Source organism: Euprymna scolopes, chromosome 32 (genome assembly GCF_053919585.1).
Source record: "Euprymna scolopes isolate OS-2025 chromosome 32, ASM5391958v1, whole genome shotgun sequence".
In the NCBI taxonomy this organism is placed as follows: Eukaryota; Metazoa; Mollusca; class Cephalopoda; order Sepiida; family Sepiolidae; genus Euprymna; species Euprymna scolopes.
Genome location: NC_136513.1, coordinates 447272 through 591450, shown reverse-complemented (window position 1 = coordinate 591450; position 144179 = coordinate 447272).

Genomic DNA, 144179 nt, shown 5'->3' with positions numbered 1-144179 from the left:
ACAATGCTGGCAAAGCTGAGGGAAATGTATGGGACTGTTAGCGGACCAAAACCAGAATGCACGAATGTGACATCAACAATAAGTCTGGACCACGGGCACGCAGCGCCAACGCCTCAGAGTTTCGTTGTTCGACGCACTGCGGTCAAAGCGATTTTTACAATTGCGTGTAAAATTGGAAGGAGCACGAGGGAAGGAAATGAATTGGGAGAGCTGAGTTGAAATGATGCCAAATTAGTAGAGCAACAATTTTAATGGCTGCATTTACGCATTTCACCAACGACAATTTCACTTATGCTGTCGATCAATATGCTTATATATTGTATATATTTATTTATATATATATATATATATATATATGCTTATATTATATATATGTGCTTATATATTATATATATGCTTATATATTATATATATATGATTATATATTATATATATGCTTATATATTAAATATATATGCTTATATATTATATATATGTTTATATATGATATCTATGTTTATGTATTATCTATCTATATATATGCTTATATATTGTATATATATGCTTATATATTATATATATGCTTATATATTATATATATTATTATATATTGTATATATATGCTTATATATTATATATATGCTTATATATTATATATCTATATATGCTTATATATTATATATATGTGCATATTAGATTGAATATATTTATATATTTGTATATATTATATACATCATATATTATCCAATACCTAGTAAAATCAAAGGCATAATATGTTTAAGGAGTCAACAAATATGTTCTAATATGTTTTAACGTGTAACAAAGTAGAAAATAAATTCGTATGCTTTTTTTAATCGGTACTTTTCAAAGATAAAATATTCTCACAAGAAGGTGAAGCTAGCTTTAATATTAGTCATTGTTGTTGTGAACATAGTTTAAATTCCCCTATAGTGATAAGATTACTGAGAGTCTGCTGGAAACGAAAACGTTATATTTTTCAATGCAAAGTCAATACTGAAATGTAATTTTAAAGCAAAAAAATGCTATACTTCTGTAAAACATGCACTAGTCAGCAGATACGTTGCGAACAACTGGGCAATATTTCATTATATATATATATATATATATATATATATATATATATATATATATATATATATATATATATATATATATTTAATTTTCTCATATTATATTTTATAGATATTATCTAAATACGAGTAAAACCCGTTTGTCGGCGTTGCCCGAGATGGTATAAAATGATTATAATTAAAGAACATAATATTTTTTTTATTTGAGTCGTTAAATGTTTTGTTCTTTCACTACTTTATGAAAATATGTACTTTGGATTTATACGTACAAATTTACACTAAAAATACTAAATATTATATTTATTTGTTTTATGCGAACTGGAAACATTAATGTATTTTGGAGGCTATGTCAGTGCAATGGCAACAAATATAATTTCTTTTTCTGTATCTTAAGTGATGGAAACAATTAACTTGACCCTCCTCTTAATAAAAAACGTTAATAACAAGCAATATGTAATATTCCTCTTTACCCTAATGTACCTAAAAATCGAAATTGGCTGATGAACCATGGAAGTGTTCACATCCGAGATTTTGTTTAGTGAAATGAGAATTCAGAGCCGAAAAAAGAACGAAGGAAAACAGTTACAGATGCATTCGCCTGCTACAAAAATATGTCAGCACCAAAATATTCGCTATTAAAAATGGAAAATCGCTCCAGCTCACTATTACAATCTAAAAAAGCTAAAATGTTTAAGTATAAATATTGGAAAATACTGAAATTATCAGGTCTAAAATCTTTCCGTGATGTCCTTTAAGACTGTGTTCATCTATTTTGTATTTATAAAGTCGTCAATAAGTTTAAGATTGGCACAATCTTAAACTTATCCTACCAATAAAATAAGTGTTAAAAAGTGAATCATATTAAGTATTAATATTGATATATTTATGTAGAAAAAACAATCACTTATAAATACTATGAAGGTAATTGGGTTGAAAATTCTCTCTTGTTTATGTGATTGTATGATTTAGATGGAAAAACAATTGTATTTCTTTTTAATAAAATGGTCCTCTATGTTAATTTAATAAATATAAAAATGTTAGGTTATGTATTGTCCGTAATCATACGCAGTGTATATGATTTAGATCACCAAATAAATGTGCACATATTCATAACGTCCCTCACCCTAAAAATACGAAAAGCAATGAAATTATTTCTGTAGATTTTTTTGGAATCTATGCCCATACCACCAGCTTGGTAGAAAAATAAGAAAAACAAATGGATAATGGAAGACAAAATGGAAATGTTTGTTGACGCTATCGTGAATTCCTCCTCTCTTATGTTATTCAAACGCATGAAAATAGAGATCAATTCCAAAAACGTAAACGTTTTTATTGAATGAAAGTCTTTTTTCGAAGTTCAATTGGACTATTATCTACTAAGTATATAGAAATTCATGTAAGTTTTGTTAATACTGTTTTTCGTATACATATAATTATAAGTAATGGCCTTTAAAGAATATTATGTGGGCGAGCTGATTTTCTTTTTGCGCATGGATGAATTCTAGATTAGAATCCCTCTCAATATACTCCTGTATAAAAATAATAAGGAACTTCCAAGAATCGGAACAGAATTGACATAAGATATAAGAATTGAAATAAAATTGGCGTAATTTGTGTGACTAAATCAAGTTTTATATTAATAATTAATAGATATATGTGTATATACAATCATAAATAAATAATGCCTGCCACACAGTTGGGTCATAAGGGAGAAAATGGTTGCCCCACTTTGATAGACTGTGGCTTGCATCGTGCAGAGGGTGACTGACCCCTCATCAGGATCGTGACGGTGGCTAACAAGAACACACCCAAATGTACATACACACACATACATGCACACACACACACACACACACATATATATATATATATATATATATATATATATATATATATATATATATATATATATACATGGATGTAGATGTATTCAGAGTAACATTCTGAAGCGCAATGTAAACAGCGGGAGATCTGACTACTTCATACTTCTTTTACACCTGCAGATCTTTTTCCTTTTTATTGTCATTGTTACGTTAGTTTTGCGAGTGCGATTACTTATATTTTAAGTTAGTATTCATATAGAAATGTTGCAGACATACAAATTGTTTTTATTACCAGGGCACTACTTAGAAATTACTAGCAGGACCCGTTAACAAGGGTTGCCCGGTGGAAGCATGCCTTCCTCACAAAAAAATAAAGTACGGCTGTCGCTGTTGTAGCCCAACTCCCACTCTCCTCACGTGAGAACGGCTTTCGAAATGGACACGCCACCCTTCCTATGTTAAGAACGGCTTTCGTAATAGACGCCTAATTTTGTGAGTGAGGTTGCGGTTGTCAAAAAATTCCTGGAAATGAAACCTTGATAATCGCTGTCAGGATTCATACACGTCAATACACTTAACTAACAAAAAGATTTAGTGGTAGCAGTGTCAGTCGGCCCGTGCATACTAACCTGGGGGCCAGTGATTAAAAGTGCACAATACAGGGCATTATATCTCGGAAACTATTTGTATCCGATAAATAAAAAATAAGATTTTCTTAATCAGCATAGTGGGAAACTCCATTTTAAGGAAAAGTGTGTAGTTGGAGCTGAGATAAAAATTTATATTTAAAAAAGAACAATTGGTGTAAATGCAAACATATAACAAATGCGTCTTCTCTTATCAATAAGTTATTAACCTACATGCATAAAATATTGGTTTCAGGGTGTTTTATTTTTTGCTGCGAGTTAGGGAATAACTGCGCAAAGAGGGCTTTATATGACGTAAATTACTTTTAAGTTTGTAGGTGTCGCACTGTTTGGTGTTATAAAAAGAAGTAAAAATAGTTTAATGTGTAATGAAGCATAGAAAACATCGCCCCTCGAAACGCGTAAAAGGTATACACAGAAAGAAGTATTCGCATTTCTAGAATAAGTATATAGGGTGACGGATATGGTATATTTTAGTGGGGAGGAATGTGTAGAACTCTTATGTGTTATAAAGAAAAAACTATAAACATTTTAAAATGTAACGGCCTGTTAAAAGCACAATAGATGAAAAGATCATCGCTCGGAAAGCATCAAAGGTAAATACACAAAGAAGGAACTCAATATTGAGATGGTATTATTTATTAATTTATTTATTGCAGGCTCATCTTTTTCACAAAGTAAGGATTAGTGTTAGTAGAATAAGCAGGTATATAGCCTACCTGCAGAAAATATTGGGTTCTGGGTACGGTAATTTTGTTTCTTTTGGGGAGATGTAGAACTGTTTAATGTTATAAAAATCTAAAGATATTTAAAAATGAAAATGGAACGGCTCCGTAATAAAGCAGAGTAGATAGAAAAAATCGCCACTCGGAAAGCGTAAATAATAAACATGCTTAGGCGTAAATGTAATGTGTTTTGTTTTCAGGGTAATTTGGGGGGTAAGTTGTTTCAAATAGTTAAAGAGTACATATGTAAGTGTTAGCGCATCGATGCTCAAATTTCTGATAGTGCGAATTTTATATGGTCGTATTTGGATTAATCTTTTTTTGAAACCGTTCCGTTGTGTTGAGAGTGCTGCCATATTTGTAAATGTCGACCGTGTTCGTTTATTTAGTAAGATTGTAATCTGGAATAATCGTTTTGTCAGGTGTCAGCCACTAGGAAATGAGGGAATTTCAGAAGAAAGAAATTATTATTTTTTAAATGGTAATTGAAAGTTAATGTGCTTAATGAGTTTTTTTTATCCAATTACGAAGGATGCAAGCTTAGTATAGTGTTAATGGGTGTACTGCTTTCCAATGATGATTGGGTGCGGGAGGACATAAGAATTAGAGGGAAAAAAGAACTACTTCTTCTAAAGATATTAACGATCGTGGTGATGTTTCTCCTAGGATGTAACGTAGTATTTTATTATAACGAATAAATGTGTCTAAAACCGCATTCGAAGGTTACAGAAGATAGAGGATAATAGTTTATACATAATAAATTGTATAGGCATCTGCTGCTGAAAACCTACGCTATTTTGGTTTAGAGGAGAATTTCTACAATCATTTTTTCATATAGTATATATATATATATATATATATATATATACTAGCATTTTAGCCGGACGTTACCCGGGTGTTTGGATGTGTATGTTGAACAAAATAACGCGGTGATTTTTTTTAACTTTGACCCTATTATAACCCCTTAATATTTATTGTTTTGGGCTCAAATCAAGTTATTAAGTTAGATCCATGTCCAAAGAACCTATATCTAAAATTTTAAGTGTTTAAGCCCAAAATTTTGGATGGAGTTTGGTAGAGTTCTCAAAGGTCAAATCGTTGAACTTTGACCCCTTAACAACCAAACTTTTGGCCGAACCCCGATCACATCGATTTTTCCAAATCTCAGTACTCTGTATATCAAATTTCGAGTCTGTAGACTGAGAATTGACAGAGTTATTGTGAAGGAAAATATGCACAGACACACACACAGACACACACATAGACACACACACAGACACATTCACTTTTATAGATATATAAATAGATAGATAGATAGATAGATAGAGGTAACAAAAACATCTACGTATACATAAATATATATGGAAACAATTGTGTGTTTACTGTAAACTTTTTACGCAAATATTATGCAAGTATAAATTATGTAGAATATCTGCATGAATATAATTACATATAATAGTAAACTAAAGATGATCATCCCATAAGAAAACCGAAAAAACTAATAGGGAACTAATTAAAATGAATGTTTAAAAGAATATGCAAATTAGCTATATCTTTTACTAGTGAATGCAATTCCACAACCCATATATAAGAAAATTGTATTTTGTTTTTAAATAAATAGAAAAGAGTGTTTTAATATGAATATCAATACACACAAAAGAAAAATGAATTCATAGAAGTATATATATATATATATATATATATATATATATATATATATATATATATATATATATATATATATATACTAGACTACAGGTGAACCCTTGGGTTAGTATGTTTTATAAGCTATGGAATTAATGTATGAGCGTGACACTTGTGACGTAAAAAAAAATTTTTGTGACATAACAAAAACATTTCTATGAAAGTATAATATAATGAAAAAAGAATATAGATTGATTTCTATGAGTCATTTTGTTTATAATTGTTTATTTAAAAAAAACTTACAGCCATTGAATTATAAGTGGTTTGCAATACTTATAGGTAAATGTGCACTGAACAGATATAATTATACTTAAAGTTAAATTTTAATTTTGATATATCTTTTTTAAATGACATTGTTAGTTGAAAGTACAGAATAGTTCAAAACACTTTCCCCATGTTAAGAATGTTTTTTTAAATAGAAAATGAATACAAAATGTAACTTTTTTCATTTATTTTAAACAAACATTCATGACCCATTCGGACAAATATTTAATTTATATGTTAATAATAAGGTCAATAAAACTAATTAAGACAATGAGGAAATAAACGATGTAAAAGAAATACAGAAAGTATTAACACTTGTTTATTTGGATAATTTAAACGCAAAAAACAATTGGAACGCTGAAAACGTACACAGTAAAACAATACGCTTTATTGTCGCGTTGATTATTTATTTGTAACGCAATTTAAAACAAATATTTTCGGGGTTATTTATTTCTGTTGGTAGTGTAGAAAAAATGTATGAATGTTTTTAAGAAAGGTGTATGGTGAATAATTTTTTTATAAAAAAGGAAGGTGGTGAGTAAATCGCAGTTGTAAAATGCTCTTATGATTGTCAACGGACTAAAGTAGATTTATTTGTAAGAAAATTGCGTTAAAATAACTTAAATGTAATTCGTAAATGAACGATGTAAAACAAGCAGAAAGTATTAACAATTGTTAATTTGGATCATTTAAACGCGAAAAAAATTGGAACGCTGAAAACTTACATAATAAAACATTACGTTTTATTGTCGAGTTGATTATTTTGTGTAACGCAAATTAAAAAAAAAGTTTTTAAAAATCGGATTAAAGTTGATTTATTTGTAAGAAAATTGTGACTGTAATACAGAATAGTTGCAAAACATCCCCACCCTTTCCATGTTAAATAATAATTTCTAAATAATAACGTTAATATTTCAGTGCACATGTAAAATTCTGAAAAAGGTACCGATTTGTGTTTATTTGTTTACGCTGTTATGGGTTAAAGTTTATGCACGCATGTGCAACCGGGAGTCGTAAACCTGATATAGGGTGAGAACATCCGTTATAAGGTCATTTGAGTTTATAATTATATATATATATATATATATATATATATATATATATATATATATATATATATATATAATGAAATAATTATATAATATATACAAATATTATATTATTATCTAATATATCTAAAAATTACGTTATTATATATTTTGTATAATTGATTAACCACTTATCTAAGCCTGGAGTGACTCGATAAGATAATGATAAGATTTAATGAGTGTACAGTATATATAAATATAGGAAAAATATATCGTAATAGTGGAAATTTGGTAAATTACTTAAGAGATGCTTCATCAAAAATTTGTTCAGATTGAACTCGAAGACGACCATAGTTTAGTCAGTTGGAACGTAAGCAAACGGAACAGAGTTCCAGAGGCGTGCAGTTCTAATAAAGAATCTTTGTTCATGGAATCTACGTTTAGGCTTAGACACAAATAGAGTTAAGGAAATTATTCATAGCGGTTTCAGTTAGACGAGTGTTTTTTTGTAGAAAATCAGGCCGGGAGGAAACGTAGATTGGAAATCAGATGGGCACTTGCCATGGAGATATGTTTTACGCAGACAAAGGCTCGCAATGTCTCTTCAGTTGGAAAGAGATTGCAGGAGAGAGAAAAGGGCATCCCACATTAGTCTACGAAATCTATTTTGAGCTCTATCAAAGCAGGATAAGTTGCTTTTAGCAACTCCTTCCCAGATGTGGCAACAGTACTCCAGTATGAGACGTATTTATACAGGTAGAGACTGGCCAATATGCATAATTATGTATAATACACTGCTGATCAAAAATTTAAGACCACTTAAAAATCTATCCTTTAAAAAACTTTTTAAGGATAGATTTTAAACTCTTGCGAATTAAGGTTACCAATATTACAATCTAAAAGATTATCGAAAAAAAGCTACATTCCAAATATTTATTTTTTAAATTTGCATTTTTATTAAATTCGGCTTTTTGCACATGATCAAAATTATAAGAGCAGAGACAAAAATTCTACTGAATTTTACAAAAAGTGTATCAAAAGTCTATGTAAACATTCAACAATCAAACTTAATGAGTTCTATCTCCACTGCTTTTGATGACTTTAAAAATTCTTTGGGGCAAGAAATAAGGGTTTATATTAAGCTGCGGGGAATCCTGCTCCAATTTCTGAAAATGGCTTCACGAAGTTCATTTTTTGTTGCATATTGTTTGCCATTTCGATAAATCTCTCTTGTCATCCATTTCCAAACATTTTCAATTGGGTTCAAGTCCGGTGAGCATGCAGGGTGTCCCAAGAGATGGACTCCATTTTCTTGTAGAAAACTCAAGGTCCATCTTGCAGTATGGATTGCAGCATTATCCTGTTGGAATAACCATTCATCCACACACAAACGATGGCCCTCCGTTATCAAAGATGCTTTTTGTAGCATGCTAACATAATCAGCTGCTATCTGACGACCCTGCTCCACCTGGAGCTCCATCGTCCCTCTGAAAAGGCACCCCATACCATTACGGACCCTCTACAACTATGACGCGTGGAAAAAAATTTCAAGGGGCATGTTTTTATCATGCCAATATCGCTGGAAGCCATCGGGACCGTCTAAATTGAATGTTTTCTCATCAGAAAACAGCACTTTCTTCCACTTCTCAACTTCCCACGTTTGGTATTCACGACCAAATCTTACGCGGTCCATTTTGTGCCGTAGAAGCAATCGAGGAATTTGTTTACGCTTTTTATTTATCATGCCTTTTTGCTGTAAGTGTCGTCTGATGGTTATTGGACTCCAATCAGCATCTGTAACCGCCTTAATTTGACAAGAAGAAAGTCCTCTGTCGTTCATAACAACCCGACTAATTCTCTTACTTAATTGAATAGAATTTTTTTTTGGGGGGAGGCTTCCACACGATTTTGCTTTTCCATAATTCTCAGTGTTCTTTAGAAAGTCGCAAATAACAGTTTTACTGCGATTTACTTTTGCTGTTGTCGCTTGCTTATGGAATCTTAGAATTCGAGAGCGCTCAACTTCGATTAGTTTTCTTGCTTTAGACATGGTAACACCTTTACACAGTGATTGCTAATCTCTAACTGAACTAAAAAAATATTAGAATTACCATAAATCTTACAGTTTACACCATTGGTCTTATAATTTTGATCATGTGTAAAAAGCCTAATATATTAAAAATGCAAATTTTTAAATAAAATTTTGGAATGTACCTTTTTGTTTCCATACCCTTTTAGATTGTAGTATTACTACTCTTAAGTCGGAAGAATTTAAAATCTTTCCTTAAAAATGGTTTCTTTTTAAACATTTTTAAGTGGTCTTAAAGTTGTGATCAGCAGTGTATATATAAACATAAATATACTTAATTACACGCTTATAAGGAATAAATAAATTAAGATACAAAGAAAAAAACGAGCGCAATGTAGTGACGTGGACTATTGGTGTCTGCCGTTATAATTTATTTCACGTATAGATCATTCAAGTTTTTTTCTATGCCAATTAAATATGAATATTATAAATAGAACAGTAGAAAAAACTATCCCCCTGGTCAGGATAGCAACAGTTTTTTTTTAATATTTTCCCTCGTAGCATGGTGTTACTAAGAAAATAAACCAAGCCAGAAGATCGCGGTTAAAAATTAAACAAACATATATTTATTTATAAATCAAACCTTTCCACGCGAATCTCCTGAACATTTAAAACGGCACTGTTGAGGAAGACCGAACTGCTTATAATCTTCTTAGGGATGGTATACTCCGAGGGAAAAAATAGGAAAAAAATAAATGCTTTTTATCCAGACAAGGACGCTATGACGTCGAAAAGTTTGATTTATAAACAAACAAACGTTTTTTTTTTATATTAAGTAACTGAATTGCGTCGAATTGGCTTTCTTAAACTTTTATTTTCAAATGAAATGCAAACAACGCTTTTATCATTGATAAAAATCTTTATACACACACACACACACACACACACACACACACACATATATATATATATATATATATATATATATATATATATATATATATATATATATATATAAGCAGGGGCCACCCGGCGTTGATCGATCGAAAAAAATTCGACTGCAAGGAGGGAGGGCGGTCGTAAAATATTGACATTTTAATTTATTAAAAAGAATTGTGACCTGGGTGCCATCAGCCAGAATGAAAACTAAAAGTAAATATTGAAAGAAATGGAGATAGACAGCAAACAAACAGCCGTAAAATAATAAATAGAAGGAATGGGGGGGGTAAGTGCACTTTAAGTTGAAAATCAAATGATACGGTTAAAAAAAAAGAAAATGCTGCACCACGGTGTGAAACGGATGAAAACGTGGGAAGTTTTTAAAAAGTTTAAATAGTTAAAAATAAACGTTTTTATGCTTATATTACTCGTATTAAGATAGGATACAAAAACTTACTTATTGTGTTATTTAAGAAATGATGTGTACCGATAAAGACTGCAAGCGAGCACCGGACTATGATGGCACTGATGTTATGAAGCTGTCAACTTAGTTTGTTAAAGTAAACCAACGAAACGACTTCGCGCATGCGCGGTTTGCAAACAGCGTCGAAAGCAAGCTATGTACCTGACACTCTGTTATAACAAAATGACATTTCTACATGAAATAATTTACCTTTTTTTTCAATTTTCGATATTGTGTCCCAGAGATCGTTTTTACTAACGATAGTGGATGCATGCCAAAAGTCTTCACCATTATTGACAAATTTTTCGTCCGGTGTCTAACAGCAACATTCAGTTCAATTAGTCCCACGCAAAAAGAGAGAGTGAAAGTGACGGAGACAGGTAACAAAAAACTTGCTGACTGTCTCTAGCTAAACCCATACAGAGTGCTTCCGACTCGATGATAGCCGTTCAATAACAAATCAATGAGAGATTGTATTGTTCGTGGCTTACAGTAGTGACAAGGAATACCTTTTGAGATATGGAACTGCTTTCCCCGAACTGAGAAAGGGTCGAAAAAAAAGCCGCAAAATGTCTTGCTCATTTTACATTCCTGGCATATCGCATCTGTCTTTTCAATGTATAGCAGTCAAAAGAAGAAGAATTTGATCGTAAATACTGGAGCACGGAATATTCGCACTCTTCAGGATAAGTGCGGCACCTGCGTTTATCTTCCTCTTAAAAAGCACAACATACCAATTGCTCTTTTGAATAAAACTTGACTTGTGATTTTTACCCAGTTGGAGGAAGTGTAAGGGTATATACTTCATTTTTATTTAGACAAAAGGTATGTAATAAGATCTTAAGTCGTGTGTTTCCTTTGCTATTAAATCAGTTATTAAAAAAAACATTTGTCATCACTACAGAAAGGCCTCTCAGACCGTATCATGACATTGAGACTAGGAACCTGGAACGGAATATATGCTGAACTAGTTAGCTGTTATGCTCCAACAATTACTACTTCTTCACAAGAAAAAAATGATTTTTATTATTTTCTCAGTTATGTAATTACTAAGGTCAAGAAAAAGGCAATCTAATGTGACTTATATGCACGAGTTAAAGTGATTAAAAAATACTACACACCTGTTTTGTACAGCTTGTAGAGTCCAGCGTAGAGCCAAATATTTAGTAGACTCATTCAGATTTTAGTTGGAGGTTGGAGCAAAAACTATTGGATTTGGACTTGGACGTTGGAATCACAAGTGTTTGACAATAGTGTGTCGAATTTGCAACAGCTGAATTAAACCACAAGCTATTTCGGCGAACATCGGCGAACGAGTGAAGTTAAGCAGTTACAGCCTAAGTCTGTTTAACGGATAAGGTGATGTAATTGCATGAGTTAATAAACTTCAGCTCTTTGCAAAGCTGCAAAATATTGATGAATTAGTAACATTGTTTCCTTTGTATCTGGAGGGAAATGCATTTGCTAAGAGTGGGAGGGAACAGCCAGACAAATGATGAAAGCATTGGGAAAATATCAAACACTAGCTTTTGGGGGGATGCTTTTCAGGTTTATAATAGGAAATGTGTCAGACAAGTAGTTTGCCAGTCGAAAAAATGATAAAGGACCCATATAGTTAACTTTATTCAAACGCCTCGAAAGCGGACCTACATCGCTGACAAACCAGCAAACCTGTCATCTAATTTAGGAAGGGAGTGGGGATTATCAAAAAAGGAGAAAATAAAAAGGTTCCAAATGACGTCATTCATACTCTGGCTAATTTTTTTTAAAAAGGAAAAAATACCTAAATCTAACCTACTCTATCTAGCTTAGCTGGTTCGATGGTTGTACTATGTTTGGTCTGACTAACCAAAATATGAACCTAAGTTATGCTCAAGTACGTCTCAAGATCATCACCATAAACTCGACACAAGCACATAAATTTTCCCCGCCTTTTGTTGAAATCTGCCGGAGAGAGTTTCACCTTCTCTAGTTTAATACACATCTTAACGCCTCTCAATCATATTATCTTTAACAGATTCCTATAACCTTACATAGCACCCTACGGAACAACACCCAGGTGTCAGAGAGGTTTTCTGTCAGTTGTAAGAGGACCGCCGACAGCTGCAATAAATGGAGTACTCGCTTCGGGGAAACTTGTGTCCCCCCCACCTTCGGTGAGTGCACACTTTTAAAAGCCCGAAACGCTTTCTTTCCAGAATTCACCGTTTCCCTCACATGGTATATACATTCGGTCTAGGTAAGTTATGCGAAGCGTATGCGCCCATATATAAATGCTTGGCATGCCCAGACTGTCTTCGGGAGATGCAGGTAACATATCTCTTTACTGACCATAGCCTTCTTTCCACACTACAAGAAATTGAAAAAAAAACACTCACTAGTTGTGGTAGTGTGGTTTCCCGGAGAAAGTACTGAGAGAAGATGGAGGATACGAGGATAAATGTGCGAATTGCTTGACCTTTTAAAGTAAGATTTCTCAGGGATCACAAACGTGTAGTGGTCTGAACCACTTTCAAAACTTCCGATCAATTCTTCTTAAACTGAAGGTCGGGACGAAACAAGATGCCGAGTATTTTTCAAGGCTCATCTCTTTAATCAAATCGCACCTGAATGGCGTATCCCCTCAAAGCACCAATGCCTAAGACCACGAACTTATCGCAGATGATTTTGGTCCCTGTTACTTATTCATTCCGTCCTCTTTCCAGGTCGAAAACTTTAGTCTCAGCACTGCTCATTATAAGTCACGTCATCGGCATAGCAAAGTACTTACTCGTGATGAAAGCGCCTGGCAGACTAATACCATTAAGAACAGGATACACCTTCCGTATGCAAAGAAAATACTCCTATGTACACACATAAAGAATTTTTCAGAAACTACAACCCTGGCGAATTGATCTGGATTAAGTAATATGCCTTGACCTCACACCGTTTACCTTACTCAGTGAACCGAGTTTTACATAACGGCGAATCCAGAAGCGAACCTGAGGATTAAATCCAGCGGAGTAAAAACAGCCTCTATGTGACGATGATTGACTTTATTGAACGCTGTGAACTGATTTAAATTGACCAGCGCAGCTTCAGTGTATCTACGTGCAAGTTATCCTGAATCGTTCGGTCTTTAAATGCACAAGTCTGCTGAGGACATATAATGGGATTTAAGACAAGTTGCAAACAATTTGCTAAGATCTTGGCCGAAATCTTTAACTCTGTTTTTAACATCTTTAAGCACCGAAAATTTCCTATACCATCTTCTCCATTTCTATCTTTGCGTAGCAATTTAATGATGTTTTCTGATAAGACGGCTTGCACCCGTACCTAAATGAAGAGTTTAATATTAAGGCAAGTAAGGGAATAAAAACGGCTACAGACTCAAATATATTATTCGTAAGGCAGACCATAGAGACAGGAAGTTATGTCTAGTCCGCCAGGTTTTCTGGCCTCCATGACTTATTCTTCCTTTATAGCACCCTCACACTTTGCCGCTTCTGTCGCCATGAAAGGAGAGAGGTCGGCTAAATAGGCGCCGAACTGTGCTATTGTCAGTTCAGGCTCCCTAATAAAGAGATCTTTAAAATGAGATCGAAAAGCCTCCAAAATCCCGTCGTTTGTGGTCATGGTCAATGTGACACTGGCGATGTGTCGATCGGTAGACCGACAACGCTCCTCCACGCGCAATGAAGTGGTCCTGGTTTTTGCGTTGTCTTTAATCTTACCCTAACTAAAATTCCCTGGTACCCCTTGTTTATCCAAAAAGTCTATTTCTGCCTTAATTATAGTAAAACTTCTGCTATCCCCCTTCTCTGGCTTCCGATTTAATCTAGTCTCTAGTGTCGCTTTCGCTGTGTTAGAGCTAAGATTGAGCCGGCGATTATAATCGGCAACAAAGGACCTAATTACTTTTTTCAAATTACCTCACCACTTATTTCCAAGTATGGCTCCCGTCACTTCCCGTTGTACGGTAAGCAAAAGCTGACCAAGTTGAACAAAGACCTGTTGAACTTCCAGTGTCTACCCATCTTAGGTTTTGCGTTATTTAATTTCGACCGAACCTTGACGAGCCCATGGTCCGAATAAACTATATTATGAAAACTTGAAAAATCTAAAAAAAAATACTTAAGAATCGATTGATATAACTGGAAAGTTGCATCGAATCGGAGCTGCAGCTACTTGTCCATACTATATCCCCACGTTTTTTATTCCAGAACTTCTCGATAAAATCCCGAAATGATTAAACATCCCGATTTTCATTAGTTTACCTTGAAACGTTCCCCCCGCGATCTAAACCGGGATCCAGGACCGCGTTGCAATCTATCGCTTAAATTAACCACCGGAATTTATTTATGAAACGCCCGATCCGCAGAAAAAAGCGGTATCTCACTATGGCTATTGAGCCCATAAACCCCGATAAGTTGAAATACCAGATCTTTTTCGGTAGTATCTAAAATTCACAGCTTTCCATCAGGATCTACTAACACTACTAATACTTGGTCAAATGATACATAGAAAGTTCACTAAACAAGGCAGGAGGCTTCCCCTGAATAGATATGAAAATGTGCTGATTAGAGCTAAAAGTCTCTCTACAGCACATCATGATAATCCGATAGAATGAAGTGAATCTTCTCTAGACAACCAATATCCGCCTCGAAACGTTTAGGAGAGGCAGCCCTTAACCCTCGGACACTCAGGCTTGCTAACCTGTATGGTATTGTAATAACTTAGAGTTGGGTATCCGGAATGAACATGTCGAGTCAGAATTTCAATGGCACGTCTCATGGAATACTTAGCCATGACAGTGTTTATAAGGCCGTCCTGGGACACACCACCGACATCCGAAGTGAAAGTTTGTTTTCCAGCCTTATATAGTGATAGGTGAATACGAACAGGGGCCTTCTGAAAACGAAATTTAGTTATACACGTAAATTGGGATTTTTAGTGATAAACATGGGAGAGGGGAGTGGCAAACGTTAGATTTGTTTCTTCAAGCATTCTCAATATTTTCTTGGCTTCATCACGAGTTCTTATCTTGGTTAGTATCAATGTAGCACCCGGGATCTTCATTGGTTTTTCGATACATACCCCATTTATAATGGTATAATCCAGGGGTTTGCGTGGGTTGCTTAATTTCTGTCTTTTTATTCTTGCAATTGTGTTCGTTCTGATGCGGCAAAGATCATTCCGGTGCAAATGGATGTGGAGGTATACTTGTATGTGATATTGGCTTATGGGAGGGTGAGGGGTGGATGTTCAATTTAGTTGTAAATGGGGAATACAGGGAGTTTCCTTATGTATTTAATGTAGAAATGGTGATGAAAGTTGGGTCTTTGCTGGTCTTATTGGGAGGAGTTCTTTGGAGTCTGAAGGGAAGAGGCAAGAAGTTTTGGAGAAGTTAAGTTTCGATCTTTTGTGTGTAAGACTGAGAGAGATTAGCTTGAAGTCCTGTTTTTTATGGGCAAGTAAAGAGAGGGATTCATGATCTTTGGTAATCATTTTGTTGTGCTAATGGGCCCGATGATTATTTGAGGGACTAATTGGACCTGGGCTTGGTGTTGAGTAAGTAGCAGCTTTTTAGCTCAAGAAATGTTTTGCCCCGGGGCCGTTTTTTTTTTACATTTTTCTCTTCTTTTTGTTTTTCTATGCTTAGTCTCCTGGTTTTCTTTTTCCCAGTGATTAGTACGCACTCATTTTCTCTATGTGAGTTAGTTGTTGCGCTAAGGTTACGTGAGTACTAAGGTGGGGGATTTTGTCGATGTTGTTCTTTTGGTGGGGTGGTCTCTGGTCAAGATTGTGTTCTTGTGGGTGCCCCGACCTTAGTGCCCAGATGAACCCCCACGTTATTTTAAGGGTTCACCGATGTACTTGCTATTCTGTTGATTTTTAGAGGGCATGTGTTGGTTAAGTGTCCCATTTGTCCACAGATTAAACACGAAGGCCTCCTGCCTGCGAATATTACCAGTATCTTGTCTACCCCTATTTCTAGGAAATAGGGGATTTCATTAAAGGCTTGGCGGTTTGAAATAATTTCGAATTACCATGCTGACAAATGTTCGTAGCAGGTGGTCATAATGATGTATCCGTATTTCATTAGGAAATGCTGCGATGTGTTTACCCTTTACATGAAAGACGGAGACGGAGGTCCTCCGTCACTCAAGTACTCCATACGCAAGATGTGTTTCATGTGCCTTATTACTTTCTGCAATCAATGAAGTCCTCGGGTGATGGGGTAGTCCTTTACACTTTACATTTCTTAACAGCCTCATACCAGTTGTCTCCATGAGTTTAAGTACCAACTCGCTTGTCGAATTTATATTTTTTTTATCTATAATGAAAACTTATGTCGTTCGTTTTAAATTAGTTCCAGTTTTGGTTAAGCCAGTTGACAGCCTTTTTCCGTGACTAAACATTCGCAATTTATTGCTTTTTCCAGGAATTATTGTACGTCTATAAGAATTTTAGTTTTTTTCCGGTTAGGTGAAGGTATAGACGTCTCCCGCGCCCTGTGGTCATTTCTAGCTCCTGGTGGCTCAACGCGGCCATGGCCAGAATCTGGAAGTTTCAGTTCGAAATAAAAATTATCAAATATAAAAAACAAAAAAAGCAACGTGTAAAAATATCCGGTGTCGTAAAAAGTAACAAACATAAATAACGATAAAAAAGATAACAACAATAAGAATAATTAAAGAACCGTAGCAAATATATCCAATAGTGAACACGTCAACAAAAATATACGTTAATATTTATTTATAAATATTTACAAAACAAAAATGTAAAATGAGGCACACGGTCAAAAATGGGTGAAGGAGAATAAACATGACATAGCTTAACTTTAGTCAACTTAACAAGCGATTCACCAAAATACCACAATCGCTCTATGAATCAGCTACTTAAAAAAACGAAAAGACAATAGTGGGGAAGTTGGGAAGTAAAAAAATTTATATACAGCAAAACGAGTGAACAATGTATACAATGTAATGTAAAGAAAGTGTTAGTTAAAGAAAATGTGGCATATAAATAGTTCGTCAGTCAAAACTGATGCAGGTCTCCAAAAATCAACTTTATTCGAACGCCTCGACAAACGAGCAAATCTGTCACTTAATTCGAGAAAAGAATGGAGATTATCGAAAAGAAATCCAGGGGAAAATAATAAAGGCGCCATATGACGTCACTCATACTGTAGCTAAGTAAAAAAAAAAGTAAACTTAAAATAACCTACTCTAGCCTAACTGGTTCGATGGCTTGACTATGTAGGGTCCGGCTAATGAAAATTCTGAAGTTATGTCCAAGTACCTCTCAAGATCAGCAATATTGATTCGACACGAGAGCAAAACTTTTACCCATCATTTGTTGAAATCTGCCGAAGGGAGTTTCACCTTTTCCAGCCTATACGCATTTTCAAGCTGTATTTGAAAATAAGAATACTCTGGGGAGCAGTGAAGGTCTCATCTCCGTAAACTTCTTTCAGCAGCTTTAACCAATTCACGTTTTTAATAATTTCTAGCATGCAGAGAAAAACAGTTATCCTTTTTTCATAGTCGGTGCTTAATTGCAGCATGTCAAAACCAACTTCAAAACAAAGAACTGTCCGTTCCACATGCAAACCGTAAAGCCTTTATGTAACTCACACAACGGACATATAATAGCGCAATGAAATAAAGCGTGGTCGACATTTTCCACCCAGTCTCTGGATCTCGCACAATTTGGCCTGAACACCATGTTCCCTGTGAAGAGTTTTTGACAACCCAGAGAGCATTTCTCATCATCAGGAAAATGACCGATAATATTGATCGATACCGTTCCTCCCAGGCCATCAAGGCAATACTGAGCGCCGATCCGCATTCGTAAAACCCAGTTTCTCAAACTTATTATATTGAACAGATTCACTCACTATAACGCTATATAGCGCCCTACGGGACAAGACTCTGGTGTCAGATACTTTCTTTCACTCGCTTCAGGGCAACCTGTGTATTTTCCCCTCCGGCGAGTGCACACTTTTTCAAAATCGAAACGGCTTGCTTAGCGTATTCTTTCCAAGATTCATCGTTTCCCTTACATGGTGTACACATTCGCGCTAGGTAAATTATGCGAAGTATATGCGTCCATATATAAATGCATAGCATGTCCACACTGCTTTCTGACGAATCCAGGTAACAGATTAACTTACTGACCATGGTTTTCTTTCCACACCACAAGAAACTGAAAAAAAGCACTATCTAGTAGTTTGGTTTCTGGAAGTGGAATTACTTATAGACGGTAGATGATACAAGGATAAATGTGCGAATTACAGATCTCCACTCGACTCTTTAAAGTTAGATTTCTCAGGGACCACAAACGTGTTGTGGCCTGAACAACTTTCAATATTCTGACCAATTTATTTTTCACCTGAAGGTGGGGACCAAACAGACACCAGGTTTCTTTCAAGGCCAATTCGTCCAGTCATATGACTCCTGATGTAAGAGGATCACCTCAAAGCACCAAAACGCAAACCAAGGGACTTATCACAGGTGATTTGAGCTCCTGGTAACTGTTCCTGCCGTCTTATTTCCATGTCGAGTACTTACTCGTCGTGCAATCATCTGGCAGAGTAATATAGCGAAAAAGCGGATTATTTCTAAGCCTGCAAAGAAAATCCTCTAATGAAAGCACATAATGCATCGGTGAGAGCAGATAATCCTGATGAATTTATCTGGAAAAATTTGCTTAGTTCTCACACTATTTATCTCACCCAGTGTACCGGTTTTTTTAATATAGGAGGCGAAACTGAGGCCCAACTCCAGCCGATAAAGAACAACCTCTACGTAACGATGATCGATTCTATTGAATGCCGTGGACTGATCTAAATTGACTAGCGCGGCTTCGGTGTCGACTTTTTCTATGATATAGCGTATATTCGTGCAAGTTATCCTCAACAAATCTGTTTGGGACTTATAAAGCGATGCGAAACAAGTTGCAAAGGGTTTGCTAAGATCTTGGGAAAATGTTGGCGAAAATTACCAATACTAACCCCTTGATTTTTATCTTTGCGTATTAATTTAATAATCCCTGCTAGTAAAATACTAAGAAATGCCCTCGTTTCTAACCCATGAGTTAAATATTACAGCCAGCAAGGGTCTAAAATTTAGCGACAAACTCAAATATAATTCGTAATTGAGAGTATTCAGGACTGGTTTCATTCTTTACATAGCTTTCGCATCAGGCATCGAATTGAGTCATTTTCATTTGCGGTCTCGATATGTCCGTCCAGCAATGTGACACCGGCGATAGCTCGATTGTTAGACCATCGACTCTCTTCTGCACGCCATATTTGTTGCCTCGTTTGGTACTCTATTCCATCTTTGTTTTCTTCTATGAATCAACAATAGTCAGCGTTTTCTGCTTTGAATTTCTCTCTAACATAAATTTCCAAAAACATTTCCAAATGCACGTTGCAACGTACAGAATGTTGCAATATAATATCTGTGTTTTACTATTGAATATTAGCAAATTATCAAGATACGGTTATGATTTATTATTAGTTATTCATTTTTTATGATTCTGACAAGATGGAGACATCATGTGTTGCATAAACAGCAACAAAATCTATCGTTATGATATGGGGAGAAAACACCTTAGAGTAAAATCACGTCCAAACCTAAAAGACAATCCTCCTGCTTACAGAGAGAAGGTCTCCTTAACCGAAATTAATGAAATAATGAGTGAGCGTGACTCGGGATAGAAAATGAGTCACTGCTGAAATCCATCGCACATCGCGAATTTTTAAGCAAATGGTCAGTTTTAGCGGAACCATACGTATTGCTCAAAATGCCCGTTGATTGGTAGATTCCATTCCAGATTTTACTGGGTACATGTTGTTGGACGCAACCATCTAACCTGAAGGTTGTTCTGCCCACGTAGGCACTGCAACTACATTTAAATTGATAAATAGCATCGTTCATATGATATTTATTTTGTATATATCAAACGTGTGATACCTACCTCGTTGCTTGTTACTGATATTCCATTTTTCACATAGTTGAGCATATATTAGCTGCAAGAGAATTTATTCCAGTTTTATTCTCATGGGGTGTCCTGCCCTTTTGGGATTTTTTTCTGTGTTGGAAGCTGTTGTAGATCTAATGCGTCATTACCAAGTATTCGGTTGTAAGGGTCAATGGTAAATGGTAAAATCCTCAAAAAAGAAAGAGATTTTCCCCTACATTCAATGTTGTAGGCACTTCCACATTTGAATACGATCGATCCATTTATTTTATAAGCTGCTTTTCAGTCTAAAAAATAGGTTGATTTTTATCGCATGCGGAACAAGAATTTCAATTCCCCTCAGCCAAATCTGGCAAATAAACAAGTTTATAACGTAGCACTTCCTCTGAACTGGCTTGGAGCTACTTGCCCTTTGCCTGCTTAAGAAGGAGCAAGTGCTGCAGTGAAATCGACCAAGGCATCTGGCATTTGATATGGCTGCAGTTATCCACCGCCAGTTTCTAATAGCGCCTTTTGTGCATTTATTGATTTATTTATATGTTCTTTAGCTGCGTCTTCGCATCAAAATTCAAAGCTTTGTTGGCCAGTCAATCTGTCACGGTCGGAACAAGATGTTCAATGCAAACTGGGCAAATTTGTCATAAAATCCGAACATTTCTACAAAAAGCTTTATCTCTCCGATTAAATATTTGTTCTGTAAATTTATCACGCTTATATTTAAAAAAAAGTATTTTATGTCTTGTTTGTTTCAAGTTACATTAACAGTGGTAAGCACGCAGATTGAATTGATGTGGATGAATGTTAAGGGTGGCAATTATTGTCTTTCTAGTGATAAATACATGCCATATTACTTCTTATATAATCTGGTTAGAATAGTAGAGACTGGTAGGGGATCAGAAAGACACCCCATAAATACACACGTTAACTGTAATTAAATATTACTAAAATAAAGAAATAAATCTATGGCAAATTTCATTTTTTTTCCACATTGTTTCTCAGTTTTAAAGCATTCAATCCGATATTTTCAACTCCTGCTAATAAAATAGACAAGAAGCCAGACCGACTCTGGAAGAACAATCTGGGTCTATTAAAATATTAAACATAAATTCCTATCATTTTATCTTACGTAAATGATTGTTTTTTTTCTTTGTGGATCTTCATTACTAAAGATAATTTATGACCCACTGAAACATGATTAGCAAAGATAGATAGAGAGATAAAGGGTGTCAGTGTGTGTGTGTGTCTTTCTGTGTGTGTGTGTGTCTGTCTGTCTGTGTGTGTGTCTGTGTGTGGGTGCGTTGAAAGAGAGAGTAAGAGAGATATAGCGAGAAAGTCAGACAGAAAGCGAGAGCGCTAAAGAACGAAAGCGAGGGATAAAAAAAATGTTATGTATGCTTCATTAGAATTTAATTAAAAAACAGAAAGAAATAAAGATTGTTTTGATCTGTTCGCTTTCTCTTCTACCGGAAGCAGTCAACTTGTCTGTTAACAGATATCGATTGCAAATACTGATTCGCTTTCTAATTTATGATGCCGTGCAATTATATGCATTAATAATGAAGCGTTCGCAGTTAAGCTGGACACCGAAGAAAATGTTGTTCTCACAATACTTCGATACGATGTCCCAATCATAGAATGGCATTACAATCAAATGTTTGCTTGTATTTTTCATGACTGATCTACAGTTTTTTGTCAAATATTTGCTTACACATAAATTCATCTCAATACGAACGCACACAATCTTATATATTTATTTACTTCTCTCTATGAGTGTAAAAAGCATGTGTGATGTATTATAGAACTACAAAATGAGAAATATATTGAATCAAAAAATATATTTTCAGCACGTGGTAATTTTTTTTCTGAATTGTGCAAAAAATTAGATTGGGGGACAGAAAAGTGATAACACCCAGCAAATATAAGTTCATTCACATTTCTATGAAAATAGTGTTCATTGTATTTTAAATAATAAACTGATCCAAATAAGAAAAATTAAAGTATTAACATATACCCAGAAATAAATATTGTACTACATAGTTCAATACAAATAATAAAATCACATAGGAAGAAACATTCTTTAATTTGCCCCCTTAGTTCAGCCATTCTTGGCAGACAATGTTTTTTTCTCTCCTGATTCTTTCGAATGTTCGTTTTAGCGTAATTCCTCGCTAATTCCTTTCTTCGGTCAATAACCGCTGCTCATCGAAATTACGGCGAGTTCTTTTATGACACCATTACAACATTGATTATTTTTGGTTAACAAGAAATTTCTTACGGAATTATAAATTTTGATTTCAAATAACGTATTTTAAATAAGTTTTCTTTATAATACCTATATTTATTTATCACTTTAAATAGCGTTTTTCGCTTAATCTAATCGTTTAAATTTCTATTGTTTTGATACAACTGTGTTTTATTTTCAGAACGTTGAATTCAAGATAGAAAAATGGCCAATTCGCACAATTTCCTTATTTTAATTCAAGCTAGTCTGAAAAGCTACCAGACCAGCTCGCGATATCAATGAAGCGTTTGTCCCATGAACCACAACTGAACGCACAGCACAATGACTGTTTAAGAAACTTCGTGGCAGCGACGAGAGTCTTGAATATGATAGGCGTAGAGGTCGGACATAGGATGTTTACAACGATCCATTAAGAGCCTTAGTCAAAGCAAATCCACACACGACTGTTCAAGAAATTACTTTTTTATTAGACGCAACGTATGCAACGATTTTCAATCACTTGAGTGAGATTGAAAAGACAAAAATACTTGATAAATGGATGCCTCACGAATTGCACGGCGACCAAAAGAAAGGCCGTTATGAAGTTCCATCTTCCTTTCTTTTACACAACAAGAACGACCCGTTTCTCGATCGGGCTTTGATATAAAATGAAAAGTGGTTTCCTTTTTTTTTGTTTTTACGACAACCAGCGACGCTCAGCTTAGTGGTAAGACGCCGACGGAACTCCACGACACGACAAGTCCGAGTTGCAGCAAAAAAAGATCATGCTAATTTTGGTATTCAAATTCAGGAAATAATCGCTTACTTCCTCGCGGGATTTGAAGATGACAAAAGTGTCATCCACATACCTCCAATAACGGAAAGGTCTACAGACCCAAGTGAAGAGTAATGACTCCTGAAAGCCTAGGAAAACATTGGCTAAGATAGGACCCAAGTAAGCGATTTTTTCCTGAATTTGAATAGTCTCCATTCTGCACTCAAAGTCACTATAGAGGAAGGACAAAATGATTCTTTACCCTTTTTGGACGTCCTTGTAGAAAGGACAGAGAATCGGTTTAGTACAACTATATACAGGAAACCGACATTTACAGTCCTGTATATAACTTGGGATTCTTTTGTCCCTACCAGGAGAAAAATCGGTTTGATCAAGACTCTGGTCCACCGTGCCCTCATGATTTGCTCAACTAGCAAACTTGATAATGAATTGAAGAAGATAGCTGATATTCTTGCGAAAGATGGTTTCCCTGAGGGTGTAGTCTCTAAGCATGTTCGCCAAGCTCTTGCTAAATTTAATACTAACCCGTCTTTTGGTCCGGCTAAGTGTTCAGTTTATCTGAAACTCCCTTATATTGATTCTATCAGAAAAGGGTTTGTCGATAAACTTACCTCGGTTATATCTCAATGTATCTATGCGGTGCTGCCTCGTGTGGGGTTCGACACTAAAACAGATTTCCCAGCTTTTAAGAAAGATACACTTCCCACACTACAAAAAAGTTTAGTTGTATATCAATTTAAATGTCAGTGTGATGCTGTCTATGTGAGTCGTACGTTTCAACGGTTGAGAGTCAGATTGGCACAGTATGTCCCTGCATATTTTCAAAAGTCCAGAGAGTTTAGAATAAACACATTGTTGAACACATCCGGGCGTTCACAGAACACTTCCGACCATTTACGGAGCACATCCGGGCGCTCACCTATTCATGAGTCATCAATTGGTGCGCACTTGTATGGCAATAAAACATGTGGTGAAGCGTATTCGGATGGCTGTTTTCGCATTGTACAACAGGCCCGTTCCAAACAACATTTCAATATTTTTAGAAGCTGTAACTGTACTAATGCCCAAACCATCGCTCTGTAGGCAAAATGAGGTAGAACTGCTTTAAAGCTTCACTGCTCACTCATTTCTCGACCAAATTTCAAACAATTATTACAGTTTGTAGATCATGTTTTCAGCTATATTGTGAAAAAAATTAATTTTCTTCAGTAAAACCAAACTTATGATTACTTTACTAGTGTTTAAAATCGTGTAAAAACGTAAGGAGGCGAGCAACGTTTTCTTTTTTTACTGGTTTCCATAGCAACCACGTCGCTTCAGCGACTAGTCTTGCTAGTAATCCACTGCTGTCGCGAAAGGAGAGGGAACAAATAAAACAGAGAAACTGAAAGAATGAAAGGGAGATAATTGGGGGATTTTATTGAAGCGGAGGAGTTCCGTACATTGTTATTACATATGGGTATGTTATGCTTATGGGGCAAAAATATGAAATTAAACTGAAATGAAACAAAGAACAAGTGAATTTATTTGAAGCCTGGAAAAATCATGGATTACAATAGAAACACGCGAGCATGAAAAGTAATATGGTTAAGGTTTAAACATGAAAAAGTAAAGAACTAGTTGTTTAAACTGGAAGGGAAAAGGACAAGATATTCTAATAAAAAATATAATTTCACCATTATAAAAAATATTGCAGCATTAAGTTTTTTTTTTTAATTCAGTTTAACATTATATAATCAATCCGTAATGCTGCAATATTTTAATGTATAAATTTATTATATTTTTACTAGAATATCTTGTCCTTTTCTTTCCCAGTTTTAACAACTAGTTATTTACTTTTCCATGTTTAAGCATAACCATAATAGTTTTCATGCTCGCAATTTTCTATTGCATCGATTACGAGTTTTTTAAGCATCGATTACGAGTTTTTTTATGTATACTGTTGTGCTTAACGTATGATTGAAATATTTTTAAGTTTAATGTATCATTCTAGAAGCGTGCATGCGTATAAATATCTCTATTTTTCTGTGTATGTCTTATTGCGTATAAGTATATTTCAAATTCACATAGCTTAATTGTATTCACCTATACTCATATAATTTTTTGTGCCTCGATACTGATATTTAAAAAAAATGTTTTTTTTTCTATTCATTAAAAAAAACAAAGTACAACTTTCTTATATACGGGCTGTGGAATTCCATTCACTAGCAAAAGATCTAGTTAGTTTGCATATTCTTTTAAACATTCATTTTAATTGATTCCCTATTTGTTTTTTTCGGTTTTCTTCCGTGATGATCATCTTTAGTATAGTATTATGAGTAATTATATTCATACAGATAGTCTACATGATTTATACTTATGTAATATTTGCGTATAAAAGTTATAGTAAAGCCAAAACTCTTTCCATGTATATTTTTGTATACGTATATGTATATTTTTTTAAAATTTTGCCTACCAAACTTCTCCTAGAGTTTTTTAGTCTACAGACATAAAATATCATACATAAGGTATCGCGAAACAAATATTTGGGTTTTGGTTCGGGGAAATTGGTACAAACGTGTGAAAATTAAACAAAATGAAATTTTCCAGGTGAAGGGCGAACGACGGCATTTCGAATGTGCATGCATAACGTAGTAACTATTGGTTACTGTATTAATTTTTAGCCTTGGAGCAAAAATGTCTTCGTAGCTCAATTACTATCGGCCGACGAAAAAAAATTAATCGTAAGCCAAACGTTTTGGTTTCGATTCTCTGTGGTGGCGTACGAGTCTTAGTTTTACTTTTTGAATCATTACTATATATTAGTTTCAATTTAATATAATGATAAATATGGAATCTGCATTAAACAAAATATCATATTTATGCATCTTTTACGACCGGGCAATGGCGGGCGCCGTGCTAGTAAAATTATAAAAAAGCATCCGTATTGAATCAAACCACGGTACTTCCTTTTCGTTAAAAAACAAAAAGAAAACCAATTCAAATTACAATACTAATTACTAAAATGCTTTCCAGTTAATTTTGAATCACAATATTAAAAACAACTATATGAAATATGTTCAACAATATCTTGCTAATCCTGCTCGTAATCTTGTTAATTACAATCGCACTTTTCTAATGGTTGTCGTGAACATTTCCCTTTTTAATTATAGCCTATTTTTTTATCATTAAAAATGTGATTGTCTGTTTAGAAAATACGGTTATCAGTAACAATTATGATGTAGTTTCGATAAAAATTCAAACTTTACTCATTTTAAAAATGAATATCCCCGCCGGTTTTATGGCGTCAATATGGGTATGGCTCGTAAAGACTGATGCATAGGCGACAACCTCTTATGGGACTACTCAACAGAGTTCAAATTTAATTGAAAATACATAAGTCATTATGCAAACAAGTGAGATTGTATTTAATCTAGTCAAGTTTTACTTTATCGAAATGGGGAGGTGGATGGATTTTGCAGGAGTTCTGGTTAACAGAAACAGTGCTTAATCCACATAGAGTATGACAGAAACCTTCACTTCTCTACCTCCACGAATATCGCTGGAGTTAGGTCCTTGTTTGGACTCGTGGGCCAGATGCATACATTTTCACAAGAAAAAGTTATGACTCGCTCCAAGAAATATTCAGGACAAATAACAGAAAGTACAATTTGGATGAAACACTTGAGCACTTTATACAATAATCAAAGAGAATAATAGTGAAGGGGATTGAAAAATTTATACAAGCATTCAAAATGAATAGAGTGACAGGACTGGCGACAGATTACAGCTAAACAGGAATACCATTTCAGCAACTCTGCAGATTGCGCATGAGCTGTGGGAATTTATCACTGGAATCTCATTCAGGGTTAACCCCGTTTTACAAATGACTTAGAATCGTGATATGCACCAGTGTAAGGAGGGCCTTTAACCGTGGTCATCGGGCTGGAATTATGTCAGATGTTAATATTCAGATGACCGGATTTGCTGGTAACAGTGGATCACCTGCCACTAATACCAAACATTTCATATCTGGCCCTGGATAATATTAAAACCCCACCAGTTAATTCTAAAAGAAATTACACTGATGTACGGATCCAAGATAAAACATCCAACCGGAAAAATCAATTTAGACGGTAACTGTGACTTCTTATACCAAGCAGGTACCCCACTAACCAACATGATATTGTCGTCAAAATTTCTTTATATCAATGTACAAAAATGATCCTAAATTGAAACGCTTGTGGTCACGGAACCACAGATAAAAAATGCAGAACCTTAAGAGATCTAATTCAAAATGGCTTCTCCTTGTCATGTGCAACGCCCTCCTACTCGTAGCTTTGGGCCTATGTGTGAAGAATTATATTGCCTTGAAGGGGTTATTATCAAAGGCAACAGAATTATGATACCTCGGAAATTTCGTGTGGAAGGAATTTGAATGCCTTCATTCTGCATATCAAAGTGCAAATAGTATTCTGCCGAATGCAAGACAACTATTGTTTTGGCCGTCTTTGGATGCTAACGTCAAACAAAGCAGATCGTAATGTCGCACTTGCAACACTATTACGTGTTTTAACCCCAAGAGACCTGTATGTCCTCAGTAAACCTGTAATTTCCATTCCCAAAAAACAGTGGTTGACTATGTCATAATACAGAGTAATAACTTTAGTGTGTATGCTGATCGATATACTGAATGGGTGGAAATGAAGCTAATGATATCGTGGAGGGGAAAGCCTTATGCAACACCTTGAGAACTTGGTATTTACCTGAAGAAGTCTCTTAAGACGGAAGACCACCGTTTGAGTCCCAGGAATACGAATTCTTTTTGCGGAACTGAGATATACGGAAACGTGCCTCATCAACGTATTACGCTTAAAACAACGGTCGCGCAGATTTAGCCGTGCACACTATGAATATTAGCCGATAACATGAATAGCTATGAAAACTTGTGTCAGATTTGGGCTGCTCGGACATTAATAACCCTTCGCAATACCCCCCGTTCAAGAGCTTGATATATCCTCGTTCGTAATGCAATATTGTCGAGTCATTAAAACTAAGTCCTATGGAATAACTAACCAAAATAAAAAATGAAAAGAAATAGACGAACTAAAAAAGTTGGCAATGATCAAGAAGCACATGCGAAAAAAATAGTCCTACAATCAACATTGTCGTCCACTTTGGGAACTTCGGGTTAGAAACTTTGGCAGATCCATAACAAGGATCGAAACCACACGGGTCAAAGAACAAAAAATGGGAAGGATCGGGAAACATATGAGAATCGGCATTAGCAATAACGATTAGATGAGAGCAATCGAATAATAATGTACAACCGTCGATTTCTCAGTAAAATATACCAAGTTGTGGCTGACCCACATTATGCAATACACGGAATACAAATCTGTCCAAAAACATTAAGTTCTCACAGGAACAACTCCCTGAGGAACAATGGAGATCGAATTTCACATCAATTGCGTATCGTCCAGCGAGCATGTTGAAGAAGAAATAGTAAGTGGTGGTAGCACAGGAAGGTATACACACCCAATCAGTCTCCCACCGTAAAGACATTTATTTCGCAACACCAAGAAAATAATCGCTTCAAATGCTTGGAAAGACACACGGGTTTTCTGCTGCACGCAAATATGACGATGACAATTCATCCCGTTATCACAAGGAAGAGAAGAATATAGAGGACAATTCGTCAACTTGAGAGTTATCTCCTCTAATACAGGAAATAACTAAGAAGTGATCTCCTTTTATTGTTATCTTTATATATATATATATATATATATGTGTGTGTGTGTGTGTGTGTTTTATGTAGCCGTGTTAGTGTATAAAATTATTGTCAGTGTATATAAACAGCCTCTACATAATAGATTGTTGTGATACATATATAGTGTGCCGTTTAGTTGTTAAAATATTCTTCTATTATCGTTTGTATGTGTGTAAGTGTTTCACACATAATAAAACAGTTTTAACCATTCAGTCTATGTAGTGCACAGACAGCATACCTCTCTGTTGTGTCTTCGTCTCTTTTCATTATTCAAGTGCATTTACCCCCGAAGGAATGCAAACAACAATAGGTTATATACTTGATATAAGCTCTATCCTTGACATCTCCTCTTCGGACCTGTAAGACTCTTACGGTTCAGACTTTACTTCTACAAATAAAGTTAATATTGCGCATTTTGAAAACTTTGAATGCATTAAATCTCTCATAGAAACCAATAATTTTTCGAGCTGATTAACCACGTAAAGTATAATCCTAACAATCGCATGACGTGTTTGTCATTTAATCAAACCCAGAAAAATATTATTGTTGTTGTTATTGTTCCTAAATAAACTCTATCCACTTTTTTGTTCGCGATATGGATTTTAAATTAAAGGTAATTCTACCTCGATGCAATTTATAAGCCGATTATTTTGGCCATCGTCCATGGAATGGATTGCCTTTACATGTGTCAAGGTGGACAGGCCATCTCCAGATGACTGACTAGTCACCATTGAAAAGCTGCGCAAATGGAATCGAACTGGCGTTCGTCCAGAAATGAAGGGATTTTCAGCCAATGGCGATAAATGATTGCAAACACTTGCCAACCATACGATAATAACGCGGGAATATAAAATGTCAGCCACGACTATTGCAAAAAGACAATCACCGCCATTACCAATAGCCGGGAAACTTTAAGGATTTCTGTTTTTTTGTTTTTTATTCCTACCGGTCCAACATAGTATCATTTATAACTCATAACCTATATTCATAGTTCTCCATTCTAGTATAAGGCCATTTATTATAAAAAATACTATGATTTTATTCGTAAATCTCTCTCCACACACACACACACACACACATAGATGTTATTTGTTTTTTTGTTTTTGCGATACACACACACATATAGAGAGAGAGAAAGAGAGAGAGAGAGAGAGAGAGATGTGTTCTTTTTTTTGTTTGTGCGATACGTTTTGAATGCATTTAATTATTTACGAAAGTGCATTTTTAGCTAAATGCGAGTTGGGAATAATTTCCCCTTTAACCCCATACGGTGAGCGCCATATATATTGTTTTTAATATATAATTATCGACGGACACGTGTTTTGTGGTCTACAACTATCAGAGTGGCTGAATCTAGCGAGATTCGAAATCAGGACCCCATGAGAAAAATCCTAAGATAGGAAAAATTTTGCGTATTTTTCGTTGCCAAAAACAGTCTTTTAACTGTTGTTTTAATTGATATAATTTAAAGCAAAACCTTCCATTCTGGTAGTAATGGTCAAATATTAAATATTTATTAATTTCAAACGACTAGTTTAATTAAATAGATCATTCTTATGAGTATATTCTCACGTTGGAGAAAATATCTGCACATTTAACGTGTGTTTATACATCAATAGGTAATGAATTACAGCTCTATTTAGAGATGCATAAAGAATCGATATCGAAATCGGTAATTGCCACAGATTAAGTAATTTAGTACGGAATCTGAAATTGTATCGGAATCAGGGTAAATATGAGAATTGTTTCATCACTAATATACACTTGTGCCCGATATTATTCATACCCCTCGGATCTTTGAGATTTCTATAAGAATATTGCTCAAACCAGAAGGTAGACAATCTTAAAGGGATTTCAAACAATAAATCAAGCATAAGCATTTAATTTAAACTCAACAAATAAATAAATTATGCAAGTTTGAAACATTATACAAAGAAAAACAATAATGGCACTAGTTCAAAATTATTCATACCTCTCTTACTAATAGTCAATAGCATGCCCTTTATTCTTAATAATTGCCTGTAGCCGTTTTGGATATTTATCAACAAGGTTTTTACAAGCATCAACACTGATTTCTGACCATTCTTCAATGCAGTAGTACTCCAAATCCCTCAAATTTCGAGGTTTCCGCTTTTTAATCTCAGTTTTCAATATGTGCCAGAGGTTTTCGATAGGGGTCAGGTCGGGACTCTGGCTAGGCCATTCCAAAACATTAATTTGATTATCCTCAAACCATTTCTTGACTATTTTGGCAGTATGTTTTGGATCATAATCCTGTTGAAGGACCCAGTTTGGTCCTAAATGGAGCTTCGCCGCATCCTGTCTAATGTTTTTCTGGAGTATCTCCAAATATTGCTCCTTCTACATGGTTCCATCTATCTTGATCAAACTACCTGGACCACTAGCCGAAAAGGAGCCCCAAAACATTAGGCTACCACCACCATGTTTCACCGTGGGTATGGTGTTCTTTGGGTTGTAAGCTTCTCCTTTCTTCCTCCAAACGTAAGAAGCATCCATATGGCCAAACAATTCAATTTTTGTTTCGTCAGTCCACAAAATACTTGAGAAAACGGACTCTGGAGAATTCACATGGGCCCTAGCAAACTTTAGACGTTCTGCAAGGTGTTTTCCGGTGTGCAGTGGAGTCCTTCGTGGTCTTCTTCCTTTCAGACCATTTTCATGCAGAGTCCTTTGCAATGTTTGGCTTGATATTTTTATGCCAGAAGACTCCAGATTTTCTTAAATGTCCTTAGTAGTGGTGTTTGGATTTGCATTAACACTTCTTACAATGTTCCTGGTGGCTCTAGCAGACAGTTTCCTTTTCCTTCCTCTACAAATCAAGTTGTTTGTTGTGTGGTGGCTCTGGAATTTTTTGATGATGCTCTGTACTGTTGCTGTAGGGACCTCAAATTTCTTGGAAATTGACTTGTAACCTAAACCATCCTTATGTAAATTCACAATTTTAGTCCTAAGATCATTACTAAGCTCTTTTTTCTTCCCAATTCTAATAATTTTTATTCTTTTATTGGTTTTCAGTTGATATCATTTTAATTTCTGAAAAATGCAAAAAACGAAATGAAATTAATCAAAGGTTGTATAAAAGCATTCAAAATAAGAATCAAACAAGAAACAGTCAGAAACTCGATTAATACTGAAAAAATAAGGGGGTATGATTATTTTTGAACATTGCAGATTTTATAAATAGCTGTATATTTCTTTTATTACAAGTATCCCGAGATTCTAAAATGACGAAAATGATCAGAAGAGGTTTATTAAGAATATGTATCAATATGGACGTAAACAATAAATTCTTACAAAGTTACACCTAATAAACTCAATTTTCAAGAGGGGGTATGAATAATATCGGGCACAAGTGTATATATATATATATATATATATATATATATAGAGAGAGAGAGAGAGAGAGAGAGACAGACAGACAGACTGACAGAGAGAAAGAAAGAGGGAAAGACAGAGAGACAGATAGATAGATAGAGAGATAGATAGATAGATAGATAGATAGATAGATAGATAGATAGATAGATGTTATTTATTTGTTTTTGTTTGTGCGAATGAATTCAATTATTTATACGAAAGTGCATTTTTGCCTAAATGCGAGTTGGGAATAATTTCCCTTTTTTTCACCAGTTTGATACCCGCACATGAAAAGCTGCATATGTATTGTTTTTTAAACTATAGTAATATTTTAAAAACAATATATATGCCGCTCCCCATGTGAGTCTACCTAATTGGTAAAAGGGACAATTATTCCCAACTCGCGTTTAGGTAAAAATGCACTTTCTATTTTTTACACAGGAATCACCACTTAGAAAGAGGTTAAAGGTTAATGGGTATATATTAGTCAATGTGATTATAGCGTAGTAAACATAAGTATTGGAAATTTTGTAAATTGGATTACTTAGGGGGACGGTTCATCAAGAACTTGTTTATGTTGGACTTGAAGACAATAAGATTGTAGTCGGCTGGAAAGCGGCAATCAGAAGAGAGTTCCACAGGCTTGCAGTTCTAAGAAAGAAGCTTTGTTCAGATGTGGCAACAGTACTCCATCATTGGCCGTACCTGGTTTTTATATAGGTAGAGAATAGCATCAGGAGTGAGATATCTACTGGAGCGGTAAAAGGATCCTACCACTTTTCCAGCGACCTTGGCAATCGATTTGATGTATGTTCCATTTCAGATCGGAAGTAAAGGTCAAGCCCAGAAGCTTGTAAAGCATGAAGCTCTTCCCAAGACGAGAGCCATTCATTTCAATTAATGCCAGATGGTCATAGGAGCGTTGATGATGTAAAGATAGGAGCTTGATTTTAGATGCCTTAAAAGTGACCAGTTACCTCTTTATCTATTCTACCACGTGCCCAAGATCAGAGGAGAGAGAATCAGAGAGAACTTTGTCGGTTTTGGTCTTTGGTGTGCTTCTGTAGATGGTAGTGTCGTCAGCATAAATAATGACGAATGATGTAAGGATGTGATTTGGAAGATAATTAATGTAGATAAGGAAGGGAATTGAGCCCAGGATAGACCCATGAGGGCCTCCAGCATTAATACTGTAAGCTTCTTATTTCTGCCTATCGACCACTTCTCTTATGGACTTATCAGAGAGAAATGACTTAATAATTGAAAAGGTATTTCCAGCTATGCCAAAGCTGGGGATCCTGTGAAATAGACCTTTATGCCATACCTTATCAAAGGCCTTTGATATGTCTTGAGCAATTGCTCTAGAGAGGAAGCCTCAGTTGAGAGATTCGCTAATCCTATGAGATGTAACTGTAAGCACGTGTACTGTATATATAGCAGAACGGAAACCATATTGCATGTCACTAAGAAGGTTATTTTTGATGAGATGGTTGACTATTTCTCTATTTAACACAAATTCCAGCAACTTACTTATGACGCACAGGAGACTTATTGGCCTGTACTGAGACGGAGATGAACGTGCACCTGAATTCGTAACTACTGGGCATACTAATGAGATTTTCCATGGTGTTGGGAAGCATTTCTCTTTAAGACAACGCTTAAATAACTTTGTAAGTATGGGCGGCTTGTTCTAGTTTAAGCCTTTTGGGCATTATAATTGGCATTCCGTCAGGGCCAGTTGCTTTACTGGAATCAAGGTTTTTGAGTAGCTTGGCTACATCACGAACATATATTTGGATGTCGCATGGCGTATTTTCAGATACACGAGGAAATACTAGGGGTTCGCGCTCTTTGTCGTAAAGAATTGGCTGCAAAATTTTTGGCAATTTACGTTTAGGCACAGATAAAGAGTGTGGGAAATTATTGATTGTGATTTTGGATAGAGGAGTGTTTTTTATGAAAGTTTGGCGAGTGCGGGCCATAGAGTGAAGCTCAGCTGACAACTTCCATGAAAGTAACGATACAGCATAGACAGGCTCGCAACGTCTCTTCTGTGCGAAAGAGGTTGCAGGGAGGAGAAAAGGGCACCGGGCACCAAGCTACGAATTCTATTTTGAGCTCTGTCAAGGCAGAATAATCTGCTTCTCGCAGCTCCTGTCCAGATGTGGCAACAGTACTCCATCCTTGGCCGTACCTGGCTTTTGTATAGGTAGAGAATGTCATCAGGAGTGAGATACCCACTGGAGCGATAGAAGGATCCTACCATTTTTCCAACGAGCTTTGCAATGGAGTTGATATACGTGTTCATTTCAGGTCAGAAGTAAAGGTCAAGCCCAGAAGCTTATCAAAACAAGGGGCCCTTCCCAAGACGAGAGCCATTCATTTCAATTGATTGGAATCAGAGCGTAGATGATGTAAAGCTTGGTGTTAGATGCCTTAAAAGTAACCAGCTACCTCTTTATCCATTGTATCACATACTTAACATCAGAGGAGAGAGAATCATACTAGTATTGAACCATAATATTTAAATAAAAACATGTCCGGGTAACGTCGAACATATTTAACTACATATTAAACTTTTGTTTTGGTTTTTAGCGCTCGATTTAAATTAACTACAAATTCTGATACGAAAGCTACCACACTTAATCATTCCAATATTAGCTACTATTATTTTCTCTACCGCTCTCCCTCGACTCAGGACTGCTCCATAATAAAAAAGTATCTGACAGCATAGACACGGCGCTGTCCCTCGACACTAGCGCACAAATACATGTATTTGGTGATTTAATGTCCACCACAAAAACTGGCTTGGATTCTCTACTCACACAGATGCAGCGGGCAGCACAACCCATAGCTTCGCTATATCTCACTCCCTATCACAAATTGTTACGTTTCCCACCCGTTTCCCTGACCAGGAAGAACAACACGCATCACTTCTAGATCTGTTTTTGACCACAGTTCCCGATGACTGCATAACGAAGGCCCACAGCCCACTTGGAAACGCTGATCATGCAGTGATAATGGTTGAAATCGCCCTAAACTCTAGACCCAAAACTGAAGAGCCAGTGCTAAAAACAACGAGATATTATAATAAGGCTGACTGGGAAGCCATCAGGGAACTAATTAGAGATGCTCCATGGAAAAATATTTTCTCTCTCCCTGCTGAACAATCTGCTAACGAGACCACTGACTGGTTCGAAACTGCAATCGAAGCGCATGTTCCCATGCGGAAATTTTATAGTAAGCCCCACTCTCCCCAATGGTTTACGTCGACTTGTGCCACTGCCATTGCTCAAAAGCCGCATGCATACCGTAGGTTTAACCGACATCAGTCCAGTTTAAACAGACTGAAGTATATAGAAGCTAGAAATAACGTTAAGAAAGAAATAGCGACAGCTAAGAGAGAATTTACGGAAACCACTAAAAAGCGCATCGAAGCACAAGACTAGGAACTCGAGACTTCTGGAAAATCTACAACAGTGTAGTAAATAATGGGTAATCAACAATTCCCCCCACTAACCAACAATCACGAGGTTGTCTCCTAAGCAACTGACAAGGCTAACATGCTTGCCAGTCGGTTTGCCTCAAACTCCACACTGGACCCTTCCAACCACCCCCTACCTGACTTTCCTATGCGGACAGACGCCACACTAGACGATCTGAAAACCACCCCTGCTCAGGTGCATGCTATCATAAAAAACCTTGACACCTCAAAAGCATGTGGACCCGATCTTATCCCAGCTGTGCTATTAAATAAGTGCTCAGCCGAAGTAGCTCCAGTTCTCTCCAAACTCTACAACAAATGCCTTAATGAAGCTTGCTTTCCGGGCTGTTGGAAAACTGCTTCTGTTGTACCAGTATTCAAGAATTCTGGCGAAAGGACAGACCCATCAAATTATCGCCCCATTAGCCTCCTCCCACTTTTTGCCAAAATATTTGAGACCATAATTAACCATGCTCTAGTCCATCATCTTACAGACGCTAAACTACTGACTGACAAACAATATGGATTTAGACAAGCCCGTTCCACAGCAGACATCCTAACTGTGATCTCTCAACGTATATACCATTCACTGGACAAAGCGGGGGAGTGCAGAGCGGTAGCTCTAGATATATCTAAGGCTTTTGACAGGGTATGGCATGAGGGTCTCCTCAGTAAAATCAGATCATACGGTATCACTGGTAGAATACTTAACATAATTAGATCCTTCTTAGATAAGAGAAAAATCCAGGTTGTCCTCGACGGTCGTACATCTAAACAATATGATATAAATGCGGGGGTGCCCCAGGGTTCTATCCTTGGACCTCTATTGTTCCTGATATTCATAAATGACCTCCCCGACAACATTGCCTCTGAGATGGGTATATATGCTGATGACACTACACTCTATGGCAGGCACGACAGGAAGACGAATGAACACATTTCTAAAGAAATGGCAGAAACACTAGAGGAAGACCTCCAATCTGTAGTGGAATGGGGACAAAAGTGGTTGGTCGCGTTCAATGCTGCCAAGACTAAACTAGTTTCATTCAATAATTACAAGAAACCCTCTCTACCACCCATAGCAATGGCCAACGACTCTTTATCTGAGAGTCCATCTTTCAAACTCCTTGGCCTAACGTTCACAGGAAACATGAGTTGAAACAATTACATTGAAGGCATTGCCAGGGCCGCTGCAAGAAAGGTGGGCTCTCTCTACCGTGCTAGAAAACTACTAACACCCGAAAGTATCCTGTACCTCTATAAGGCCACCATTCGCCCATGTATGGAGTATTGCTGCCACATCTGGGCTGGTGCACCTGCTGCTAGTCTCTCGCTCCTTGACAAGGTTCAAAAGAGAGTCGCAAACCTGATAGGCCCTGAACTGGCATCTAAGCTTCAGCCTCTGTCCCATCGACGAAATGTTGCATCCCTCTGCCTTTTCTACAAGTATTTTAGTGGTGGATGCTCTGACGAACTGTAATCACTTGTGCCCCCACGACGTGAGCACCCTCGACAAACCCGACAGGCTGCTAAATCCCACCCCCACACTGTAGAGATCCCTAGATGTAAAAGACCTTTTTACTCCAATAGTTTCTTCCCCAGAACCGCTAGACTCTGGAATTCCATTCCAGGTCCCGGCTTCCCCAACAGTACTGACGTGCAGAAGTTCAAGTGTAACGTGAACCGACAACTTGCTGCCCAGATCCCTACATAGTACCCCAGTAGTTGTTGCCCCTGACAGTAGCCCCCTACACCAAAGTGGCAATTTGCCTTGTTTGGGGTGAAAATGTAATTAAAAAAAATAGCAGGGATAGCATAGTCCTGAAATAGAAGAATCAGATTCCGCGAACATGAAGTGATATTTAGAGGTGATAATTGATCAACAATTGTTCAAACATTAATGTTTATGAATTGTTCTTTAATAAATATATTTCGATATATATATATTCTGTCACAAAAATGTCATTCCTTGTGAAAACCAAGTATTTTGCCCATTTGTTTCACTTTTCATATATTAAGCATCGCTTTAAAATATCGAAGTTATTCATAGCCTAATTTTTGCATCAATCCAGAAAACAACCTTTCATATTCCCGACATAATATATTCCATTATTTCATTTTGGCTGTTGAACAGTTTGCTTACTTGACATCGTTCACCAATATAGTAGCTGTTAGACATGTGATATGGTTACAACAAATTTTGTGGCTGTTAATTTCCAACTCGGCTCATACATATTTGCGAATTGCAATTACGCTTATATCATTTTACACTAAACCTTTAGATGCAATGCAAACAATTCTTCAATAATTTTTGTAACTAATGGTTCATTAGTATAGTATAAAGTCTTTCATGAAATTATTTTACTTACAAAGTTATAAAAGCAGCAGAGATAGACATCTTCCAAAACAACGCCTCGTCTTTTAGGTTGATCATAACTCTAACCTTAACCGAAATGCTCTCATACGGGAACGAGCATCGACTAGAAAAAAAATATATATTTCGGAGATAATCTATTATATATAAAACTCAAATCGTCTTTCTTAGGCGTTGAAACCATCCATGTGGTCTATAGCTTCCGGTTTGAAAAATTCTGCGCATGCGTAAATGAATAAATATAAAGCCATGGTACCTATTTTATCGACAATTTTGTTGTTTTAATTAAAATAATTTAACTGATAAATTCTATTTATCACTGTTAATGTAACCAAACGCAATAACGGTTACTTTTTTACGTGTTTACTTTAGATTTATCAGTTAAATGATTTTAATTTCTTCGTTTTTTTCTTAATCAACCAGTTATCTATGACATGTCACTATTATGGCCTTTGGTAACATTTACATATTGTAGAATTTGTTTTTCTGTTGCATTTATAAAATGTAAGATGTTATTATGCGTTGATAGTTAAATAATTTCTTTTTACTAACACGGTTTTAACGACTAGGAAAACTTTCTGAGTACTATATATATATATATATATATATATATATATATATATATATATATATATATATATACGAGTAATTTTAACATATTTGAGCTGTTCATTACAGCATATATAAAAGACTTAAAATTAGTTTGAATCGTAAACATATTTGTTTTTGTTTGCAAACGATTTCAACTTACAATGACAAATACAAATAAAATTTGTAAAATGCCGATGTAAAAAAATCAAAAGATATTTACAGTTTCATTTTTCTTTGCAAATTTAAATGCGACAAAATTGTCGATAAAATAGTTATCATGGCTTTATATTTATTCATTTACCCATGAGCAGAATTTTTCAAACCGGAAGCTATAGACCACTGTGACCTGTAGGGTCAGTATATATTATAGCTCGTTATAGAATAGTGAGTATATAAATTATTCCAAAAATAAAAAGTTTAAATCGCAAAAAAAAAAAACTAAAGTAAACACGTAAAAAAGTTGTTTATGTTTTGCGATTTAAACTATTTTTAAGTCTTTCTTATTGTTAGATTAAGTAATTGGCAGTTTAATGATGTTAAAATTACTTGCAGATGTTTATTAATAGTTTGAACTTTATCCAAGTAATAGACGTTTTAGTTTGTTAAAAACGGGCAAAACTTTTAGCGGTCTACTTATGATAAGTGATTTATGCCATACTGGCTTTCATTAAGAGTCGCACGTTTTTATTTACAAAGCAATTCAGCGGAAGTTACGTCAGACAAAGTTTAACGTGCTGACGACTAACACCGTATATAATGTAGCTTGGTTTTAAAGCAAATATAAAAATAGAAGTTTTGGTAAATTTTTACTTGGTTTTCACCTTAACATTTTCCTTTAAAATAACGACTTTTAAAAGTTTTCGGGAAGGCGCATTTAAAATTTTCGCAAATAAGTATTTTCCCGGATATTAAACAATGCAATTCCGTCTGTTAAAAGTGATGGCCATTGTTGCACGCGCAAGCGCGCATATTTTTGGAATAATTTATATACTCACTATTTTATAACGAGCTATAATATATACTGACCCTACAGGTCACAGGTAGTCTAGTATTTAATATTAACTATAATTTGACTTTTATCTGTTCCATTATGTACGCGTGCATGGGTACGATTACCATCTTTATTTGTTGCCACACTCACTTAACTATAAAACTAAAAATAATTCGAAATATTTTTAATCTTTATTGATTAATGAATAGGGTAAAATAGTTTTATTAAGACAATATGAAGGACTAGTAATTTGTAAAGTACGACATGACCTTCGGTTTGACAGCTTAATTGATTGTTTTTTTTAATTTTAATCATAAACGGTCACAAAGTAATTTATATTTGAACTACAAATGCAGCCGGATTGTTTAGGAAAAATAATTATTAAATTGACTTTCTTCCGTAATTAAATTAGTTTAAATCGGATTTTATTATGATTTAATATTTAGTTTTCATTAAATAACTAGTTTATGGTTAAGTGGTATAAAATTCTTCAAATGTCATTTATAGAGTAAACTTTACTTTGCTTATCGAAGATATTTGGGGACAGATAACAGGTTGTGTTCTGTGCTTAAAATCTTGTGTGTAGATCTAAAAAGCTTTCTATATTACTCTTTTCTATATTATTCTTTTCTATATTATTCTTTTCTATATTACTCTTCTGAACGTTGCACTATTCTCTAGTTGGATAGCTGGGATGGAAGAGTTGCCGCAGCACTGGAGACATCAAGAGAAGCTTTAGATGGGAATAGGGTCTACAGAACGATTTATTGATTTCCCGCATCCTAGAGATTCTAAACCGTTATATTTTGGCATACAAAATCATAGCTGGGAAGGAATTTGCATGCTACAAAATTAAGCAAGGTTTCCGTTAATAAGTCAGCTGTATTAAGCTGTATTTTAGGTGTTTCAACATATTTTAATGAGATGTGTTTATGGATTGATCAGTCTAGTCTATTGGTTGGTCTGTGATATTTTCATATGAAATCGAAGAGTCATCGTTAAGCATCGCAAATGCAATGCTAACATCTTTTTATATACATCAAATAACACCCATAAGATCATCATCATTTAAGTTTGAAACTGTATTTTCGCCAGTCTCTCATAATTACGCTTGAAATAGCATGCGTTTTCGTTTCTAACACATAAGTGTGGAATAGACGCACAATATACAACTGGTAAGAATCGGTTTTGTGTTGAAATTTAAAAAAAAGCGTATTTTTATTGAATTTATATTTTCACCAAACATAGGAAACTTCTACCAAGACGTAAATAGCTACCATGAATGAAGTGCAACATTTATAGAGGTAATATTTTTATGAAGTTGCGCAGCGTGATACATGTTTACGTTTCATTTAAATTTCGCCATATTGGTTCAGTCTTAGAGGAAAAATGAAAATATAATGGTAAACCGTTTGAAAATTAAAGGAGGAAGTCTTCAAGCATCTGGAGATTGTTTCACTGTAGTCTTGTGATCTTAACTTTTTGTTGAGGAATAACAAGTCAGCAATTCATCAGAACACATCCTGTTGAAGTAATTACTGATTTCACAAATACAATCAGTCTTGCAAATGTTTATTAATGGATGTCTAAATAAAAGGTTTAATTGTTCTGCTTACGGCGTGTCAAGACTTTACGTTTTAATACGTCATCTATCTATTATATATATATAAGTGAACATGTCTCTCTGTGTGTCTGTGTACATTTTTCTACGCAATAACTCTGTCAATTTTTAATCTACAGACTCGAAATTTGATATACAGGTTACTGAGATTTGGGAAAATCTTTGTCATCAGTTTTCGGCCAGAAATTTGGCTTTTAAGGGATAAAAATTTAACGATTTGACCTTTGAGAACTCTACCAAATTCCTCATACAAATTTGGGTCTACACACTTATCATTTTATATATAGGTTCCTAGGACATGGATCTAACTTAATAACTTAATTTGAGCTCAAAACAATAAATGTTCAGGGGTCATAATAGGGGTAAAATATATTTTTAAAAATGTTACCTCTGCGGTCTCTACCAAATTACTCAGACAATTTATGGTCTAAACATTTGAAATTTTACATAAAGGTTAATAAGAGATTAGGCAAGCTTTTTAATCGGTTGGGATCGAAAATATTTAGTTACCAATATATAAATGTATGTATGTATGTCTGTTTGCATGTCTGCCTAAAACTTTCGACAAAGGCAACGGATTTTTACAAGAGCAGTATCGTTTTGAATTCGACCTTTCAGACGACAAATATTGAGAAATTGGCTAAAACATTAATACCTTCACCTTCAACTGGGCACTTTTCTACAGGGGGTCGCTTTTTTCGCCGATATTTTTTAAACCCATCCTCTCTTTTCGATTGTCTTTATTAAAACGTACGTCACTTCCAATTTGGCGGTGGTCGTAACAGTAAATACGTCAGGTTCCCCCCCGTTCTTTTCCTCCTTTGCGGTACGGGTTCGAGCCTGCCTTTCTACTACAATTTGGTTGTGTGCTCAACACACACATCCAAACACCCGGGCAACGCCGGGCTGAAATGCTAGTAGTTATATATTTTCTAAATTGTCTATCATTAGTAAATTGCATTTAACCCACAGAACACGTCGCACGTATTACCACTTCCTTAAAACTAGATCTAGGAGAATTGACAAATGAACATGTTCATAAAATCAGCATGTGAACTAGGTGCTCTATATCATACTGTGGACACTAGGAGTAATGGGATGTTTTCAAAATAGAGTACGTCGTCTAAACTATGCAAAGCAATTGAGAAGGATGACGGTCAATATTGTATGGAGAGAAAGAATAGATGCGAACAACTTCCAGAAGGATGCCCGAACCAGTTTAATGCTGGATCAGGGATCTATTTTATTTAATCAATATATGCGACCCAGGCATGCACTAACACTCTGGATAAGAGAAAACCTATAGATAATAGCAACCAAGAGGCGACTGCACACACACCAAAAGCTTCAAAATATAGATCTCACTATTTTCAGGTTATATGTAGAATAAAATGTAGTATATAGCAGAAAAAACCTGTTCATTTATCAAATAATACTCAATATTTGGGGGGAGGGGTCGACTTGTTTGGTCAACGTTGCATATGATTTTTAAGTTATTATTTTATTGCTTCGTTTGATACTGGTTTTAATCGAGTGTTAGGTGATACTAATGGTGTTTCACGCACTACACCCGGTTAGTGCGCCGTTGGTTCCGTTGTTGAATTTGTGCATCGAGGTCAGTGGATGGGAAGAGGTTGTTGTTGCTGCTGCTACGACGTCAGATGCAGTAACGCTACGCTATCCGAAATCATCAGCTTGCATGGGTGTCTGATCTAAGTAAGTAGATCGCCAGACAAGTGCGCGCATTCGTTATTTGCAGCCTGTACAACAAATATCGATTCATCGTCTGTCGTCAGACATTAGAAGATTCACCGACAGAATTCCAGCCGCGAAATCAGAACAGATCGGAAGAGTAACGATACGCCGATTCTTTTAATTAGATAAAAGCACGAATGGATAGATGCGTCCATTCGGTCTCAACATGAAAATAATATTTAAAACTTAAGCCTGACATCAAACCAAACACAGTATTTTGTCTATCACAATCAACTTTGAGTAAATTCTCTTTAAAAACTACAGTATAACGAACAAATAAAAGTACATCTTAATTGTGAATAAGACGGACACACAATTTTGAAAAAATAATGTAGAACCTAAAGAAAAAATATACTTGTGGGTACCAAACAAAGATTCTATTTAAAACCCAAGCTTAATAGATGAACGAAAAGAAAATTATGAATTGACTTTGACAGACGAATGTAAATAATATTATAATCTGAAGTAAGACTAATATCATTTTTTTTACATTTGAGTGTGACAGAAAAACGTATAATTTACATACCAATGGCAAATGCGTTCAGTTTAAAATATACTTTTTATAATTTTCTCACGCTTTACTCACTAGTCTGTGACGTTTCGATTCTTAATAGAACTTTCATTGTTTTCTCATGCTTCAGTTGTAGTTAACATTAGTAAACACCGGTTTCCTCTTTATCCAGCATTTTCTCGCATAATTTAAGTTTTATATAGCATTTACTATTGTTTATCATCTTCCAGTTTTGAATAACATTTTCTTCCGGGAGTAGTCAGTCAATTATTAATAGGACCTTTATGTCTGTCAACATTTACTTTTAAACAGTGCTTCCCTTTTTCAGTTATCATTTAAATTTAAATAGAATTTTCTTTCTGTCTGCAATCTTTCAATATTAAATCTTATTTCTTCTCTTTGTAATCGTTTAGTTTAAAACAGCAGTTTCCTTCCCTGTGAAATCTTTCAAATTTAAATAGAATTTTCTTTCCATCTGTAATCATTCAGTTTTCAAGATTTTTTTTATTTCTTTTGGTGATGCTTAATTTTTTCCTTTGTGTCTGCAACCATTCAATCAATTTAAAATAGCATTTTCGTTTTATGTTATCTTTCAGCTTTAAATAGTACCTTCTTTTTGTCTGTAATCATCTACTTTTAAATAACATTTTTTTTTGTTTGCAATCCTTCAGTATTTAACAGAATCGTTTCTTCTGTCGTAATTACCTAGTTTCAGGTAGGATTTTTTGTATGTAACACTTTAGTTTAAAATTGTATTTTGAATACTCTCTGTCGCCTTCAAGTTTTTAATAGTACTTTCTGTCTATCCGTAACCTTTCGATTTAAAATAATATTTTTCTGTTAGTTTATTTTAAATTGTATTTTTCTGCTTGTAATCCTTCAGTTTTAAATAGCATTTTTTCCGCTTGCAAAGATTCAGTTTTGTATAGCATTTGCTTCCCTCACTCATAATTTAGTTTTAAATAATAATTCAGTTTTAGGTTAGTAATTCTTAAGTATTAATGGCTTTTTATTTTATTTGTCACGCTTCAAGTGTAAAGAGCCTTTTGTATTCATTCCGTAATCTGTCGATTTAAATAATATTTTCGCTGTGTCGGTCATCCTTCACTTTTAAATCGAAGTGTTTTCTGTCTTTAGATCTTCCGGTTTAAATTGCTTTTTTTCAGTCTGTAACTTTAAATAGCCTTTGCTTTTTGTCTGTCATTTTTTAGTTTTAAATAGAATGTTTCTATCTGTAACACTAAAGCATTTCCTTTCTTTTTGTAATTATTTAAGTTTTTTTTTTTTACACAGTGATCACCACTTATCAAGGCCCGGAAGCCACTCAGGGATAAGGGTTATTGCAAGTGCATTACGTTAGTGTGGAGATTTGATGAAGTGTTTAATTAAGGGAGCTGTTCATTAGGAATTTGTTAACATTGGACTTGAAGACATCCAAGTTGTAGTCCGGAGGGAAGCAGGCAGACAGAACAGAGTTCCACAGGCGTGCAGTTCTAAGAAAGAAGCTTTGTTCATGGAATCCGCGTTTTGATTTAGGCACAGATATAGAGTGGGGGAAAATTTTCACAGTGGATTCAGCTAGACGGGTGTTTTTCGTGAAAGATTGGCGAGGGGGGACCAGAGATTCGAGTTCAGACGAGCACCTGCCATGGAAATAACGATAAAACAAGGAAAGGCTCGCAACATCTCTTCTGTGGGAGAGAGGTTGCAGGGTAGAGAAAAGGGTATCCCCCACTAAGCCACGAAGTCTATTTTGTACTCTGTCAATGCAGGATAGGCTGTTTTTAGCAGCTCCTGCCCAGATATGGCAACAGTATTCCATCCTTGGACGTACTTGGCTTTTATATAGATAGAGAATTGCATCAGTAGTGAGAGTAGTGAGTTTGAATAACATTTTCTTTTATGTCTGTCGTTCTTCAATTTTAAATAGCATTTTCTTTCTGTCTGTAACTTTTTCAGTTTTAAATATCATTTTTTTCTGTCTCGCATCCTACATTTTTAAATAGCATTTTCCTTCTCTGTATCATTCTTCAGTTTTAAATAGCATTTTGTATATTTTTTCTGCCTATTATTACTTCGTTTTAAATAGCATTTGCTTTCTGTCCGTAATTCTTCAGTTTTAAATAGCATTTCTTTTTGTCTGTAATTATTCAGTTTTAAATAGCAATGATTTTCTATTTGTAATTCTTCAGTTTTTCATAGTATTCCCTTTCTGTCTGTAGTTCTTGAGTTGTAAATAGCATTTCCGTTTTGTCTTTAATTCTTCGGTGTTAAAAAGCATTTTATTTCTGTCTGTCATCGTTCAGTTAAAAAAAAAATAATTTTTCTGTGTTTTCTTTCTTTTTTAAATAGCGTTTTCTGTCCCTCTGTAATTACTCAGTTTAAAAAGCTTGTTTTCTGTCATCCTACAGATTTAAACTGCATTCCCTTTCTGTCTGTCGTCTTCCTAACTGAAATAGATTTTCCTTCGTTTTGGTAACCATTCAGCTTGAAATGGGATTTTTGTCTCTGTCATCTTTGAGTTTTAAATAGCATTTTTCTGTCTGTCTTCTATCTACGTTAATAGCATTTCCTTTTTATTTATTCTTCCTCAGTTTTAAGTAGCGTTTTTTCTTTGTTATCCTACAGTTTAAAGCATTCACTTTCTCTCTATAATTTCCCAGTTTTAAATTGCTTTCTCTGCTGTCTGTAAGATTTTACGTTTAAATAGCAGTTTCGTTTTCCTGACATCTTTTTAATAGCATTTTCCTCTGTCTATAATCCTTCAGTTTTAAATAGCATTTTCTTTCTGTCTGTAAAATTTTAAGTTTTAAATAGTATTGTTAGTCTCTCTGTAAGTTTTCAGCTTTAAATAGCATTTTCTTTTAGTCTACTTTAGTATACTTCAAATAAATAAATAATATTTTCTATCTGCGTCTAATCTTTAAGATTTAAATAGACTTTAAATTTCTCTATGTATATCTCCAGATTCAAATGGCCTGTTTTTTTGTCTGTAATCCTTCAGTTTAAAATAGCATTTACCTTTCTGCTTGTAAGTGTTTAGATTTACGTAGCATTTTCTTTTTGTGTGTAATTTTTCAGATATCAATAGAATTTGCTTTCTGACTATCATACCTCACTTTTAAAAAGCTATTTCTTTTCTTATTCAGATTTAAATTGAATTTCTATTTCTGTCTGTAATTCCCCAGTTTTAAATAGCATTTTATTCCTGTCCATAATACTTTAGTTCATAATTGCTTTTTTGTCCGTAATTCTTTAGTATTAATAGCATTTTCTTTCCGTTTGTAATTCATCGGTTTTAAATATCATTTTTTCTATAATTATCTGTAATTATTCAGTTTTTAATATTCAGTTATTCTTCAGTTTTAAATAGTATTTTGTCACCTTCATATTTTAATAGCTGTGCTATTTCTTTCTGTAATCATTCGGTTGTAAATAGCATTTTCCTTTCTGTTTGCAATTTTTTAGTTTTAAATAGCATTACTTTTGTTCTGTCATCTTTTATTTTTGAATAGCATCTTCTCTCCGTTTGTCATCCTTAAGTTTTAAATAGTATTTTCTTTGTGTCTGGTATCCTTCAGTTTGAAATAGTATTTTTTCTGTCTGCAATCGTTCAGTTTTAATTAGCATTTCCTTTCTGCCTGTCTTAAATATAATTTTCTTTCTCTCTGTCATACTTCACTTTTAAGTAACATTTTTTGTCTGTGATCCATCAGTTTTACATAGCATTCCCTTACTTTCTGTAATTATTAAGTTTTAAATAGTATTTCCTTTCTGTCTGTAATCCTTAAGTTTTAAATAGCATTGTCTTTCCTGTTAGTAATTCTCCAGTTTTAAACGGCATTTCCTTTCTGTCTGTCATCTTTCAGTTTTAAATAGCATTTTCTCTCTTTCTGTAATTATATAGGTTTAAACAGCATTTCCATTCTGCCTGTTTCCATTCATTTTTAAATATCTGTAATTCTACAGTTTTCAATAGCATTTTCTTTCTGGCTGTAATTAATCTGTTTTAAATAGCATTACCTTTTCATCTTTTTCTCTTTCAGTTTTGTATCGCAGTTTATTTTTTGTTAGTAATCATTTAATTGTAAAAATCATTTTCTTTTCTAGGTCAACATGCTATAAAATGTTAATTTTGTCTGTAAATATTCAATTTTAAATAGCATTTCTTTCTTACTTTACTCGTTCAGTTTTGAATAGTATTCTCTTCTGAGTGGAATTTTTTTCTGTTTGAAACACTATTGTATTCTTATATTCATATGCATAGCTTTACCGGATTCTTTAACTTATTGTCTTTTATCTTCATCAAATATTTTTGGAAGCAATACATCAGATCAATCGCAGTATCTACTTATTGTAAAATCTGTTCTCTCTATCGCTTTAAACCGTTTTCTCATACGTGTATCCATTGTATATATTACTAGAAATCTATCAGTCAACGCATGGAGTACTGTTGTCATATTTAGGCTGATGTATCTCTGTTTTATTGGTGGGTTCTTGATAAAGTGAGGAAACATGTATATAATTTGATTGGTCGTACCGTTGCTTATACTCTTAAACTTTTTTCTTCAGGAACGTGATTTTACTAATCTCGCTGGATTTTCAAATAATATTTTGATACGATTCTTCATATTGTTTGGTCTATTCCTGACTTTGTTCCAGCTTGTCTGACTCGTTCGTTTGATATTCTTCCATAAGTTCACTGTTTTGATGCACAATTTTAATATAGCTTCAAATTCTAATAGATTCTTTCGAGTAAGTGCAATATATATATATATATATATATATATATATATATATATATATATATATATATATGCATAGAAAGATTGGTGTTTACAACTGTATTTTTGAATTACTTAGAAGTCAAATTATAAAAGAGGGCACTTTTCTAATAATAAATAAGAAATAAAATAATGCTTAAACTATAGAAATTCTAATTGGTTCAGATCCTACACATTTTCGGGTAAATCTGTATTTACATAGACTAGTAATTATATATATATATATATATATATATATATATATATATATATATTCTAGGCGCCGTATGTGCTTTCCGTTTATCTCGGCATTGTTTTCAGTCGTCCTGACCCTTCACTTGCTACTGGTATTCAACAATGTCGACTCGGGAGAGGTGTGGTTTGAGATTGCGCACCTCTTTCCACAAAGGTTTCACGCAAAGGCACCCTTACAGTGGGTATCCATAGTCTGTCAGGACTGAAGGAAGCCTTTATATATATATATATATAATTTATAAATAATGATATATCTAGAACATGTAATTACCATTGTTACCGGAAATTTATCGACGACCTTATATGTATAAATGATAACAGTGAATTTGAATAAATAAACATTTGATATATCCTACGAATTAAATTTTGAACACACAGAAACAGTAGTTACAATTCTGGCTTTTTCTATAACAAGTGAACATTTTCACTTGTTATAGAAACTATTTATTTTAAAAATTTCATAGGCTCAGCTCGAACTAAAATTTCAAATTTCGCCTTTCAAATTTTATCTTTATAAAAATTAAATACTTGAAAATTAACAATGGCGGATGACACAGGTAAGGTGGGCATTTGTGACAACATAGATTGTTTAGTGTAATTAATCTGGAGCACGAAAACACCAGATCTAATATCTTTTTTTTATTCTTTTGTTTAAGAGAGATGTGGTTTGAACTACACTGCTATATACTGTTTTGTTTTTAATCCTCGAATCAGTGTTTCATGGTAAAAAAAACTGCTGACATCAATTGTGAATTCGTGGAAGCAAATAAATTCAGCCACTGCAGGAAATAAATTGACTTATCGGCAAAATAATTTCCATCGAAAAATAATTATATATCTATATCTATAAAGTGCAATTGTCTGTGTGTGTCTATGTGTGTAAATTTCCCTACTAAATTACTCTGTCATTTTTCAGTCTACAGACTCGAGATTTTACCTAAGGGGAATTGAGATTTGGGAAATTTTTTAATCGGTTTTCGGCCAGAAATTTGGCTGTCAAATTGTTCAAAGTACAGTGATCTGGCCTTTGAAAACTCTACAAAACTTCCGTAATTTTGGGTCTAAAAATTTGAAATTTTAGATATTGGTTACTTGGAGATGGATCAAACTTTTAGTTCGAGTTGAGCCTAAAACAGTGAATATTAAGGGGTCAAAATTGGTGTCAAAGTTTAAAATGAATTGACCTCTGCGGCATCTACCAAATTACTAAGCAAATATTTGGTCTAACATTTGAAACTTTACATAAAGTGTATTCAGACATAACGCAAGCTTTTAAATCGATGTTTGGCTGAAAATTTGGCTGGCAAAAGTTCCAAACATTTGACTTTTGCGGTCTCGCGCAAACTATTCAGTCAATTTTGGGTCTAAGAATTTGACATTTTACATAAAGAGTATCCAGACGTGCATCAAGTTTTTACATCAGTTTTGGGGCTAAAATTTGGCTGCCAATAAGTCAAAGTTGAAAGAGTTTACATTTGCAGACTCTACCAAATTTCTCTGCCAATCTTGTATCTAGATACTTGAACTTTAGATATAAGTCACCTAGACATGAGTCAAACTTTATAATATATATATATATATATATATATATATATATATATGCACATGCAGTTACGATTAGTACGTAGGCTCCGAGTAACGCCTGGCTAAAAAGCTAGTATATATATATATATATATATATATATATATATATATATATATATATATATTTTATAAAGCTCCCCTCTTCGGTAGAGCACTCTCGTAAATTATCTTACTCGCTACTTAATTTAGCTGAAATAATGCGAAGCTCGCAATTTGTTTACAAACAAAACGTTTGAGCCCTCTACGAGTAGCGGACGGATGTTTATTTAAATACGCATTCGGACAGTTTAATTTCGGCCACCGATTCCGTAGTCAGGGGGTAGGACTGCCGACTGTCATCACGACGGTTCTAGGTTCGATCCTCGGCTTGGGAGAGGTGTTAGTCTAGCGGCACTGATGAGTTGTGAAACAACGAAACAGGTCTGTATGTCGATGACTAAAATATATTATATATATATATATATATATATATATATATAGTTTTAATGGCTAAGTAAATTTCCAAGAATATCTGTATATATATATATATATATATATATATATATATATATATATATCATACTCTAGTCAGGAGGGACTCACTACAGTGCACGATACACATTGTTGTCTAAATCGCTCTGTGAAAACCTACAATTGATGTTATAGTTTTTATATAATGGCCTGAATTAAAGCTTACAATGCGGAAGTCAGGTAGTATAATTCAATTGCTCAATTAACAGAAACATTTATTTCTAGAACGCCCTTGTATTATCAAAGAACATACTGTCGATTTTATAAGATGCAGCTTCATATTTATGCGATGAAAAAACGCACCTGTGATGTAAAGCTGTAGAAAAGCGTTAACTTTGGTTAAAATCTAAGTGTTCTTTTTAATCGGATGTATTCGATACTCGATTTTCAATACTGAAGGTGCATTCCAGTGCAAAACCTTTCTAAGAATACTTCGATACACATGAAGTACATTTATGTGAAATTTCAAAAAAACCAGCCCAGCCGTTTCGGAGTCCATAGAGAACGAACTCTCACACACGTACACATAAAGTCTCTTTCGTATACTATAGATATGGTATAGTGAGTAGATACATGCATATATTTTTACGCTAAAGCGAGAATTAGTTGAACACTCATAAAATCCATACTGAAATTGTCAACATAGATTTATGGCCCAACTGAAACGTGCTAAGCAATAGTCTGTCAAGACAGACGATACTAAGATATTATGAGACGTCAAACCGGAACGATAATCTCGATTTAATAAAAGCTTTGTTCAAAATACCGTACAGATTCTAAAATTTGGCAAAACGCACTTGAAATCCAGAGATTACATAAGCTAAAGCGGTGTGCGAATAAAATGTTGAATGGGCACCATAGTCTGAATAATCCAAATTATGCAAGTTCTCAATTCTAATCCCAAGAGTAATTAATTTAATTAAAACACTCATATGTTAATTTTATGAAAAAGACAAAAACTATCTCATTATAGCTAGAGAGCAAATACGTAAACGGTTTTTTCCTTTTTATATTTTTTCATAAATGGTGAAAACTTATCAAAGCCTAGAGGTCACTCAAGGATATGGGTTACGTATTAGGTAAGTGGTGAGACAATATCAGTCACTGTAGAAACTTTGGTAGAGTAAGATTATTTAAATGGGCAAATCGATGGGAATTTATTCACATTAGACTTGAAAACGACCATGTCATGGTCAGCCGAGAAGCATCTAAAAAGATTTCACTTCACAGACAGACAGCTCAAAGAAAGAATCCCTGCTCATGGAATTTTCGTTTAGTTTTATGTACAACTAGAGCGTGAGGAAAGTCTTTGGCTGTTGTTTCAGCAAGATGAGTTTTTGTTGTGAATGTTTTCCGAGGAGGAATCATAGATTAGAATTTAGTCGAACAACTACCATAAAAATGTCGACAGGCCAGGGACAGACACGCAACGTCTCTTATGTGAAAAAGAGGAAGCGAAAAGGCCATAGCAACTAAATTTTGAAGACAGTTCTCTCAAAGCAAGAAGAGTGCTTTTGAGAGCTTCATCTCGGGTGTCACAACAATACTCCATCTTTAGCTGCATTTGACTATTTTACAGGTAGAGGATTGCGTCGGGAGTGGGATAATTCCTACAGCGGTTGAACGACCCTACCATCTTTGCAGTGATTTTGCCAAAGGATCTAATGTAGGTCTTTTATTTCCGGTCAAGAAGTTTGTCCAAACTGGATTCTCAATTGAGGCGAAGACTATTTATTTCAACAGGAACAAAGAAGGCATCAGAGCGTTGGTGGTGAGAAAACAGATTTAATAAAGGTCACAAGCTATATTTACTCCAGTGTATTACACACTCAAGGTCGGCGGAGAGAGGATCTGCAGGATCTTGATATTTATCAGTCTTTGAAGTGTTGCCATAGTTGGTATCATCGTTTGCATAGATGTCAAGGAAAGAACTAAGAATGCGAGTTAGCAGTTTATTTATTATGATCCGGAAGAAGGTTGAGCCCAGGATTGATGCCTGAGGTACGCCAGCATTAATATAGTAGGCTGCGGATTTCTGAGCATCAACGATAATTTCGTGACGGATATTGTCTCACTACTTACCTAGAGAAAGGATTTGTTGACTGATAGGGCATTTCCAGCTATTTAATATGAAACCTTATGAAGCAGGCTTTTGTGCCAGACTCTATTAAATCTCTTAGAAATTAAACTTTTTCTTAGATTCAATACTCTTATGTTATATTACCACCAACACATGTGAAGTTGACATTTCGGAACGGGAACCATATTGCACGTCGTTGAATTTGCGGTAGCTGACTATTTATCACGAACTCTAGACATTTACTTATGATGCACAGGAGGCTGGCCAATAAATACTGAGATGCAGGACCGACTTTTCTTGTTTTTAGATACTTCTGTATTGTACGCAACCAATGTGATATTAGAAAACATTATTTTCCCGTCTATTTTCCTTAAAACAATGATAGATATTCGAATTTTGCTAAAACATAGATAAGTAATAAGTAATATTGATGTTCACGAGTGGTTGATGCCGCTCTTTTTATCTTTCACCATGCGTAATAAAGTGTAATAGCTGTAAGTGTTTTCATGTTTGAATGTGTAAAATCACATGTTTACATTATAAAACATGCGATTCCATTTTTGATATGTCGTGTATAACGCTAAGTAAGCGTTCAACAATCAAACTGTTCTAGTGGGTGTCAGTTTATAAATATGAGCTATGTGCTCATATGAAAAGTATACTTAATTTGCATATCACTACATATATATATACCGTAGGTGCTTTATGCCGCGTGTACATCTTGTACTTCTTCTTGTGTCCGCTTGAACATCTTCCTTTTCCTCTCTCCTTTCCCTTGGAGATCTGGATTTATCACGTCTTTCCCTACAATCGAACAGTTCTTCCTGCATGCTCTGGCCTTCCTCTTCTGCCTTGTCCCATTCTATTTCTTCTCCTTCTAACTCATCTATCTCTACTTCTTCCTCCGCAGTCTCATTCTGCATGAACTCTTCAATAGTGACATTTCCTCATTCGATTGGTTTCCTGGGATCTTATTTGTTCAGCATGAACTAGAACACTATTCCCATTTTTATTTAACATCGCAGTATTATGTCCTTTCTGTATAATTAATTCTCCTGTCTCGGTTTCTGTATTCCTATTTCTTTTGTACCACATCTTTCGATTTGTGGCATATGACATTGTTAAATATGATCTTAGTTGTCTGCCCTTTAAAACATATGAAGTTTTTAGGCCTGCCTGCATGCGGAATTATTCTATAACTAAGTAATAGTCTTGATAGGAAAGCACCAATTTTCTCTTTCTGTTGCAAGTATGCTTTACCGTCTAGACCATACTTTCCGCTATCCCATTACATTGAGGGTGGTAGGTGGGGTTTTTGTGCGTTCTGCATCCTATTTTTCTTAGCTATTCATGCAAATCAGCATCCGCAAATTATGGTGCGTAATCAGTCACCAATGTTCTCTGTATCCCGTTTCTCGAAAACATTACTCTTAGTATTTGTTTTACAGTAGTACATTTTATCAGTTACTCTCACCATTTTAGGCCAACCTTAATATGCGTCTACTAATATTAATAATATTCCTATCCCATAGATATAGGCATGATTCGTGTGTACTCTGTTCCATGGTTGTGCTTCTCGGGGCTTTTGCTTAAAATTCCTGAGTTCTGTGTATTTTTCCCATCTTTTTACGTAGTCTTTTACGTCTGTTCAGTACCCCGGCCACCTTGCTCCCAATTGTATGTCATCATGTACACTTTTTATAACCTGGCTCTTCTGTGTTTCCGGGGAAGCTACCAAGTCTCTATTACATATTACCCCGTTCTCTATAGTCAGTTTATTATCAGTTTATTATCTACAGATATTACATCGGTTAATACAAGGTGCATAAATGTGTCTTCAAATTCCTCGTCGTTTTTGTCCTTATACTCTTTATGAAACCTCAATCTAGATAAGGCAACAACGTGCGGTATCGTATACCCTTTAACATATTCAATGTTAAAGTCGAACGCCCAACATTGTCTTTCGGTAGTTTTTTTTTCTTGGGTTGAAAATAAATTCCAGTGGCCTGTGATCACTTTTCAACAAGGATTTTTTTCCTATCAAGACTGTCTTGCTCTATCCGTTGTCCACACTTCTTTAAATTTTTTATCTATGCGTATTTGGTGGTATATCTTCGAAAATACTTACATTCCGGCAAGTTTATGTAGAGCTACTTTCACATTCGGAATAGGGCCCAAGTCGGCGCAAACTTTATGGTTCACCACTATTTTATAATTTCCACAAATTCTAAAGTCACCGTACTTTTTATAATACCACAATGGTTGGTGCCCATTTATTTCCTCCTGAAGGGGCAGGTTCTCTATTGTCTTTCGCAACTTAGCTATGCACTGGTATTTTCTCGCTTTATAGTAGGGGAGAACATTTTATTTTAATTTCAGGCTAGCTTCATAATTTTTTATTTTCCTGATTTTTCCATTTCTATCTCATTGGTCAAGTTAGTTTAATTTATTTTTATAAGTCATTCCTCAATAGTCCATACGTTTTTCGGCAATTTGGAACTAAAATGGGTACTACTTCATATGTTTTCTTTAGTTCTATTGAACCTTCACAGTAACCCATAATTGCTATAACTGGCGTAATTGTACGTTGCTTTTTTTTTAAACGGTTTTCCGATTTTTCCACAGGTTTTTGTGCGTTATAGTCACTCCACTGCCACTGTCTATTTGCATTTCAATAACACAATCGTTGATTTTCATTTTTATTTTTGTATCTATTTTTAGATCCAGTATTTTGTATATTATCCTTATTTACATTAAAATGCTGTCTATTTTCATCCTCTATTCTTTCCACATTTTACATACTTCTTTGAAGTGATTCTTTTTAAAACCATTTGAATGTTTTTTCCAAACGTTAGTCATTTTTCTTTTTTCATTTCATGGATTTTTCCACACTATGTAAAAAAACTTTTCGTTTTTACCGTTTATGTTACAGTCATTATTTCTTCGTATTTTTTACCGTTTATGTTTCAGTCATTATGTCTTCGTATTTTCGTTGTAGGTATGTATTAATTCCTGCTGTTAAATTCTAGACACATATTCAAGGGCATGTTTTTACGTTGTAACTGCTCCATTAGCTTATGTGCCGAATCATGCATACCTTCAATTAATCTTAGTTGGGTTTAACTATTCTTCTGTTGTCTGTTCTTATGTTCCTAGTTTTTCGAATTCACAGTATTTACTTGAACTTCTTAACAATTGTAAATATTTTACTATCAGTTCATTCACTTCCTGCTTCATTGCCATAAACTTGATCCTTTCTGCAATCACCAGTCTTTCCCTTGACAACCTGTCTTATTTCTTCGACAGTCATTTCTTCTAATTCTCGAGGGTAAACCATTGACGCAACCTTCATAATTGCTCCATAGCCAGCATTAGACATGAACAAGTCGGTGATTTCATTTTCCCCTCCTCTGTTTTTGTTGTCTTTCAACTTTTTGCATCTCGCATAAGCAACGAAGTAACAAATCCGTATTCTGGGTCTTTAAGGACTAAAGAGTATCCTATCGGCGACGCCATTGCTATGTTGTGTGTAACGCTAAGTAAGCGTTCAACAACCAAACTGTTCTATTTGGTATCAGTTTATAAATATGTGCTATTTGCTCATATGCAAATTATACTTAATTTGCATATCACCACAATTGTATTGACAAATAAGCAAAAAGTATTAACTATCTTTTTTAGTTAAATTTATTTTAATAATGTCGCTATACTTACTGAGAATGACCACCGTTAATTTCCGTCAAAATGACATATCTTTATGATGCAAAGGAAAACCAACCAATTGGAAATCTATAGAAAATGGCGTTTAGTTTAATTCACTCAAATGTATTAGAATACCAAATTATTCTGACACGATTTTCTGATAATAATCTGATCAAATAGTTTCTATTTTGTTACCTTCCTAAGATCAAATTCAGATCTTAGCTGGAGTGGATTTTTAATATGGAAAAATCCAGCTATCTAAAAAGGAGCACTTTATATTGGGATATAAATTATAATTATTTCAGTCAAGAAGGATTTTTTTATTAGAACAGATACTATTTTTGCTTCTAGCCAAAAGGAATTTTTCAAAGTATGGTTTCAAACAATTTACGAAATATGTCAACAATAACTGTATACAGAAATTTTAATTACCTTCTCAAGAAAAGTCTGGGTGTTAACAGTGTTTCTCTTAAGACAAACTGGATTCAGACGTGCCAGACCTACATTTTATGTCAGCGTCGTAAACTGCTTAACCATTTTCACTTTAAGATTATAAGTATAGTAGACTACCCGTGACCCGTTGGGTCAGTATGTTATATTAAGTATGTAGTTCATGTATGAGCGTGGCACTTGTGACGTAAAGAAAATATTTTTTTTTTACATAACAGAAACATTTCTATGAAAGTATATTAAAATGAAAAATCACGGACGGATCACTCAAACACGAACAAAAATCCTCTCTATTCGTGTAAAGTTACCTATTTTTCTGAATAATCGCTTAAAAATCGAAAATTAAACATGATTTACCTACGAATCGAACACCGACGAAAGTCATTTAACAGTATAAACGCACATGAACCTACCGATGAAAAATATAAGAATGAAAAACCCATATTGGAATCCTTTAACCAAGTTATAGCTACTTAAAATCTAAAAAGAAATAATTAATAAACCTGAAGCAAAAAATAAAACCTTAATAAATAAAATAAAATAAAACTAATATTGAAACAGATTAGTAAATGTGTCACAAATTTACCGTTCTCACACAACTATTTTGTATCTATAAATGTAAACAATAAATACAACAAGAAGGAAGGTAAAGGGACGAATAGAGCATAGTAGTAGTAGTCTTGGCTTTACTACAATTGTTCTTATGTTTGTCAACGGGTTCCAGTTGTTTAGTTGTAAGACAATAGCGACAGTAATAAAGAATAGTTGCAACACACCCCCACTCTTCCCATGTTAAATAATAATGTCGAAATAATAACGTTAATATTTCATACACATTGAGCATTAAAATGTTGTTCTGTGCCTAATTTGGATGATACGTTGAAAAATTATTACAAAGATTCTCTGTAACAATGGCTATTCTTTAGACATTGTCGAATCCACGATAAAAATATTTTTTATAATTTGTATAAAGTCACAGAATCTACAGTAGCACATGTTCGATATACCTCCACCTACACACCTCACGCAAAATTTTCATTGTCAAACTCGTTGAATAATACATATGGCTTGACCATATGTTAACATCTGATAAATTGTCATGTTTGTGTTTCAGGTTTAATGTTGACTTGTTATCCATTCTCAGTAAGTCACACTTATCACACTTACTATTTCATCTGAAAATACTATAAACCATATATATCAAGTTTTTAGACCTCTTCGCAAACAAAAAGAAATCGTTTTAGGACTTAGTGTTGTTTCTATTTATTTTTCCCTACTTTTTCTTTCGCTTTCTTGTGACCTCCGCTATATTTCCATTTCATATAATTTTTATCGTAAGTATTCTTAGATTTAATTCCGTTGCACAAGGAATGAAACGGATCGGGTGTTTTATTTTTTACTTTCTATCTTTATTCTGATAAAAAAATTGGGTTTTATTTAATTATTATGAATATATATATATATATATATATATATATATATATATATAAACACAAAATCATATATGTTCGCTAGTGTGTTTGTGAGCATATAAATAGGAGTGATGATGTTGGTGTGGTGCTTATTTAGTATTGATATACAGGCTTTTTCACATCTGCTTAATATTATGTAATCCACATCTGAACTAATCCACATCTTGATAAATCCAAGAGTAAAAAAAATTGTTTACTACTATAAAAACAGAACCTATCTTAAATAAATATGTGAAGGTTCTTTTTCCCTTCCCGTCTCTGATGTCCGGGAGTTACAGGTTTCAAAATTTGGGCTTTGCTATACAATGTGCGGTTTTAAAATGAGCAGTAACTGCTTAAAATATCGTATTTTAATAATGTAGTTTGTGTCCCTCGAAAAAAAAAAGAAATTATTGTAGTGTATGTTCTCCCATGCATAGATTCATAGTTTTATATAAACGTGGAGAAATATTGTTTGTTATCATCATATAATCCTTTAAGTTTTCCTTTCTCTTTTCAGTGTGGATAGTGTCATACTATTTTGTTGCTATAGGACTGTACTCCCAGATATTACATATCTCTATTTTGTTAATAATTTTAACGCCTCATCGGAGAAATAACTTCTATATGGTGATTATTCCAAAAATACCAAATACTTTTGAAAATTGAAAAGGTGTAACGATAATTCAAACTATAAATCGATAATAATTCGTGTTGGCTTTACTCTTATCAGAGTTATTGACTTGGCAAATACAAGACTTGGAACTGCGTTCCATATTTCGTTTGGCGGGAAGGCATCACGTTAATATGATCGATTTTCGCCAAAGATACTCAGACACGAACGTGGAATTAGCACTCGAATAGCAAGATAGATGTTTAGTCCAGACAGGTTTAAACGTAATTTTATTTATTTATTTATACGTATGTAGTGTGCATTGTATCATTTGTAATTATTCTTATACTCCAACTAAGTAAACAAAAACATAAAAGATAATATTCAATCTAGATTATTTAGATGAATTTTCTAACGGATTTTTGAAGCACTAAATTTGTATTTCTATCATATACTGAATACTGAGTCCAACTCTCTTCCTAATCTACATCAATGATCTTCCAAATCACATCCTAAGATCATTCGTAGATATTTATGCTGGCGACATTACTATCTATTTCAAGACTTCAAATGCCTTAAAAGACCAAGTTTACTCTAATTCACTCTCCTCTGATATTGGTCAGGTAGTGCCATGGGGAAGTGGTTGATGTTAATTATAATGCAGCTAACACCAAACTTCTATCTTTCTATAATCAACGTTCTGACCGCCATCTGGCATCAATAGAAGTAAATGGATCTCATCTTTGAGAGGCTTCATATTTTGATAAGCTTCTGCGGCTGACGTTTAGTCCTAATATGAAATGAAACACGTATATCAAATACGTTTCCAAGATCGCTGGAAACATGATGGAATCATTCTACTGCTCCAGTAGGTATCTCACTATCGATGCACTTCTCAACCTTTATAAACACCAAGTATGCCCTAGATTATTGTTGTCACATTTGGGCAAGAACTGAAACACATCTAAGCAAGAGCTAGAAAGACCTTATTCTGCATTGACAGAATTTAAAAGAGACGTTGTAGCCTAGTAGGGGATGCCCTGTTCTCTTTACTGCAATATCTTTATCGTAAAAGAGACGTTGCGAGCCTGTCTTGACATTGTCGTTATTTTCATAACAAGTGCTCATCTAAGCTCCAATCCATGGCCCCTTGCTAAACTTTTACGAAAAACTTTTTCGTTTTGCTGAAACCACTATAAATAATTTTCCCCACTCTTTATCGGTGCCTAAACCTAAACCGATATTCCATGAACAAAACTTGGAGCTGCACGCCTATAGAAACTCTGTTCCGTTTTCCTGCTTTCCAGTAGACTACAATATGGCCGTCTTCAAGCCAAACATAAACAAGGTGTTGATGATAATGAGTCATCACCTTAAGTAATCGAATTAATCAATTTCCCAATACCAATGATTACTACGATATTGTCCCATCCACTACTGCACACTCATTAAGCGTTATTCTCGAGTGGCCTCTGAACCTTGATGTTCTGTTCTCTTCACTGTAACATCTTTTCCGCAAGAAGAGGCGCTGTGAGATTGTCTCCATTCTGTCCTTATTTTCGTAGCAAGTCACTCAATTTAAAGGTTTTCTTAATACAAGATTTGCTCAGAAACAAAGAAATTGCCATTAGCATATCAAAAGCCTTTGATAGGGTATTGCACGATTATTTTGTGGATTAGACCTTATAGCTGGAAATGTCTTTTCAATTATTAAATCATGTTTCTCTGATAGATTCATAAGAGTAGTGGTTGATGAGCAGATATCAGAAGCTCATAGTATTAATGCTGGAGTCCCTCGGGGGCCATCCTGAGCCAAACTCTCTTCCTGATCTACATCAATGATCTCCCAAATCACATTCTAAATCATTTGTAGACATTTATGCTGACGGCATTTAATGCAACACATCAAAGGTAGTAAATGATAAAGTTCTTTTTGATTCTCTCTTCTCTAATGTTGATTAGGTGGGGTAATGGGGAAAGAGGTGGTTGGTTAATTTTAATGCATCTAAGACCAAACTTCTATTATTCCATCATCAACGGTTCCATGTTTTGAAAAACTTCTAGCTCTGACCTTCATTGCTGAACTTAGATGGAACACGCACATCAAAATCCGTTGCCACGGCTGCTGGAAAAAAGATGGGAGTGTTCTACCGCTCCAGTAGATGTCTCAATGCTGCTGCAATTCTCTACATGTATGATCCAAGTAAGCCCAAGGATCGAGTACTGTTGCCATATCTGTGTATAAACTGCTAGAAGCAGCTTACCTTGCCTTGATAGAGTTCAAAATAGACTTCGTAGTCTAGTGGGTGGTATCTTTTTCTTTTCTCTGTAACCTTTTTTCCACAGAGGAGACGTTGCGAGCTTGTCTCTGTTTTATCGTTATTTTCATGGCAAGTGCTCGTCTGAAATCCAGCCTATGCTTCCCCCTGTCTTGACTTTTACGAAAAATACTCGTCTATCTGAAACCGCTATCAATAATTCCCGCAAACATTTTATCTGTACCTACCCCTAGCCGTAGACTTCATTAACAAAGCTTCTTTCTTAAAACTGCGCGCCTGTGGAAGTTTGTTATGTTTTCCTGCTTTCCAACTGACTACAATATGGATGTCTTCAAGTTCAACGTGAACAAATTCTTGATGAGCCATCCCCTTAAGTAATTCAGTTTACCAAATTTCCACTACTAATGATGACTACAGCATGTTCCTCTTGACCACTGTACTCATTAGCCCTTATCCTCGAGTCGCCTCCGGGCATTGATAAGCGGTGATTCTTTTTTAAAAATATGCAACGTCTAATAGTGTTTATAAATCGGAAGAAAGGGTGAAAAATAGTTCCGATAACCATTGAAGATCATGTTGCGTTATCGTAACTGCCGTTTACCAAAAATTGCAACGACTATTAGTTTTCTCTGAGATTTGGATAGCTATAAGCTTTTCGGTATTCTCTCAGCTATTTCATAGGTCTGATCAATATTCTCCAACCTCGGTTTATCCATACTTCTTGATGTTCATGTCTATCTTGTGTGGTATCACCCAAGTCCAATCCCAACACATTGCTAGTATGTTTGTTTATTTATTAGTGGTAGGAGGGCATTATTATTATTAGTATCGTATGTGCCGTGTATAATCCATATTGCACACGGTTGGTGTACCCATGTATTTTTCTGGATAAAATATTAATTATGAAAACCTTAGATTATTTAAGATACTTTTCTAAAACAAAAGAAATATCCAGTTCAAAAATATCCTAAGAAATATCCAATGCAAATTCAAAAGATTGAAGACTAAAGTAATAAAATATATTAATTTAAGTTTGTCTCCAAATGTTTGAACATCTTCTTGGAGAGGTAAGGGTCTTAAAGTGTCATTCATATATGATAACTACATTGTTGCCTTTAGTGATGGGAATCATAATATTTCCTCGAATTATTTCATATATACATATGTACTAGGGAGAATTGTGATCTGATTGTCTCACCAGGTAGATGATCAAGCATTGGGTCATATGAACTCTAATGGTCCATCGCTACAGTTTATGATGGCAAAAGAACATAAGTAAAAATTATCATTTCTAGATGTGCTGCCAACTCGTATTAGTCAGAAGTTTATGTCATCCGAATATCGAAAGCCAACTTTCACTTCACACTTCCTCGATCGATATAATGTAAAGAAAGTCATCGTTCGTTGTATACAACACTGAACAAAAGCAATATGTAGTAACAGCAATGCATATCAGGAAGAGATTAACAGTTTAAGCGAACACCTCCATCGAAACGGTGATCTAGAGAGCATGACATCAGCTCCAAGATATTTGGATCAAGCTCCAAATATACAACTGGAAAAATTACCACACTCTGCATACCATATATGAAAGGCCCGTCTGAAAGAATTTATAGAATATGTAATTATTATTATATTAGACCAGCATTCGAGAGTGACTCGACTCTCCAGAAATTTCTTGTGCAAATTTTCTGATGGAAAAAGTCATGACTAAGAACTGTGTGTATTAGATTTAATGTAAATATGAAACACTATACAAAAGTGAGATGATGTACACAAAAAGTAAAGTTAAAAACACAGCGAAAAGCAATAATACATGGAGATATTAAAAGGACAATATGACTGACAACATTCTGAAGGAGAAAAAAAGAAAACCATCTGCCTTTATAGGCAAAGAAGCATAGTGGAAAGTAAGACGATCCAAAGAGAGCAGCACATATGCCGGGTGACGATCAACAATTAAACGGACTTACAAGGTGGAACGGTTAATTTGTCGTTCTAAAGAAAACAAAACTACGGCTTTATTAAAAAAAAAAAACTTTTAATGAAAAAATCAATTCAGGTAATTTGATTATGTAGTACAGCTGACATCTATTCAATGTAGCAACCTTCAGCCTCAATCACTGCCTAGATACAGGTCCGGAACTGACAGCATGCCTTTTCAACAAGTGCCGGTTAGAGCTCGGCGAATACTCGGCGAATGCCGTCAATAAAGTTGGCTTTGTGGGAGGTAATGTAGGTAATGTTTTCGACATATGACCAAAAGAAGTGGTTTACCTAATTCAAGTTGGTGGTGGAGGAGAGGCCAGTAAGAGAAGTACGCAATGTTGTAGCACTCGTTCTAAAGCCTAGCCTAGGTCTCTTTGAACTCGTGGACCGACCCTGAGCTATGCTGCCACATCCAGGGCATGCATGCAGCCACTTGACTGCATCAGGGGATCACCATACTCTTCAGCACATACAGGTGTACTTTGGTGTCGAGTTTCAAGCAGACTTCGAAGATGTGAGGTGGCATGATGTGGCCCTCACTTGAAATCACACCAAAGACCATTAATATGCCGTCAAGAATTAAACAGTCTGGATTTGTACTTTGGGGGTGCTGGCAATTGTCCTGTTGTCATAACTTGAATCGGAAGACAGCATGAGTTGTACAGCAGCACATCTTCGATCTCGCTCGTTGAACATTGCGTTACTTTCAGACATGATAGAAGGCCCTATAGCTGTTTGAGTTTGTACGAAACCGATAAACTAGTAGATGGTCTGCAATAAAAAAGAAATTGGTTTTCAAAAAAAAAAAAATGAAATCAAGTCAGTCTTTCTTTGGAAACAATTTATTGTTCCATCCTGTACTATGGAATTTCATATCATATGGGAGCTATTAATTATAAATAATAGTTTATGTATATATATATATATATATATATATATATATATATATATATATATATATATATATATATATATATATATATATATTAGTTAGTAATTGTATATATATGCACAGAGAGAGAGAGAAAGAGAGAGATCTAGTAATAAATTATTTAGTAATTAAATATACGTAAATATATATCTAGTAATAAAGTAGTTAGTAATTATATACATATATATATATATTTGTAGTCATCGACATACAGTCCTGTTTCGTTGTATCACAACTCATCAGTGCCGCTAGACTAGCATATCTTCCAAGCCAAGGATTAAAACTAGAACCGTCGTGTTGACAGTTGACAGTTCTCCCACTCGACCACAGAAGCGACGCCCGCATATAACTCATCGGAATGTCTATTTAAATCGACATCCGCTACCACTTTTACAGTGCTCAAACCGCCTGTTTGTAAACAAACAAACAAAGAGCTTCGCATTTTTATCCAATTAAGTAGCGGGTGAGATTATTTACGACAGTGATCTACCCAAAGCAGGTTGCTTAAAATATATTTGTAGTCATCGACATACAGTCTTGTTTCGTTGTATCACAACCCATCAGTGCCGCTACACTAGCATCTCTCCCAAGCCAAGGATTGAAACTAGAACCGTCGTGTTGACAGTTGACAGTTCTCCCACTCGACCACAGAAGCGGCGCCCGTAAATAACTCGTTGGAATGTCTATTTAAATAGACATCCGCTACCACTTTTACAGTGCTCAAACCGCCTGTTTCTAAACAAACAAACAACGAGCTTCGCATTTTTCAGCCAATTAAGTAGCGGGTGGGATTATTTACGACAGTACTCTACCAAAAGAGGGGGGGCTTAAAATATATTTGTAGTTATCGACATACTGTCCTGTTTCGTTGTATCACAACCCATCAGTGCCGCTAGATTAACATCTCTCCCAAGCCAAGGATTGAACTTAGAACCGTCGTGTTGAAAGTCGACAGTTCTCCCACTCGACCACAGTAGCGACACCCGTAAATAACTCGTCGGAATGTCTATTGAAATAGACATCCGCTACCACTTTTACAGTGCTCAAACCGCCTGTTTGTAAACAAACAAACAACGAGCTTCACATTTTTCAGTCAATTAAGTAGCGGGTGATATTATTTACGACAGTACTCTACCCAAAGAGGGGGGCTTAAAATGTATTTGTAGTCATCGACATACAGTCCTGTTTCGTTGTATCACAACTTATCATTGCCGCTAGACTAGCATCTCTCCTAAGCCAAGGATTGAACCTAGAACCGTCGTGTTGACAGTCGGCAGTTCTCCCACTCGACCACAGAAAGTAACTCATCTGAATGCCTATTTAAATAGACATCCACCACCACTTTTACAGTGCTCAAACCGCCTGTTTGTAAAGAAACAAACAACGAGCTTCGCATTTTTCAGCCAATTAAGTAGCAGGTGCGATTATTTACGACAGTGCTCTACCCAAAGAGGGGGGCTTAAAATATATTTGTAGTCATCATTATATATATATATATATATATATATATATATATATATATATATATATGTGTGTGTGTGTGTGTATGAACAAACAGTGAATAAAACATGTTACAAAACACTTTGGAATGAGTTAAAAATACATTTATTCTGAAAAGTAAACACTGCATAAGTGGATAGTTCTTAATTCGCGGAGTGTCGAAGAAATACTTTCCTTCTCATCAGAGGGTAGGAATTAGTAAAATGCGGGATCCGATTTTGCATGCAAAAGTACTTGACGAAACAACAAGTAAGTCAAAGATCTTACTTGATAACAAAAAAAAAGTGAAGCAGAGGGAATATGGTGAAGAAAAGGGTGATTACACATGAATGGATAGTCTGGTGGAAGATAAATAATCCAGTGACGGTAAAATCCAAATATATAACTTCAAGAAACTTAATTGAATTTCCATTTGCTCAAGTAAAATCCAAGGAAATCCCGTAATTGGAAGAAGATGGTCCATAATAATCCAAAGGCAGAAATCCATGGAATAATTCACAAAAATGTGTACAAGGACAAAAGGAAAAAATTCCAATAATATTAATAAAAGAAAAATAAGATTTGCTTTTCACTCTACTGCCGACACATAAATATAAATCAGAAAGATCAGGAAAGAAAAGAGGGGGGAAATAGTGATAGAGTTAAATATAAAATAGAGAAACAAATATCAAAATGACCCAGACAGGAAATGTTAAAGGCGTGAAAAAAATATATAGGGCAAAATAATATAGGCCACCTAAATATACAGGTCATCAGTTAAAAAAAATGTCAGCAAGAGTTGTTAGAAGACACTAAATGGAAAATAAATAAATAAATAAATAAATAACTTAATAAATAAATAGAAAATAAATAATAAATAAGCAAAACATAAATAAATAAAAAATAAATAATAAATAATAAAATATAAAATACAAATTAACTTCCTCTCATAGTAACAATATAATAAATTCTAAAAATGGACTGATTTCTTTCTGTAAACATAAGTCCAAATTTAATTATGGCAATTTTGAAATTACATGGCTATTACTTTTACCTTTCATATAGATATAAAAAATTTTTCTTTAACTTTATCATTTTTCTACATATTTTTAATACTTTATAATTTAATAATCCTTTATTTTAATTCTTTATCTTTGCATGGCCGGTTTTTATCTGCATTTTCTGCTTTATTCTTCAAACTTTCCTATCTATCTAATATATCAATCTACCCACACTTGCATCTCTTGTATGTATATTTACTTATATTTTACTATATGCATTTACTTACATTTTTTCTTGCTTTTTCCTGAATTTGCAGATACCGGCCATCCTCACCCCTTAAATAATTTTTATTTTTTATTTTATATTTTATTATTTAGCATTTATTATTTATTTTTTATTTTTTATTTATGTATTTTCTATTTATTTATGAAGTTATTTATTTATTTATTTTCCATTTAGTTTCTTCTAACCACTCTTGCTGACATTTTTTAAGCGATGACGTGTACATTTCAGTTGACCTATATTATTTTGCCCTATGTATTTTTTTCGCGCCTTTAATATTATGTCTCGGCAGTAGAGTGAAAAGCATATCTTATTTTTCTTTTATTAATATTATTGGATTTTTTTCCATTTTTTCTTGTATACATTTTTGTGAATTATTCCATGGATTTCTGCCTTTGGATTATTATGGACCATCTTCTTCCAATTACGGAATTTCCTTGGATTTTACTTGTGCAAATGGAAATTCAATTAAGTTTCTTGAAGTTATATATTTGGATTTTACCGTCACTGGATTATTTATCTTCCACCAGACTATCCATTCATGTGTAATCACCCTTTTCTTCACCATATTCCCTCTGCTTCACTTTTTTTTTTGTTATCAAGTAAGATCTTTGATTTACTTGTTGTTTCATCAAATAGTTTTGCATGCAAAATCGGATCCCGCATTTTACTAATTCCTACCCTCTGATGAGAAGGAAAGTATTTCTTCGACACTCCGCGGATTAAGGACTATCCACTTATCTAGTGTTTACTTTTCAGATTAAATGTATTTTTTACCTCATTCCAAAGTGTTTTGTTACATGGTTTATTAACTGTTTGCTCGTATTATACGCTCTATCTCCTATTTGGTTTTATCGAGCTTTTTCATCTGGCTGAGATAACTTTATAAATATTAATTCTTTAATATTCATAATATACTTTAATTTTACCATCTTGGATCATTTTGGTAAATTTAATTGTAATTTTTATCTAATATATATATATATATATATATAGTGATAATACGTAGAACAAACAGTGATATCAATAGGTTTAAAACTCTTAAATTTGTACTAGAATTTTCCTTATTACTCGTGGCGTAGTGGATAGTATACTTAATAAAATTTAGTTCTAATAGTTACATTCTTGCTGATTGTAGGTTCATTCGTCAGTACGAGCGACACAAAAATAAATGGCGACTTACTTCCGACGTCTATCCAGCCATGACTGACAGAATATTAGCATGCTATATCCGTGGATTAAATAAAGGGTTCTTTTCGTAATTCAGTGCAGATTCACGAATTTTACTAAAAGATTAATCAATTCCACAGAATAATTCGTGTTTCGGATAGAAAGGTTCGACGCGTTTGACAAGATACACATAACGAAACTCGCAAATTACATCGACTGGCAGTTTGTATAAATGGAAGTCAAGATAAAAACAAATAGCCCGAAGTTTCCTAAAATACAAGTGTAATATATTGGTTTTTGTTTATATTGGAGGAGATGATATATTAAAACGTGTCATGTGTTATCTAGTGGATGTAAGATATTGTTCTTTTAACAGACAGATAATAAACGTATAAATCGTATGTATATTGTTTAGCCAGGAGGACATGATATTGACGTGTAAACTGAATCATGTTGTATCAGACTTATCACACGGGATATTTTTACAGTTCATATGTAAGAAGAATAATATATGCTTCATACCTTTTTTTCTTGAAGAGTTATTCTCTATCTTGCCGCTGCTCCGTGACGAACCATGAAGCGATCAGCACCATACAATTGAGACATCTGTTCTTATTTGTGAAACCATTAAAACAACTCTTTATATTTTTATATTATAAAATTTATTACAGTTGTCGCAAATGGTTTTCACAGGATCTGCAGTTAGTCTACATTTCTGTTCATACAGCCCGCTCCTAGCTGTCGGTCCCTCCTGTCTAGACGTCTGTCTGCTCTGGTGGTCAATACTCAACTCGCTCAATCTCTCCAAAACTAACTACATCACGTGTTCTCCCACGTCACCTAATTACGTGTCTCAAACCAACCTAATGTTTCCATCTAGTTATTTGTTTATCCGAATCCAAAAGAATGTTTACATCTATTTTCTATTTTCGCATTATTTTTGCGATTCACACGTCAATCATTTATTCCCCAGTTTAATTGTTTATTCTTCTAATCATAATAACTGATCCAGCGACCATCCGTCGCTCAAATCAATTAATAAGAATACAATAACAACAATAATAATGTTTTGACCATTGACCCCGCTTGCCACAGTTAACAGATACTATGCTATGATCACAGCCTAAAGGGTGATAACATTACACAAGTATTTTAAATTTGTCAGCATTTTCAATAAAACATGTAGTCTTATGCCACACTTATTCTGTTTTAACATAAACCGAGTAGGAATAGTAGAATAGTGCTAACGAACTTTGAATATTTTTAGAGAAGTCTAAATCTTTATAGAAGGCGATCTAGAACATCGCCTTACTTCTAGCAAATATAAGAATAAACACTACACACCTGACATGAATATTTACGCATATTTTAGTGATTCCTTACTGATAATATTGTAACTTGTTTTCAGTAGTTTTAAATGCTAAAATATTTGTTTGAAATCATTTGAAAAAACAAAAACAACATATATTTTTCTAGGTAGATGGAAACAATACACTAAGAAATTAATAAAAAAAATCATATATGTTTTATTGAATAAAGTATTTAAATATCAGCCAGATAATGCCATGCATTTGACAACCTTCAATTATTCGACTGACGTTCTTGATAATTTATTGCAGCTTCACTCCTTCGTTTATTTCACATACAAAAAATTACCAGGTGCACAAAGTATTTATAAAATGGTAAATATACAATGTAGATGTTCCCCAACTCTTTTTTCGTTGACAAACCAAAACAAACAAAAATATATATTTATACTAAACACATTAAAACGAACTTCTCTACATATGTAAATAACTTTTTAAATTAATAACAATTTTTATTTAACACTTTATCATATAAAATCTGTATTCTTGAAACAAGACATTTAAGTACCGATAAGCCGTGTAAAAAACTCAGTAGCCAAGACGACAGTTTTTTATAGAAGAAAATTTAAATAAACTTTTGTTTCGTAAAGTAGATAATTTAATTATATTTGATTTGAGATGAATTGTGTGTTTTATGAGTTTTTGTGTGTTACTTATTCTGGACTGTTATCGTTTATGTTTAATCTTTATTCGGTCTTTTGTCGCTGGTCAATGCGTCGTCAGTGAATATCAAAATGATTATCACAGAACCGTAAACTTGATGTTGAAGAACTGCAAAGCATTATTACACAAGGATTTTCATCCGAGGCATATATACTTACAAATACATTTTATGGAGATATCTCCAGATAAAGAATGAAGCCACTTGATTGCACACTGAAATACGAACGGAAAAAGTACGATTGCTAAGACAGGAGATAATTGTAAGGATTAATTTTGAAAAGACTAATACTATAGGTAGGAGGAAAACAGTCAGTATGAAGAGAGATTAACAGGCCTGTAGTTCTTAGAAAGCCTGCCGCGATAGAATGTTGTATTACAATGATTTACCAAAACAGCGAATTAATCGATACCACTAGATCAACAAGTGAAACAGGCTGGACCAGAAGAATCTGGGAATAGATAGGATAATTCAACAGTGTTTTATATCGCATTGAAAAGGTGAGAGAAAAGCAAAATTATCTCAAGGCAAACCTAGTTGAAAGAGACCATACCATAAACATTTACTCCTCTGAATGTAAACAGAGAAGGTAAAACGTAAGTTTTTTAGTATCCTAATAATGACGAAATGTATACAAGTATGACTGACAAAAAGTATACACTAAACTGGTCCCTGTTCTCAAGAGATATTACTGAAGACGCTAGATGCGAGGCTGACATTTAAACAATCTCTGGGATCAGGAGTGACCAGGAGCTATATATTACAGATCAACTGTTGGAAACATTAACTATACAAACATCTATGGTAAACTGCTATATATCTCGTTATTGCTTTCAATAATTTTTTTTAAAGTAAATCTCATAATTACGCACATATATACAACAATAAAAGGAACTAAATGCGACACTTGTCATTAGCTTCACTATAAATCTGATCAAGAGAATTGTATTTTTATCCTCATATATTACACGTGTGTATTACAATCGAATCCCAGATAAAACCATCAAGAATTCGAATTTGAATGTTAAATTACTAAAGGCTTACTTTTCAAAATCGTTTCTGATAAAAATCACCTTGGGAATAAATTTTGAATTACTGTTAAATAATTAAACCAAATTGTCTCGTTTTTGTTTTCTTTATTCCATTTATTTTTGGTATAATTTATAATATACTTATAATACGTTTACAATCTTTCTCGCAAATCTTCGATGGGAATAGTTCAATCGCAAAGAAAATCTATCTCTCTATTATTATGTTTATTAACCTGTGGAAATTCTACAGCGCTTTCTACATCAATCGGTAAAATTTACTGTCAAAATAAAATTATTTTCAAATAATGAGCAAATGCTATAAGAAAGGTTACTTTTTTATCTTTCGTAAAAATAATTGTCATTTCCAGTGAAATAGTTTTTATAAAACGCATATGTGAGCTCTTTATTTATTTAAAAACGTGGAAAACAAGGTATCGCCTGTCTTCATTTGGTAAAAATGATTGTCACTTTAATATTCTTTAATTATTGATTGTCACTTTAATATTCTTTAATTATTGATTGTCACTTTAATATTCTTTAATTATTGATTGTAACCTTAATATTCTTTAATTATTGATTGTCACTTTAATATTCTTCAATTATTGATTGTCACTTTAATATTCTTTAATTATTGATTGTAACTTTAATATTCTTTAATTATTGATTGTCACTTTAATATTCTTTAATTATTGATTGTCACCTTAATATTCTTTAATTGTTGATTGTCACCTTAATATTCTTTAATTATTGATTGTCACTTTAATATTCTTTAATTATTGATTGTCACCTTAATATTCTTTAATTATTGATTGTCACTTTAATATTCTTTAATTATTGATTGTCACCTTAATATTCTTTAATTATTGATTGTCACTTTAATATTCTTTAATTATTGATTGTCACCTTAATATTCTTTAATTATTGATTGTCACCTTAATATTCTTTAATTATTGATTGTCACCTTAATATTCTTTAATTATTGATTGTCACCTTAATATTCTTTAATTATTGATTGTCACCTAAATATTCTTTAATTATTGATTGTCACCTTAATATTCTTTAATTATTGATTGTCACTTTAATATTCTTTAATTATTGATTGTCACCTTAATATTCTTTAATTACTGATTGTCACTTTAATATTCTTTAATTACTGATTGTCACTTTAATATTCTTTAATTATTGATTGTCACTTTAATATTCTTTAATTATTGATTGTCACTTTAATATTCTTTAATTATTGATTGTCACTTTAATATTCTTTAATTACTGATTGTCACCTTAATATTCTTTAATTATTGATTGTCACTTTAATATTCTTTAATTATTGATTGTCACTTTAATATTCTTTAATTATTGATTGTCACCTTAATATTCTTTAATTACTGATTGTCACCTTAATATTCTTTAATTATTGATTGTCACTTTAATATTCTTTAATTATTGATTGTCACTTTAATATTCTTTAATTATTGATTGTCACTTTAATATTCTTTAATTATTGATTGTCACTTTAATATTCTTTAATTATTGATTGTCACTTTAATATTCTTTAATTACTGATTGTCACTTTAATATTCTTTAATTACTGATTGTCACTTTAATATTCTTTAATTATTGATTGTCACTTTAATATTCTTTAATTATTGATTGTCACTTTAATATTCTTTAATTATTGATTGTCACCTTAATATTCTTTAATTACTGATTGTCACCTTAATATTCTTTAATTACTGATTGTCACTTTAATATTCTTTAATTATTGATTGTCACTTTAATATTCTTTAATTATTGATTGTCACCTTAATATTCTTTAATTACTGATTGTCACCTTAATATTCTTTAATTATTGATTGTCACTTTAATATTCTTTAATTATTGATTGTCACTTTAATATTCTTTAATTATTGATTGTCACTTTAATATTCTTTAATTATTGATTGTCACTTTAATATTCTTTAATTATTGATTGTCACTTTAATATTCTTTAATTACTGATTGTCACCTTAATAGTCTTTAATTACTGATTGTAACTTTAATATTCTTTAATTATTGATTGTCACTTTAATATTCTTTAATTATTGATTGTCACCTTAATATTCTTTAATTATTGATTGTCACTTTAATATTCTTTAATTATTGATTGTCACTTTAATATTCTTTAATTATTGATTGTCACTTTAATATTCTTTAATTATTGATTGTCACTTTAATATTCTTTAATTATTGATTGTCACTTTAATATTCTTTAATTATTGATTGTCACTTTAATATTCTTTAATTATTGATTGTCACCTTAATATTCTTTAATTATTGATTGTCACTTTAATATTCTTTAATTATTGATTGTCACTTTAATATTCTTTAATTATTGATTGTCACTTTAATATTCTTTAATTATTGATTGTCACCTTAATATTCTTTAATTATTGATTGTCACTTTAATATTCTTTAATTATTGATTGTCACCTTAATATTCTTTAATTATTGATTGTCACTTTAATATTCTTTAATTATTGATTGTCACCTTAATATTCTTTTATTATTGATTGTCACTTTAATATTCTTTAATTATTGATTGTCACCTTAATATTCTTTAATTATTGATTGTCACTTTAATATTCTTTAATTATTGATTGTCACCTTAATATTCTTTAATTATTGATTGTCACTTTAATATTCTTTAATTATTGATTGTCACTTTAATATTCTTTAATTATTGATTGTCACCTTAATATTCTTTAATTATTGATTGTCACCTTAATATTCTTTAATTATTGATTGTCACCTTAATATTCTTTAATTATTGATTGTCACTTTAATATTCTTTAATTATTGATTGTCACCTTAATATTCTTTAATTATTGATTGTCACTTTAATATTATTAAATTATTGATTGTCACTTTAATATTCTTTAATTACTGATTGTCACTTTAATATTCTTTAATTACTGATTGTCACTTTAATATTCTTTAATTATTGATTGTCACTTTAATATTCTTTAATTATTGATTGTCACCTTAATATTCTTTAATTATTGATTGTCACTTTAATATTCTTTAATTATTGATTGTCACTTTAATATTCTTTAATTATTGATTGTCACTTTAATATTCTTTAATTACTGATTGTCACTTTAATATTCTTTAATTATTGATTGTCACTTTAATATTCTTTAATTATTGATTGTCACCTTAATATTCTTTAATTACTGATTGTCACTTTAATATTCTTTAATTATTGATTGTCACCTTAATATTCTTTAATTATTGATTGTCACCTTAATATTCTTTAATTATTGATTGTCACCTTAATATTCTTTAATTATTGATTGTCACTTTAATATTCTTTAATTACTGATTGTCACCTTAATATTCTTTAATTATTGATTGTCACTTTAATATTCTTTAATTACTGATTGTCACTTTAATATTCTTTAATTATTGATTGTCACCTTAATATTCTTTAATTATTGATTGTCACTTTAATATTCTTTAATTATTGATTGTAACCTTAATATTCTTTAATTATTGATTGTCACTTTAATATTCTTCAATTATTGATTGTCACTTTAATATTCTTTAATTATTGATTGTAACTTTAATATTCTTTAATTATTGATTGTCACTTTAATATTCTTTAATTATTGATTGTCACCTTAATATTCTTTAATTGTTGATTGTCACCTTAATATTCTTTAATTATTGATTGTCACTTTAATATTCTTTAATTATTGATTGTCACCTTAATATTCTTTAATTATTGATTGTCACTTTAATATTCTTTAATTATTGATTGTCACCTTAATATTCTTTAATTATTGATTGTCACTTTAATATTCTTTAATTATTGATTGTCACCTTAATATTCTTTAATTATTGATTGTCACCTTAATATTCTTTAATTATTGATTGTCACCTTAATATTCTTTAATTATTGATTGTCACCTTAATATTCTTTAATTATTGATTGTCACCTAAATATTCTTTAATTATTGATTGTCACCTTAATATTCTTTAATTATTGATTGTCACTTTAATATTCTTTAATTATTGATTGTCACCTTAATATTCTTTAATTACTGATTGTCACTTTAATATTCTTTAATTACTGATTGTCACTTTAATATTCTTTAATTATTGATTGTCACTTTAATATTCTTTAATTATTGATTGTCACTTTAATATTCTTTAATTATTGATTGTCACTTTAATATTCTTTAATTACTGATTGTCACCTTAATATTCTTTAATTACTGATTGTCACTTTAATATTCTTTAATTATTGATTGTCACTTTAATATTCTTTAATTATTGATTGTCACCTTAATATTCTTTAATTACTGATTGTCACCTTAATATTCTTTAATTATTGATTGTCACTTTAATATTCTTTAATTATTGATTGTCACTTTAATATTCTTTAATTATTGATTGTCACTTTAATATTCTTTAATTATTGATTGTCACTTTAATATTCTTTAATTATTGATTGTCACTTTAATATTCTTTAATTACTGATTGTCACTTTAATATTCTTTAATTACTGATTGTCACTTTAATATTCTTTAATTATTGATTGTCACTTTAATATTCTTTAATTATTGATTGTCACTTTAATATTCTTTAATTATTGATTGTCACCTTAATATTCTTTAATTACTGATTGTCACCTTAATATTCTTTAATTACTGATTGTCACTTTAATATTCTTTAATTATTGATTGTCACTTTAATATTCTTTAATTTTTGATTGTCACCTTAATATTCTTTAATTACTGATTGTCACCTTAATATTCTTTAATTATTGATTGTCACTTTAATATTCTTTAATTATTGATTGTCACTTTAATATTCTTTAATTATTGATTGTCACTTTAATATTCTTTAATTATTGATTGTCACTTTAATATTCTTTAATTATTGATTGTCACTTTAATATTCTTTAATTACTGATTGTCACCTTAATAGTCTTTAATTACTGATTGTCACTTTAATATTCTTTAATTATTGATTGTCACTTTAATATTCTTTAATTATTGATTGTCACCTTAATATTCTTTAATTATTGATTGTCACTTTAATATTCTTTAATTATTGATTGTCACTTTAATATTCTTTAATTATTGATTGTCACTTTAATATTCTTTAATTATTGATTGTCACTTTAATATTCTTTAATTATTGATTGTCACTTTAATATTCTTTAATTATTGATTGTCACTTTAATATTCTTTAATTATTGATTGTCACCTTAATATTCTTTAATTATTGATTGTCACTTTAATATTCTTTAATTATTGATTGTCACTTTAATATTCTTTAATTATTGATTGTCACTTTAATATTCTTTAATTATTGATTGTCACCTTAATATTCTTTAATTATTGATTGTCACTTTAATATTCTTTAATTATTGATTGTCACCTTAATATTCTTTAATTATTGATTGTCACTTTAATATTCTTTAATTATTGATTGTCACCTTAATATTCTTTAATTATTGATTGTCACTTTAATATTCTTTAATTATTGATTGTCACCTTAATATTCTTTAATTATTGATTGTCACTTTAATATTCTTTAATTATTGATTGTCACCTTAATATTCTTTAATTATTGATTGTCACTTTAATATTCTTTAATTATTGATTGTCACTTTAATATTCTTTAATTATTGATTGTCACCTTAATATTCTTTAATTATTGATTGTCACCTTAATATTCTTTAATTATTGATTGTCACCTTAATATTCTTTAATTATTGATTGTCACTTTAATATTCTTTAATTATTGATTGTCACCTTAATATTCTTTAATTATTGATTGTCACTTTAATATTATTTAATTATTGATTGTCACTTTAATATTCTTTAATTACTGATTGTCACTTTAATATTCTTTAATTACTGATTGTCACTTTAATATTCTTTAATTATTGATTGTCACTTTAATATTCTTTAATTATTGATTGTCACCTTAATATTCTTTAATTATTGATTGTCACTTTAATATTCTTTAATTATTGATTGTCACTTTAATATTCTTTAATTATTGATTGTCACTTTAATATTCTTTAATTACTGATTGTCACTTTAATATTCTTTAATTATTGATTGTCACTTTAATATTCTTTAATTATTGATTGTCACCTTAATATTCTTTAATTACTGATTGTCACTTTAATATTCTTTAATTATTGATTGTCACCTTAATATTCTTTAATTATTGATTGTCACCTTAATATTCTTTAATTATTGATTGTCACCTTAATATTCTTTAATTATTGATTGTCACTTTAATATTCTTTAATTACTGATTGTCACTTTAATATTCTTTAATTATTGATTGTCACTTTAATATTCTTTAATTATTGATTGTCACCTTAATATTCTTTAATTATTGATTGTCACCTTAATATTCTTTAATTACTGATTGTCACTTTAATATTCTTTAATTATTGATTGTCACCTTAATATTCTTTAATTATTGATTGTCACCTTAATATTCTTTAATTATTGATTGTCACTTTAATATTCTTTAATTATTGATTGTCACTTTAATATTCTTTAATTACTGATTGTCACTTTAATATTCTTTAATTATTGATTGTCACTTTAATATTCTTTAATTATTGATTGTCACTTTAATATTCTTTAATTATTGATTGTCACCTTAATATTCTTTAATTATTGATTGTCACCTTAATATTCTTTAATTATTGATTGTCACCTTAATATTCTTTAATTACTGATTGTCACCTTAATATTCTTTAATTACTGATTTTCACCTTAATATTCTTTAATTATTGATTGTCACCTTAATATTCTTTAATTATTGATTGTCACCTTAATATTCTTTAATTATTGATTGTCACTTTAATATTCTTTAATTATTGATTGTCACTTTAATATTCTTTAATTACTGATTGTCACTTTTATATTCTTTAATTATTGATTGTCACTTTAATATTCTTTAATTATTGATTGTCACTTTAATATTCTTTAATTATTGATTGTCACCTTAATATTCTTTAATTATTGATTGTCACCTTAATATTCTTTAATTACTGATTGTCACTTTAATATTCTTTAATTATTGATTGTCACTTTAATATTCTTTAATTATTGATTGTCACCTTAATATTCTTTAATTATTGATTGTCACTTTAATATTCTTTAATTATTGATTGTCACTTTAATATTCTTTAATTACTGATTGTCACTTTAATATTCTTTACTTATTGATTGTCACTTAAATATTCTTTAATTATTGATTGTCACTTTAATATTCTTTAATTACTGATTGTCACTTTAATATTCTTTAATTATTGATTGTCACTTTAATATTCTTTAATTACTGATTGTCACTTTAATATTCTTTAATTATTGATTGTCACTTTAATATTCTTAAATTATTGATTGTCACTTTAATATTCTTTAATTACTGATTGTCACTTTAATATTCTTTAATTATTGATTGTCACTTTAATATTCTTTAATTACTGATTGTCACTTTAATATTCTTTAATTATTGATTGTCACTTAAATATTCTTTAATTACTGATTGTCACTTTAATATTCTTTAATTATTGATTGTCACTTTAATATTCTTTAATTATTGATTGTCACTTTAATATTCTTTAATTATTGATTGTCACTTTAATATTCTTTAATTACTGATTGTAACTTTAATGTTCTTTAATTATTGATTGTCACTTTAATATTCTTTAATTATTGATTGTCACCTTAATATTCTTTAATTATTGATTGTCACTTTAATATTCTTTAATTATTGATTGTCACTTTAATATTCTTTAATTATTGATTGTCACCTTAATATTCTTTAATTATTGATTGTCACCTTAATATTCTTTAATTATTGATTGTCACTTTAATATTCTTTAATTATTGATTGTCACTTTAATATTCTTTAATTACTGATTGTCACCTTAATATTCTTTAATTACTGATTGTCACCTTAATATTCTTTAATTACTGATTGTCACCTTAATATTCTTTAATTATTGATTGTCACTTTAATATTCTTTAATTATTGATTGTCACCTTAATATTCTTTAATTACTGATTGTCACCTTAATATTCTTTAATTACTGATTGTCACCTTAATATTCTTTAATTATTGATTGTCACCTTAATATTCTTTAATTATTGATTGTCACTTTAATATTCTTTAATTACTGATTGTAACTTTAATATTCTTTAATTATTGATTGTCACTTTAATATTCTTTAATTATTGATTGTCACCTTAATATTCTTTAATTATTGATTGTCACTTTAATATTCTTTAATTATTGATTGTCACTTTAATATTCTTTTATTACTGATTGTCACTTTAATATTCTTTAATTATTGATTGTCACTTTAATATTCTTTAATTATTGATTGTCACTTTAATATTCTTTAATTATTGATTGTCACCTTAATATTCTTTAATTATTGATTGTCACCTTAATATTCTTTAATTATTGATTGTCACCTTAATATTCTTTAATTACTGATTGTCACCTTAATATTCTTTAATTACTGATTTTCACCTTAATATTCTTTAATTATTGATTGTCACCTTAATATTCTTTAATTATTGATTGTCACCTTAATATTCTTTAATTATTGATTGTCACTTTAATATTCTTTAATTATTGATTGTCACTTTAATATTCTTTAATTACTGATTGTCACTTTTATATTCTTTAATTATTGATTGTCACTTTAATATTCTTTAATTATTGATTGTCACTTTAATATTCTTTAATTATTGATTGTCACCTTAATATTCTTTAATTATTGATTGTCACCTTAATATTCTTTAATTACTGATTGTCACTTTAATATTCTTTAATTATTGATTGTCACTTTAATATTCTTTAATTATTGATTGTCACCTTAATATTCTTTAATTATTGATTGTCACTTTAATATTCTTTAATTATTGATTGTCACTTTAATATTCTTTAATTACTGATTGTCACTTTAATATTCTTTACTTATTGATTGTCACTTAAATATTCTTTAATTATTGATTGTCACTTTAATATTCTTTAATTACTGATTGTCACTTTAATATTCTTTAATTATTGATTGTCACTTTAATATTCTTTAATTACTGATTGTCACTTTAATATTCTTTAATTATTGATTGTCACTTTAATATTCTTTAATTATTGATTGTCACTTTAATATTCTTTAATTACTGATTGTCACCTTAATATTCTTTAATTATTGATTGTCACTTTAATATTCTTTAATTACTGATTGTCACTTTAATATTCTTTAATTATTGATTGTCACTTAAATATTCTTTAATTACTGATTGTCACTTTAATATTCTTTAATTATTGATTGTCACTTTAATATTCTTTAATTATTGATTGTCACTTTAATATTCTTTAATTATTGATTGTCACTTTAATATTCTTTAATTACTGATTGTAACTTTAATATTCTTTAATTATTGATTGTCACTTTAATATTCTTTAATTATTGATTGTCACCTTAATATTCTTTAATTATTGATTGTCACTTTAATATTCTTTAATTATTGATTGTCACTTTAATATTCTTTAATTATTGATTGTCACCTTAATATTCTTTAATTATTGATTGTCACCTTAATATTCTTTAATTATTGATTGTCACTTTAATATTCTTTAATTATTGATTGTCACTTTAATATTCTTTAATTACTGATTGTCACCTTAATATTCTTTAATTACTGATTGTCACCTTAATATTCTTTAATTACTGATTGTCACCTTAATATTCTTTAATTACTGATTGTCACCTTAATATTCTTTAATTATTGATTGTCACCTTAATATTCTTTAATTATTGATTGTCACTTTAATATTCTTTAATTATTGATTGTCACTTTAATATTCTTTAATTATTGATTGTCACCTTAATATTCTTTAATTATTGATTGTCACTTTAATATTCTTTAATTACTGATTGTCACTTAATTATTCTTTAATTACTGATTGTCACTTTAATATTATTTAATTATTGATTGTCACCTTAATATTCTTTAATTATTGATTGTCACTTTAATATTCTTTAATTATTGATTGTCACCTTAATATTCTTTAATTATTGATTGTCACCTTAATATTCTTTAATTATTGATTGTCACTTTAATATTCTTTAATTATTGATTGTCACCTTAATATACTTTAATTATTGATTGTCACTTTAATATTCTTTAATTATTGATTGTCACTTTAATATTTTTTAATTACTGATTGTCACTTTAATATTCTTTAATTAATGATTGTCACTTTAATATTCTTTAATTACTGATTGTCACCTTAATATTCTTTAATTATTGATTGTCACTTTAATATTCTTTAATTACTGATTGTCACTTTAATATTCTTTAATTATTGATTGTCACTTTAATATTCTTTAATTATTGTTTGTCACCTTAATATTCTTTAATTATTGATTGTCACTTTAATATTTTTTAATTATTGATTGTCACCTTAATATTCTTTAATTATTGATTGTCACTTTAATATTCTTTAATTATTGATTGTCACCTTAATATTCTTTAATTATTGATTGTCACTTTAATATTCTTTAATTATTGATTGTCACCTTAATATTCTTTAATTATTGATTGTCACTTTAATATTCTTTAATTATTGATTGTCACCTTAATATTCTTTAATTATTGATTGTCACTTTAATATTCTTTAATTATTGATTGTCACTTTAATATTCTTTAATTATTGATTGTCACCTTAATATTCTTTAATTATTGATTGTCACCTTAATATTCTTTAATTATTGATTGTCACCTTAATATTCTTTAATTATTGATTGTCACCTTATATTCTTTAATTATTGATTGTCACCTTAATATTCTTTAATTATTGATTGTCACTTTAATATTCTTTAATTATTGATTGTCACTTTAATATTCTTTAATTACTGATTGTCACTTTAATATTCTTTAATTACTGATTGTCACTTTAATATTCTTTAATTATTGATTGTCACTTTAATATTCTTTAATTATTGATTGTCACCTTAATATTCTTTAATTATTGATTGTCACTTTAATATTCTTTAATTATTGATTGTCACTTTAATATTCTTTAATTATTGATTGTCACCTTAATATTCTTTAATTACTGATTGTCACTTTAATATTCTTTAATTATTGATTGTCACTTTAATATTCTTTAATTATTGATTGTCACCTTAATATTCTTTAATTATTGATTGTCACTTTAATATTCTTTAATTATTGATTGTCACTTTAATATTCTTTAATTATTGATTGTCACTTTAATATTCTTTAATTACTGATTGTCACTTTAATATTCTTTAATTATTGATTGTCACTTTAATATTCTGTAAATATTGATTGTCACCTTAATATTTTTAATTACTGATTGTCACTTTAATATTCTTTAATTATTGATTGTCACCTTAATATTCTTTAATTATTGATTGTCACCTTAATATTCTTTAATTATTGATTGTCACCTTAATATTCTTTAATTATTGATTGTCACTTTAATATTCTTTAATTACTGATTGTCACTTTAATATTCTTTAATTATTGATTGTCACTTTAATATTCTTTAATTATTGATTGTCACCTTAATATTCTTTAATTATTGATTGTCACCTTAATATTCTTTAATTACTGATTGTCACTTTAATATTCTTTAATTATTGATTGTCACCTTAATATTCTTTAATTATTGATTGTCACCTTAATATTCTTTAATTATTGATTGTCACTTTAATATTCTTTAATTATTGATTGTCACTTTAATATTCTTTAATTACTGATTGTCACTTTAATATTCTTTAATTATTGATTGTCACTTTAATATTCTTTAATTATTGATTGTCACTTTAATATTCTTTAATTATTGATTGTCACCTTAATATTCTTTAATTATTGATTGTCACCTTAATATTCTTTAATTATTGATTGTCACCTTAATATTCTTTAATTACTGATTGTCACTTTAATATTCTTTAATTATTGATTGTCACTTTAATATTCTTTAATTATTGATTGTCACCTTAATATTCTTTAATTACTGATTGTCACCTTAATATTCTTTAATTATTGATTGTCACCTTAATATTCTTTAATTATTGATTGTCACCTTAATATTCTTTAATTATTGATTGTCACCTTAATATTCTTTAATTATTGATTGTCACTTTAATATTCTTTAATTACTGATTGTCACTTTTATATTCTTTAATTATTGATTGTCACTTTAATATTCTTTAATTATTGATTGTCACTTTAATATTCTTTAATTATTGATTGTCACCTTAATATTCTTTAATTATTGATTGTCACCTTAATATTCTTTAATTATTGATTGTCACCTTAATATTCTTTAATTACTGATTGTCACTTTAATATTCTTTAATTATTGATTGTCACTTTAATATTCTTTAATTATTGATTGTCACCTTAATATTCTTTAATTATTGATTGTCACTTTAATATTCTTTAATTATTGATTGTCACTTTAATATTCTTTAATTACTGATTGTCACTTTAATATTCTTTAATTATTGATTGTCACTTTAATATTCTTTAATTATTGATTGTCACCTTAATATTCTTTAATTATTGATTGTCACCTTAATATTCTTTAATTATTGATTGTCACTTTAATATTCTTTAATTACTGATTGTCACCTTAATATTCTTTAATTATTGATTGTCACCTTAATATTCTTTAATTATTGATTGTCACTTTAATATTCTTTAATTATTGATTGTCACTTTAATATTCTTTAATTACTGATTGTCACCTTAATATTCTTTAATTATTGATTGTCACCTTAATATTCTTTAATTATTGATTGTCACCTTAATATTCTTTAATTATTGATTGTCACTTTAATATTCTGTAATTATTGATTGTCACCTTAATATTCTTTAATTATTGATTTTCACCTTAATATTCTTTAATTATTGATTGTCACCTTAATATTCTTTAATTATTGATTGTCACCTTAATATTCTTTAATTATTGATTGTCACTTTAATATTCTTTAATTATTAATTGTCACCTTAATATTCTTTAATTATTGATTGTCACCTTAATATTCTTTAATTATTGATTGTCACCTTAATATTCTTTAATTATTGATTGTCACCTTAATATTCTGTAATTATTGATTGTCACTTTAATATTCTTTAATTATTGATTGTCACCTTTATATTCTTTAATTATTGATTGTCACTTTAATATTCTTTAATTATTGATTGTCACCTTAATATTCTTTAATTATTGATTGTCACTTTAATATTCTTTAATTATTGATTGTCACCTTAATATTCTTTAATTATTGATTGTCACCTTAATATTCTTTAATTATTGATTGTCACTTTAATATTCTTTTATTACTGATTGTCACTTTAATATTCTTTAATTATTGATTGTCACCTTAATATTCTTTAATTATTGATTGTCACTTTAATATTCTTTAATTATTCATTGTCACCTTAATATTCTTTAATTATTGATTGTCACCTTAATATTCTTTAATTATTGATTGTCACCTTAATATTCTTTAATTATTGATTGTCACTTTAATATTCTTTAATTATTGATTGTCACTTTAATATTCTTTAATTATTGATTGTCACCTTAATATTCTTTAATTATTGATTGTCACCTTGATATTCTTTAATTATTGATTGTCACCTTAATATTCTTTAATTTTTGATTGTCACTTTAATATTCTTTAATTATTGATTGTCACCTTAATATTCTTTAATTATTGATTGTCACTTTAATATTCTTTAATTATTGATTGTCACTTTAATATTCTTTAATTACTGATTGTCACCTTAATATTCTTTAATTATTGATTGTCACCTTAATATTCTTTAATTATTGATTGTCACTTTAATATTCTTTAATTATTGATTGTCACCTTAATATTCTTTAATTACTGATTGTCACTTTAATATTCTTTAATTATTGATTGTCACTTTAATATTCTTTAATTATTGATTGTCACCTTAATATTCTTTAATTATTGATTGTCACCTTAATATTCTTTAATTATTGATTGTAACTTTAATATTCTTTAATTATTGATTGTCACTTTAATATTCTTTAATTATTGATTGTCACCTTAATATTCTTTAATTGTTGATTGTCACCTTAATATTCTTTAATTACTGATTGTCACTTTAATATTCTTTAATTATTGATTGTCACTTTAATATTCTTTAATTATTGATTGTCACCTTAATATTCTTTAATTACTGATTGTCACTTTAATATTCTTTAATTATTGATTGTCACCTTAATATTCTTTAATTATTGATTGTCACCTTAATATTCTTTAATTACTGATTGTCACCTTAATATTCTTTAATTATTGATTGTCACCTTAATATTCTTTAATTATTGATTGTCACTTTAATATTCTTTAATTATTGATTGTCACCTTAATATTCTTTAATTATTGATTGTCACTTTAATATTCTTTAATTATTGATTGTCACTTTAATATTCTTTAATTATTGATTGTCACTTGAATATTCTTTAATTACTGATTGTCACCTTAATATTCTTTAATTATTGATTGTCACTTTAATATTCTTTAATTATTGATTGTCACTTTAATATTCTTTAATTATTGATTGTCACCTTAATATTCTTTAATTATTGATTGTCACTTTAATATTCTTTAATTATTGATTGTCACTTTAATATTCTTTAATTACTGATTGTCACCTTAATATTCTTTAATTATTGATTGTCACCTTAATATTCTTTAATTATTGATTGTCACCTTAATATTCTTTAATTATTGATTGTCACTTTAATATTCTTTAATTATTGATTGTCACCTTAATATTCTTTAATTATTGATTGTCACCTTAATATTCTTTAATTATTGATTGTCACTTTAATATTCTTTAATTACTGATTGTCACCTTAATATTCTTTAATTATTGATTGTCACCTTAATATTCTTTAATTATTGATTGTCACTTTAATATTCTTTAATTATTGATTGTCACTTTAATATTCTTTAATTACTGATTGTCACCTTAATATTCTTTAATTATTGATTGTCACCTTAATATTCTTTAATTATTGATTGTCACCTTAATATTCTTTAATTACTGATTGTCACTTTAATATTCTTTAATTATTGATTGTCACCTTAATATTCTTCAATTATTGATTTTCACTTTAATATTCTTTAATTATTGATTGTCACCTTAATATTCTTTAATTACTGATTGTCACTTTAATATTCTTTAATTATTGATTGTCACCCTAATATTCTTTAATTATTGATTGTCACTTTAATATTCTTTAATTATTGATTGTCACTTTAATATTCTTTAATTATTGATTGTCACCTTAATATTCTTTAATTATTGATTGTCACTTTAATATTCTTTAATTATTGATTGTCACTTTAATATTCTTTAATTACTGATTGTCACCTTAATATTCTTTAATTATTGATTGTCACCTTAATATTCTTTAATTATTGATTGTCACCTTAATATTCTTTAATTATTGATTGTCACTTTAATATTCTTTAATTATTGATTGTCACCTTAATATTCTTTAATTATTGATTGTCACCTTAATATTCTTTAATTATTGATTGTCACTTTAATATTCTTTAATTACTGATTGTCACCTTAATATTCTTTAATTATTGATTGTCACTTTAATATTCTTTAATTATTGATTGTCACTTTAATATTCTTTAATTATTGATTGTCACTTTAATATTCTTTAATTACTGATTGTCACCTTAATATTCTTTAATTATTGATTGTCACCTTAATATTCTTTAATTATTGATTGTCACCTTAATATTCTTTAATTATTGATTGTCACTTTAATATTCTTTAATTATTGATTGTAACCTTAATATTCTTTAATTATTGATTGTCACCTTAATATTCTTTAATTATTGATTGTCACTTTAATATTCTTTAATTACTGATTGTCACCTTAATATTCTTTAATTATTGATTGTCACCTTAATATTCTTTAATTATTGATTGTCACCTTAATATTCTTTAATTATTGATTGTCACTTTAATATTCTTTAATTATTGATTGTCACTTTAATATTCTTTAATTATTGATTGTCACTTTAATATTCTTTAATTATTGATTGTCACCTTAATATTCTTTAATTATTGATTGTCACCTTAATATTCTTTAATTATTGATTGTCACCTTAATATTCTTTAATTATTGATTGTCACTTTAATATTCTTTAATTATTGATTGTCACCTTAATATTCTTTAATTATTGATTGTCACCTTAATATTCTTTAATTATTGATTGTCACCTTAATATTCTTTAATTACTGATTGTCACTTTAATATTCTTTAATTATTGATTGTCACCTTAATATTCTTTAATTATTGATTGTCACTTTAATATTCTTTAATTATTGATTGTCACCTTAATATTCTTTAATTATTGATTGTCACCTTAATATTCTTTAATTATTGATTGTCACCTTAATATTCTTTAATTATTGATTGTCACCTTAATATTCTGTAATTATTGATTGTCACTTTAATATTCTTTAATTATTGATTGTCACCTTTATATTCTTTAATTATTGATTGTCACTTTAATATTCTTTAATTATTGATTGTCACCTTAATATTCTTTAATTATTGATTGTCACTTTAATATTCTTTAATTATTGATTGTCACCTTAATATTCTTTAATTATTGATTGTCACCTTAATATTCTTTAATTATTGATCGTCACTTTAATATTCTTTTATTACTGATTGTCACTTTAATATTCTTTAATTATTGATTGTCACCTTAATATTCTTTAATTATTGATTGTCACTTTAATATTCTTTAATTATTGATTGTCACCTTAATATTCTTTAATTATTGATTGTCACCTTAATATTCTTTAATTATTGATTGTCACCTTAATATTCTTTAATTATTGATTGTCACCTTAATATTCTTTAATTATTGATTGTCACTTTAATATTCTTTAATTATTGATTGTCACTTTAATATTCTTTAATTACTGATTGTCACCTTAATATTCTTCAATTATTGATTGTCACCTTAATATTCTTTAATTATTGATTGTCACCTTAATATTCTTTAATTACTGATTGTCACCTTAATATTCTTTAATTATTGATTGTCACCTTAATATTCTTTAATTATTGATTGTCACCTTAATATTCTTTAATTATTGATTGTCACTTTAATATTCTTTAATTATTGATTGTCACCTTAATATTCTTTAATTATTGATTGTCACCTTAATATTCTTTAATTATTGATTGTCACCTTAATATTCTTTAATTATTGATTGTCACCTTAATATTCTTTAATTATTGATTGTCACTTTAATATTCTTTAATTATTGATTGTCACCTTAATATTCTTTAATTATTGATTGTCACCTTAATATTCTTTAATTATTGATTGTCACCTTAATATTCTTTAATTATTGATTGTCACCTTAATATTCTGTAATTATTGATTGTCACTTTAATATTCTTTAATTATTGATTGTCACCTTTATATTCTTTAATTATTGATTGTCACTTTAATATTCTTTAATTATTGATTGTCACCTTAATATTCTTTAATTATTGATTGTCACTTTAATATTCTTTAATTATTGATTGTCACCTTAATATTCTTTAATTATTGATTGTCACCTTAATATTCTTTAATTATTGATTGTCACTTTAATATTTTTTTATTACTGATTGTCACTTTAATATTCTTTAATTATTGATTGTCACCTTAATATTCTTTTATTATTGATTGTCACTTTAATATTCTTTAATTATTGATTGTCACCTTAATATTCTTTAATTATTGATTGTCACCTTAATATTCTTTAATTATTGATTGTCACCTTAATATTCTTCAATTATTGATTGTCACTTTAATATTCTTTAATTATTGATTGTCACTTTAATATTCTTTAATTATTGATTGTCACCTTAATATTCTTTAATTATTGATTGTCACCTTAATATTCTTTAATTATTGATTGTCACCTTAATATTCTTTAATTTTTGATTGTCACTTTAATATTCTTTAATTATTGATTGTCACCTTAATATTCTTTAATTATTGATTGTCACTTTAATATTCTTTAATTATTGATTGTCACTTTAATATTCTTTAATTACTGATCGTCACCTTAATATTCTTTAATTATTGATTGTCACCTTAATATTCTTTAATTATTGATTGTCACTTTAATATTCTTTAATTATTGATTGTCACCTTAATATTCTTTAATTACTGATTGTCACTTTAATATTCTTTAATTATTGATTGTCACTTTAATATTCTTTAATTATTGATTGTCACCTTAATATTCTTTAATTATTGATTGTCACCTTAATATTCTTTAATTATTGATTGTAACTTTAATATTCTTTAATTATTGATTGTCACTTTAATATTCTTTAATTATTGATTGTCACCTTAATATTCTTTAATTGTTGATTGTCACCTTAATATTCTTTAATTACTGATTGTCACTTTAATATTCTTTAATTATTGATTGTCACTTTAATATTCTTTAATTATCGATTGTTACCTTAATATTCTTTAATTACTGATTGTCACTTTAATATTCTTTAATTATTGATTGTCACCTTAATATTCTTTAATTATTGATTGTCACCTTAATATTCTTTAATTACTGATTGTCACCTTAATATTCTTTAATTATTGATTGTCACCTTAATATTCTTTAATTATTGATTGTCACTTTAATATTCTTTAATTATTGATTGTCACCTTAATATTCTTTAATTATTGATTGTCACTTTAATATTCTTTAATTATTGATTGTCACTTTAATATTCTTTAATTATTGATTGTCACTTGAATATTCTTTAATTACTGATTGTCACCTTAATATTCTTTAATTATTGATTGTCACTTTAATATTCTTTAATTATTGATTGTCACTTTAATATTCTTTAATTATTGATTGTCACTTTAATATTCTTTAATTATTGATTGTCACTTTAATATTCTTTAATTATTGATTGTCACTTTAATATTCTTTAATTACTGATTGTCACCTTAATATTCTTTAATTATTGATTGTCACCTTAATATTCTTTAATTATTGATTGTCACTTTAATATTCTTTTATTATTGATTGTCACCTTAATATTCTTTAATTATTGATTGTCACCTTAATATTCTTTAATTATTGATTGTCACCTTAATATTCTTTAATTATTGATTGTCACTTTAATATTCTTTAATTATTGATTGTCACTTTAATATTCTTTAATTACTGATTGTCACCTTAATATTCTTTAATTATTGATTGTCACCTTAATATTCTTTAATTATTGATTGTCACCTTATTATTCTTTAATTACTGATTGTCACTTTAATATTCTTTAATTATTGATTGTCACCTTAATATTCTTTAATTATTGATTGTCACTTTAATATTCTTTAATTATTGATTGTCACCTTAATATTCTTTAATTACTGATTGTCACTTTAATATTCTTTAATTATTGATTGTCACCTTAATATTCTTTAATTATTGATTGTCACCTTAATATTCTTTAATTATTGATTGTCACCTTAATATTCTTTAATTATTGATTGTCACCTTAATATTCTTTAATTATTGATTGTCACTTTAATATTCTTTAATTATTGATTGTCACTTTAATATTCTTTAATTACTGATTGTCACCTTAATATTCTTTAATTATTGATTGTCACCTTAATATTCTTTAATTATTGATTGTCACCTTAATATTCTTTAATTATTGATTGTCACTTTAATATTCTTTAATTATTGATTGTCACATTAATATTCTTTAATTATTGATTGTCACCTTAATATTCTTTAATTATTGATTGTCACTTTAATATTCTTTAATTACTGATTGTCACCTTAATATTCTTTAATTATTGATTGTCACCTTAATATTCTTTAATTATTGATTGTCACTTTAATATTCTTAAATTATTGATTGTCACTTTAATATTCTTTAATTACTGATTGTCACCTTAATATTCTTTAATTATTGATTGTCACCTTAATATTTTTTAATTATTGATTGTCACCTTAATATTCTTTAATTATTGATTGTCACTTTAATATTCTTTAATTATTGATTGTAACCTTAATATTCTTTAATTATTGATTGTCACCTTAATATTCTTTAATTATTGATTGTCACTTTAATATTCTTTAATTACTGATTGTCACCTTAATATTCTTTAATTATTGATTGTCACCTTAATATTCTTTAATTGTTGATTGTCACCTTAATATTCTTTAATTACTGATTGTCACTTTAATATTCTTTAATTATTGATTGTCACTTTAATATTCTTTAATTATTGATTGTCACCTTAATATTCTTTAATTACTGATTGTCACTTTAATATTCTTTAATTATTGATTGTCACCTTAATATTCTTTAATTATTGATTGTCACCTTAATATTCTTTAATTACTGATTGTCACCTTAATATTCTTTAATTATTGATTGTCACCTTAATATTCTTTAATTATTGATTGTCACTTTAATATTCTTTAATTATTGATTGTCACCTTAATATTCTTTAATTATTGATTGTCACTTTAATATTCTTTAATTATTGATTGTCACTTTAATATTCTTTAATTATTGATTGTCACTTGAATATTCTTTAATTACTGATTGTCACCTTAATATTCTTTAATTATTGATTGTCACTTTAATATTCTTTAATTATTGATTGTCACTTTAATATTCTTTAATTATTGATTGTCACTTTAATATTCTTTAATTATTGATTGTCACTTTAATATTCTTTAATTATTGACTGTCACTTTAATATTCTTTAATTACTGATTGTCACCTTAATATTCTTTAATTATTGATTGTCACCTTAATATTCTTTAATTATTGATTGTCACTTTAATATTCTTTTATTATTGATTGTCACCTTAATATTCTTTAATTATTGATTGTCACCTTAATATTCTTTAATTATTGATTGTCACCTTAATATTCTTTAATTATTGATTGTCACTTTAATATTCTTTAATTATTGATTGTCACTTTAATATTCTTTAATTACTGATTGTCACCTTAATATTCTTTAATTATTGATTGTCACCTTAATATTCTTTAATTATTGATTGTCACCTTAATATTCTTTAATTACTGATTGTCACTTTAATATTCTTTAATTATTGATTGTCACCTTAATATTCTTTAATTATTGATTGTCACTTTAATATTCTTTAATTATTGATTGTCACCTTAATATTCTTTAATTACTGATTGTCACTTTAATATTCTTTAATTATTGATTGTCACCTTAATATTCTTTAATTATTGATTGTCACCTTAATATTCTTTAATTATTGATTGTCACCTTAATATTCTTTAATTATTGATTGTCACCTTAATATTCTTTAATTATTGATTGTCACCTTAATATTCTTTAATTATTGATTGTCACTTTAATATTCTTTAATTATTGATTGTCACCTTAATATTCTTTAATTATTGATTGTCACCTTAATATTCTTTAATTATTGATTGTCACTTTAATATTCTTTAATTACTGATTGTCACCTTAATATTCTTTAATTATTGATTGTCACCTAAATATTCTTTAATTATTGATTGTCACTTTAATATTCTTTAATTATTGATTGTCACTTTAATATTCTTTAATTACTGATTGTCACCTTAATATTCTTTAATTATTGATTGTCACCTTAATATTTTTTAATTATTGATTGTCACCTTAATATTCTTTAATTATTGATTGTCACTTTAATATTCTTTAATTATTGATTGTAACCTTAATATTCTTTAATTATTGATTGTCACCTTAATATTCTTTAATTATTGATTGTCACTTTAATATTCTTTAATTACTGATTGTCACCTTAATATTCTTTAATTATTGATTGTCACCTTAATATTCTTTAATTATTGATTGTCACCTTAATATTCTTTAATTATTGATTGTCACTTTAATATTCTTTAATTATTGATTGTCACTTTAATATTCTTTAATTATTGATTGTCACTTTAATATTCTTTAATTGTTGATTGTCACCTTAATATTCTTTAATTATTGATTGTCACCTTAATATTCTTTAATTATTGATTGTCACCTTAATATTCTTTAATTATTGATTGTCACTTTAATATTCTTGTATTATTGATTGTCACCTTAATATTCTTTAATTATTGATTGTCACCTTAATATTCTTTAATTATTGATTGTCACCTTAATATTCTTTAATTACTGATTGTCACTTTAATATTCTTTAATTATTGATTGTCACCTTAATATTCTTTAATTATTGATTGTCACTTTAATATTCTTTAATTATTGATTGTCACCTTAATATTCTTTAATTATTGATTGTCACCTTAATATTCTTTAATTATTGATTGTCACCTTAATATTCTTTAATTATTGATTGTCACCTTAATATTCTTTAATTATTGATTGTAACTTTAATATTCTTTAATTATTGATTGTCACTTTAATATTCTTTAATTATTGATTGTCACCTTAATATTCTTTAATTGTTGATTGTCACCTTAATATTCTTTAATTACTGATTGTCACTTTAATATTCTTTAATTATTGATTGTCACTTTAATATTCTTTAATTATTGATTGTCACCTTAATATTCTTTAATTACTGATTGTCACTTTAATATTCTTTAATTATTGATTGTCACCTTAATATTCTTTAATTATTGATTGTCACCTTAATATTCTTTAATTACTGATTGTCACCTTAATATTCTTTAATTATTGATTGTCACCTTAATATTCTTTAATTATTGATTGTCACTTTAATATTCTTTAATTATTGATTGTCACCTTAATATTCTTTAATTATTGATTGTCACTTTAATATTCTTTAATTATTGATTGTCACTTGAATATTCTTTAATTACTGATTGTCACCTTAATATTCTTTAATTATTGATTGTCACTTTAATATTCTTTAATTATTGATTGTCACTTTAATATTCTTTAATTATTGATTGTCACTTTAATATTCTTTAATTATTGATTGTCACTTTAATATTCTTTAATTATTGATTGTCACTTTAATATTCTTTAATTACTGATTGTCACCTTAATATTCTTTAATTATTGATTGTCACCTTAATATTCTTTAATTATTGATTGTCACTTTAATATTCTTTTATTATTGATTGTCACCTTAATATTCTTTAATTATTGATTGTCACCTTAATATTCTTTAATTATTGATTGTCACCTTAATATTCTTTAATTATTGATTGTCACTTTAATATTCTTTAATTATTGATTGTCACTTTAATATTCTTTAATTACTGATTGTCACTTTAATATTCTTTAATTATTGATTGTCACCTTAATATTCTTTAATTATTGATTGTCACCTTAATATTCTTTAATTACTGATTGTCACTTTAATATTCTTTAATTATTGATTGTCACCTTAATATTCTTTAATTATTGATTGTCACTTTAATATTCTTTAATTATTGATTGTCACCTTAATATTCTTTAATTACTGATTGTCACTTTAATATTCTTTAATTATTGATTGTCACCTTAATATTCTTTAATTATTGATTGTCACCTTAATATTCTTTAATTATTGATTGTCACCTTAATATTCTTTAATTATTGATTGTCACCTTAATATTCTTTAATTATTGATTGTCACTTTAATATTCTTTAATTATTGATTGTCACTTTAATATTCTTTAATTACTGATTGTCACCTTAATATTCTTTAATTATTGATTGTCACCTTAATATTCTTTAATTATTGATTGTCACCTTAATATTCTTTAATTATTGATTGTCACTTTAATATTCTTTAATTATTGATTGTCACCTTAATATTCTTTAATTATTGATTGTCACCTTAATATTCTTTAATTATTGATTGTCACTTTAATATTCTTTAATTACTGATTGTCACCTTAATATTCTTTAATTATTGATTGTCACCTTAATATTCTTTAATTATTGATTGTCACTTTAATATTCTTTAATTATTGATTGTCACTTTAATATTCTTTAATTACTGATTGTCACCTTAATATTCTTTAATTATTGATTGTCACCTTAATATTTTTTAATTATTGATTGTCACCTTAATATTCTTTAATTATTGATTGTCACTTTAATATTCTTTAATTATTGATTGTAACCTTAATATTCTTTAATTATTGATTGTCACCTTAATATTCTTTAATTATTGATTGTCACTTTAATATTCTTTAATTACTGATTGTCACCTTAATATTCTTTAATTATTGATTGTCACCTTAATATTCTTTAATTATTGATTGTCACCTTAATATTCTTTAATTATTGATTGTCACTTTAATATTCTTTAATTATTGATTGTCACCTTAATATTCTTTAATTATTGATTGTCACTTTAATATTCTTTAATTATTGATTGTCACCTTAATATTCTTTAATTATTGATTGTCACTTGAATATTCTTTAATTACTGATTGTCACCTTAATATTCTTTAATTATTGATTGTCACTTTAATATTCTTTAATTATTGATTGTCACTTTAATATTCTTTAATTATTGATTGTCACTTTAATATTCTTTAATTATTGATTGTCACTTTAATATTCTTTAATTATTGATTGTCACTTTAATATTCTTTAATTACTGATTGTCACCTTAATATTCTTTAATTATTGATTGTCACCTTAATATTCTTTAATTATTGATTGTCACTTTAATATTCTTTTATTATTGATTGTCACCTTAATATTCTTTAATTATTGATTGTCACCTTAATATTCTTTAATTATTGATTGTCACCTTAATATTCTTTAATTATTGATTGTCACTTTAATATTCTTTAATTATTGATTGTCACTTTAATATTCTTTAATTACTGATTGTCACCTTAATATTCTTTAATTATTGATTGTCACCTTAATATTCTTTAATTATTGATTGTCACCTTAATATTCTTTAATTACTGATTGTCACTTTAATATTCTTTAATTATTGATTGTCACCTTAATATTCTTTAATTATTGATTGTCACTTTAATATTCTTTAATTATTGATTGTCACCTTAATATTCTTTAATTACTGATTGTCACTTTAATATTCTTTAATTATTGATTGTCACCTTAATATTCTTTAATTATTGATTGTCACCTTAATATTCTTTAATTATTGATTGTCACCTTAATATTCTTTAATTATTGATTGTCACCTTAATATTCTTTAATTATTGATTGTCACTTTAATATTCTTTAATTATTGATTGTCACTTTAATATTCTTTAATTACTGATTGTCACCTTAATATTCTTTAATTATTGATTGTCACCTTAATATTCTTTAATTATTGATTGTCACCTTAATATTCTTTAATTATTGATTGTCACTTTAATATTCTTTAATTATTGATTGTCACCTTAATATTCTTTAATTATTGATTGTCACCTTAATATTCTTTAATTATTGATTGTCACTTTAATATTCTTTAATTACTGATTGTCACCTTAATATTCTTTAATTATTGATTGTCACCTTAATATTCTTTAATTATTGATTGTCACTTTAATATTCTTTAATTATTGATTGTCACTTTAATATTCTTTAATTACTGATTGTCACCTTAATATTCTTTAATTATTGATTGTCACCTTAATATTTTTTAATTATTGATTGTCACCTTAATATTCTTTAATTATTGATTGTCACTTTAATATTCTTTAATCATTGATTGTAACCTTAATATTCTTTAATTATTGATTGTCACCTTAATATTCTTTAATTATTGATTGTCACTTTAATATTCTTTAATTACTGATTGTCACCTTAATATTCTTTAATTATTGATTGTCACCTTAATATTCTTTAATTATTGATTGTCACCTTAATATTCTTTAATTATTGATTGTCACTTTAATATTCTTTAATTATTGATTGTCACTTTAATATTCTTTAATTATTGATTGTCACTTTAATATTCTTTAATTATTGATTGTCACCTTAATATTCTTTAATTATTGATTGTCACCTTAATATTCTTTAATTATTGATTGTCACCTTAATATTCTTTAATTATTGATTGTCACTTTAATATTCTTGTATTATTGATTGTCACCTTAATATTCTTTAATTATTGATTGTCACCTTAATATTCTTTAATTATTGATTGTCACCTTAATATTCTTTAATTACTGATTGTCACTTTAATATTCTTTAATTATTGATTGTCACCTTAATATTCTTTAATTATTGATTGTCACTTTAATATTCTTTAATTATTGATTGTCACCTTAATATTCTTTAATTATTGATTGTCACCTTAATATTCTTTAATTATTGATTGTCACCTTAATATTCTTTAATTATTGATTGTCACCTTAATATTCTGTAATTATTGATTGTCACTTTAATATTCTTTAATTATTGATTGTCACCTTTATATTCTTTAATTATTGATTGTCACTTTAATATTCTTTAATTATTGATTGTCACCTTAATATTCTTTAATTATTGATTGTCACTTTAATATTCTTTAATTATTGATTGTCACCTTAATATTCTTTAATTATTGATTGTCACCTTAATATTCTTTAATTATTGATTGTCACTTTAATATTCTTTTATTACTGATTGTCACTTTAATATTCTTTAATTATTGATTGTCACCTTAATATTCTTTAATTATTGATTGTCACTTTAATATTCTTTAATTATTGATTGTCACCTTAATATTCTTTAATTATTGATTGTCACCTTAATATTCTTTAATTATTGATTGTCACCTTAATATTCTTTAATTATTGATTGTCACCTTAATATTCTTTAATTATTGATTGTCACTTTAATATTCTTTAATTATTGATTGTCACTTTAATATTCTGTAATTACTGATTGTCACCTTAATATTCTTCAATTATTGATTGTCACCTTAATATTCTTTAATTATTGATTGTCACCTTAATATTCTTTAATTATTGATTGTCACTTTAATATTCTTTAATTATTGATTGTCACCTTAATATTCTTTAATTATTGATTGTCACCTTAATATTCTTTAATTATTGATTGTCACTTTAATATTCTTTAATTACTGATTGTCACCTTAATATTCTTTAATTATTGATTGTCACCTTAATATTCTTTAATTATTGATTGTCACTTTAATATTCTTTAATTATTGATTGTCACTTTAATATTCTTTAATTACTGATTGTCACCTTAATATTCTTTAATTATTGATTGTCACCTTAATATTCTTTAATTATTGATTGTCACCTTAATATTCTTTAATTATTGATTGTCACTTTAATATTCTTTAATTATTGATTGTCACCTTAATATTCTTTAATTATTGATTGTCACCTTAATATTCTTTAATTATTGATTGTCACCTTAATATTCTTTAATTATTGATTGTCACCTTAATATTCTTTAATTATTGATTGTCACTTTAATATTCTTTAATTATTGATTGTCACCTTAATATTCTTTAATTATTGATTGTCACCTTAATATTCTTTAATTATTGATTGTCACCTTAATATTCTTTAATTATTGATTGTCACCTTAATATTCTGTAATTATTGATTGTCACTTTAATATTCTTTAATTATTGATTGTCACCTTTATATTCTTTAATTATTGATTGTCACTTTAATATTCTTTAATTATTGATTGTCACCTTAATATTCTTTAATTATTGATTGTCACTTTAATATTCTTTAATTATTGATTGTCACCTTAATATTCTTTAATTATTGATTGTCACCTTAATATTCTTTAATTATTGATTGTCACTTTAATATTCTTTTATTACTGATTGTCACTTTAATATTCTTTAATTATTGATTGTCACCTTAATATTCTTTAATTATTGATTGTCACTTTAATATTCTTTAATTATTGATTGTCACCTTAATATTCTTTAATTATTGATTGTCACCTTAATATTCTTTAATTATTGATTGTCACCTTAATATTCTTTAATTATTGATTGTCACTTTAATATTCTTTAATTATTGATTGTCACTTTAATATTCTTTAATTATTGATTGTCACCTTAATATTCTTTAATTATTGATTGTCACCTTAATATTCTTTAATTATTGATTGTCACCTTAATATTCTTTAATTTTTGATTGTCACTTTAATATTCTTTAATTATTGATTGTCACCTTAATATTCTTTAATTATTGATTGTCACTTTAATATTCTTTAATTATTGATTGTCACTTTAATATTCTTTAATTACTGATTGTCACCTTAATATTCTTTAATTATTGATTGTCACCTTAATATTCTTTAATTATTGATTGTCACTTTAATATTCTTTAATTATTGATTGTCACCTTAATATTCTTTAATTACTGATTGTCACTTTAATATTCTTTAATTATTGATTGTCACTTTAATATTCTTTAATTATTGATTGTCACCTTAATATTCTTTAATTATTGATTGTCACCTTAATATTCTTTAATTATTGATTTTACCTTTATATTCTTTAATTATTGATTGTCACTTTAATATTCTTTAATTATTGATTGTCACCTTAATATTCTTTAATTGTTGATTGTCACCTTAATATTCTTTAATTACTGATTGTCACTTTAATATTCTTTAATTATTGATTGTCACTTTAATATTCTTTAATTATTGATTGTCACCTTAATATTCTTTAATTACTGATTGTCACTTTAATATTCTTTAATTATTGATTGTCACCTTAATATTCTTTAATTATTGATTGTCACCTTAATATTCTTTAATTACTGATTGTCACCTTAATATTCTTTAATTATTGATTGTCACCTTAATATTCTTTAATTATAGATTGTCACTTTAATATTCTTTAATTATTGATTGTCACCTTAATATTCTTTAATTATTGATTGTCACTTTAATATTCTTTAATTATTGATTGTCACTTTAATATTCTTTAATTATTGATTGTCACTTGAATATTCTTTAATTACTGATTGTCACCTTAATATTCTTTAATTATTGATTGTCACTTTAATATTCTTTAATTATTGATTGTCACTTTAATATTCTTTAATTACTGATTGTCACCTTAATATTCTTCAATTATTGATTGTCACCTTAATATTCTTTAATTATTGATTATCACCTTAATATTCTTTAATTATTGATTGTCACCTTAATATTCTTTAATTATTGATTGTCACCTTAATATTCTTTAATTATTGATTGTCACCTTAATATTCTTTAATTATTGATTGTCACTTTAATATTCTTTAATTATTGATTGTCACCTTAATATTCTTTAATTGTTGATTGTCACCTTAATATTCTTTAATTACTGATTGTCACTTTAATATTCTTTAATTATTGATTGTCACTTTAATATTCTTTAATTATTGATTGTCACCTTAATATTCTTTAATTACTGATTGTCACTTTAATATTCTTTAATTATTGATTGTCACCTTAATATTCTTTAATTATTGATTGTCACCTTAATATTCTTTAATTACTGATTGTCACCTTAATATTCTTTAATTATTGATTGTCACCTTAATATTCTTTAATTATTGATTGTCACTTTAATATTCTTTAATTATTGATTGTCACCTTAATATTCTTTAATTATTGATTGTCACCTTAATATTCTTTAATTATTGATTGTCACTTTAATATTCTTTAATTATTGATTGTCACTTTAATATTCTTTAATTACTGATTGTCACCTTAATATTCTTTAATTATTGATTGTCACCTTAATATTCTTTAATTATTGATTGTCACCTTAATATTCTTTAATTATTGATTGTCACTTTAATATTCTTTAATTATTGATTGTCACCTTAATATTCTTTAATTATTGATTGTCACCTTAATATTCTTTAATTATTGATTGTCACCTTAATATTCTTTAATTATTGATTGTCACCTTAATATTCTTTAATTATTGATTGTCACTTTAATATTCTTTAATTATTGATTGTCACCTTAATATTCTTTAATTATTGATTGTCACCTTAATATTCTTTAATTATTGATTGTCACCTTAATATTCTTTAATTATTGATTGTCACCTTAATATTCTGTAATTATTGATTGTCACTTTAATATTCTTTAATTATTGATTGTCACCTTTATATTCTTTAATTATTGATTGTCACTTTAATATTCTTTAATTATTGATTGTCACCTTAATATTCTTTAATTATTGATTGTCACTTTAATATTCTTTAATTATTGATTGTCACCTTAATATTCTTTAATTATTGATTGTCACCTTAATATTCTTTAATTATTGATTGTCACTTTAATATTCTTTTATTACTGATTGTCACTTTAATATTCTTTAATTATTGATTGTCACCTTAATATTCTTTAATTATTGATTGTCACTTTAATATTCTTTAATTATTGATTGTCACCTTAATATTCTTTAATTATTGATTGTCACCTTAATATTCTTTAATTATTGATTGTCACCTTAATATTCTTTAATTATTGATTGTCACTTTAATATTCTTTAATTATTGATTGTCACTTTAATATTCTTTAATTATTGATTGTCACCTTAATATTCTTTAATTATTGATTGTCACCTTAATATTCTTTAATTATTGATTGTCACCTTAATATTCTTTAATTTTTGATTGTCACTTTAATATTCTTTAATTATTGATTGTCACCTTAATATTCTTTAATTATTGATTGTCACTTTAATATTCTTTAATTATTGATTGTCACTTTAATATTCTTTAATTACTGATTGTCACCTTAATATTCTTTAATTATTGATTGTCACCTTAATATTCTTTAATTATTGATTGTCACTTTAATATTCTTTAATTATTGATTGTCACCTTAATATTCTTTAATTACTGATTGTCACTTTAATATTCTTTAATTATTGATTGTCACTTTAATATTCTTTAATTATTGATTGTCACCTTAATATTCTTTAATTATTGATTGTCACCTTAATATTCTTTAATTATTGATTTTACCTTTATATTCTTTAATTATTGATTGTCACTTTAATATTCTTTAATTATTGATTGTCACCTTAATATTCTTTAATTGTTGATTGTCACCTTAATATTCTTTAATTACTGATTGTCACTTTAATATTCTTTAATTATTGATTGTCACTTTAATATTCTTTAATTATTGATTGTCACCTTAATATTCTTTAATTACTGATTGTCACTTTAATATTCTTTAATTATTGATTGTCACCTTAATATTCTTTAATTATTGATTGTCACCTTAATATTCTTTAATTACTGATTGTCACCTTAATATTCTTTAATTATTGATTGTCACCTTAATATTCTTTAATTATAGATTGTCACTTTAATATTCTTTAATTATTGATTGTCACCTTAATATTCTTTAATTATTGATTGTCACTTTAATATTCTTTAATTATTGATTGTCACTTTAATATTCTTTAATTATTGATTGTCACTTGAATATTCTTTAATTACTGATTGTCACCTTAATATTCTTTAATTATTGATTGTCACTTTAATATTCTTTAATTATTGATTGTCACTTTAATATTCTTTAATTACTGATTGTCACCTTAATATTCTTCAATTATTGATTGTCACCTTAATATTCTTTAATTATTGATTATCACCTTAATATTCTTTAATTATTGATTGTCACCTTAATATTCTTTAATTATTGATTGTCACCTTAATATTCTTTAATTATTGATTGTCACCTTAATATTCTTTAATTATTGATTGTCACTTTAATATTCTTTAATTATTGATTGTCACCTTAATATTCTTTAATTGTTGATTGTCACCTTAATATTCTTTAATTACTGATTGTCACTTTAATATTCTTTAATTATTGATTGTCACTTTAATATTCTTTAATTATTGATTGTCACCTTAATATTCTTTAATTACTGATTGTCACTTTAATATTCTTTAATTATTGATTGTCACCTTAATATTCTTTAATTATTGATTGTCACCTTAATATTCTTTAATTACTGATTGTCACCTTAATATTCTTTAATTATTGATTGTCACCTTAATATTCTTTAATTATTGATTGTCACTTTAATATTCTTTAATTATTGATTGTCACCTTAATATTCTTTAATTATTGATTGTCACTTTAATATTCTTTAATTATTGATTGTCACTTTAATATTCTTTAATTATTGATTGTCACTTGAATATTCTTTAATTACTGATTGTCACCTTAATATTCTTTAATTATTGATTGTCACTTTAATATTCTTTAATTATTGATTGTCACTTTAATATTCTTTAATTATTGATTGTCACTTTAATATTCTTTAATTATTGATTGTCACTTTAATATTCTTTAATTATTGATTGTCACTTTAATATTCTTTAATTACTGATTGTCACCTTAATATTCATTAATTATTGATTGTCACCTTAATATTCTTTAATTATTGATTGTCACTTTAATATTCTTTTATTATTGATTGTCACCTTAATATTCTTTAATTATTGATTGTCACCTTAATATTCTTTAATTATTGATTGTCACCTTAATATTCTTTAATTACTGATTGTCACTTTAATATTCTTTAATTATTGATTGTCACCTTAATATTCTTTAATTATTGATTGTCACTTTAATATTCTTTAATTATTGATTGTCACCTTAATATTCTTTAATTACTGATTGTCACTTTAATATTCTTTAATTATTGATTGTCACCTTAATATTCTTTAATTATTGATTGTCACCTTAATATTCTTTAATTATTGATTGTCACCTTAATATTCTTTAATTATTGATTGTCACCTTAATATTCTTTAATTATTGATTGTCACTTTAATATTCTTTAATTATTGATTGTCACTTTAATATTCTTTAATTACTGATTGTCACCTTAATATTCTTTAATTATTGATTGTCACCTTAATATTCTTTAATTATTGATTGTCACCTTAATATTCTTTAATTATTGATTGTCACTTTAATATTCTTTAATTATTGATTGTCACCTTAATATTCTTTAATTATTGATTGTCACCTTAATATTCTTTAATTATTGATTGTCACTTTAATATTCTTTAATTACTGATTGTCACCTTAATATTCTTTAATTATTGATTGTCACCTTAATATTCTTTAATTATTGATTGTCACTTTAATATTCTTTAATTATTGATTGTCACTTTAATATTCTTTAATTACTGATTGTCACCTTAATATTCTTTAATTATTGATTGTCACCTTAATATTTTTTAATTATTGATTGTCACCTTAATATTCTTTAATTATTGATTGTCACTTTAATATTCTTTAATTATTGATTGTAACCTTAATATTCTTTAATTATTGATTGTCACCTTAATATTCTTTAATTATTGATTGTCACTTTAATATTCTTTAATTACTGATTGTCACCTTAATATTCTTTAATTATTGATTGTCACCTTAATATTCTTTAATTATTGATTGTCACCTTAATATTCTTTAATTATTGATTGTCACTTTAATATTCTTTAATTATTGATTGTCACTTTAATATTCTTTAATTATTGATTGTCACTTTAATATTCTTTAATTATTGATTGTCACCTTAATATTCTTTAATTATTGATTGTCACCTTAATATTCTTTAATTATTGATTGTCACCTTAATATTCTTTAATTATTGATTGTCACTTTAATATTCTTTTATTATTGATTGTCACCTTAATATTCTTTAATTATTGATTGTCACCTTAATATTCTTTAATTATTGATTGTCACCTTAATATTCTTTAATTACTGATTGTCACTTTAATATTCTTTAATTATTGATTGTCACCTTAATATTCTTTAATTATTGATTGTCACTTTAATATTCTTTAATTATTGATTGTCACCTTAATATTCTTTAATTATTGATTGTCACCTTAATATTCTTTAATTATTGATTGTCACCTTAATATTCTTTAATTATTGATTGTCACCTTAATATTCTGTAATTATTGATTGTCACTTTAATATTCTTTAATTATTGATTGTCACCTTTATATTCTTTAATTATTGATTGTCACTTTAATATTCTTTAATTATTGATTGTCACCTTAATATCTTTAATTATTGATTGTCACTTTAATATTCTTTAATTATTGATTGTCACCTTAATATTCTTTAATTATTGATTGTCACCTTAATATTCTTTAATTATTGATTGTCACTTTAATATTCTTTTATTACTGATTGTCACTTTAATATTCTTTAATTATTGATTGTCACCTTAATATTCTTTAATTATTGATTGTCACTTTAATATTCTTTAATTATTGATTGTCACCTTAATATTCTTTAATTATTGATTGTCACCTTAATATTCTTTAATTATTGACAGTCACCTTAATATTCTTTAATTATTGATTGTCACTTTAATATTCTTTAATTATTGATTGTCACCTTAATATTCTTTAATTGTTGATTGTCACCTTAATATTCTTTAATTACTGATTGTCACTTTAATATTCTTTAATTATTGATTGTCACTTTAATATTCTTTAATTATTGATTGTCACCTTAATATTCTTTAATTACTGATTGTCACTTTAATATTCTTTAATTATTGATTGTCACCTTAATATTCTTTAATTATTGATTGTCACCTTAATATTCTTTAATTACTGATTGTCACCTTAATATTCTTTAATTATTGATTGTCACCTTAATATTCTTTAATTATTGATTGTCACTTTAATATTCTTTAATTATTGATTGTCACCTTAATATTCTTTAATTATTGATTGTCACTTTAATATTCTTTAATTATTGATTGTCACTTTAATATTCTTTAATTATTGATTGTCACTTGAATATTCTTTAATTACTGATTGTCACCTTAATATTCTTTAATTATTGATTGTCACTTTAATATTCTTTAATTATTGATTGTCACTTTAATATTCTTTAATTATTGATTGTCACTTTAATATTCTTTAATTATTGATTGTCACTTTAATATTCTTTAATTATTGATTGTCACTTTAATATTCTTTAATTACTGATTGTCACCTTAATATTCTTTAATTATTGATTGTCACCTTAATATTCTTTAATTATTGATTGTCACTTTAATATTCTTTTATTATTGATTGTCACCTTAATATTCTTTAATTATTGATTGTCACCTTAATATTCTTTAATTATTGATTGTCACCTTAATATTCTTTAATTACTGATTGTCACTTTAATATTCTTTAATTATTGATTGTCACCTTAATATTCTTTAATTATTGATTGTCACTTTAATATTCTTTAATTATTGATTGTCACCTTAATATTCTTTAATTACTAATTGTCACTTTAATATTCTTTAATTATTGATTGTCACCTTAATATTCTTTAATTATTGATTGTCACCTTAATATTCTTTAATTATTGATTGTCACCTTAATATTCTTTAATTATTGATTGTCACTTTAATATTCTTTAATTATTGATTGTCACTTTAATATTCTTTAATTACTGATTGTCACCTTAATATTCTTTAATTATTGATTGTCACCTTAATATTCTTTAATTATTGATTGTCACCTTAATATTCTTTAATTATTGATTGTCACTTTAATATTCTTTAATTATTGATTGTCACCTTAATATTCTTTAATTATTGATTGTCACCTTAATATTCTTTAATTATTGATTGTCACTTTAATATTCTTTAATTACTGATTGTCACCTTAATATTCTTTAATTATTGATTGTCACCTTAATATTCTTTAATTATTGATTGTCACTTTAATATTCTTTAATTATTGATTGTCACTTTAATATTCTTTAATTACTGATTGTCACCTTAATATTCTTTAATTATTGATTGTCACCTTAATATTTTTTAATTATTGATTGTCACCTTAATATTCTTTAATTATTGATTGTCACTTTAATATTCTTTAATTATTGATTGTAACCTTAATATTCTTTAATTATTGATTGTCACCTTAATATTCTTTAATTATTGATTGTCACTTTAATATTCTTTAATTACTGATTGTCACCTTAATATTCTTTAATTATTGATTGTCACCTTAATATTCTTTAATTATTGATTGTCACCTTAATATTCTTTAATTATTGATTGTCACTTTAATATTCTTTAATTATTGATTGTCACTTTAATATTCTTTAATTATTGATTGTCACTTTAATATTCTTTAATTATTGATTGTCACCTTAATATTCTTTAATTATTGATTGTCACCTTAATATTCTTTAATTATTGATTGTCACCTTAATATTCTTTAATTATTGATTGTCACTTTAATATTCTTGTATTATTGATTGTCACCTTAATATTCTTTAATTATTGATTGTCACCTTAATATTCTTTAATTATTGATTGTCACCTTAATATTCTTTAATTACTGATTGTCACTTTAATATTCTTTAATTATTGATTGTCACCTTAATATTCTTTAATTATTGATTGTCACTTTAATATTCTTTAATTATTGATTGTCACCTTAATATTCTTTAATTATTGATTGTCACCTTAATATTCTTTAATTATTGATTGTCACCTTAATATTCTTTAATTATTGATTGTCACCTTAATATTCTGTAATTATTGATTGTCACTTTAATATTCTTTAATTATTGATTGTCACCTTTATATTCTTTAATTATTGATTGTCACTTTAATATTCTTTAATTATTGATTGTCACCTTAATATTCTTTAATTATTGATTGTCACTTTAATATTCTTTAATTATTGATTTTCACCTTAATATTCTTTAATTATTGATTGTCACCTTAATATTCTTTAATTATTGATTGTCACTTTAATATTCTTTTATTACTGATTGTCACTTTAATATTCTTTAATTATTGATTGTCACCTTAATATTCTTTAATTATTGATTGTCACTTTAATATTCTTTAATTATTGATTGTCACCTTAATATTCTTTAATTATTGATTGTCACCTTAATATTCTTTAATTATTGATTGTCACCTTAATATTCTTTAATTATTGATTGTCACCTTAATATTCTTTAATTATTGATTGTCACTTTAATATTCTTTAATTATTGATTGTCACTTTAATATTCTGTAATTACTGATTGTCACCTTAATATTCTTCAATTATTGATTGTCACCTTAATATTCTTTAATTATTGATTGTCACCTTAATATTCTTTAATTATTGATTGTCACTTTAATATTCTTTAATTATTGATTGTCACCTTAATATTCTTTAATTATTGATTGTCACCTTAATATTCTTTAATTATTGATTGTCACTTTAATATTCTTTAATTACTGATTGTCACCTTAATATTCTTTAATTATTGATTGTCACCTTAATATTCTTTAATTATTGATTGTCACTTTAATATTCTTTAATTATTGATTGTCACTTTAATATTCTTTAATTACTGATTGTCACCTTAATATTCTTTAATTATTGATTGTCACCTTAATATTCTTTAATTATTGATTGTCACCTTAATATTCTTTAATTATTGATTGTCACTTTAATATTCTTTAATTATTGATTGTCACCTTAATATTCTTTAATTATTGATTGTCACCTTAATATTCTTTAATTATTGATTGTCACCTTAATATTCTTTAATTATTGATTGTCACCTTAATATTCTTTAATTATTGATTGTCACTTTAATATTCTTTAATTATTGATTGTCACCTTAATATTCTTTAATTATTGATTGTCACCTTAATATTCTTTAATTATTGATTGTCACCTTAATATTCTTTAATTATTGATTGTCACCTTAATATTCTGTAATTATTGATTGTCACTTTAATATTCTTTAATTATTGATTGTCACCTTTATATTCTTTAATTATTGATTGTCACTTTAATATTCTTTAATTATTGATTGTCACCTTAATATTCTTTAATTATTGATTGTCACTTTAATATTCTTTTATTACTGATTGTCACTTTAATATTCTTTAATTATTGATTGTCACCTTAATATTCTTTAATTATTGATTGTCACTTTAATATTCTTTAATTATTGATTGTCACCTTAATATTCTTTAATTTTTGATTGTCACTTTAATATTCTTTAATTATTGATTGTCACCTTAATATTCTTTAATTATTGATTGTCACTTTAATATTCTTTAATTATTGATTGTCACTTTAATATTCTTTTATTACTGATTGTCACCTTAATATTCTTTAATTATTGATTGTCACCTTAATATTCTTTAATTATTGATTGTCACTTTAATATTCTTTAATTATTGATTGTCACCTTAATATTCTTTAATTACTGATTGTCACTTTAATATTCTTTAATTATTGATTGTCACTTTAATATTCTTTAATTATTGATTGTCACCTTAATATTCTTTAATTATTGATTGTCACCTTAATATTCTTTAATTATTGATTGTCACCTTAATATTCTTTAATTATTGATTGTCACTTTAATATTCTTTAATTATTGATTGTCACCTTAATATTCTTTAATTGTTGATTGTCACCTTAATATTCTTTAATTACTGATTGTCACTTTAATATTCTTTAATTATTGATTGTCACTTTAATATTCTTTAATTATTGATTGTCACCTTAATATTCTTTAATTACTGATTGTCACTTTAATATTCTTTAATTATTGATTGTCACCTTAATATTCTTTAATTATTGATTGTCACCTTAATATTCTTTAATTACTGATTGTCACCTTAATATTCTTTAATTATTGATTGTCACCTTAATATTCTTTAATTATAGATTGTCACTTTAATATTCTTTAATTATTGATTGTCACCTTAATATTCTTTAATTATTGATTGTCACTTTAATATTCTTTAATTATTGATTGTCACCTTAATATTCTTTAATTATTAATTGTCACTTGAATATTCTTTAATTACTGATTGTCACCTTAATATTCTTTAATTATTGATTGTCACTTTAATATTCTTTAATTATTGATTGTCACTTTAATATTCTTTAATTACTGATTGTCACCTTAATATTCTTCAATTATTGATTGTCACCTTAATATTCTTTAATTATTGATTGTCACCTTAATATTCTTTAATTACTGATTGTCACCTTAATATTCTTTAATTATTGATTGTCACCTTAATATTCTTTAATTATTGATTGTCACCTTAATATTCTTTAATTATTGATTGTCACTTTAATATTCTTTAATTATTGATTGTCACCTTAATATTCTTTAATTATTGATTGTCACCTTAATATTCTTTAATTATTGATTGTCACCTTAATATTCTTTAATTATTGATTGTCACCTTAATATTCTTTAATTATTGATTGTCACTTTAATATTCTTTTATTATTGATTGTCACCTTAATATTCTTTAATTATTGATTGTCACCTTAATATTCTTTAATTATTGATTGTCACCTTAATATTCTTTAATTATTGATTGTCACCTTAATATTCTGTAATTATTGATTGTCACTTTAATATTCTTTAATTATTGATTGTCACCTTTATATTCTTTAATTATTGATTGTCACTTTAATATTCTTTAATTATTGATTGTCACCTTAATATTCTTTAATTATTGATTGTCACTTTAATATTCTTTAATTATTGATTGTCACCTTAATATTCTTTAATTATTGAGTGTCACCTTAATATTCTTTAATTATTGATTGTCACTTTAATATTCTTTTATTACTGATTGTCACTTTAATATTCTTTAATTATTGATTGTCACCTTAATATTCTTTAATTATTGATTGTCACTTTAATATTCTTTAATTATTGATTGTCACCTTAATATTCTTTAATTATTGATTGTCACCTTAATATTCTTTAATTATTGATTGTCACCTTAATATTCTTCAATTATTGATTGTCACTTTAATATTCTTTAATTATTGATTGTCACTTTAATATTCTTTAATTATTGATTGTCACCTTAATATTCTTTAATTATTGATTGTCACCTTAATATTCTTTAATTATTGATTGTCACCTTAATATTCTTTAATTTTTGATTGTCACTTTAATATTCTTTAATTATTGATTGTCACCTTAATATTCTTTAATTATTGATTGTCACTTTAATATTCTTTAATTATTGATTGTCACTTTAATATTCTTTAATTACTGATCGTCACCTTAATATTCTTTAATTATTGATTGTCACCTTAATATTCTTTAATTATTGATTGTCACTTTAATATTCTTTAATTATTGATTGTCACCTTAATATTCTTTAATTACTGATTGTCACTTTAATATTCTTTAATTATTGATTGTCACTTTAATATTCTATAATTATTGATTGTCACCTTAATATTCTTTAATTATTGATTGTCACCTTAATATTCTTTAATTATTGATTGTAACTTTAATATTCTTTAATTATTGATTGTCACTTTAATATTCTTTAATTATTGATTGTCACCTTAATATTCTTTAATTGTTGATTGTCACCTTAATATTCTTAAATTACTGATTGTCACTTTAATATTCTTTAATTATTGATTGTCACTTTAATATTCTTTAATTATTGATTGTCACCTTAATATTCTTTAATTACTGATTGTCACTTTAATATTCTTTAATTATTGATTGTCACCTTAATATTCTTTAATTATTGATTGTCACCATAATATTCTTTAATTACTGATTGTCACCTTAATATTCTTTAATTATTGATTGTCACCTTAATATTCTTTAATTATTGATTGTCACTTTAATATTCTTTAATTATTGATTGTCACCTTAATATTCTTTAATTATTGATTGTCACTTTAATATTCTTTAATTATTGATTGTCACTTTAATATTCTTTAATTATTGATTGTCACTTGAATATTCTTTAATTACTGATTGTCACCTTAATAGTCTTTAATTATTGATTGTCACTTTAATATTCTTTAATTATTGATTGTCACTTTAATATTCTTTAATTATTGATTGTCACTTTAATATTCTTTAATTATTGATTGTCACTTTAATATTCTTTAATTATTGATTGTCACTTTAATATTCTTTAATTACTGATTGTCACCTTAATATTCTTTAATTATTGATTGTCACCTTAATATTCTTTAATTATTGATTGTCACTTTAAAATTCTTTAATTATTGATTGTCACCTTAATATTCTTTAATTATTGATTGTCACCTTAATATTCTTTAATTATTGATTGTCACCTTAATATTCTTTAATTATTGATTGTCACTTTAATATTCTTTAATTATTGATTGTCACTTTAATATTCTTTAATTACTGATTGTCACCTTAATATTCTTTAATTATTGATTGTCACCTTAATATTCTTTAATTATTGATTGTCACCTTAATATTCTTTAATTACTGATTGTCACTTTAATATTCTTTAATTATTGATTGTCACCTTAATATTCTTTAATTATTGATTGTCACTTTAATATTCTGTAATTATTGATTGTCACCTTAATATTCTTTAATTATTGATTGTCACTTTAATATTCTTTAATTATTGATTGTCACCTTAATATTCTTTAATTATTGATTGTCACTTTAATATTCTTTAATTATTGATTGTCACCTTAATATTCTTTAATTATTGATTGTCACCTTAATATTCTGTAATTATTGATTGTCACTTTAATATTCTTTAATTATTGATTGTCACCTTTATATTCTTTAATTATTGATTGTCACTTTAATATTCTTTAATTATTGATTGTCACCTTAATATTCTTTAATTACTGATTGTCACCTTAATATTCTTTAATTATTGATTGTCACCTTAATATTCTTTAATTATTGATTGTCACTTTAAAATTCTTTAATTATTGATTGTCACCTTAATATTCTTTAATTATTGATTGTCACCTTAATATTCTTTAATTATTGATTGTCACCTTAATATTCTTTAATTATTGATTGTCACTTTAATATTCTTTAATTATTGATTGTCACTTTAATATTCTTTAATTACTGATTGTCACCTTAATATTCTTTAATTATTGATTGTCACCTTAATATTCTTTAATTATTGATTGTCACCTTAATATTCTTTAATTACTGATTGTCACTTTAATATTCTTTAATTATTGATTGTCACCTTAATATTCTTTAATTATTGATTGTCACTTTAATATTCTTTAATTATTGATTGTCACCTTAATATTCTTTAATTACTGATTGTCACTTTAATATTCTTTAATTATTGATTGTCACCTTAATATTCTTTAATTATTGATTGTCACTTTAATATTCTTTAATTATTGATTGTCACCTTAATATTCTTTAATTATTTATTGTCACCTTAATATTCTTTAATTATTGATTGTCACTTTAATATTCTTTAATTACTGATTGTCACCTTAATATTCTTTAATTATTGATTGTCACCTTAATATTCTTTAATTATTGATTGTCACTTTAATATTTTTTAATTATTGATTGTCACTTTAATATTCTTTAATTACTGATTGTCACCTTAATATTCTTTAATTATTGATTGTCACCTTAATATTCTTTAATTATTGATTGTCACCTTAATATTCTTTAATTATTGATTGTCACTTTAATATTCTTTAATTATTGATTGTAACCTTAATATTCTTTAATTATTGATTGTCACCTTAATATTCTTTAATTATTGATTGTCACTTTAATATTCTTTAATTACTGATTGTCACCTTAATATTCTTTAATTATTGATTGTCACCTTAATATTCTTTAATTATTGATTGTCACCTTAATATTCTTTAATTATTGATTGTCACTTTAATATTCTTTAATTATTGATTGTCACTTTAATATTCTTTAATTATTGATTGTCACTTTAATATTCTTTAATTATTGATTGTCACCTTAATATTCTTTAATTATTGATTGTCACCTTAATATTCTTTAATTATTGATTGTCACTTTAATATTCTTGTATTATTGATTGTCACCTTAATATTCTTTAATTATTGATTGTCACCTTAATATTCTTTAATTATTGATTGTCACCTTAATATTCTTTAATTACTGATTGTCACTTTAATATTCTTTAATTATTGATTGTCACCTTAATATTCTTTAATTATTGATTGTCACTTTAATATTCTTTAATTATTGATTGTCACCTTAATATTCTTTAATTATTGATTGTCACCTTAATATTCTTTAATTATTGATTGTCACCTTAATATTCTTTAATTATTGATTGTCACCTTAATATTCTGTAATTATTGATTGTCACTTTAATATTCTTTAATTATTGATTGTCACCTTTATATTCTTTAATTATTGATTGTCACTTTAATATTCTTTAATTATTGATTGTCACCTTAATATTCTTTAATTATTGATTGTCACCTTAATATTCTTTAATTATTGATTGTCACTTTAATATTCTTGTATTATTGATTGTCACCTTAATATTCTTTAATTATTGATTGTCACCTTAATATTCTTTAATTATTGATTGTCACCTTAATATTCTTTAATTACTGATTGTCACTTTAATATTCTTTAATTATTGATTGTCACCTTAATATTCTTTAATTATTGATTGTCACTTTAATATTCTTTAATTATTGATTGTCACCTTAATATTCTTTAATTATTGATTGTCACCTTAATATTCTGTAATTATTGATTGTCACTTTAATATTCTTTAATTATTGATTGTCACCTTTATATTCTTTAATTATTGATTGTCACTTTAATATTCTTTAATTATTGATTGTCACCTTAATATTCTTTAATTATTGATTGTCACTTTAATATTCTTTAATTATTGATTGTCACCTTAATATTCTTTAATTATTGATTGTCACCTTAATATTCTTTAATTATTGATTGTCACTTTAATATTCTTTTATTACTGATTGTCACTTTAATATTCTTTAATTATTGATTGTCACCTTAATATTCTTTAATTATTGATTGTCACTTTAATATTCTTTAATTATTGATTGTCACCTTAATATTCTTTAATTATTGATTGTCACCTTAATATTCTTTAATTATTGATTGTCACCTTAATATTCTTCAATTATTGATTGTCACTTTAATATTCTTTAATTATTGATTGTCACTTTAATATTCTTTAATTATTGATTGTCACCTTAATATTCTTTAATTATTGATTGTCACCTTAATATTCTTTAATTATTGATTGTCACCTTAATATTCTTTAATTTTTGATTGTCACTTTAATATTCTTTAATTATTGATTGTCACCTTAATATTCTTTAATTACTGATTGTCACTTTAATATTCTTTAATTATTGATTGTCACCTTAATATTCTTTAATTATTGATTGTCACCATAATATTCTTTAATTACTGATTGTCACCTTAATATTCTTTAATTATTGATTGTCACCTTAATATTCTTTAATTATTGATTGTCACTTTAATATTCTTTAATTATTGATTGTCACCTTAATATTCTTTAATTATTGATTGTCACTTTAATATTCTTTAATTATTGATTGTCACTTTAATATTCTTTAATTATTGATTGTCACTTGAATATTCTTTAATTACTGATTGTCACCTTAATAGTCTTTAATTATTGATTGTCACTTTAATATTCTTTAATTATTGATTGTCACTTTAATATTCTTTAATTATTGATTGTCACTTTAATATTCTTTAATTATTGATTGTCACTTTAATATTCTTTAATTATTGATTGTCACTTTAATATTCTTTAATTACTGATTGTCACCTTAATATTCTTTAATTATTGATTGTCACCTTAATATTCTTTAATTATTGATTGTCACTTTAAAATTCTTTAATTATTGATTGTCACCTTAATATTCTTTAATTATTGATTGTCACCTTAATATTCTTTAATTATTGATTGTCACCTTAATATTCTTTAATTATTGATTGTCACTTTAATATTCTTTAATTATTGATTGTCACTTTAATATTCTTTAATTACTGATTGTCACCTTAATATTCTTTAATTATTGATTGTCACCTTAATATTCTTTAATTATTGATTGTCACCTTAATATTCTTTAATTACTGATTGTCACTTTAATATTCTTTAATTATTGATTGTCACCTTAATATTCTTTAATTATTGATTGTCACTTTAATATTCTGTAATTATTGATTGTCACCTTAATATTCTTTAATTATTGATTGTCACTTTAATATTCTTTAATTATTGATTGTCACCTTAATATTCTTTAATTATTGATTGTCACTTTAATATTCTTTAATTATTGATTGTCACCTTAATATTCTTTAATTATTGATTGTCACCTTAATATTCTGTAATTATTGATTGTCACTTTAATATTCTTTAATTATTGATTGTCACCTTTATATTCTTTAATTATTGATTGTCACTTTAATATTCTTTAATTATTGATTGTCACCTTAATATTCTTTAATTACTGATTGTCACCTTAATATTCTTTAATTATTGATTGTCACCTTAATATTCTTTAATTATTGATTGTCACTTTAAAATTCTTTAATTATTGATTGTCACCTTAATATTCTTTAATTATTGATTGTCACCTTAATATTCTTTAATTATTGATTGTCACCTTAATATTCTTTAATTATTGATTGTCACTTTAATATTCTTTAATTATTGATTGTCACTTTAATATTCTTTAATTACTGATTGTCACCTTAATATTCTTTAATTATTGATTGTCACCTTAATATTCTTTAATTATTGATTGTCACCTTAATATTCTTTAATTACTGATTGTCACTTTAATATTCTTTAATTATTGATTGTCACCTTAATATTCTTTAATTATTGATTGTCACTTTAATATTCTTTAATTATTGATTGTCACCTTAATATTCTTTAATTACTGATTGTCACTTTAATATTCTTTAATTATTGATTGTCACCTTAATATTCTTTAATTATTGATTGTCACTTTAATATTCTTTAATTATTGATTGTCACCTTAATATTCTTTAATTATTTATTGTCACCTTAATATTCTTTAATTATTGATTGTCACTTTAATATTCTTTAATTACTGATTGTCACCTTAATATTCTTTAATTATTGATTGTCACCTTAATATTCTTTAATTATTGATTGTCACTTTAATATTTTTTAATTATTGATTGTCACTTTAATATTCTTTAATTACTGATTGTCACCTTAATATTCTTTAATTATTGATTGTCACCTTAATATTCTTTAATTATTGATTGTCACCTTAATATTCTTTAATTATTGATTGTCACTTTAATATTCTTTAATTATTGATTGTAACCTTAATATTCTTTAATTATTGATTGTCACCTTAATATTCTTTAATTATTGATTGTCACTTTAATATTCTTTAATTACTGATTGTCACCTTAATATTCTTTAATTATTGATTGTCACCTTAATATTCTTTAATTATTGATTGTCACCTTAATATTCTTTAATTATTGATTGTCACTTTAATATTCTTTAATTATTGATTGTCACTTTAATATTCTTTAATTATTGATTGTCACTTTAATATTCTTTAATTATTGATTGTCACCTTAATATTCTTTAATTATTGATTGTCACCTTAATATTCTTTAATTATTGATTGTCACTTTAATATTCTTGTATTATTGATTGTCACCTTAATATTCTTTAATTATTGATTGTCACCTTAATATTCTTTAATTATTGATTGTCACCTTAATATTCTTTAATTACTGATTGTCACTTTAATATTCTTTAATTATTGATTGTCACCTTAATATTCTTTAATTATTGATTGTCACTTTAATATTCTTTAATTATTGATTGTCACCTTAATATTCTTTAATTATTGATTGTCACCTTAATATTCTTTAATTATTGATTGTCACCTTAATATTCTTTAATTATTGATTGTCACCTTAATATTCTGTAATTATTGATTGTCACTTTAATATTCTTTAATTATTGATTGTCACCTTTATATTCTTTAATTATTGATTGTCACTTTAATATTCTTTAATTATTGATTGTCACCTTAATATTCTTTAATTATTGATTGTCACCTTAATATTCTTTAATTATTGATTGTCACTTTAATATTCTTGTATTATTGATTGTCACCTTAATATTCTTTAATTATTGATTGTCACCTTAATATTCTTTAATTATTGATTGTCACCTTAATATTCTTTAATTACTGATTGTCACTTTAATATTCTTTAATTATTGATTGTCACCTTAATATTCTTTAATTATTGATTGTCACTTTAATATTCTTTAATTATTGATTGTCACCTTAATATTCTTTAATTATTGATTGTCACCTTAATATTCTGTAATTATTGATTGTCACTTTAATATTCTTTAATTATTGATTGTCACCTTTATATTCTTTAATTATTGATTGTCACTTTAATATTCTTTAATTATTGATTGTCACCTTAATATTCTTTAATTATTGATTGTCACTTTAATATTCTTTAATTATTGATTGTCACCTTAATATTCTTTAATTATTGATTGTCACCTTAATATTCTTTAATTATTGATTGTCACTTTAATATTCTTTTATTACTGATTGTCACTTTAATATTCTTTAATTATTGATTGTCACCTTAATATTCTTTAATTATTGATTGTCACTTTAATATTCTTTAATTATTGATTGTCACCTTAATATTCTTTAATTATTGATTGTCACCTTAATATTCTTTAATTATTGATTGTCACCTTAATATTCTTCAATTATTGATTGTCACTTTAATATTCTTTAATTATTGATTGTCACTTTAATATTCTTTAATTATTGATTGTCACCTTAATATTCTTTAATTATTGATTGTCACCTTAATATTCTTTAATTATTGATTGTCACCTTAATATTCTTTAATTTTTGATTGTCACTTTAATATTCTTTAATTATTGATTGTCACCTTAATATTCTTTAATTATTGATTGTCACTTTAATATTCTTTAATTATTGATTGTCACTTTAATATTCTTTAATTACTGATCGTCACCTTAATATTCTTTAATTATTGATTGTCACCTTAATATTCTTTAATTATTGATTGTCACTTTAATATTCTTTAATTATTGATTGTCACCTTAATATTCTTTAATTACTGATTGTCACTTTAATATTCTTTAATTATTGATTGTCACTTTAATATTCTATAATTATTGATTGTCACCTTAATATTCTTTAATTATTGATTGTCACCTTAATATTCTTTAATTATTGATTGTAACTTTAATATTCTTTAATTATTGATTGTCACTTTAATATTCTTTAATTATTGATTGTCACCTTAATATTCTTTAATTGTTGATTGTCACCTTAATATTCTTAAATTACTGATTGTCACTTTAATATTCTTTAATTATTGATTGTCACTTTAATATTCTTTAATTATTGATTGTCACCTTAATATTCTTTAATTACTGATTGTCACTTTAATATTCTTTAATTATTGATTGTCACCTTAATATTCTTTAATTATTGATTGTCACCTTAATATTCTTTAATTACTGATTGTCACCTTAATATTCTTTAATTATTGATTGTCACCTTAATATTCTTTAATTATTGATTGTCACTTTAATATTCTTTAATTATTGATTGTCACCTTAATATTCTTTAATTATTGATTGTCACTTTAATATTCTTTAATTATTGATTGTCACTTTAATATTCTTTAATTATTGATTGTCACTTGAATATTCTTTAATTACTGATTGTCACCTTAATAGTCTTTAATTATTGATTGTCACTTTAATATTCTTTAATTATTGATTGTCACTTTAATATTCTTTAATTATTGATTGTCACTTTAATATTCTTTAATTATTGATTGTCACTTTAATATTCTTTAATTATTGATTGTCACTTTAATATTCTTTAATTACTGATTGTCACCTTAATATTCTTTAATTATTGATTGTCACCTTAATATTCTTTAATTATTGATTGTCACTTTAAAATTCTTTAATTATTGATTGTCACCTTAATATTCTTTAATTATTGATTGTCACCTTAATATTCTTTAATTATTGATTGTCACCTTAATATTCTTTAATTATTGATTGTCACTTTAATATTCTTTAATTATTGATTGTCACTTTAATATTCTTTAATTACTGATTGTCACCTTAATATTCTTTAATTATTGATTGTCACCTTAATATTCTTTAATTATTGATTGTCACCTTAATATTCTTTAATTACTGATTGTCACTTTAATATTCTTTAATTATTGATTGTCACCTTAATATTCTTTAATTATTGATTGTCACTTTAATATTCTGTAATTATTGATTGTCACCTTAATATTCTTTAATTATTGATTGTCACTTTAATATTCTTTAATTATTGATTGTCACCTTAATATTCTTTAATTATTGATTGTCACTTTAATATTCTTTAATTATTGATTGTCACCTTAATATTCTTTAATTATTGATTGTCACCTTAATATTCTGTAATTATTGATTGTCACTTTAATATTCTTTAATTATTGATTGTCACCTTTATATTCTTTAATTATTGATTGTCACTTTAATATTCTTTAATTATTGATTGTCACCTTAATATTCTTTAATTACTGATTGTCACCTTAATATTCTTTAATTATTGATTGTCACCTTAATATTCTTTAATTATTGATTGTCACTTTAAAATTCTTTAATTATTGATTGTCACCTTAATATTCTTTAATTATTGATTGTCACCTTAATATTCTTTAATTATTGATTGTCACCTTAATATTCTTTAATTATTTATTGTCACCTTAATATTCTTTAATTATTGATTGTCACTTTAATATTCTTTAATTACTGATTGTCACCTTAATATTCTTTAATTATTGATTGTCACCTTAATATTCTTTAATTATTGATTGTCACTTTAATATTTTTTAATTATTGATTGTCACTTTAATATTCTTTAATTACTGATTGTCACCTTAATATTCTTTAATTATTGATTGTCACCTTAATATTCTTTAATTATTGATTGTCACCTTAATATTCTTTAATTATTGATTGTCACTTTAATATTCTTTAATTATTGATTGTAACCTTAATATTCTTTAATTATTGATTGTCACCTTAATATTCTTTAATTATTGATTGTCACTTTAATATTCTTTAATTACTGATTGTCACCTTAATATTCTTTAATTATTGATTGTCACCTTAATATTCTTTAATTATTGATTGTCACCTTAATATTCTTTAATTATTGATTGTCACTTTAATATTCTTTAATTATTGATTGTCACTTTAATATTCTTTAATTATTGATTGTCACTTTAATATTCTTTAATTATTGATTGTCACCTTAATATTCTTTAATTATTGATTGTCACCTTAATATTCTTTAATTATTGATTGTCACTTTAATATTCTTGTATTATTGATTGTCACCTTAATATTCTTTAATTATTGATTGTCACCTTAATATTCTTTAATTATTGATTGTCACCTTAATATTCTTTAATTACTGATTGTCACTTTAATATTCTTTAATTATTGATTGTCACCTTAATATTCTTTAATTATTGATTGTCACTTTAATATTCTTTAATTATTGATTGTCACCTTAATATTCTTTAATTATTGATTGTCACCTTAATATTCTTTAATTATTGATTGTCACCTTAATATTCTTTAATTATTGATTGTCACCTTAATATTCTGTAATTATTGATTGTCACTTTAATATTCTTTAATTATTGATTGTCACCTTTATATTCTTTAATTATTGATTGTCACTTTAATATTCTTTAATTATTGATTGTCACCTTAATATTCTTTAATTATTGATTGTCACTTTAATATTCTTTAATTATTGATTGTCACCTTAATATTCTTTAATTATTGATTGTCACCTAAATATTCTTTAATTATTGATTGTCACTTTAATATTCTTTTATTACTGATTGTCACTTTAATATTCTTTAATTATTGATTGTCACCTTAATATTCTTTCATTATTGATTGTCACTTTAATATTCTTTAATTATTGATTGTCACCTTAATATTCTTTAATTATTGATTGTCACCTTAATATTCTTTAATTATTGATTGTCACCTTAATATTCTTTAATTATTGATTGTCACCTTAATATTCTTTAATTATTGATTGTCACTTTAATATTCTTTAATTATTGATTGTCACTTTAATATTCTGTAATTACTGATTGTCACCTTAATATTCTTCAATTATTGATTGTCACCTTAATATTCTTTAATTATTGATTGTCATCTTAATATTCTTTAATTATTGATTGTCACTTTAATATTCTTTAATTATTGATTGTCACCTTAATATTCTTTAATTATTGATTGTCACCTTAATATTCTTTAATTATTGATTGTCACTTTAATATTCTTTAATTACTGATTGTCACCTTAATATTCTTTAATTATTGATTGTCACCTTAATATTCTTTAATTATTGATTGTCACTTTAATATTCTTTAATTATTGATTGTCACTTTAATATTCTTTAATTACTGATTGTCACCTTAATATTCTTTAATTATTGATTGTCACCTTAATATTCTTTAATTATTGATTGTCACCTTAATATTCTTTAATTATTGATTGTCACTTTAATATTCTTTAATTATTGATTGTCACCTTAATATTCTTTAATTATTGATTGTCACCTTAATATTCTTTAATTATTGATTGTCACCTTAATATTCTTTAATTATTGATTGTCACTTTAATATTCTTTAATTATTGATTGTCACCTTAATATTCTTTAATTATTGATTGTCACCTTAATATTCTTTAATTATTGATTGTCACCTTAATATTCTTTAATTATTGATTGTCACCTTAATATTCTGTAATTATTGATTGTCACTTTAATATTCTTTAATTATTGATTGTCACCTTTATATTCTTTAATTATTGATTGTCACTTTAATATTCTTTAATTATTGATTGTCACCTTAATATTCTTTAATTATTGATTGTCACTTTAATATTCTTTAATTATTGATTGTCACCTTAATATTCTTTAATTATTGATTGTCACCTTATATTCTTTAATTATTGATTGTCACTTTAATATTCTTTTATTACTGATTGTCACTTTAATATTCTTTAATTATTGATTGTCACCTTAATATTCTTTAATTATTGATTGTCACTTTAATATTCTTTAATTATTGATTGTCACCTTAATATTCTTTATTATTGATTGTCACCTTAATATTCTTTAATTATTGATTGTCACCTTAATATTCTTTAATTATTGATTGTCACTTTAATATTCTTTAATTATTGATTGTCACTTTAATATTCTTTAATTATTGATTGTCACCTTAATATTCTTTAATTATTGATTGTCACCTTAATATTCTTTAATTATTGATTGTCACCTTAATATTCTTTAATTATTGATTGTCACTTTAATATTCTTTAATTATTGATTGTCACCTTAATATTCTTTAATTATTGATTGTCAATTTAATATTCTTTAATTATTGATTTTCACTTTAATATTCTTTAATTACTGATTGTCACCTTAATATTCTTTAATTATTGATTGTCACCTTAATATTCTTTAATTATTGATTGTCACTTTAATGTTCTTTAATTATTGATTGTCACTTTAATATTCTTTAATTACTGATTGTCACTTTAATATTCTTTGATTATTGATTGTCACTTTAATATTCTTTAATTATTGATTGTCACCTTAATATTCTTTAATTATTGATTGTCACCTTAATATTCTTTAATTATTGATTGTCACTTTAATATTCTTTAATTATTGATTGTCACTTTAATATTCTTTAATTATTGATTGTCACCTTAATATTCTTTAATTGTTGATTGTCACCTTAATATTCTTTAATTACTGATTGTCACTTTAATATTCTTTAATTATTGATTGTCACTTTAATATTCTTTAATTATTGATTGTCACCTTAATATTCTTTAATTACTGATTGTCACTTTAATGTTCTTTAATTATTGATTGTCACCTTAATATTCTTTAATTATTGATTGTCACCTTAATATTCTTTAATTACTGATTGTCACCTTAATATTCTTTAATTATTGATTGTCACCTTAATATTCTTTAATTATAGATTGTCACTTTAATATTCTTTAATTATTGATTGTCACCTTAATATTCTTTAATTATTGATTGTCACTTTAATATTCTTTAATTATTGATTGTCACTTTAATATTCTTTAATTATTGATTGTCACTTGAATATTCTTTAATTACTGATTGTCACCTTAATATTCTTTAATTATTGATTGTCACTTTAATATTCTTTAATTATTGATTGTCACTTTAATATTCTTTAATTATTGATTGTCACTTTAATATTCTTTAATTATTGATTGTCACTTTAATATTCTTTAATTATTGATTGTAACTTTAATATTCCTTAATTACTGATTGTCACCTTAATATTCTTTAATTATTGATTGTCACCTTAATATTCTTTAATTATTGATTGTCACTTTAAAATTCTTTAATTATTGATTGTCACCTTAATATTCTTTAATTATTGATTGTCACCTTAATATTCTTTAATTATTGATTGTCACCTTAATATTCTTTAATTATTGATTGTCACTTTAATATTCTTTAATTATTGATTGTCACTTTAATATTCTTTAATTACTGATTGTCACCTTAATATTCTTTAATTATTGATTGTCACCTTAATATTCTTTAATTATTGATTGTCACCTTAATATTCTTTAATTACTGATTGTCACTTTAATATTCTTTAATTATTGATTGTCACCTTAATATTCTTTAATTATTGATTGTCACTTTAATATTCTTTAATTATTGATTGTCACCTTAATATTCTTTAATTACTGATTGTCACTTTAATATTCTTTAATTATTGATTGTCACCTTAATATTCTTTAATTATTGATTGTCACCTTAATATTCTTTAATTATTGATTGTCACCTTAATATTCTTTAATTATTGATTGTCACCTTAATATTCTTTAATTATTGATTGTCACTTTAATATTCTTTAATTATTGATTGTCACTTTAATATTCTTTAATTACTGATTGTCACCTTAATATTCTTTAATTATTGATTGTCACCTTAATATTCTTTAATTATTGATTGTCACCTTAATATTCTTTAATTATTGATTGTCACTTTAATATTCTTTAATTATTGATTGTCACCTTAATATTCTTTAATTATTGATTGTCACCTTAATATTCTTTAATTATTGATTGTCACTTTAATATTCTTTAATTACTGATTGTCACCTTAATATTCTTTAATTATTGATTGTCACCTTAATATTCTTTAATTATTGATTGTCACTTTAATATTCTTTAATTATTGATTGTCACTTTAATATTCTTTAATTACTGATTGTCACCTTAATATTCTTTAATTATTGATTGTCACCTTAATATTCTTTAATTATTGATTGTCACCTTAATATTTTTTAATTATTGATTGTCACTTTAATATTCTTTAATTATTGATTGTAACCTTAATATTCTTTAATTATTGATTGTCACCTTAATATTCTTTAATTATTGATTGTCACTTTAATATTCTTTAATTACTGATTGTCACCTTAATATTCTTTAATTATTGATTGTCACCTTAATATTCTTTAATTATTGATTGTCACCTTAATATTCTTTAATTATTGATTGTCACTTTAATATTCTTTAATTATTGATTGTCACTTTAATATTCTTTAATTATTGATTGTCACTTTAATATTCTTTAATTATTGATTGTCACCTTAATATTCTTTAATTATTGATTGTCACCTTAATATTCTTTAATTATTGATTGTCACCTTAATATTCTTTAATTATTGATTGTCACTTTAATATTCTTTAATTATTGATTGTCACCTTAATATTCTTTAATTATTGATTGTCACCTTAATATTCTTTAATTATTGATTGTCACCTTAATATTCTTTAATTACTGATTGTCACTTTAATATTCTTTAATTATTGATTGTCACCTTAATATTCTTTAATTATTGATTGTCACTGTAATATTCTTTAATTATTGATTGTCACCTTAATATTCTTTAATTATTGATTGTCACCTTAATATTCTTTAATTATTGATTGTCACCTTAATATTCTTTAATTATTGATTTTCACCTTAATATTCTGTAATTATTGATTGTCACTTTAATATTCTTTAATTATTGATTGTCACCTTTATATTCTTTAATTATTGATTGTCACTTTAATATTCTTTAATTATTGATTGTCACCTTAATATTCTTTAATTATTGATTGTCACTTTAATATTCTTTAATTATTGATTGTCACCTTAATATTCTTTAATTATTGATTGTCACCTTAATATTCTTTAATTATTGATTGTCACTTTAATATTCTTTTATTACTGATTGTCACTTTAATATTCTTTAATTATTGATTGTCACCTTTATATTCTTTAATTATTGATTGTCACTTTAATATTCTTTAATTATTGATTGTCACCTTAATATTCTTTAATTATTGATTGTCACCTTAATATTCTTTAATTATTGATTGTCACCTTAATATTCTTTAATTATTGATTGTCACCTTAATATTCTTTAATTATTGATTGTCACTTTAATATTCTTTAATTATTGATTGTCACTTTAATATTCTTTAATTACTGATTGTCACCTTAATATTCTTCAATTATTGATTGTCACCTTAATATTCTTTAATTATTGATTGTCACCTTAATATTCTTTAATTATTGATTGTCACTTTAATATTCTTTAATTTTTGATTGTCACCTTAATATTCTTTAATTATTGATTGTCACCTTAATATTCTTTAATTATTGATTGTGACTTTAATATTCTTTAATTACTGATTGTCACCTTAATAGTCTTTAATTATTGATTGTCACCTTAATATTCTTTAATTATTGATTGTCACTTTCATACTCTTTAATTATTGATTGTCACTTTAATATTCTTTAATTACTGATTGTCACCTTAATATTCTTTAATTATTGATTGTCACCTTAATATTCTTTAATTATTGATTGTCACCTTAATATTCTTTAATTATTGATTGTCACTTTAATATTCTTTAATTATTGATTGTCACCTTAATATTCTTTAATTATTGATTGTCACCTTAATATTCTTTAATTATTGATTGTCACCTTAATATTCTTTAATTATTGATTGTCACCTTAATATTCTTTAATTATTGATTGTCACTTTAATATTCTTTAATTATTGATTGTCACCTTAATATTCTTTAATTATTGATTGTCACCTTAATATTCTTTAATTATTGATTGTCACTTTAATATTCTTTAATTACTGATTGTCACCTTAATATTCTTTAATTATTGATTGTCACCTTAATATTCTTTAATTATTGATTGTCACCTTAATATTCTTTAATTATTGATTGTCACTTTAATATTCTTTAATTATTGATTGTCACTTTAATATTCTTTAATTATTGATTGTCACCTTAATATTCTTTAATTATTGATTGTCACCTTAATATTCTTTAATTATTGATTGTCACCTTAATATTCTTTAATTATTGATTGTCACTTTAATATTCTTTAATTATTGATTGTCACCTTAATATTCTTTTATTATTGATTGTCACCTTAATATTCTTTAATTATTGATTGTCACCTTAATATTCTTTAATTACTGATTGTCACTTTAATATTCTTTAATTATTGATTGTCACCTTAATATTCTTTAATTATTGATTGTCACTTTAATATTCTTTAATTATTGATTGTCACCTTAATGTTCTTTAATTATTGATTGTCACTTTAATATTCTTTAATTACTGATTGTCACCTTAATATTCTTTAATTATTGATTGTCACCTTAATATGCTTTAATTATTGATTGTCACCTTAATATTCTTCAATTATTGATTGTCACTTTAATATTCTTTAATTATTGATTGTCACTTTAATATTCTTTAATTATTGATTGTCACTTTAATATTCTTTAATTATTGATTGTCACCTTAATATTCTTTAATTATTGATTGTCACCTTAATATTCTTTAATTATTGATTGTCACCTTAATATTCTTTAATTACTGATTGTCACTTTAATATTCTTTAATTATTGATTGTCACCTTAATATTATTTAATTATTGATTGTCACGTTAATATTCTTTAATTATTGATTGTCACCTTAATATTCTTTAATTATTGATTGTCACCTTAATATTCTTTAATTATTGATTGTCACCTTAATATTCTTTAATTATTGATTGTCACCTTAATATTCTTTAATTATTGATTGTCACCTTAATATTCTTTAATTATTGATTGTCACCTTAATATTCTTTAATTACGGATTGTCACCTTAATATTCTTTAATTATTGATTGTCACCTTAATATTCTTTAATTATTGATTGTCACCTTAATATTCTTTAATTACTGATTGTCACTTTAATATTCTTTAATTACTGATTGTCACCTTAATATTCTTTAATTATTGATTGTCACCTTAATATTCTTTAATTATTGATTGTCACCTTAATATTCTTTAATTATTGATTGTAACTTTAATATTCTTTAATTATTGATTGTCACCTTAATATTCTTTAATTATTGATTGTCACGTTAATATTCTTTAATTATTGATTGTCACTTTAATATTCTTTAATTATTGATTATCACCTTAATATTCTTTAATTATTGATTGTCACCTTAATATTCTTTTATTATTGATTGTCACCTTAATATTCTTTTATTATTGATTGTCACCTTAATATTCTTTAATTATTGATTGTCACTTTTATATTCTTTAATTATTGATTGTCACCTTAATATTCTTTAATTATTGATTGTCACCTTAATATTCTTTAATTATTGATTGTCACCTTAATATTCTTTAATTATTGATTGTCACTTTAATATTCTTTAATTATTGATTGTCACCTTAATATTCTTTAATTATTGATTGTCACCTTAATATTCTTTAATTATTGATTGTCACCTTAATATTCTTTAATTACTGATTGTCACTTTAATATTCTTTAATTATTGATTGTCACCTTAATATTCTTTATTTATTGATTGTCACTTTAATATTCTTTAATTATTGATTGTCACCTTAATATTCTTTAATTATTGATTGTCACTTTAATAATCTTGTATTACTGATTGTCACCTTAATATTCTTTAAATATTGATTGTAACCTTAATATTCTTTAATTATTGATTGTCACCTAAATATTCTTCAATTATTGATTGTCACTTTAATATTCTTTAATTATTGATTTTCACTTTAATATTCTTTAATTATTGATTGTCACTTTAATATTCTTTAATTATTGATTGTCACCTTAATATTCTTTAATTATTGATTGTCACTTTAATATTCTTTAATTATTGATTGTCACCTTTATATTCTTTAATTACTGATTGTCACTTTAATATTCTTTAATTATTGATTGTCACCTTAATATTCTTTAATTATTGATTGTCACCTTAATATTCTTTAATTATTGATTGTCACCTTAATATTCTTTAATTATTGATTGTCACCTTAATATTCTTTAATTATTGATTGTCACCTTAATATTCTTTAATTATTGATTGTCACCTTAATATTCTTTAATTATTGATTGTCACCTTAATATTCTTTAATTACGGATTGTCACCTTAATATTCTTTAATTATTGATTGTCACCTTAATATTCTTTAATTATTGATTGTCACCTTAATATTCTTTAATTACTGATTGTCACTTTAATATTCTTTAATTATTGATTGTCACCTTAATATTCTTTAATTATTGATTGTCCCTTTAATATTCTTTAATTATTGATTGTCACCTTAATATTCTTTAATTATTGATTGTCACCTTAATATTCTTTAATTATTGATTGTCACTTTAATATTCTTTAATTACTGATTGTCACCTTAATATTCTTTGATTACGTATTGTCACCTTAATATTCTTTAATCATTGATTGTCACCTTAATATTCTTTAATTATTGATTGTCACTTTAATATTCTTTAATTATTGATTGTCACCTTAATATTCTTTAATTACTGATTGTCACTTTAATATTCTTTAATTATTGATTGTCACCTTAATATTCTTTAATTATTGATTGTCACCTTAATATTCTTTAATTATTGATTGTCACCTTAATATTCTTTAATTATTGATTGTCACCTTAATATTCTTTAATTATTGATTGTCACTTTAATATTCTTTAATTACTGATTGTCACCTTAATATTCTTTAATTATTGATTGTCACCTTAATATTCTTTAATTATTGATTGTCACCTTAATATTCTTTAATTATTGATTGTCACTTTAATATTCTTTAATTATTGATTGTCACTTTAATATTCTTTAATTATTGATTGTCACTTTAATATTCTTTAATTATTGATTGTCACTTTAATATTCTTTAATTATTGATTGTCACTTTAATATTCTTTAATTATTGATTGTCACCTTAATATTCTTTAATTATTGATTGTCACTTTAATATTCTTTAATTATTGATTGTCACCTTAATATTCTTTAATTATTGATTGTCACCTTAATATTCTTTAATTATTGATTGTCACTTTAATATTCTTTAATTACTGATTGTCACCTTAATATTCTTTAATTATTGATTGTAACCTTAATATTCTTTAATTATTGATTGTCACCTTAATATTCTTTAATTATTGATTGTCACCTTAATATTCTTTAATTATTGATTGTCACCTTAATATTCTTTAATTACTGATTGTCACTTTAATATTCTTTAATTATTGATTGTCACCTTAATATTCTTTAATTATAGATTGTCACTTTAATATTCTTTAATTATTGATTGTCACCTTAATATTCTTTATTATTGATTGTCACCTTAATATTCTTTATTTACTGATTGTCACCTTAATATTCTTTAATTATTGATTGTCACTTTAATATTCTTTAATTATTGATTGTCACCTTAATATTCTTCAATTATTGATTGTCACTTTAATATTCTTTAATTATTGATTGTCACTTTAATATTCTTTAATTATTGATTGTCACTTTAATATTCTTTAATTATTGATTGTCACCTTAATATTCTTTAATTATTGATTGTCACCTTAATATTCTTTAATTATTGATTGTCAATTTAATATTCTTTAATTATTGATTGTCACTTTAATATTCTTTAATTACTGATTGTCACCTTAATATTCTTTAATTATTGATTGTCACCTTAATATTCTTTAATTATTGATTGTCACTTTAATATTCTTTAATTATTGATTGTCACTTTAATATTCTTTAATTACTGATTGTCACTTTAATATTCTTTAATTATTGATTGTCACTTTAATATTCTTTAATTATTGATTGTCACCTTAAGATTCTTTAATTATTGATTGTCACCTTAATATTCTTTAATTATTGATTGTAACTTTAATATTCTTTAATTATTGATTGTCACTTTAATATTCTTTAATTATTGATTGTCACCTTAATATTCTTTAATTGTTGATTGTCACCTTAATATTCTTTAATTACTGATTGTCACTTTAATATTCTTTAATTATTGATTGTCACTTTAATATTCTTTAATTATTGATTGTCACCTTAATATTCTTTAATTACTGATTGTCACTTTAATATTCTTTAATTATTGATTGTCACCTTAATATTCTTTAATTATTGATTGTCACCTTAATATTCTTTAATTACTGATTGTCACCTTAATATTCTTTAATTATTGATTGTCACCTTAATATTCTTTAATTATAGATTGTCACTTTAATATTCTTTAATTATTGATTGTCACCTTAATATTCTTTAATTATTGATTGTCACTTTAATATTCTTTAATTATTGATTGTCACTTTAATATTCTTTAATTATTGATTGTCACTTGAATATTCTTTACTTACTGATTGTCACCTTAATAATCTTTTAATTATTGATTGTCACTTTAATATTCTTTAATTATTGATTGTCACTTTAATATTCTTTAATTATTGATTGTCACTTTAATATTCTTTAATTATTGATTGTCACTTTAATATTCTTTAATTATTGATTGTCACTTTAATATTCTTTAATTACTGATTGTCACCTTAATATTCTTTAATTATTGATTGTCACCTTAATATTCTTTAATTATTGATTGTCACTTTAAAATTCTTTAATTATTGATTGTCACCTTAATATTCTTTAATTATTGATTGTCACCTTAATATTCTTTAATTATTGATTGTCACCTTAATATTCTTTAATTATTGATTGTCACTTTAATATTCTTTAATTATTGATTGTCACTTTAATATTCTTTAATTACTGATTGTCACCTTAATATTCTTTAATTATTGATTGTCACCTTAATATTCTTTAATTATTGATTGTCACCTTAATATTCTTTAATTATTGATTGTCACCTTAATATTCTTTAATTATTGATTGTCACTTTAATATTCTTTAATTATTGATTGTCACCTTAATATTCTTTAATTATTGATTGTCACCTTAATATTCTTTAATTATTGATTGTCACTTTAATATTCTTTAATTACTGATTGTCACCTTAATATTCTTTAATTATTGATTGTCACCTTAATATTCTTTAATTATTGATTGTCACTTTAATATTCTTTAATTATTGATTGTCACTTTAATATTCTTTAATTACTGATTGTCACCTTAATATTCTTTAATTATTGATTGTCACCTTAATATTCTTTAATTATTGATTGTCACCTTAATATTCTTTAATTATTGATTGTCACTTTAATATTCTTTAATTATTGATTGTAACCTTAATATTCTTTAATTATTGATTGTCACCTTAATATTCTTTAATTATTGATTGTCACTTTAATATTCTTTAATTACTGATTGTCACCTTAATATTCTTTAATTATTGATTGTCACCTTAATATTCTTTAATTATTGATTGTCACCTTAATATTCTTTAATTATTGATTGTCACTTTAATATTCTTTAATTATTGATTGTCACTTTAATATTCTTTAATTATTGATTGTCACTTTAATATTCTTTAATTATTGATTGTCACCTTAATATTCTTTAATTATTGATTGTCACCTTAATATTCTTTAATTATTGATTGTCACCTTAATATTCTTTAATTATTGATTGTCACTTTAATATTCTTTAATTATTGATTGTCACCTTAATATTCTTTAATTATTGATTGTCACCTTAATATTCTTTAATTATTGATTGTCACCTTAATATTCTTTAATTACTGATTGTCACTTTAATATTCTTTAATTATTGATTGTCACCTTAATATTCTTTAATTATTGATTGTCACTTTAATATTCTTTAATTATTGATTGTCACCTTAATATTCTTTAATTATTGATTGTCACCTTAATATTCTTTAATTATTGATTGTCACCTTAATATTCTTTAATTATTGATTGTCACCTTAATATTCTGTAATTATTGATTGTCACTTTAATATTCTTTAATTATTGATTGTCACCTTTATATTCTTTAATTATTGATTGTCACTTTAATATTCTTTAATTATTGATTGTCACCTTAATATTCTTTAATTATTGATTGTCACTTTAATATTCTTTAATTATTGATTGTCACCTTAATATTCTTTAATTATTGATTGTCACCTTAATATTCTTTAATTATTGATTGTCACTTTAATATTCTTTTATTACTGATTGTCACTTTAATATTCTTTAATTATTGATTGTCACCTTAATATTCTTTAATTATTGATTGTCACTTTAATATTCTTTAATTATTGATTGTCACCTTAATATTCTTTAATTATTGATTGTCACCTTAATATTCTTTAATTATTGATTGTCACCTTAATATTCTTTAATTATTGATTGTCACCTTAATATTCTTTAATTATTGATTGTCACTTTAATATTCTTTAATTATTGATTGTCACTTTAATATTCTTTAATTACTGATTGTCACCTTAATATTCTTCAATTATTGATTGTCACCTTAATATTCTTTAATTATTGATTGTCACCTTAATATTCTTTAATTATTGATTGTCACTTTAATATTCTTTAATTTTTGATTGTCACCTTAATATTCTTTAATTATTGATTGTCACCTTAATATTCTTTAATTATTGATTGTCACTTTAATATTCTTTAATTACTGATTGTCACCTTAATAGTCTTTAATTATTGATTGTCACCTTAATATTCTTTAATTATTGATTGTCACTTTCATACTCTTTAATTATTGATTGTCACTTTAATATTCTTTAATTACTGATTGTCACCTTAATATTCTTTAATTATTGATTGTCACCTTAATATTCTTTAATTATTGATTGTCACCTTAATATTCTTTAATTATTGATTGTCACTTTAATATTCTTTAATTATTGATTGTCACCTTAATATTCTTTAATTATTGATTGTCACCTTAATATTCTTTAATTATTGATTGTCACCTTAATATTCTTTAATTATTGATTGTCACCTTAATATTCTTTAATTATTGATTGTCACTTTAATATTCTTTAATTATTGATTGTCACCTTAATATTCTTTAATTATTGATTGTCACCTTAATATTCTTTAATTATTGATTGTCACTTTAATATTCTTTAATTACTGATTGTCACCTTAATATTCTTTAATTATTGATTGTCACCTTAATATTCTTTAATTATTGATTGTCACCTTAATATTCTTTAATTATTGATTGTCACTTTAATATTCTTTAATTATTGATTGTCACTTTAATATTCTTTAATTATTGATTGTCACCTTAATATTCTTTAATTATTGATTGTCACCTTAATATTCTTTAATTATTGATTGTCACCTTAATATTCTTTAATTATTGATTGTCACTTTAATATTCTTTAATTATTGATTGTCACCTTAATATTCTTTTATTATTGATTGTCACCTTAATATTCTTTAATTATTGATTGTCACCTTAATATTCTTTAATTACTGATTGTCACTTTAATATTCTTTAATTATTGATTGTCACCTTAATATTCTTTAATTATTGATTGTCACTTTAATATTCTTTAATTATTGATTGTCACCTTAATGTTCTTTAATTATTGATTGTCACTTTAATATTCTTTAATTACTGATTGTCACCTTAATATTCTTTAATTATTGATTGTCACCTTAATATGCTTTAATTATTGATTGTCACCTTAATATTCTTCAATTATTGATTGTCACTTTAATATTCTTTAATTATTGATTGTCACTTTAATATTCTTTAATTATTGATTGTCACTTTAATATTCTTTAATTATTGATTGTCACCTTAATATTCTTTAATTATTGATTGTCACCTTAATATTCTTTAATTATTGATTGTCACCTTAATATTCTTTAATTACTGATTGTCACTTTAATATTCTTTAATTATTGATTGTCACCTTAATATTTTTTAATTATTGATTGTCACCTTAATATTCTTTAATTATTGATTGTCACCTTAATATTCTTTAATTATTGATTGTCACCTTAATATTCTTTAATTATTGATTGTCACCTTAATATTCTTTAATTATTGATTGTCACCTTAATATTCTTTAATTATTGATTGTCACCTTAATATTCTTTAATTATTGATTGTCACCTTAATATTCTTTAATTACGGATTGTCACCTTAATATTCTTTAATTATTGATTGTCACCTTAATATTCTTTAATTATTGATTGTCACCTTAATATTCTTTAATTACTGATTGTCACTTTAATATTCTTTAATTACTGATTGTCACCTTAATATTCTTTAATTATTGATTGTCACCTTAATATTCTTTAATTATTGATTGTCACCTTAATATTCTTTAATTATTGATTGTAACTTTAATATTCTTTAATTATTGATTGTCACCTTAATATTCTTTAATTATTGATTGTCACGTTAATATTCTTTAATTATTGATTGTCACTTTAATATTCTTTAATTATTGATTATCACCTTAATATTCTTTAATTATTGATTGTCACCTTAATATTCTTTTATTATTGATTGTCACCTTAATATTCTTTTATTATTGATTGTCACCTTAATATTCTTTAATTATTGATTGTCACTTTTATATTCTTTAATTATTGATTGTCACCTTAATATTCTTTAATTATTGATTGTCACCTTAATATTCTTTAATTATTGATTGTCACCTTAATATTCTTTAATTATTGATTGTCACTTTAATATTCTTTAATTATTGATTGTCACCTTAATATTCTTTAATTATTGATTGTCACCTTAATATTCTTTAATTATTGATTGTCACCTTAATATTCTTTAATTACTGATTGTCACTTTAATATTCTTTAATTATTGATTGTCACCTTAATATTCTTTAATTATTGATTGTCACTTTAATATTCTTTAATTATTGATTGTCACCTTAATATTCTTTAATTATTGATTGTCACTTTAATATTCTTTAATTACTGATTGTCACCTTAATATTCTTTAATTATTGATTGTAACCTTAATATTCTTTAATTATTGATTGTCACCTAAATATTCTTCAATTATTGATTGTCACTTTAATATTCTTTAATTATTGATTTTCACTTTAATATTCTTTAATTATTGATTGTCACTTTAATATTCTTTAATTATTGATTGTCACCTTAATATTCTTTAATTATTGATTGTCACTTTAATATTCTTTAATTATTGATTGTCACCTTTATATTCTTTAATTACTGATTGTCACTTTAATATTCTTTAATTATTGATTGTCACCTTAATATTCTTTAATTATTGATTGTCACCTTAATATTCTTTAATTATTGATTGTCACCTTAATATTCTTTAATTATTGATTGTCACCTTAATATTCTTTAATTATTGATTGTCACCTTAATATTCTTTAATTATTGATTGTCACCTTAATATTCTTTAATTATTGATTGTCACCTTAATATTCTTTAATTACGGATTGTCACCTTAATATTCTTTAATTATTGATTGTCACCTTAATATTCTTTAATTATTGATTGTCACCTTAATATTCTTTAATTACTGATTGTCACTTTAATATTCTTTAATTATTGATTGTCACCTTAATATTCTTTAATTATTGATTGTCCCTTTAATATTCTTTAATTATTGATTGTCACCTTAATATTCTTTAATTATTGATTGTCACCTTAATATTCTTTAATTATTGATTGTCACTTTAATATTCTTTAATTACTGATTGTCACCTTAATATTCTTTGATTACGTATTGTCACCTTAATATTCTTTAATCATTGATTGTCACCTTAATATTCTTTAATTATTGATTGTCACTTTAATATTCTTTAATTATTGATTGTCACCTTAATATTCTTTAATTACTGATTGTCACTTTAATATTCTTTAATTATTGATTGTCACCTTAATATTCTTTAATTATTGATTGTCACCTTAATATTCTTTAATTATTGATTGTCACCTTAATATTCTTTAATTATTGATTGTCACCTTAATATTCTTTAATTATTGATTGTCACTTTAATATTCTTTAATTACTGATTGTCACCTTAATATTCTTTAATTATTGATTGTCACCTTAATATTCTTTAATTATTGATTGTCACCTTAATATTCTTTAATTATTGATTGTCACTTTAATATTCTTTAATTATTGATTGTCACTTTAATATTCTTTAATTATTGATTGTCACTTTAATATTCTTTAATTATTGATTGTCACTTTAATATTCTTTAATTATTGATTGTCACTTTAATATTCTTTAATTATTGATTGTCACCTTAATATTCTTTAATTATTGATTGTCACTTTAATATTCTTTAATTATTGATTGTCACCTTAATATTCTTTAATTATTGATTGTCACCTTAATATTATTTAATTACTGATTGTCACTTTAATATTCTTTAATTATTGATTGTCACCTTAATATTCTTTAATTATTGATTGTCACTTTAATATTCTTTAATTATTGATTGTCACCTTAATATTCTTTAATTATTGATTGTCACTTTAATATTCTTTAATTACTGATTGTCACCTTAATATTCTTTAATTATTGATTGTAACCTTAATATTCTTTAATTATTGATTGTCACCTTAATATTCTTCAATTATTGATTGTCACTTTAATATTCTTTAATTATTGATTGTCACTTTAATATTCTTTAATTATTGATTGTCACCTTAATATTCTTTAATTACTGATTGTCACTTTAATATTCTTTAATTATTGATTGTCACCTTAATATTCTTTAATTATTGATTGTCACCTTAATATTCTTTAATTATTGATTGTCACCTTAATATTCTTTAATTATTGATTGTCACCTTAATATTCTTTAATTATTGATTGTCACTTTAATATTCTTTAATTACTGATTGTCACCTTAATATTCTTTAATTATTGATTGTCACCTAATTATTCTTTAATTATTGATTGTCACCTTAATATTCTTTAATTATTGATTGTCACCTTAATATTCTTTAATTATTGATTGTCACCTTAATATTCTTTAATTACGGATTGTCACCTTAATATTCTTTAATTATTGATTGTCACCTTAATATTCTTTAATTATTGATTGTCACCTTAATATTCTTTAATTACTGATTGTCACTTTAATATTCTTTAATTATTGATTGTCACCTTAATATTCTTTAATTATTGATTGTCACTTTAATATTCTTTAATTATTGATTGTCACCTTAATATTCTTTAATTATTTATTGTCACCTTAATATTCTTTAATTATTGATTGTCACTTTAATATTCTTTAATTACTGATTGTCACCTTAATATTCTTTAATTACTGATTGTCACCTTAATATTCTTTAATCATTGATTGTCACCTTAATATTCTTTAATTATTGATTGTCACCTTAATATTCTTTAATTACTGATTGTCACTTTAATATTCTTTAATTATTGATTGTCACCTTAATATTCTTTAATTATTGATTGTCACCTTAATATTCTTTAATTATTGATTGTCACCTTAATATTCTTTAATTATTGATTGTCACCTTAATATTCTTTAATTATTGATTGTCACTTTAATATTCTTTAATTACTGATTGTCACCTTAATATTCTTTAATTATTGATTGTCACCTTAATATTCTTTAATTATTGATTGTCACCTTAATATTCTTTAATTATTGATTGTCACCTTAATATTTTTTAATTATTGATTGTCACTTTAATATTCTTTAATTACGGATTGTCACCTTAATATTCTTTAATTATTGATTGTCACCTTAATATTCTTTAATTATTGATTGTCACCTTAATATTCTTTAATTACTGATTGTCACTTTAATATTCTTTAATTACTGATTGTCACCTTAATATTCTTTAATTATTGATTGTCACCTTAATATTCTTTAATTATTGATTGTCACCTTAATATTCTTTAATTACTGATTGTCACTTTAATATTCTTTAATTATTGATTGTCACCTTAATATTCTTTAATTATTGATTGTCACGTTAATATTCTTTAATTATTGATTGTCACTTTAATATTCTTTAATTATTGATTGTCACCTTAATATTCTTTAATTATTGATTGTCACCTAAATATTCTTTTATTATTGATTGTCACCTTAATATTCTTTAATTATTGATTGTCACCTTAATATTCTTTAATTATTGATTGTCACCTTAATATTCTTTAATTATTGATTGTCACCTTAATATTCTTTAATTATTGATTGTCACCTTAATATTCTTTAATTATTGATTGTCACCTTAATATTCTTTAATTATTGATTGTCACTTTAATATTCTTTAATTATTGATTGTCACCTTAATATTCTTTAATTATTGATTGTCACCTTAATATTCTTTAATTATTGATTGTCACCTTAATATTCTTTAATTACTGATTGTCACTTTAATATTCTTTAATTATTGATTGTCACCTTAATATTCTTTAATTATAGATTGTCACTTTAATATTCTTTAATTATTGATTGTCACCTTAATATTCTTTAATTATTGATTGTCACTTTAATATTCTTTATTTACTGATTGTCACCTTAATATTCTTTAATTATTGATTGTAACCTTAATATTCTTTAATTATTGATTGTCACCTTAATATTCTTCAATTATTGATTGTCACTTTAATATTCTTTAATTATTGATTGTCACTTTAATATTCTTTAATTATTGATTGTCACTTTAATATTCTTTAATTATTGATTGTCACCTTAATATTCTTTAATTATTGATTGTCACTTTAATTTTCTTTAATTATTGATTGTCACCTTTATATTCTTTAATTACTGATTGTCACTTTAATATTCTTTAATTATTGATTGTCACCTTAATATTCTTTAATTATTGATTGTCACCTTAATATTCTTTAATTATTGATTGTCACCTTAATATTCTTTAATTATTGATTGTCACCTTAATATTCTTTAATTATTGATTGTCACCTTAATATTCTTTAATTATTGATTGTCACCTTAATATTCTTTAATTATTGATTGTCACCTTAATATTCTTTAATTACGGATTGTCACCTTAATATTCTTTAATTATTGATTGTCACCTTAATATTCTTTAATTATTGATTGTCACCTTAATATTCTTTAATTACTGATTGTCACTTTAATATTCTTTAATTATTGATTGTCACCTTAATATTCTTTAATTATTGATTGTCACTTTAATATTCTTTAATTATTGATTGTCACCTTAATATTCTTTAATTATTGATTGTCACCTTAATATTCTTTAATTATTGATTGTCACTTTAATATTCTTTAATTACTGATTGTCACCTTAATATTCTTTAATTACTGATTGTCACCTTAATATTCTTTAATCATTGATTGTCACCTTAATATTCTTTAATTATTGATTGTCACTTTAATATTCTTTAATTATTGATTGTCACCTTAATATTCTTTAATTACTGATTGTCACTTTAATATTCTTTAATTATTGATTGTCACCTTAATATTCTTTAATTATTGATTGTCACCTTAATATTCTTTAATTATTGATTGTCACCTTAATATTCTTTAATTATTGATTGTCACCTTAATATTCTTTAATTATAGATTGTCACTTTAATATTCTTTAATTACTGATTGTCACCTTAATATTCTTTAATTATTGATTGTCACCTTAATATTCTTTAATTATTGATTGTCACCTTAATATTCTTTAATTATTGATTGTCACTTTAATATTCTTTAATTATTGATTGTCACTTTAATATTCTTTAATTATTGATTGTCACTTTAATATTCTTTAATTATTGATTGTCACTTTAATATTCTTTAATTATTGATTGTCACTTTAATATTCTTTAATTATTGATTGTCACTTTAATATTCTTTAATTATTGATTGTCACCTTAATATTCTTTAATTATTGATTGTCACTTTAATATTCTTTAATTATTGATTGTCACTTTAATATTCTTTAATTATTGATTGTCACCTTAATATTCTTTAATTACTGATTGTCACCTTAATATTCTTTAATTATTGATTGTCACCTTAATATTCTTTAATTATTGATTGTCACTTTAATATTCTTTAATTATTGATTGTCACTTTAATATTCTTTAATTATTGATTGTCACTTTAATATTCTTTAATTACTGATTGTCACCTTAATATTCTTTAATTACTGATTGTCACCTTAATATTCTTTAATTATTGATTGTCACCTTAATATTCTTTAATTATTGATTGTCACTTTAATATTCTTTAATTATTGATTGTCACTTTAATATTCTTTAATTATTGATTGTCACTTTAATATTCTTTAATTATTGATTGTCACTTTAATATTCTTTAATTATTGATTGTCACTTTAATATTCTTTAATTATTGATTGTCACTTTAATATTCTTTAATTATTGATTGTCACTTTAATATTCTTTATTACTGATTGTCACCTTAATATTCTTTAATTACTGATTGTCACCTTAATATTCTTTAATTATTGATTGTCACCTTAATATTCTTTAATTATTGATTGTCACTTTAATATTCTTTAATTATTGATTGTCACTTTAATATTCTTTAATTATTGATTGTCACTTTAATTTTCTTTAATTATTGATTGTCACCTTAATATTCTTTAATTATTGATTGTCACCTTAATATTCTTTAATTATTGATTGTCACTTTAATATTCTTTAATTATTGATTGTCACTTTAATATTCTTTAATTATTGATTGTCACTTTAATATTCTTTAATTATTGATTGTCACTTTAATATTCTTTAATTATTGATTGTCACTTTAATATTCTTTAATTACTGATTGTCACCTTAATATTCTTTAATTACTGATTGTCACCTTAATATTCTTTAATTATTGATTGTCACCTTAATATTCTTTAATTATTGATTGTCACTTTAATATTCTTTAATTATTGATTGTCACTTTAATATTCTTTAATTATTGATTGTCACTTTAATATTCTTTAATTATTGATTGTCACTTTAATATTCTTTAATCATTGATTGTCACTTTAATATTCTTTAATTATTGATTGTCACTTTAATATTCTTTAATTATTGATTGTCACTTTAATATTCTTTAATTATTGATTGTCACTTTAATATTCTTTAATTACTGATTGTCACTTTAATATTCTTTAATTATTGATTGTCACTTTAATATTCTTTAATGATTGATTGTCACCTTAATATTCTTTAATTATTGATTGTCACCTTAATATTCTTTAATTATTGATTGTCACCTTTATATTTTTAATTATTGATTGTCACCTTAATATTCTTTTATTATTTATTGTCACTTTAATATTCTTTAATTGTTGATTGTCACCTTAATATTCTTTAATTATTGATTGTCACTTTAATATTCTTTAATTATTGATTGTCACCTTAATATTCTTTAATTATTGATTGTCACTTTAATATTCTTTAATTATTGATTGTCACTTTAATATTCTTTAATTATTGATTGTCACCTTAATATTCTTTAATTATTGATTGTCACCTTAATATTCTTTAATTATTGATTGTCACTTTTATATTCTTTAATTATTGATTGTCACTTTAATATTCTTTAATTATTGATTGTCACCTTAATATTCTTTAATTATTGATTGTCACCTTAATATTCTTTAATTATTGATTGTCACCTTAATATTCTTTTATTATTGATTGTCACTTTAATATTCTTAAATTATTGATTGTCACCTAAATATTCTTTAATTACTGATTGTCACTTTAATATTCTTTTATTATTGATTGTCACCTTAATATTCTTTAATTATTGATTGTCACTTTAATATTCTTTAATTATTGATTGTCACTTTAATATTCTTTAATTATTGATTGTCACCTTAATATTCTTTAATTATTGATTGTCACTTTAATATTCTTTAATTATTGATTGTCACTTTAATATTCTTTAATTATTGATTGTCACCTTAATATTCTTTAATTATTGATTGTCACCTTAATATTCTTTAATTATTGATTGTCACTTTAATATTCTTTAATTATTGATTGTCACTTTAATATTCT